Source organism: Cynocephalus volans, chromosome 5 (genome assembly GCF_027409185.1).
Source record: "Cynocephalus volans isolate mCynVol1 chromosome 5, mCynVol1.pri, whole genome shotgun sequence".
NCBI lineage: Eukaryota > Metazoa > Chordata > Mammalia > Dermoptera > Cynocephalidae > Cynocephalus > Cynocephalus volans.
Genome location: NC_084464.1, coordinates 25,573,293 through 25,717,471, shown reverse-complemented (window position 1 = coordinate 25,717,471; position 144,179 = coordinate 25,573,293).

Genomic DNA, 144,179 nt, shown 5'->3' with positions numbered 1-144,179 from the left:
TCCTAAAACTCCGTCTGACTTCTTCGAATGTTTCATGTGCAGAGATTCTGCTGTAAGTGTCTCCTTCCTTTTTAACTGATTTACTCTGAAGACAGGGCACTGTTTGCTCATCCCCTATCTGCAATCCACTTAGGCTCCTTGTTCCCTCTAGTCATGCAATGAAATTAAGTAGGGAAAAGAGTCTCCAAGCACGGACAGCAACTGATGGGAGGAATAATAGAATAAGAGAGCAGAAAGACAGCTTTGGGAAGGTAGGAGTTCCAGTATTCTCCAAATCTGTCAGTCTCACAATGTGGTGTTTCAGTAAAGGTTGAGTCATGGTTCCATTTAAATTTGTCCACAAAAGAAAGAAAATTGTACGTGACAGTAGACCATGAATACTCTCTAGCAGCTAAATCTGCTAAAAGAAAGGGCAGGAGTTGTGCGCTCTATGGGCAGCGTGGTAAAGGGCACCCTGGTGTTTGAAAGCCAGATGTGTGTGTGTGTGTGTGTGAGAGAGAGAGAGACAGAGAGACAGAGAGACAGAGAGAGAGAGACAGAGAGAGAAGTGGGGGGAGAGAGAAAGAAGGGGGACTGGGACCGAGAAAAGAGAGTAAAGAAACAAAGAGGGTAGAGAGAGAGAATGTAGAGTAAAAAGACAGACACAAATAGAAACAATTCTGGTGACACAGTAGAGAATATATTGTCACTAATGATCTCTGTGTTATCCTGCTAATTCAGGAGTAAATTATAGTAATAATAGTAACATCATAATAACAAGTGTATGAACAGAGACCGATGGCTAGACATTGGATAAGTATAACTATGAGATAATGTCAGTCTACCTGACAAGGTGAATACAGTGCTGAAGGAATTAGGATGTCCCCAATCTGCAAGTAGTTTTTCTTTTGAAAGAAGAAGTGTCTAATTCAAGCAAACTCAATTACATGAACAAGATTTCTCTTTTCTGAAACAATGCCTGGTAAGAAGTAGGTGCTCAATAAATCTTTGTAGTTCAGAGAATTCCTGCACTGGAGAGAGGCATTAGCCTGATTCCCCCTGACCAGGCAGGAATGCACATGCCCAGGCAGCACGCTTCCCGCTTACTTGCTTCCACACTCTATTTAGCAGCAAACTTAAATTCATCCCAAGGGTGGACTTGCTCTTCCCATGCCAAGTGACAGCACTCATGTTAGTTAGATAAAGTGAAATGTAACAAAAGAGAACTCAGGTCCTATTCAAGTCACAGGAAAATCCCCAGAGGAGAACCCCTCAAATCTCGAGGGGAAAATGCCCTTTTCAGCCCTGGGATGTCCATTAGTACCATGAAGAAGAGCTTTTCTCTTGACCTCTCAGCTTCTGCAAGGGCTTTTCTTTCTGTGCTTCGGGCATATGACGGCGGGTTCCCATGGCGACACAGATGCAACTGTTCACCACATTTACCTTCATTCCACTTACTGCTTTACCTTTCCTTTTCTTTTTCTTTTTTTTTTTTTTTTGCCATGTTCCAATTCAATCGATCCTTAACTAAAAAGTTGAGAGATCCACATGAAAAAGTCATATGTTCAATTATAGAAAAAATAAAGAGCATAAAACACCCGATTATTAATCCAGATCTGGCACCAAGTCTTTTCTGTACTCTTTAAGTACATAAGCCAGTGTAATGCAGGTGTTTGCTGCTGAGCACTCACGTGTCGACGTAGACAGGGATTAGAACCATGATGTGCATAACCACAGACGAGAGGATCTCAACTGAGAAAAGTCTAATAAATGGTGGCAGGTTGACCTGAAGAAAAGAAAGCTGCATTGCTGTTTTAAAGGAATTTTTATGCATAAAGACAATGGAAAAAGTCACAAAGGAGGGAGAGGTTTGACTACCCAGAAAATTAAAACCAAAAAACATTATAACAAAATTAGTAAACAAAGAGTAGACTTTAAAGAGTGTAACATGACAATTAGCCAGTATCAATTAGCTTAGCCCTTAATACATAAAGTACGCTTTCTAGTCAGTTTTTCAATAAGCAACTGTGAAAGCACAGAGGTAGGTAGGTAGATGTGGAGAAAGAGACTAAGAGAGGGAGAGAAAGCTAAAATATCAATCTATCTTAGTCCATCTGAGCTGCTATTAAACAAAAATACCATAAACTGGATGGTTTATAAACAACAGGAATTTATTGCTCACAGTTCTGGAGGCTGGCAAATCCAAGATCAAGGTGCTGGCATATTTGGTGTCTTGTGAAGGCCTCTTTCCTGGTTTATAAATGGCATCTTTTCACTGTGTTCTCCCATGGTAAAAGGGGTGCAGGAGCTCCCGGGAAGCCTCTAATATAAGGGCACTAATTCCATTCATGAGGGCTCCACCCTCACGACCTCATCACCCCCAAGGCCTCACCTCCTAAACCATCACCGTGGGGATGAGGAGTTCAACATATGCATTTTACAGGTACACAGACATTCATACCATAGCACTGTTTGTCAATAGGTACGTCTGAGCCTATCATTGCGTGGAATCATGGAATCCAAACTGCAAGCATTTTCGGAGATCAACTCCAGTATATGTTCTCAGTATTTTTATTTTTCCACTCTCCAGAATTCCTTTCACACCTTTACCTCTCTTCATGCTGCCCACATCTCCTCTTCCTGCCTCTCACTCAGTGAATGACTTTGCCTCACACATCACAGGGCACACTGAACGATTCAGAGGAGGGCTGTCACTCCTTTTCGTCATGCTACCTCAAACTCCCTGCCTGTGGATCCAGCAGGTCCGTCTTCTTTCCCATCTCAAGAACAGAGATGTGGCACAGGATGACCACAAGAGACACAAACTCCTGCTCCAGCCAGAAGACAGCTCCACAGGAGCCCAGCCCTTTTTGCCTTTTCAAGGGTGTGACTCCTGTACTCAACCCCTCTCTGCTGCAGAATCAATTTCCCACAGCATGGAATAGTGGTTTTTATTATTATTTTTTGAATCCTTTAACCACCACCTCCTTAAAACACTTATCTCTTGTCTTAGGAGACCAGACTCTCCTGGTTTTCTTCCTGTTTCCTTCTTAGCCTTCTTCTTTGTTCAGCCTCTAAATGTTGACATTGGAGCACCCCGGAGACAGGTCTTTGGACCTCTTCTCTATCTAACCTTTTCCTAGGTGACCTCATCCAGTTTCATGGCCTTAAGTACCATCTCTTATGGGTTAAATTGTGTCCCCCCCAAAAGATGTTGAAGTTGTAACCCGTAGCACCTGTGAATGTGACCTTATTTAGAAATAGGGTCTTTGTCAATGTAATTAAGTTAAGATGAGGTCATAAGGGTGGGTGCTAATTCAATAACTTGTGTCCTTATAAGAAAAGGGAAATTTGAATACAGAGATAGGCAGAGAGAAGACAGGGGAAGAGACTGGAGTGATACATCTACAAGTCAAGGAATGCCAGGGAAGCTAAGAGAAAGGCATGGAACAGGTTCTTCTCTAGAGCCCTGAGAGAGCGTGGCCCTGCTGACACCATGGTTTAGGGCTTCTGGCCTCCTGAACTGTGAGATAATAAATTGTTGTTAATTTAAGCCACCAAGTGTGGGGTACTTTGTTATTACAGCCCTAGAGAACTAATATACCATCTAGATACCATTAATTCCCAAATGCTATCTCTAGCTCCAACTAATTCTTAACTCCACATTGCGTATCTGACTGCCCCCACTTGACCTATCTTGAATGCGTAATAGGAATCTCAAAACAGAAATTGTGATTCCCTCCTTGCAACCTGATTTCTTTCCTATTTTTCCTCATGTTCGTAAATAACCCACGATCCACCCAGTTATTGATCATAAAACTTAGGAGTTATTCTTGATTTCTCCCTTTCCTTTATCCTGTATCCAATAAAAACATAAGCAAGTCTCATCAACTTTACTTCCAAAAGAGATTCCAGATATGTCCACTTCTTTTCATCCTACTGCTTCCACCCCACTGGGAACAACCAGCATCATCTCGTTTGGACTCCTGTAATGACACAGCAGGGGGTGTTCCTGTTTCTCTGCAACCCACTCTACAAAAAGTGATCTTGAAAAGCAAAGAGCCCAGGTGACGATGGTTGTCTGTTTAACACTCCAGTGCAACCTCTCGGCACTGCTCCTGAACACCCTACATGCTCTGACTCCTCCAAACCTCCCCGTTGTCATCTCACACTACACTTGTCTCTGCCCTGTCCTGTCCAGCCACACTTGCCTTCTTTCCACTCTGCAAAACTCGAAGCTCTTCCTATCTTAAAGCCTGTGCACTGGTTTCTCCCTCTGCCTGGAACTATTTCCCCTATTGTTGTATGGCTGTCTCCTTGTTATTCAGGTTTCACTTAAAAGCCTCTCTGTTGTATTAATCATTTGTCAGATCACTTACACCATCAAACATGTTCTTATTTATCTTCTGTCTTCCCCTACTGTGTTTTAAGTTTCATGCGATAAAAGCACTTGTTGTCTTCATCATTGCTGTATTCCCAGATCCTTCAATAGTGCCTGGCCCAGAACACCATATAGGTAGTTTTGTATTAATAAACTACCTGATCCAATACAGCCCCCTTACTTTACAGAGGAGAAAATAGATATAGGGAGTTCAATGCCTCCCCCAGGCTGTGCAGTAATTTGGTTGCAGTCTTTCCTATTGCAATTCAGTGCTGCTTCTAGAGACATTTGTCCTTATATCTGTCTATGGTCCTTTTCCTTTATCCTGGACTGCTATTTAAATGACATGAACTGAAAAGTCTGAATCCATTCATTCAGTCAATCCATCAATTAATCATTCACAATAAACTGCCTATTACATGCCAGACATTGCATTCTGTGCTGGGAGTATAAAGTCAAATTACCCAGGGCTCCCACCCACACTTAAGAGTTTAGACACATAAACTTAAATAGCTATGTAGACATAAGTGATGTAGCAAAGGCTAGAATAAAATATTGCAAGAGCTAAAATGTTGTGATAAGAATATATTTTCTCCTTATAAGAATGCTTAACAAAACTTACCCATAACATTTGCATACAACAAATTCTAAATGATTGTTGTTGGCTGGTAGGTAGAAGAGTTGATCAAACTCTCCTCTTACTCCTTTGAGGAGCCTCTTCTTTGTGTGGAAACCATTAAAGGTAGGACATATTCCCACTAATTTGGGTGGTTAGATAATAATGGCAAAAAATAAGAATTGAGTTCATCCTGTACCCCAGTCACTGTGTCTGTTAAAGTGTGCCCTATGACTTGGGGATTATGTGAGTTTCCTAGGGCTGCTGTAACAAATGACCACAAACATGGTGGCTCAGAACTACAGAAATTTATTGTCTCATGGTTCTGAGGCCAGGAGAACAAAATCAGTTTCACTGGGCTGAACTCAAGGACTCAGCAGAGCTGCACTCCCTGCAAAGGTCTGGGGGAATATTTGTTCCTTGCCTCTTCCAGAATTTTGTGGCTCTGGCATTCCTTGACCGTGGCCTTAGCATTCCAATCTCTGCTTCCATGGTCACAATGCTTCCTCCTCTTCTGTCTGTGTTTCCTTTTGCTTCTCTCTGATAAGAATGCTTGTAATTACATTTGTGGCCCATATGAATAATCTCCCCATCTCAAGATCTTTAACTCAGTGATATCTGCAAATCTTTGCCATATAAGATAAAATATTGGTTCCAGGGACTGGACATGGACATCTTGGGGGGGGGGGTCATTATTCAATCTATCACAGATACAATTGATATTGTCTGGTTAACCCCAAGAACAGATGCTCATAATATCCTGTACTTCTCTGTTCTGTTCACTCATAGTTCTCATGACAACACTATTAAATACCTATTTTGTTGGTTCTCTGTTTGCTATTTCCCACTGCTATACTAAGTTTCTGAAAACAGGAAATATATTTTTCTGCCCGTCTGTTGTGTTTACCACCATATCCCCATCACCAGCTCACCCATAGCCAACATAGTTTCTGGCCCATAGAAGATGCTCAGTGAATATTAACGGAATGACAAATAGATCCTCATTTTAAAGATGAGGTTGAAATGATTTGCTCAAGTTCACACTAGTAAGAGATGAAGCGGATCTTCAGTCCAAAATCCACCAGCTCTGCCTGCCTTCCTGGGACTGAGTCTGGTGATAGTCATCATGTATCTTCCTGGTTCTAAGATTCTGATTCTCAAATCTCACAACTTTTCCTTGAAAAGAAAAAAATACACAAATAGCCTTCTGCCTTATACTGGAAACAAGCTTTATCATACTATAATGTAGAACAGCCAATGGTCACTTAACTACACAATGATAGGAGGTAGGCTTTATGAGAACTTTGCCAGAGATATCATTGCCTTATAAAATACCTACAAAAATCCATTTTTCATTTTGTGATTTCCATTCATTCTCAGGGCCAAAAGAGCATGCCTGGAGACCTCGATACAAATCCATGTTAAGCCTCCACTTTCACTCTCGGAAGCTGGCCCTTTTGATATGTATGTTTGGAAACTGTAAAACCAAGGCATCCTTACAAAAGAATTGTAATAATTTTAAAAATCTCAGGTTTCAAGATGGCGGCGGCTGCAGCGGCTGGCGCGGAGTAGCTGAGGTGGAAAAGGTGGCCACTGGGCCTCAGGCAGCCGGGAAACTTGTGGACCTTCCTCTGGCCATCTCTTAAGGGAGGACTGCTGCTGCTGGCCGGTCGTGGGGGCTCAACGCCACTTTGCCCCCGGCAGGAGAGGCTGCCTCATTTACAGGCAACAGCTTTGAAGTGTGGAGCAGGAAAAGAACTGATTCTTAGCTGCAAAAGTGAGTCTTGAAACAGGGAACACGGCGCCAGGGCTGCTGTGGATGCAGCCAGGATCCCGGAGGCTGGGGCCGCACTGAAGGCGGCCAGCTGCCCTATTCAGGATTCGAGGTTTCAGGCCGGCATTAAAGAAGACTCCTGGGAGCGCCCAAGCGGCGCCGCGACTGAACAGCCCGAGGCGGCAGCGCCGAGAACACGGAAGGCAACAAACCAGAGACAGAGCGAGCGCCCGACCTGGCACAGCACTGTGAGTGATCCCTGGCACAGCTCTGTTCGGGGGGTGGATGCCCACGCGGCTCCCCGCCTGCACCACCAGGCCACTCACTGCCCCGGTGCTGCCTCCATTTTCCCAGGTGCGGGCAGCTCCGCCCTGCTCGGCCATCACTGAGCCCATTTGCTTGGCCTGGCGCGGGGCTTTCCGGACCCTGCGGGCCGGCTTCCTCTCCCACTCCCTCCGCGGTTCTCTGGCAGGGCTGGGGGTGTGGGGCGTCCCGACCAGTTTTGGGAGGGCTAGGAAGTACGGGCGGGCCGACTGTCACTCCACCACACCCTGGACTCCGGGCCGGTAAACTTCCTGTTACTGGGAGGCAGATACCATCTCTGCGACCACCAGTTTGGAAAAAAGCCTAACGAATTTCTGGTTGGGAATAGTGTGGTAGGAGAGTTCCCAGGTCCGCTTGAACCTGCCGGAGAGCAGGCTGCAGGCGGGCACTAGACTCGGTTTATACCGGGGGGATACAAAGGTGAACAAGACCCGAGAAAGATCTACACAGTGTTACAAAGGCACCCAGAGAGACCGGTCGTCTGTGCCTAGCAGAAACCTGGTAGACTTCCTGGGCGAGGCGGTGCTGAGCAGGGTCTTGAAGGCCCAGCTGATAGACGAGGGGTGCAGAAGACACGCCCCAACCCAGCACAGTGTGCACAGAGGGGGGAGACGTGCGGCCAGGGAGGCGGAGACTCGACAGAAACCACACACCCGGTGGGGTCGCCACTGCACGATCTAACAGCCTGGGCCAGAGCACACGGAACGGGGAGAAGTCCTGTACAGAAAGTGAAAGCTCAACAGAGATCACACACCCTGTGGTACGTGATCCACCAGCCCAGCAGAGTACAAGCTGACCAGAAAGGTGGATCCCCGGAGAAGCCCAAGACCCGAGGCAACCACACACACAAGACACTAGAGGCCAACTGAGCAGTCACGGCGGGAGCCATACCAAATTGGCAACCACAGCAACATCCTAGTTAGTCATTAGTCTTAAACCAGTGGACTGTGAAACCCCCTGCCACAATGAATAAACACCAAAAAAAAGACACCAGAAATACAAAAAATCAAGAAAGTACACCACCAAAAGTTAATAAATCTCATACTCTAGATCCTATAGAACAAGAAGCCCTTGAAATAACTGACAAGGAATTTCGAGTGATAATTCTAAAGAAACTGAATGAGATACAAGAAAACTCAGCTAGACATCATGATGAAATGAGGAAAAGTATACAGGATCTGAAAGAGGAAATATACAAGGAAATCAATGTCCTGAAAAAAAATGTAGCAGAACTTGCTGAACTGAAGAAGTTATTCAGCGAAATAAAAAACACAACGGAGAGTTTAACCAGCAGGCTTGTCGAAGTTGAAGAGAGAACCTCTGAACTTGAAGATGGGCTGTTTGAAATAACACAAGCAGACAAAAAGAAAGAAAAAAGAATCAAGGACATGGAAGAAAATCTGAGAGAGATATCAGACAACCTCAAGCGCTCAAATATCCGAGTCATGGGTATTCCAGAAGGGGAGGAAAATGGAGATTCCATTGAAAACATATTCAACAAAATAGTGGCAGAAAACTTCCCAGGTGTAGGAAAAATCACAGATCTTCAGATCCAGGAAGCTCAACGATCTCCAAACGTATTCAACCCAAAAAGGCCTTCTCCAAGACATGTCATAGTCAAATTGGCAAAACTCAGAGACAAAGAGAGAATCTTAAAAGCTGCAAGAGAGAAGCGTCAAATCACCTATAAGGGAGCCCCAATCAGGTTAACATCAGACTTTTCATCACAAACCCTAAAAGCTAGAAAGGAATGGGATGATATTTTCAAAATACTAAAAGACAAAGATTGCCAACCAAGAATACTCTACCCTGCAAGGCTATCCTTCCGAAATGAGGGGCAAATAGTATATTTCTCAGACAAACAAAAACTGCGGGAGTTCACTACCACAAGACCACCCTTACAAGAAATCCTCAAGGGAGTACTGGGTTTGGTTCCTGAAAAATAACTACCACTGCCATAAAAACCTAAGAAAAATCTAAACCCGCTAGTACAATAAAAATGGCATTCATGAAGAGAAAACAAGCTAACAAAAACACTATCTACAACCTAAGGAACCAACAAACAAAGAAACCAAACAGTAAATCAGAAAGCAAGGAACAAAAGACACCTAAGACAACCAAACAACCAATAAAATGCTAAGAATAAATCAACACCTTTCAATAACAACTCTTAATGTTAAAGGCTTAAATTCCCCAATTAAAAGACACAGACTGGCTGACTGGATCAAAAAGCAGGACCCAACTATATGCTGCCTACAAGAGACCCACCTCACCCATAAAGATTCACACAGACTAAGAGTGAAAGGATGGAAAAAGATTTACCATGCAAACAGAAAAGAAAAACGAGCTGGAGTGGCTATTCTTATATCTGACAAAATAGACTTTAAACTAAAAACCATAAAAAGAGACAATGAGGGACACTACTTAATGATAAAAGGACTGATCCATCAAGAAGACATAACAATCATAAATATGTACGCACCCAATGTTGGAGCAGCCAGATTTATAAAACAAACTCTATTAGACCTAAAGAAGGAAATAGACACTAATACCATAATAGCAGGGGACCTGAACACTCCACTGTCAATATTAGACAGATCATCTAGGCAAAGAATCAGTAGAGAAACACAAGATCTAAACAAGACTCTAGACCAATTGGAATTGGCAGATATCTACAGAACATTCCACCCAACAACCTCAGAATATTCATTCTTCTCATCAGCACATGGATCATTCTCCAAGATAGATCACATATTAGGTCACAAATCAAGTCTCAATAAATTCAAAAAAATTGGAATTATCCCATGTATCTTCTCAGACCACAATGGATTAAAACTAGAAATTAATAACAAACAAAACTCTGGAAACTATACAAACACATGGAAATTAAACAGCATTCTACTTAATGACATATGGGTCCAAGAAGAAATCAAGCAGGAAATCAAAAAGTTTATTGAAACTAATGAAAACAATGATACATCATACCAAAACCTGTGGGATACTGCAAAAGCAGTATTGAGGGGAAAATTTATTGCATTAAATGCTCACTTCAGAAGAATGGAAAGATGGCAAGTGAACAACCTAACACTTCACCTTAAAGAACTAGAAAAACAAGAACAATCCAATCCTAAAGTTAGCAGACGGAAAGAAATCATTAAGATCAGAGCAGAACTGAATGAAATTGAAAACCAAAAAACAATTCAAAAGATCAACGAATCAAAAAGTTGGTTTTTTGAAAAGATAAATAAAATTGACAAACCATTAGCATGGCTAACAAAAAAAAGAAGAGAGAAGACTCAAATAACAAAAATTAGAAATGAAAAAGGCGATATTACAACTGATTCATCTGAAATACAAGGAATCATTCGAGACTACTATAAACAACTATACGCCAACAAATTTGAAAATCTGGAGGAAATGGATAAATTTCTGGACACACACAAGCTCCCAAAACTGAACCGTGAAGACGTAGAAAATTTGAACAGACCAATAACAATAAAGGAGATTGAAGCTGTTATCAGAAGGCTCCCAACAAAGAAAAGCCCAGGACCAGATGGATTCACAGCAGAATTTTACCAAACATTCAAAGAGGAATTGACACCGATTCTTTACAAACTATTCCAAAAGATTGAAACGGACGCAAATCTCCCAAACTCATTCTATGAAGCAAACATCATCCTGATACCAAAACCAGGTAAAGATATAACCAAAAAAGAAAACTACAGGCCGATATCCTTGATGAATATAGATGCAAAAATCCTCACTAAAATACTAGCAAACAGAATACAGCAACACATACGAAAAATTATTCATCACGATCAAGTGGGATTCATCCCAGGGATGCAAGGTTGGTTCAACATATGCAAATCAATAAATGTGATACACCATATTAATAAACTCAAACACAAGGACCATATGATCATCTCTATAGATGCTGAAAAAGCATTTGATAAAGTTCAGCACTCATTCATGACAAAGACCCTCTATAAGTTAGGTATAGAGGGAAAGTATCTCAACATAATTAAAGCCATATATGCCAAACCCACTGCCAATATCATCCTGAATGGGGAAAAGCTGAAAGCTTTTCCTTTAAGAACAGGAACTAGACAAGGATGAACACTCTCACCACTCCTATTCAACATAGTGTTGGAAGTACTAGCCAGAGCAATCAGAGAAGAGAAGGAAATAAAGGGCATCCAGATTGGAAAAGATGAAGTCAAACTGTCCCTGTTTGCAGATGACATGATCCTATATATCGAACAGCCTAAAACCTCTACAAAAAACCTGTTGGAATTGATAAATGATTTCAGCACAGTAGCAGGATACAAAATCAACACACAAAAATCAGTAGCATTTCTTTTCTCCAATAGTGAACATGCAGAAGGAGAAATCAAGAAAGCCTGCCCATTTACAATAGCCACCAAAAAAATAAAATACTTAGGAATTGAGTTAACCAAGGAGGTGAAAAATCTCTATAATGGGAACTACAAACCACTGCTGAGAGAAATTAGAGAGGATACAAGAAGATGGAAAGATATTCCATGCTCTTGGATTGGAAGAATCAACATAGTGAAAATGTCCATACTACCCAAAGTGATATACAAATTCAATGCAATCCCCATCAAAATTCCAAAGACATTTTTCTCAGAAATGGAAAAAACTATTCAGACATTTATATGGAACAATAAAAGACCACGAATAGCCAAAGCAATGCTGAGCAAAACAAATAAAGCTGGAGGCATAACACTACCTGACTTTAAGCTATACTACAAAGCTATAATAACCAAAACAGTATGGTACTGGCATAAAAACAGACACACTGACCAATGGAATAGAATAGAGAATCCAGAAATCAACCCACACACTTACTGCCATCTGATCTTTGACAAAGGCACCAAGCCTATTCACTGGGGAAGGGACTGCCTCTTCAGCAAGTGGTGCTGGGATAACTGGATATCGATATGCAGGAGAATGAAACTAGATCCATACCTCTCACCGTATACTAAAATCAACTCAAAATGGATTAAGGATTTAAATATACACCCTGAGACAATAAAACTTCTTAAAGAAAACATAGGGGAAACACTTCAGGAAATAGGACTGGGCACAGACTTCATGAATACGACCCCAAAAGCACGGGCAACCAAAGGAAAAATAAACAAATGGGATTATATCAAACTAAAAAGCTTCTGCACAGCAAAAGAAACAATTAAAAGAGTTAAAAGACAACCAACAGAGTGGGAGAAAATATTTGCAAAATATACATCTGACAAAGGATTAATATCCAGAATATATAAGGAACTCAAACAACTTTACAAGAAGAAAACAAGCAACCCAATTAAAAAATGGGCAAAAGAGCTAAGTAGGCATTTCTCTAAGGAAGATATCCAAATGGCCAGCAGACATATGAAAAAATGCTCAACATCACTCAGCATCCGGGAAATGCAAATCAAAACCACATTGAGATACCATCTAACCCCAGTTAGGATGGCTAAAATCCAAAAGACTATGAACGATAAATGCTGGCGAGGCTGCGGAGAAAAAGGAACTCTCATACATTGTTGGTGGGACTGCAAAATGGTGCAGCCTCTATGGAAAATGGTATGGAGGTTCCTTAAACAATTGCAGATAGATCTACCATACGACCCAGCCATCCCACTGTTGGGAATATACCCAGAGGAATGGAAATCATCAAGTCGAAGGTATACCTGTTCCCCAATGTTCATCGCAGCACTCTTTACAATAGCCAAGAGTTGGAACCAGCCCAAATGCCCATCATCAGATGAGTGGATACGGAAAATGTGGTACATCTACACAATGGAATACTACTCAGCTATAAAAACGAATGAAATACTGCCATTTGCAACAACATGGATGGACCTCGAGAGAATTATATTAAGTGAAACAAGTCAGGCACAGAAAGAGAAATACCACATGTTCTCACTTATTGGTGGGAGCTAAAAATTAATATATAAATTCACACACACACATACACACATACACACACAAACCGGGGGGGGGGAAGAAGATATAACAACCACAATTATTTGAAGTTGATACAACAAACAAACAGAAAGGACATGGTTGGGGGGGAGGGGGGGAGGGAGAAGGGAGGGAGGTTTTGGTGATGGGGAGCATTAATCAGCTACAATGTATATCGACAAAATAAAATTTAAAAAAAAAATAAATAAAAAATAAAAAATAAATAAATAAAATAAAATAAAATAAAAAATCTCTTTTTTTCTAAAGTGGCATAGGTATTGTAAGACTGCTCATGAAATTAGTCAGCCCAGCTAATGCAGAATCAGGACTGGTGTTTGATGAGAAAAAAAAAAAAAAACACTAGCTTTTTCTGCCAGGTCTCAGATCAGCAACTAGAATTTTGGTTCTCCTCCTCTCTGCATGCTGCACCTTTCAGAGAGAAAACGTAGCTACTATCAAGAGTATGTAAGATACATTTGCCATGCACAATGCTGTCTCCAAGCATGAAGTGCCAGCTGAGGGTTTGGGCATTGACAGGTGATAGAAAGAGCTTGTGAGATATTTTCAAGAACTTGATTATAGTGTATTCCTCCTGTTGGGAATTAGGACTTGGAGCTGCTTGTACAGCTGTACTTTTCTCCTCTCCCTTCCAGAGAACAGAAGGATGCCGACTTTATGATATTTTTAAAATAAAGGAAACCCTGAAATAAAATGTTTTCACGTGCTTGGTTATATAAAATATGATCATATCTGTAGTGGATTGAATTATGTCCCCCCAAAACTCATTGCAGTTTGAGTTGTGTCCCCCAAGTTTTATGTATTAGAAACTTAGTTCCATTGTGACTATTAAGAGGGTGGGAAATCCTATTATGGTAATTGAAAGGTTGAGCCTTGAAGAGGTGATTTCATTATAGGACCATGCAGTAGTGAATGGATTAAAAATGGTGGTCAGGAGCATGATTCTGGGGGCTTTAAAAGAAGAAGAGTCTGTCTTTCTCTCTCTCTCTGCTCTCTCTGCTTCCACCATCTTGCAATGTGAGACCCCTGGGTGGTCACTGTCACCACCACCAGATGGACTTTGGACTTCCCAACCTCAGAAACTATAAGCAATAAATTTTTCTTTCTTTATAAATTACCCAGTTCTAGGTATTTTGTTATAGGCAACAGAAATGGACTAATACAATATCTAAACAACAGTAATAAAAAATGCAATCTGCAAAGAACCCTGATTTGAGCACTAAATAGACAAAGAGAGATCCTTGGAGGAGTCACAGAGAAAGAAGCCCCAGCAAGGATTTGGAAGGGCTCCTAGAAAACACAGAAAATACCTCATAAGGAAAGGGAGAGGAAGAGGCATTAGGATGAAGAAACCATCTTGAATTATTCTTGTCTTCATAAAATTGAAGAAGGTTTTAAAATTTTTGCAAGTGGGGATGGCAAGCTTTTGATAGCAATTAGCAAATGCATGACTACGAATTCCCAGAGGACAGGAAGTAGAACCCATTACATCATTTTAGAATGAGATTATTCAGTTTGACTTCTTTAACTGAGCAGCCATTCTACTGCCCCTCATTACCAGGAGATGGAGAGAAGTGGACAGACTCAAGGGATATTTAGGAACTACTTCAACAGAGTATAGTGGTGGGTTCAATGTGGGAACACAGAAAAATCAATGACAGTTCCTTGGCTCATGTCATGAGCAGTTATGTGGTTGGTGGTGCCATTTATTGAAATGGAAACATTGGAGACAATACATTTCAGTTTGTGGAGAAATCAAGCTTATGAAGTTTTAAGTATGAAGTGATTGTAAGACATTCAAATGTATAAATTTGAAACTCAGGAGAGATGTCTGAGCTTGAGATGAATATTGGGAATTGTCAACATTAAAGTGGTATTTATGCATGGTGGGAATAGATGAAGTTGTCCAGGTAAAAAGCATATCAAGAGAAAAAGGCCAGTCCAGAGCCCCAAGGAACTTGATACTTAAAAGTAAAACAGAGGGAATGCAGTCAGGAAAGGGGTTGGAAAAAATTCCAGAGAAGAGACTGTGGTGTCAGAAAAACAAAGAGTGAGTGTTCCTAGACCATCTCACTTGGGTTTGAGTCCCAGCCCCACCACTGATCACCTTTGTACACTTGGGAAAATTATTTAACTTCTGTGAACTCAAGATCACTTTTAAACCTGGAGAAATATTACATACATATTCACAAGCCTCAGAATGAGCTCCTTATATTTCCCTCAGGCACCTATGAAAGTGAAAGCACATTCCTCTTTTGATTTGATTAAAATAGCATTTCTTAAAGTGTGAAGAAATTGATGAGACAAATAATATATATATATCCATAGGTTTTATGTAATGCTCACAAGTATTTCATCTTTATTTTCTTTCTAAGGGAATGATTGACATATTTGTACAATAGGCAGAACAGGTTAATGCATAGACCGATCTGTCTGTTCATACCTAAGGATGATTCCCCTTACCTGAGGCACTTGAGAAACGTGGCTCACCTAATCTTGGAGAATTACAAGAATGTCTTTGGAAAGACCAACTTGTCAGCCAGAGGGGTGTCTCAAATGATTTTCCCATCAACTTCTATTTGAGGAGGAAAATAGGATGAATTTATCTGTTACAGGGAAAATTCATCTAATTATACTCATTTAATATTACTTAGAACAAAAAGCATGGATGAACTTATCTTGATTTCTGGATAAGTTTCCCAAAGCTTTGAAAATGTACATTATATTTGGAAAAAGATTGTTGCCAAGAAAGAAATTAAAGAAATTTTAAAACGTCCATTCCTTTAGGCTTCAATGATTCCTAACTTCAACCATGTTTTAGAATCTCCCTTTTTATTGCATTTAACCAAATGTATAAAGAATCTCTTTTTTTAATAAAACCCAACATGTTGCCTCTCATTAGTCTATTAGTTAGACATACTGCTTTAATTTATCAATATGTGTTGCCTTGAAAGATAATATGAGCAGCCTATATGGGACAATATACGTACATTCATTTTTTACATAAAATCTCAATTCCCACAGTAGTTTATGCACCCAGGATGGTTTTCAAAAGTCACTAAAGAAAGATAGTTTATCCTCACAGAGATAGCAACAAATTACTTTTTAATATTAATGAAATTCATATAAGTATCATTAGTGGTGTATAAATTTCACTTGCATTCCATTATGGTGCCATGGCTGAGATCCAGTGTTCCATTGGGACTCCATATACTTTATAAGGGATCATTTATACATTTCTTTCAAGGGGATATAAAGTTGCACTTTCATCTTGTCTCTGAAAATAGAAAGTGATGCATCTTACATTTTGGTTTCATTTTCTTTGGAGATGATAACTCCCCACTGAGAAAACATTGTACCTGTGGTTTGGAGCAATTAAACCAATTTCTGAATTCTAAGTTTAGGAGAATGAACACTCTTCTTTAGCCTGTAGTCATTTAATTGGATAAAAGTAACTGGTGTTGTATTAAAAGAAATACATTTGCAGGTACAACTGGCTAAAATAAACAAACAAATCCAAATCAGGAATAAATGGATAAAGTCTTCAACAAGATTGAATTACAAACCAGTGAAGTAGATTAGCATTAGGGATGCCCTTATTTAAATTAAATGCTTCTCATTTGCTTGCACCTTGATTCTCTAAAAGGTATCAAAGGTGGAGCCAATGCAGGAAGGTGGTAGAAACGTCACAGAGCAGCCAGGTTACCGTCCAGCCTCTGAACACTCCAGCAAGGAGGAATTCCCTCCCACTCTGTTGTTGAAATGCCTTGAATTGAAAAAAGGCTCTTCTTTATAGTGGAGCAAAACTACCTCCCAGGATTTTCTAGATATTAATTTGAATTCTTTGAAATAATGGTCTTGACCACATGTTAGGAAGTTTTAATACCTGTTTTGAATTCTTTCAGGCAGATACAATTATCTTCCATTTAAAGATCATAAAATTAAAAATCAGATAGGTTAAAAATTGTGTCCGATCCCATACAGTAGTGTGACAATAAGCCCGATTTGACTCCTAAGCTCTTACTCTTTCCTTTCTACCCCCTGCTGCCTTTCTAAATCAAAGATCCACATAGAATAAGCCCTTCTTCAACATATTGGCCCACCATATTGTTCAGTATTTCATATTCTTCCCATGTCTTCCCTCATCCATGCTAAGATTCCTGAAATGATTCATCCTTCCTTTAAATGGCTCAAGTTTGAATCTTCTCACCATTCTAGGTTTTCTTCTGTGACACTCCAAGTATTCAATGTCTTCTTAAAGCAAAGCATCACCACAATCCCAAGAATGATCTGACTAAGGCAAATCTGGGTGAAACTTATGTATATCTCGTTATGAGTATTATACTTCTTTTAATACAGCCTAAATGTAAATTAGTTTGTATGATGGTCACTATGCATCTTGTTTGTAAGCATATTATAAGAATGTGCCAAATGCCTTCCTGAAACTCAATAAATATCCTAATTATATCAATATCTTCTGGGTATCTGCCCCCCACTAAATTTATTAACTCCATCATTATTAAATAAAATATGTCAGCTTTCAAGATGCTCCTTTCTGGCAATCAGGCAAGAGTCATGTCTTATTTGTCTTATGCCAGAGCATGGGCTATGTCACTGTACACAAATAATTTTCACTCCAAGAGAATCACCCTTCTAACGTATACTTTATGCTGCTGTATATATAGATGAGACAGATCACACAGAGGGAGAAGTAGCAAAGCATTTCAATAGTTGATTCAACAATTGAAAGGCTTTTGAGCAGAAGAATGTCATGATGAGTTTTTTAATTTAGAAGGATGACTGATAGAAACAATTTATTGCTCTTAAGTCTTCATGATCTTTTGGCTTAATCCAAACACCACAGTTCCACAATGGTCAAAAGAGTACACCATACGTGAGTGGTAACCACAGGAATAATTTTGTTAAGTAAGGCATTGTTCACCTAGCAAACATTTTGGCAAGAAAGTAATAATTACTTCACATATTCACAGAGATCTAAAGAAAAGTACAAGATTCTAGACTGATATCTCAAAAGTCAAAGCCAATTATCTTCAAACACTGCCTGTTTCAATTACCTACAAGGATAATAATCTTGAAATAAAGTCCATGGCTTTGCTTTTCCTTTTTTCTTGTAATTTTTATTATTTATTTATTTTAAATTGAGATATAATTGATTTTACATATCTTTGGAGGTACAGCATTGAATATCAATACCCGTGGACAATAAGTGATCCTCAAAACAGGATGACTACTCTATTTATCATTACACAATGTATACATTTTTAAATGATAGAAATGAAATAAATCCTATGGGAGTTCTAATTGTGTATCAAATTCTAATAAACTAGTACCCCAACTTGACAGCAACTCCACTGAAGTCATTTTGTCTGAGTAATGTATTTAGATGCCGGTCCCAAAATTCACCCCAGAATATCCATCTCAAGAAGCCATTTCCCCAAATACATCTTCTGTGTTTACACTGGGTGAGACAATGTGTTTTGAAATCTATACAAAGATTACAATGAGAGAAAAGATCACTCCCTTAAAAAAAAATAAAAAAGAATAAAAACAATCTAAGAATCAGATGCCATATTGTCAATTATGCAAATGACTCCTAAGTTAACGTGCAGCCCGTCAGCATCATCTCCCCAGAGTACATTGTCTGAAAACTCAATCTGGCTGTTCTGAACGAACAGGAAACTCTTCAATAGTACCCTCTATAGGATGTCTTGATAACATCAGTAAGCAGAACATTGAGCACACGCCTCCTGGTCACATACACACCCTAGATGAGAAGGTATTAAAGGCAGGAATTCTGTGTTCTCATCAAATGGCATACAGAAGCAGAAGAATAGTAAAGATAATTTTCTTGGCCACTGAATGTGTGCATGAGGAGAAAACAGCCTGTTATCACTGCAGTCAGGGGGAACCAAGTTACAAGGGACCTTGACATTTGCAAAGCATTGTTATGTCCACTTATCACCCTATCTTCCTGGCTACGTCTTCACTAATCTCTCCTCCAGTGCCAAAAGGACTAGGGAAAACAGACACATTGAGAGATAATTCACATTCTTTCTTTACCTAACGATGTCATGCAGCAGTAAGTAGACATATTAATTGCTGCTAAGAGTCACAAAAAAGCTTTAAGCAGTTCAGATCCAAAAAAGAAAAGTAGAAAAGCAAAAATCTACCAATTACCCGCAAATCACCATTAATTTTGAATAACATAGAGTTGTCTATTTTATTCCTTTAAATGAAAGATACTTCTGCTGTTCTGCTTAAACCAAAGCAAAAATAGAGAAGGATCATAGGAGTCAGACCTAAAGCCTGAGTTAGGTCTTTTGCTTATAGGCATTATCATATTTCAGTTCTGAGTGGTATTTTTCTTTATAAATAATAATGAATGCACTAAAACCTAGAGCTTAAAGAAAGATAATTAGCTAAAATTGGGGGCTGTAAAATAATATCAAAATTAAAAATCCAAAGGGGTACATATAGTGCACTTGTATTACTTTCTTAAGGCTGCTGTAACAAATTACTACAGACTGGGTGACTTAAAACACCCAGTTCTGATGGATAGAAGTCTGAAATCAAGGTATCAGCAGAGCCATGCCTCTCTGATGGCTCCAGTGAAGAAACTCCTCCTTGACTCTTCTAGTTTGGGGTTTATGCCAGCAATCCTTGGTGCACCTTGGCTTTAGACATGTCACTCCAGTCTCTGCTTCTATTTCCCATGGCCTTGTCTTCTGTCTGTGTCCAAATTTCTGTCTTCTTATTACAATGTCAATTGTTGGATTAGGGCCTCCCCTAATCCAGTGTGACCTCATTTTAACATTGCTTACAACTGCCAAGACTATTTCCATAGAAATACTCTGTGGTTTAGGACTTCAATACATCTTTTGGGGAGACACAATTCAATCCGTAACAGAACTCACTTAAATTATGGACTTGCTCAACAAACTAGAGCTAGCAGTATTGACATAAGTCTTGGATGCTGAAGGATGATAGAAATGAGGAAGGACACACATGGACCACAGAGAACAGCCACGTCACAGTGCATATTTATGTATCAGGACCATGGACAGTAGCTCATGTTTCTTCCATCACCTCCTCCACCACCTTCTCCAGTCCACCCCAATAGAGAGAAATGCCTTTCACTAAACAAGGCTTATCAAAGAACTGCTACTGTTCCCCTATTATTTCTAAATTTGTGCTCTGTGAATCAATTTATCTTACTCACTATAACTTAGCCTGGTATGATCCAAAGATTATAGTCGTAGAAAACAATTTGCTGGCTTATAAAGGTTGCTGTTATCTTTCTCTAATCTAGGGTTCTATCTTTGATGTGAAGTCTTAGAACATAAATACTCAGTTTTGTAAATGGTGACCCTGTAAGAAATGGCTCTCACCATTTAAACTCATTCAGAAGTTATTAGCTCCAAAACATCAATGAAATTATTATAAGATGCTCAGGCTGTAAAATGACCAATATTTATGTGGATTTTCTAAGATAAAGAATGTTAAAGCAATGTGTGAAAAAATACAAATAGACTGGTATCAATATGATCCAAAGCCAGACGGGAGGATAAAAATGGGAAATCAGAAAGGAAGCTGGTCGTGGCCATATCTAAGGGGTCAGGTAATGAATAGCCTTAAAATACCTTTCTGTGGAGGTTGGACTTTTATTGCAGAAAATAGGGAGCTAAATAGGGGCTTTAGGCAGAAGAGTGGTATGGTTAAATTTGCATTATAATTAGATAAGCTGTTGATTGTGTAAAAGATAACAAAGGTTGGTAAGACTAGAGGCAAACTGAGAGTTTTAACCAAGGTAATGATAATAAAAACAGGAATGGAATGAATTCAAGGTCCTAGCTACTGATTGCAGGGAAGAGGTTACATTCTGGTTTGGCTGACTTAGGAGAGGAATTGGTTTAGAGAGATGGTGAGTAATGAGTTTGGTCATTAATTTTGAATTGCTTTTGGTAATTCAAAATCTGTACTCCTGTCAGCTCTGCTGCAGAAACATGGGCCTCATTTTCTAAACCCCTGGTATTAACACTTCACTCTGTTCTTTTGCACTTAGATTGTAAACTCTGTGAAAGTTGAGATCTTCTCAAAGCTGACCTGATATCTCTTACAGCCTGAGCAAATGCTTGCTTGCTAACCATTTCCAGTGCCACCCTCAAACCCTTAACTACTTTAGGTAGAGGGATTGAGCAGTTTATTCTCTAACACCTGGTAGCTTCTTATTGTCTTGAAGCAAAGAGGAACTCTTAGGTGTGCCTTCACCTAGGACAAGAACTTTCTTCTTAGGATGCTAGACAAAGAGAAAGGCTGAAGATGCTGGACCTCCTACAGTTAATACATTACCAACATCATTTAAAGCTATGTTTTTCTTGACACAATCTATATGTATGCTGAAACTTGTCAGATTATTTGGCTGCTTCTGAATGTCAGAGATTAACATGCCCCTGACAGAGAAGGGCAGGGTCCTGTGCCTTGCTGAGGAGGAGTTAACAGCTTGCATTGGCAACCTACCCATTATGGCATTTGGATAGGGAAATCACGTGTTGTCCTGGAAGTCCCTACCCGGGGAAAAGACACCTAAGACTCAATTCAAAGAATCAGTGTTGCCATGACACAACAGGTGGCCATGTAGGGGGAGACCAGGCTTCCTGGTGTTTCATATTTTCACCCTTTTTATTGCCACAAACCGGTAAAAGGTCGTGGGAATTGATAAGTAAGTAGAGGCTTTGTGTTTTTTAGATCTTCCCCAGTTCTATGATGTGAGAGCAAAGGAGACAGAAATGGCTTTCCATAAAATTTTGCTATTAGAAGACACCATGGAAACCATCTGGTTCTACACCTTTATTTTAATGGTGTGGGAACAGACCTGGAAAAACAAAATTAAGTTTAAATTAGTTGCAATATCTGAGTCAGAATCTGATTCCTCTGATTTACAGAGCAGAACACTTTCTACTATATCATCTTCCTTCCTATGTCCACTGTTGCTTGGATTTAGGTTTGGGTAATACAGTCAGAAGGACCTCAGTTTACTATTTTAACAAGCAATTCTACTGTGACTTAAAATAAGTTCTTTGCAATGAATCCTCAGTTTACGAAACTCTTAGATATTGACTTAGTTTTTTTAGTTTTAAAAATCAGTTTTCCAGATAACTAAGGATATGCCTTATTAATTTAAAATTTTCCCTCCTTAATCATCTAACATGTAAGTCTAAATCGTATTTAATTGTGATATATTTTCATGCCATCTTGTTGTATCTAAGAACTTATTCTTCACGGAATGCTCATCTTTTTATGAAGCACCCATATATGACTTCCTTATCTCTGGTATCTGCACAAATATTTTTATTCTCAAGATACTAATGAGAAAACAAACAACTAGAGAGCTTAAGTGACTTGTCCAAGTGACAATATTAGGACTTAAACCCCCTTTTGTTGTTCTGTGAGAACTTTCTACTTTTATATGAAAAACACTTCACTTTTTTTTTGATGCCTCAGTTATAATTCTGAAGTTATATCAAGATGATCTTAGGACCTGCTAAGAGAGGTAGGGATATTTACACCAGTTTTTGTTCTTTTCAACATGCTTATACAAGCTTTTAAAAATAAATTTGATATCGTCTTTCTTTCCTTTGGGTAATTGCTTATTGCTACACCAGCATCCTGATTAACACCTTATCTTCCTTTTGTTAGTTTCTATTTTCTTCTTCAAAGCTGCTATGAGCAATATTATGGACTGAATAGTGTGCCACCTCACCCCCAAATTTATATTTTGAAGTCCTAATCCCTGGTTCCTCAGAATGTAACTGATACCATAGGAGAGGGTCTGGGACACCTAACAGCAGGCCTCACCCTGTCCTCTTACCAGATTCTTGACTCCACCACAGGAAAGAATTCAACAGCAGAGTCACAGTAGAAAGTGAGTTTAATGTAATGAATAAGAAATACAGATTTCACAGACAGTGTGGCCTAGCTCCAGAGACTGAGCAAGGCCCGTACCAAGTTTAACACAAAAGTAAGAAATACACGCTTAGTGTTTAGTACAGTACAGGCTGGCTCCAGAGAGTGAGCAGCCACCTGCTAAAAGTAAGCTTAACACAAAAGTAAAGCACACACACCTCAGACAGTGAAGTGTGGGTCGGCCCCAGGAAAGTGAGCAACACCCAGCATTCTTCTGGGTTTTGGCTTTTATAGTTTAATATATGTTCATGCTATCTAATGAATATTCAGTTAAGAGGGTGGTTCCCTGTTATGTAACATAGTCTTACACATGTTCAGTTGGTCTCCTTTCAGGGTATGTTCATTGGTCAAATCTTATTATATGCACTGAACATATTCAAGAATATTCTGTGCCCTTTAGCACCTCCAGTGGAAGGTCAGTCAAGGGATAAACTCCCTTCCACTGAGCATGCTCGGTCACTGGGGCTGTATAAGCCTGTATAAATGCCTTTTACTGAGCATGCTCAGCTACCAGAGTTATATAACTCCTGTCTACCAAGGATGCTCAGCCACTGGATTTTCATAAATCCTCTCCTGATGATCTCAATCTCCCCATGTCAGTACTGAAAATAGGTCCAACAAGCAACAGTAACTCTCCTTTAGGGGAGGGCCTAGTGGAGGGGCCTAAGACCTTGGGGAGTGGCTTGAAACCAAGAGGTGTGTCGTGAAACATGAACCCATGGAAACTGAGCACCTGCTATCTCATAACTGTATTTGGAGATAGGGAACTTTAAACAGGTAATTAAGTTAAAATAAGATCTGTAGAGTGGGCCCTAATCCATTATGACTAGCATCCTTATAAGAAGAGGAAATTTGAACACAGACATGCACATTCCTGAAAGAAAGACCATGTGAAGAAGATGGCCAGTAAAAATGGCCTCAGAATGAAACAGCCTCTCCAACACCCTCAACTTGGACTTCCATCTCCAGAACTGCAAGGAAATACATTTCACTTGTTTAGTTCATCCAGTCTGTGGTATTTGTCATGGCAGCCTGAGCAAACTAATACAGACAGCAAACAATGATAGCTAGTTTTTAGAATTGTGTACAAACTATGAATAAGTAGACCTTGAAGTAGGGATCTCTTCTGAGACAAGCTCTGGGCTTTAGTGCATAGCATTGTGATATTGCTTTTAGCTTGCAGCCATATCCTTCACTGGTTTGGTGATGCTGGTTTATGTTCTGAACAGGAGGACTTACAGGATAGATGAGTTGCAGATAGCTGAGATCATAGCTCTTAAAACAATGAGCTACAAATTGTAAGCCAAGTGGTTCTTGAAACAGAAAAGGAAGTTTTTAAAATTTGTAACTACAATGTTGCTCTGATACACTCTCCTATTGCATTTAAAATGTAACTTTATTTCCTAAACCTAAATCTTTCCGTATTCTTTCAAGAACATACCAGCTGTAAGTAACATCACATATGCATATATTTCAGTTTTTACTTCCTTCTCACAGTCTGCATAGGTAGTTGCAGGTGTCATACTGTTACTATTCATAATTCCTGAGGTTCCAAAGGAATGTCGAAATGAATTCTGTGGAAGTTCAGAAACGCTGACTAAAGTTCACCTGCAAATGTGTTAGCTCTCTCTTTCCTCTCGTGGATGCCCTCAGTGTTTTGGAAGGAAATCAGAGCCTTCTAAGCGGCAAGGGAAGAACAAATGTTGTATTTCTGTAGTAGTAACACACGCCATTAAATAGACCCGAACAGACAGGAAAACCCATATGGATCTCAAAAATAGCACCCATCTGTCTGAGAGCTACTAAAAAATGAATTTTCAGCTTTGGAACATAGCCCTGGAAGCAAAACCTGACTTAGGCTCTGGAAAAGCCATAGAAGAGTTGCTCAGAGAATTATAAAAACATGTACCTTTTTGCTTTCCAAGAATAATAACCAGGCACAGGAGGACATACAGTGCCAAGTTTCAAATTTAAATCAAGCAGCACACAGAGTTTAGAGTTGAATTCTGGCCCTTCCCCAGGTGAGTGCTGGTAAAACATTAGCTAGGGTCAAAGGTCAGCAGTTGCAAAGGTGTCTTGACAACACACTTAGACATCTTGAAATCCAGCACAGAAACATCTATTCAAGACATAATTTATGTGTAAATAAATAAATAATATAGCTGACATGCTGTGTGTGTATTAATATATATACCTACACATTTATGGAATTTAAAAATCAAGGGGAAAACTTTAAGAAAAATATTGGCTGAGCTTGACTAAGTTGAAGGCATTATTTTGGGGGTAGAGGGAATAGACAACCCTGTGATGTTTTTTTTCAGAAATGAAATGCCATCACATTCCTATTCCTGGCAATTTAAAAAAGAAAAGAAAGATTGCATTTGGCGTCTGTTTTGAAAAGGACACGTGGTGAAAAATGGTTTTCAGGATGTGATTGTGGTTCCAAGTGATTTGCAAATCCAAACTTCCTTCAGTTGTGTTATCTCTCACCTTCACATACAGAAATAGGAAACACTATATCTATTTTATGAAGTGTAAAGGTCGCTGGTGATAAAATATCAGAATTTGCATGTTATGCCTAATGATTCAAAGCTTTTTGATGTGGCAAACATCCAGGTAGAAATGATCTGTCTATTCTACCATGCATAGAAAAGTCGAATAAACTATCATTTTCTAATGAAATAAAAAGGGAGTCCTACAGGACCCTTTCAAAGGCAAATTCACACACATACACAAATTCTCATGTCACCTATGTAGTCATAAAGTATATGAGAAGTTACAGTAAACACCAGGGAAACAGAGCATAATAAAATGCAGTTCTTGCTTTTAACAACTTAACAGTCAAGTATTAAAATTCCTACAGAGACATTCATAATAGAGAATGAATTATAATAAAGCAAGTGATGTAAATGTAAAAGGCATTCATGTGTTATGGTATGAATATCTAAATTCTCCCATCACTGGCAGTTTAGCCCATGGAGACTTTGTATGGCTTGGCAAATAACCCTGAAAACCTCCAATGATCCTATTTACCAGCTGAAAGAAATACAGACCATATCTGTCTTTTTCACCAATGATATTTTTTGTACCTGGCACATTTGCTGGTACATAAGAGGCCCGCAATAAATATTGTTGAACAAATAGAAATAGATCCTAGGACACAAAATACAGAAAAATACACATGTGATGTACAATGGGTTGGCTTGGGAGATGCTGTCTCTATCAGGAAATTCTCCACAAAATTCTAACATTTGTTTGTCTTGGGAGTAGAGGCAGTGACTGCCTGTGTTCTGGACTCTCTCTTCAAAAATGTTTGTACAGCATACATTCTTGCAAGAGAGAAGTAGTGTCTCCCTTGCAGCAAAGGGAAGACACACTTACTGCTCATTATAAAAGATTCAGTTACCCCGGGCTCAGGGTTCTCCTATAACATAATCTACTGCACATGCAAGTGTCACCTGGTTCTTTTACTGCCCTAGGGGAATTGGTGCTTGGAAAATGTGCACAAAAATAATGATACTCTGAATACTCTTATTGCTATGAGTAACAAACTAAATGTACTCTGACCCAAGAGTCTAGTGTCTTTGGCCTGCAACCTTGAAATGGTGGCAGGCTACCTTGTTAACTTGCAAGTAAGGTAAAATCTCAGACCATTCACAGTTTTGACAGTTTCATATACCAAATACTAACTTGAAGTTTCCAATCCAAATAATAATGAGAATTTCACTTTTTTCTAGGGAAGAGTATTGCTTCCACTTTGACAAGAAGAAAAAATCTTGATGAACTATAAAATCATAATTTCTGTCAAAGCCCCTCCTGGAGCTGAGGGTGAAAGGCAACCAATAGATTCAAAATCTAAGGAAAAACAAGCCGCTCCAAAGAGATAGAATGAGAACAGTGGTTGAGATCATAATAGCTGAGAATTTTCTGAAAATAAGAAAAAATAACAAACGACAAATCCAAGAACCTCAGAGAACTCCAAGAAGAATAGATACCAAGCATCACACATATACACACAGACCTGAACACACCATATTCAAACTTCTGAAAATCAAAAAAGAAGAACAAATCTGAAGGCATCAGAAAAAAGACACGTTCCAAACAGAGAAACAAAGATCAGATATGTTTTCTCATTTCTAATTACTGTAAAAGATGTCACTATGAAACTCAAAATTAGTAGCAATCTGTTGTTGGTTTATACCATAAGTAATATAAAATATATGGCAACAATAGCACAAAATATTAGAAATAGGAATTGGCAATACATTACTGTAATAATTTTACACCTTACTCGAAGCAGTGCAACATTATTTGAGGGTAAAATGTAATAGATTATATATGTGTGTTGTAAATGCTTGGGTAAACACTATGTTTTTAAATACCTATAAATATTTCTTGATTTCTTTTTTTGCTAGTTCATTGTTGGAGTATAAAAATGTTACTGGTTTTTGCATGTGGATTTTGTATCCTGCAAATTTACTGAAATCATTTATCAGCTTAAAGAGTTTTTTGTAGAGTCTTTAAGTTTTTCTATATAGAGGATCATGTCATCTGCAAATAAGGACAGTTTGAGTTTGTTTTTCCAGTCTGGATGTCCTTCATTTCTTTCTCTTTCCTGATTGCTCTGGCTATTTTCCAATATTATGCTAAATAGGAGTGGTGAGTTAAAAAAAAAAAAACAAAAAAAGAAAACAAGTAACCCAATTAAAAGATGGGCAAAGGAGCTGAATAGGCATTTCTCCAAAGAAGATATACAAATGGCCAACAGAGGTGTGAAAAAAATGCTCAACATCACTCAGCATCAGGGAAATGCAAATCAAAATCACACTGAGATATCATCCCACCCCTGTTAGATTGGCTATTATTAAAAAGACAGAGAATAACAAATGCTGGTGAGGATGCAGAGAAAGGGGAACCCACCTACATTGTTGAGAGGACTGTAAATTGGTGCAGCCATTGTGGAAAACAGTATGGAGCTTCCTCAAACATCTACAGATAGAACTGCCATAAGATCCAGCAATGCCACTGCTGGGTATATACTCAATGGCATGGAAATCATGTCAAAGAGATACCTGCACTCCCATGTTTATCACAGCTCTATTTACAATAGCCAAGAGTTGGAACTAACCTAAATGTCCATTAATGAATACTGGATAAGTAAAATATGGTCTATATACACAGTGAAATACTATTCTGTCATAAAAGATAATAAATTCTTCCATTCTCAGCAACATGGATGAACTTAGAGAAAATTTTCTTAAGTGAAATAAGTCAGGTACAAAAAGAGACATACTGCATGTCCTCACTCATTAGTGGGAGCTAAAAAAAAACAAAAAACAAAGAAAAAAGAAAGAAAGAAAGATACAGCAATCACAATAATTTGTTGAACTTTCAAAAGAAGAGAACAGAACTGAGGCTACTAGAGGTAGGAAAGGAAGAGGAGGGGGGAGTTAGTCAGAAATTGGTAAAGGGTCACAAAAATGATTAAATTATGTGATGTTGAATTACATTATGTAATCATCCTGACAAAAATAAATAAAATTAATTTTTAAGAGTCCTGAAAATAAATAAATAAATAAATACCTATAACTAATAAGCCAGTAGTGGAGATGAAAGTGAATCATAAAAATACCCAATCCAAAGGCAGAATGAAAAAGAGGAGAAAGAGTAAAAAGAATAGATGAGATAATTAAAAAGCAAATATCAAGAGAGTAGATTTAAACCCAATCATATCAGTAATCACATTAAATGTAAATGGTCTAAACACAGCAATTAAAAGACAAAGATTGTCAAATTAGATTAAAAAAATGAGACCCAACTATATGCTGCCTATGAGGAACGCAATTTAAATACAATGACACAAACAGCTTAAAAGTGAAAGATGGGAAAAGACATATCATGATAATACTAATTTAAAAAAATTGGAGTGGCTATATTAATATCAGACAAAGTGGATTTCTGAGCAAGGAATATTATCAGAAATATAAAAGGTTATTTCTTAATAATAAAGGGGTCGATGAGTCAAGAAGACATAACAATCCTATACACTTATTAACACATCTTTAATATATATGGAGAAAAACTGATAGAACTGCAAGGAGAAAAAGCAAATACACAATTTTGGTTGCAGACTTTAATAGTTCTCTCTGAGTAATTATTAAACAAGGAGGAAGAAACTCAGTAAAAAGTAGTAGATCTAACAACACTATCAACTAACTTGACCTAATTGGAATCTATAGAACATTCTATTCAACAATAGCAGAATACACATTCTTTTCAAGCCATAAAACATAGACTGTACATCATATTCTGGGACATAAGACATTTTTTTAATTAAAAGCATGTTGAAGAGAGCATATTCTGATGATAATAGAATTAAACTAGAAATTAGTAGAGAAATATCTAGAAAAATCTCCAATTATTTGGAAATGAAACAACACCATCAAGTAGCTCATGGGATAACGAAGAATTCACAGGTGAAAATAGAAAATATTTTGAATGGAACAAGCATGAAAACACAATATATCAAAATGTGGAAAATTGTAGCTAAAGCTGTACTTAAGGGAAATTTGTAGCATAAAATACATTAGAAGAGAGAAACAGTCTTAATTCAGTGATCTAAGCTTCCACCAATTAATAATGAAATCAGAATATTTTAAGGCATTTTAACTGTAAAAGTCATTACTGGGATATAAATTACAAATATAGTGTTCCAATCTTAGGCATACAGCTTAACACATTTTTACATAGGTATGCACACATGTAAATACTGCCAAGATCACGAGATTAAATATTTCTAACTCCCCATGCATCTTACTAGTCAATATCCCTCCTCCCCATGTGCACAGAAAGCTAATCAGTACGAAGTCAGAACATTTTTAAATTGGCTTCAAAAGATCTATACACTCATTCCACCATGTGGCTAAGTTCCCCATTGTTATTAGGTTTTACTAAAGTAGTTTCCTCAAAGTAAACAAAGTAAACAAACTGCTTGAAATCATGTAGGTTCACTTGTCCTCAGTAAGTCAAAGACTCAGCCACTAAAACATTTATCAGTTAAAAAAAACATCCTTATTAGGCAATATAATATTTGGCCTAAGAATGGTGTTTGGTAGAGGGCTCTATAAAAAGAGCTGTTACTAGCATTAGCATGAGAACATTTTTAGGGAGTGATTGATCCACCAGTGCTAGTCTCATCACATCCCCAAATGTTAGGTAAAGTGCTAAGCTATCTGTGTGTGAGGCTAGTGTAAAGTCAAGGCATCAGTACCAGGAATCTTGTACTTAATCAGGCTGAATAGTAAAGCCTAGGATCCAGGGGTTGGATCCTTTCTATTCAAGTTCCTTAGTCTTAGTGGATCAAAATTGCCTCACGTGGTCTCGGGCTCTTTAAAATAACTGTTGAACCCATTGTAAAATAAATCTCTGAGGTACATCAAGAATTGCTGTTTTTGCTCCCAAATGGTCTCTGTAAAGAGCATGGCCCAGGGCACCACTGTTCACATTTAAGCATTTGTTGAAGAAGGGGCTGCTTCTGTAATGTGTTTGGACAGAAAGCCTGAGTTAGCCAAAGCCACCTAAATGTTATAGTAGGATTACTTATAATACATCAAAATCTATGTGGTCTACACTTTGAAATAAATAAGGAGGCTCTATAAATGCATCTCATTTTAAACTAATAAAATCCATATAATCATAATCAAATTGCCAGATGAGGAAAGAGCAGGCAGTTTCTGGGGATTATTTTAAAAAATGCTTTATGTGTTATTTGCAATGAGACTGACTCTTGCTGGATCTCATTTTCTTCTAAGCCCACTCTAAATGCTCCCACCAAAGGGGAAGCAGTTGCAATTTGTGTATAGAACAACCAGACTTCACATACCCCACACCTATCGATGCCAGACTTACTCAGAGGAACACAGAGTTGGAATGGCTTGGGTGGTTCATTCGTATGATGAGTTGCATAAAACTGCTTATGCAGAGGAGGAGAGATGCCCGTGAGTTTGTGTCATTCACATAGCATAACAAGTCAGCATGGCAAAGGTTCCTTTTTTCCACAGCACATTAAATTGAAAACATAAGCCTGGATGATTGTTATTTGTAAAGTTCCATTCTACATGCTGAGGGAATATGAAGACACATATAGCACACAAGAAGCACAAATAGTTTAGCAGAACAGACTAAACATGCAAACATAAAAATTTAATTAATAATGCAGGCAGTTCGTAATAAACTCTGAATTAGCAGTGTAGATGATATGTGTTGTAGCTATTACAAGGAAGAAAGGGAACAGAATTGAAAAAAATACCCCCAAATGTCAAGACCAGAGTTGAACTTTTTAGACAGGAAGGCGAAGAGGGTTCAGATGACTGTCCAGAAGCAAGTAGCAGTTTCAACAAAGGCAAAGGGATGCAAATGAGCTAGCCTAATTTGCATCATCCCTCACATACATTCCATAAACTTGCAAACCTTCCAGGTGCTTTGCATACATTCCAAATACCTTTGCGTACATTCCATTTGTTTGCACACACTTCAAGCTCATTTTTTACGTTCCATTCATAACCCTTCATTTGATTAACGTATTTTATGGATATCCAGACTCATTCCAATAAGAACTAGAAGCAGCTAACATACATCATATTGTTTCCTACTCAGAACAACATTGTATAGAATAATTACTCTCAAGTTGTTACAGATGAAAAAACTGAGGCTCGGAAAGATTAAGTCACTTGCTCCAAGTCACACAGAGCCGGGATTGAAATCCAGACCCATCTAAACAGGATCTGAGACAATAAAGACATACTTCCTTTTTTTTTCTCCTTTCACTTCTAGAACTTTATCATATTGTGCTTGGAATAAAAACCAAAATGCAAATGACATTAGGGAGAAGTGAGAGATAGGATGGTACCAAGTTATGGAGGACCTTGAAAGGCAGGTAGAGCAATTCCTGTAAGAGAAAGGAAATGGCAACCATTACAGACCTTCAGCAAGAGAGTGACATGATGGAAGTATTTTAGGAAGATGGTTGATGGAGTTTGAATGTACTGTCGTCCCAGAACTCATGTGGAAATTTGATCCCCAGTGTGGCAGTTTGAGGCATGGGGGTGGATCCCTCATGGATTAGTGCTCTCCCTGGGGGAAGAGGGACAGTGAGTGAGATCTCGCTCAGTTAGTTCCTGCGAGAGCCAGTTGTTTAAAAGACCTTGGCACCTCCTCTCTCTCTCTTTCTCTCTCTCTCTCTTGCTTCCTCTCATCATGTGATCTGCTTGTATCCGCCAGCACCTGCCACTTTCCACCATGAGTAGAAACAGCCTGAGTCCTGCACTAGATGCAACTGTCCCAGAATCGTAAACCAAAGAAACCTCTCTTCTTTATGCATTACCCAGTCTAGGTATTCCTGTTACAGCAATACAAATGGACTAATACAGTGGTGGAGATGTACGGAGAAGCTATAAAGCAGAATTATTGGGAGGCTATCAAAGACTAATACTGGTAACACCCAATGCTGATAACAGTGCTTACAATGTGCGGGACTCTTCTGAGTGCTTTATATATATCAATTCATTTAATCCTCCAACGGCTGCATGAGATAGATACCATTATATCACCATTGGACAGAAGAGGAAACTGAGACTCAGAGAGATCATATGACTTGTTCAAGATCACATAGTAAACAGTAGAGCTTGGATTTAAACATAGGTGGTCCAGCTTCAGAGCCTGGCTTCTAATCTCAATGCCATACTAATGAGGCATGGGGTATTAAAGGCCTGGGTTTAAGTGATAGTAGTGGAAAGAGAAGGGTGAATATAGACGTAAGAAGCATTTAAAAAAAAGAATTTATGAAGTTTAGTGGTTTATTGGATAAGAAGTTGAAAGAAAAAACAATTAAAGGTAATTCTTTGGTGTCACACAAAGATCTGCCCTGGAGGGGATTAGGCATCACGTAAAGGAGCCACCCCACCCACTAATTCCAAAAGTTAGGATCTTTCCATTATCTTCCACTGCCCCAACAGAACTCATCTCTCCCAAATGCCATTCCTTTAAATCTCACTGATGTCGTAAGGACAGTTAAGACGTGCTATGGTCTGAATGTTTGTGTTTCTCCTCTAAAATCCATATGTTGAAATCCTAACCCTAAATATGATGGTGTTAGGAGGTGGGGCCTTTGGGAGTTGATTAGGGCATGAGGGTGGAGACCTCATGAATGGAATTAGTCCCTTATAAAAAAGGCCCCTGAGAGCTCCCTCACCCCTCCCACTATATGAGGACACAGAGAGAAGATGGCTGTCTACAAACTAGAAACTTATCCCCCACCAGACATGGAATCTGTCGACACCTTCATCTTGGACTTCCCAGCCTCTAGACCTGAGAGAAATAAATTTTTGTTGTTTATAAGCCAGAAAAAAAGGAGCTGGTATCATGGGCAAAGATGGTGAGTTCAGAATATATTGGCATCATAGTGATGAAGTATGACATCCCAATGGCACTATTCAGAAGATGATTGGAAACAAAAACTTAAACCCCTAAATTAAGGTTGGGGTAGCAGGGAGAGAAGGGTAGTCAAAGCAAAAACTACGATTCGGAGATTATGAAGCTATGGAGTGTTTGATGATGGTCACAGAGACAAAATATAAAACAGAACAACAGAAGGCCAAGGTCTGAAATTTGGAAAGAGCCCACAGGGAAGGACATAGAACCAGGGAAGGAGAAGGAATGACTATAATTAATATCCCATAGACCCCATCAAATGACAGAAATATCAAGGAAAATGGGACCATGAAAAGCTCACTTAATGTATTATGTCTGTTATTAACGGCCTTTGAAAACCAGTTTCTGTAGAGTGGTGGACTCTGAGGCCACATATTAAGGTGATTATTGAAATAAGTGGATAGTACCGAAATGGAGATATCGCCCTGATATTAGTGAGTGACCGTTGTATTGTACACCACCATGTAAAAGCACAGAGCACTCACTCATCATGCCAGGTGGGTAGAAACACAAAACTAAGTATTTTCTGGGTTACACAAAGGATATGAAATAATTCGAAAGGCCTTGTAACCTGTCACCACCATTAACTAACCCAGGCCCAGTCTGCATTCATTGCCTTAAATGAGGCTGGTGATGAGATTCATGCCCGAGTTGGTTCACGAGCTCTGGGAATGGAGTAGCTGATTGCATTTCTTTTCTCACTCTTCATGTGCTTACTGAATGGATACATTTCTCTCATGGTTTCAATTAATACCTGTTCATCATCCAACTCTCAAATCTCTTATCCTTAGTTCCGGCCACAAATTCCCATGTGCTTACCGGATATCTCAAACTGGATGCTCTATCAGCATCTGCAATTCAAAATTTCCAGGACTGAGCTAATCATTTTACCTCCAAGCCACTCACCACCCCCATGTTATTTCTCTCATTAAATGGAACTATAGTCACCCAGTGATTCGGAAGCAGAAACCTTCCTCTCGCCCACCTCTCTGTAGGAATTATCACTACGTCATGTGGCCTCTGCCCTTCTGACATTCTGTTCCTGCTCTTCATTTCCACAGCTACTGTTTTGGTCCAGACATTCCTCACATTTTGCCCATATCTACTTGGTCAGGCAGTCAGTCAGTGAATGCATATTTATTGAGCACCTGCTACGCCAGCCCTTTGAGTTGGCAATACAGAAAGAATAAAACGAGGTTTCTGACTTCATGGAGCTTCTATTCTAGTGAGGAGGACACAGATACTTAATAAATTAATATAAAGTATCAAGTCGTAATTAGTACTAAAAAGGAAATTAAGCAGGGTAAGTGGGAGAGAGAATGACCAAGGGAAGTCTGGAAAGGCATCTTCCTGAGGCCTGAATAAAAAGAAGAAAAAAGGCATGTCACTCACTATGGCAAAGTATTATAACCAGACAGAAAACAACGGGAAAGCCCCAGGGCAGGAATGTGTGGGGTGAGCTAAAACCAAGCAGAGGCGGGTGTGGACAGAGGAGCGAGCCAGCAGAGAAAGGAAGGGCAGGAAGCTGGGAGGTGACCAGGGACCACACGGTGTACAGCCTTACGCCATGGCAAGGAGTTTGAATTTTATTCTAAGCATTAAAGGGAAGCCATTGGAGTAGTTTGAGGAAGTGAATTAACTTGATCAAATTTAGATTTTAAAGGGGCCACGCTAGTTGCTGAGTATGAAATAGGCTCTAGGAGGGCAGGATAGAGAGGTAAGTGATTAGGAGGTTATTCTAACAGTCAAGGCAAAAGATAGAGAGCATTTGACTCGTGGCAGGAGCAAAGGTTGTAAGAGAGGGTCAGATTCTGCATCCACGTTGAAGGAGGTGCTAACAGCATTTGCAGATGGACTGGATGGGGAGTGTTAGACAAAGAGAATAATAATTCCTAGGTCCGCAGTGTGAGCACCTAGGCAAAGCAGGTGCTGTTTACTGAGACAGGAATTCAATGGAGTGAATAAGGTGGAGACTAAGGATCAAACATTAGGTTTGGCAGTGGCAGAGACACTGAGGACTTGTCAAATGTGGTTTCAGTGGGGTGTGGGGAGGAAAGCCTGACTGCAGTAGGATGAAAGGAGACCTCAGGCATCACCACCTCGGGAAGCTTTGCCTGTACCTAAGCCTCCTACTTATCCCTCCAATACACACGCACACACACCCACATGCACACACACAGGCATGCACACACCTTGCATATTCATACACACACATATCCCATGCCATACCCAAATGCTTCACACACGCAGACACACATGCACATCTCTCACACACACACACACACACACACACACACACACTCTTGCTTCACTCGGTGTGAATTAAGTACCCCTCCACGGGGCTAGCACAGCTCCTAGGTACACTTCTGCCTTCATTCACTATTAACTGTTGGTTGCCTATCCCCAGGGCCCTTCAGGGCCAGCTCCAGAAAGCACCATTCACATAAACTAGAGCATGAACGGCATCCCATGGAGTCCAGCCACACACGGCTCTGCCACCATGAGACCATCCACAGCTTCAGGACAGAGACTGTGTCTCTTTCACTTCTTTATGCTCATCCCCTGGCCAATACAGGAAGCTAGGAGATAGTCTGTACATAGTTAAAGAAAAAAATTAGCCATATTTGCCACAGTCCGTATTTCTCCCTCCACCCCCACCAACAGCCCTTAAACACAGATCCCCAAATAGAAACAATAATGTCATAAAATTCAACAAACAAAAATTCTCACAATGCCACTTTTTTTTTTTGGTATACTGTTATGTTGTAGGCTGCATACTTTCACATGATTTACTCACTTAACTTTACAAGGTGGAATAGTCCTTCACGATCAATAATCTCAAAAAATTTTATTACAAATTTCAATTCACATGTAACCAGGAAGGTCAAATAATGCCATGAGCAATCCAGCACCATTCAAAGCAGATGCATTCAAGCCTAGTCCCCATAAAGCCAGTACTGGTAGACTAATTTTCACTTTTGAATAACGAAAAAGAAGTGGGGTAAGGGGAGTTCATTTTCAGTCACAGAGTTTCTCAGGTGCCAAGAAGAGATAGCATCCTCCAGCAAAGTCTTGGTTATGGGCACTCACAACAAATGCAACTAACTCTTCTCAAACTTCAGTACAAATACACTGCACCAAGGCTCTTGTTAAAATTCAGACTGTCATCAGTAGGTGTGGAGTGGAACCTGAGATTTTGCGTTGCTAACAAAGTCCAAGGTAATGTTGATGTTGCTGGTTCAGGGACCACACATGAAGTAGCAAGACTTCATAGGGTAGATTCTATTCATAAAGCTATTTCTTAGCTCCATATCTAAACTGAATTGACAAGGTTCATGACACGTAGAATTTATTTCCAATAAACCAGTGTGCAATCACTTAACAGTCACCAACCCAACTTGAGGGTGTGTTTGTATGTGTGCAAGGGGCAGATTTAATTGAGTTAGTACAGATAAGGCAAAGAGGTTCCCTCTAAGTAAGCATGTTTGGTAGAAAAGAAGTGGGCCGCTGTTTCTCCAGAATCTGAAGCATCACCTTCGTAAAAGTTGTTCCTGCTTAGGACCAGCTCTAATCACATTTCATGCCTAATACTATAAGCATTTTTTCTTTAATAAGTGATCTTGGCAATGTAGACAACCTCTCCAGTGAGATTTACAGAGCTCCTTGGCCTCAGCTAGCCAAAATATGCTCTGATGTTGTGGTTATGTGCCCTGATGAATTAAAATAGAATCTTATAAGGGATGAGTAGAGACAGAATGAGGCAAAGAAGGAGCTTGAGCTCATCAGAAAAGAATAGTAAGTGGGAACTGTTAATCTGTCACAGCAATTTGCTGGGCCAAGTGGTGGTAGTGGCTGAGAAAGAAGGGGAGGGAATGACAGTAATTATGTAGCATTGGGATATTAACAATATCTACCTCACTGGGGCGCTCTGAGAATGAAACTGAATGGAATTCTCGAAAATGTATTGAGCACTTTAAAAGGACTAGACTGAGGTTTACAGTTATTTTAAGAGCTTTGACATACTCTGGATGCTTCCAAAGGGAGCAAGTCATAAAGCATAGTCATCAGGCATGATGTTGGAGGACCTGGGATAAGTTTGACCTGTCACTTAGCCCTTTCTGAGCCCAAGGTTCTTCACATGTAAAATGAGAATATGAAATCAACAATGTGAAATATATATTTCATGTCCTTTCTGTGTGAAATCCTTACAACAAACTCAAGATAAAAGACTTAGCAGTCTGGTTGGCTGCAAGAAAAAGAATCCCAGATTAATAGGGGCTTAAACAAATAGGGGGGAGGTGGTGTTTTTGTCATATACCAGTAAGTTAGGGGGTCAGTCATTGCTGGAATCAACTTAGTTGCTCAGTAATATCTTCCAGGGTTCATTAGGCTCTCCTTAGCACATTGGATTTTGTCCTCTTCTTGTCATGCTGTAGTCACACTATGGTTGGTCATGCTTTAGATATCGCAGTTGCATTCAAGGAAGAGAGAAGGAGAAGATGGGGGTGAGAGGTGGCACAGGTTGTGTCCTCTTCTATTAGGAAAGTAAATGTTTTCCAGAATTCTCCAGCCCCTCAGTGGACACCTACTTATACCTCATGGGGTGCCTACATCTCTATTTACATCCACTTGCCACATAATATGGCCACCTCTAGCTGCAAGGCCGGCTGGGAAATAAACATTTACCTTCGAAAGACTCTCAGTAGAGGTAGGCAAGGGAAAAAGAATGAGAGCGAGGGATAAATTGACATTGCTACTGCTGATGGGCAGGAATTATTAGCATTTTACTTTGAGTGAGGCTCAATGATGTTAAATGACATCTAAATTTACTGAGTAAAGCTACAAATAGAACCCTGCTTTTTGGATCATGACAAATTGATACTATGTGACTTGGTTCAAAATATGGCTTTAATTTTAACTTGTAATTTATGAGAGCACTTTGCAACATACCTTTTATTATATAATGATTTTAAATTTAACTTCTACAAGGAAATAGAGCAGTGGAAAGATACTAAAGATACCAAATGTAGCCGCAATTACATTTAGGACTTTGACTTCGTTCGATATTCCTCCAGCACATATTTGATTAAAGAAACACTAAGTCAATTACTCAGTTTTATCAGGTTTGAAACTTTGCCCACCAATGTACCTGCTCCACCTAGGAGCTTGGCTTCTGTGGGTACAGAGCAAGTGTTTGTTGGTCATTTGAATGAATGCAAACCAAACCCAAAATTTAACACATTATCTTTCTTTTCTGGATGAACTTTTTTTTTTGCTTTTGGGTAGGTACAGGCTGGAACCCCTCTGTATCTGAGGCGCTGGGTGTAAGGACATGGTGCTCCACCACAACAGGCAGAGCCTAATTTGTGATTACAATGGAAGATGGTTGATGACATTCACAAAGGCCCAGGGAAGCCAAGCACATCTCATAGGACATTGTTCCCCACGCATTTTTCTAAGCCAGATGCACCTGCTTCCCTGGTCTTAACAGGCAGTGCAGAACTTAAACGACAATGAATTCTTCAGGAATAATGATTTCTATAACTGTAGAGTCCGAATCTCTTTTGCAAGCTTCACTCTTCCCACATTTCTTTTCCGGCAGGTGATAGCCCTACTTTGTAGAAAAGGAAACCGAAAGGGAAGCTGAATTAAGATTAACCACCCAGAGGAAACACTCAACACCTTCCCTTAAAAATATTTTATTTTCTTCCTCATTAATAACAACATTGCTGCGTATTCTTCCAGAGGCAACTACAGTTCATAGTAATCACTGGCATTTTAAGAGCCCAGCCCTGAGATAAATTATCTGCACAGACAAGACAGATTAAAATAAAATAAGGAAAATAATAAATGTTAAGGTGATAGAGATACTATTCTGATTAGATCATTATACAATATAAATGTATATTGAAACAGCAATTGTACCCCCAGAAACATGTACAATGAAAAAAATAATAAAATGAAAATTTAAAAAGTAAAATAAGGAAATGTGCTATTATATCAAATAGAAAACCATCAGAATGAATGGTTTTCATAACATTCACTTAAGAAATTGAATAGTGTGATACAATGTTTTTATCCGATTTATGTAGATATAGTGGATGTTGAGCCTTGTTATAGAAAATAAATTCAAGCTACTCATACTAATTGTTTCAGTGTGTCCTCCATTGCAATGTTCAATTTGGTCTTCTCTTAAAATGTCAGTCTTGGGACTCCTTGTATAAAATTGAAAAATTTAGAGTCTATCATTTTTTCAATGAATGTTTATTTTGTAAAAGATCATACCTACTATTTATTTACTGGCGTGTCCTGCATCTGGTGACTCCATCTTTCTGATGACATTCTTCCTCCACATCTCCCCAAGTACTGAGTCACTTGAACATCTGTCATTGTTATGGATCAATCTCTTGTTTTTGGGTTTCATATTTGCTTGTGAAATTTTATAAACTCTCGTAATTGTATGTTCTTCAAGGGCAAGAACTATGTCTTCTAGTTCCTGTGCAAATGTCCCCACATCACTGAATACCAATCAAGAACAAAAGATGGTGTTGACCAGATTACTCATCTGAAGATCAAATTCGATATGAGCTCATGGCATCTGTGAAAATAATATTTATTCTTGAAGATAGCTCATTACAAATTTCTTGAGTTTTAGTTCCTCCCTTTTTCCAATTATCTGAACCAAGTATCCAGAATTAAAAATTTAATAAAGAAAAATAAAAATATTTCAAATAACAGGACACATAGCATTACACAGGTAAATACGTCTGATTATCATTTCTTTAGTTTTTATTAGGTGACTTTGCATTATTTCAACACAACCTTGACTCAGCCCAATTAACATAGCCAGTTTCCTTTTCCTTTCATTCTAGGACGCAAAGGTGGAGAAACAGACATCTAAGTAGTTTTCTTAAGTGATGTGTGAGAAAAGAATGATTGGAGTCCTGAAGGCCCGTTTGGCCTGCTCTCAGTTTGGGCATTCTCCTCGTACATTCTTATTTCTCATTTTCTTATTCCTCCAAATCAAGTTCTGCATACATCACGGGGTATAAAAAGACTGTTGCTGTCGTAGCTCTGTGCTCATGTTTGCGAGCCACCTTCTAGATCCTTGATAAAAGGTGCTATCAGAAGCTCAAAATATTTGTCTTTTATTACTAGGCAACACAAACAAAAACTGTTCCCCAGAGTCAGAAAGACTATAATATAAACGCATTAACATGCTCCGCGGTGGGGGGGGAAGAATCTCTGTGGATGGGCACATACGCTGCTTTCAGGGTTCATTGAGCGTCCCAAATTCAATTTCGAAAAAGGATTTGATTATTAAAAACAAACAGGAAGTCACGTCTTTGGCAAGTGTGAAGAAATTCAAATCTTTCACAGTGGTCCAGATTCTGCATTTACAAAAGCTGAGCGGGCTCTATACACTTGACAAACATGCTATTTGAGCCCCTTTTCAAAGAGGAAAAAATGCTTTAAAAGGCTAAAAAGCAAAGACATCTTAGACATTAAATAGGATTGTTTTTTCCCAAAATAAAGACTTTGATGAGTTATGTTTAAAGGAATCAGAAACACATGGATTAAGCTTTACTTAAACATAGGTTTAAATGTGGAGAGAATGCTATGGGCAAAGTCTGTTAAGAGCTTCTCTCAATCCCAAATATTTGTAAAAAAAGGTTGAGTTTTTCCAACACTCCAAACTTTTCTACGTCTAGTTTGATGGTGTAATTCACTAGAAACTGTCATTCGCATGTTATTTTTCTGGCTCAAATACAGCTGCCATTTGCTCTCTATTGCTCGTCTTTCCCTTATCATTATTGATTGTTCTCTACACCAGGCTAAGGCTCCTTTACAAAAGCAGACTCAGAGAGCAACAGATAGACAGCTCCTTGTTCTTGAACATGAGGCATGCTCTGTGCCTGTACAGCATCTATGAATGTTACCAGGTGCATCCTTTAGACATTAGCTCCAGAACGGCCATCTCACGATGCTTCTGATGCTTCTCCAGCCACTTTGGCTAAATTGGTTTCATGTGCCATTCACTCTAGTTGTGTGGAAAGCTGTTTTTCCTCTGGTAATCGGTGACATTTTCCTGGCCCAGCAATCACATGCCTAAGAGGTTTCTACTCTTGCATGAAGGCAAATTCTGGCCAAAGGAGCCTGGCTGACATGCTGAAGGCTCAAGCCTTCCAGACGCACAGCACAGACGGAGAACAACTGGCGCCACGCTGCTCGTTCCTACCCATCTTCAGCATTCCCAGCACATTAGGGCAAAGTCGCTTGTTTTCAACAAGTGAAGTTAGGACCTAGGACTGACATGCTGAGTCAGAGCTCAGCTTGCTGAGGAAATGCGGGCATTGTAATACAGTCAGCTAAGTTAAATAACTATAGCAATGGGTCTCAATCTTGACTGTGCATTGGAATTGCCTAGAAAGCTTAAAAAGAGTACTGATGCCCATGCCCTAGAAATTCTGATATAATTGATCTGGAGTATAACCTGGACATCTGGATTTCTAAAAGCTCTCCAGATGATTCTACTAGGAAGCCAAAGTTGAGAACCTCTCAACTACAGTTCTAAGGTTGATTATCATCAAAAGTTAAGTATTTGGATAAAATTGTGATAGTCAAAACTGGCTGCATATTAAAAGCACTTTGAGGTGATTTTTAAAATACTGATGCTAATGCCCAGACCCCACTCCCAGTATGTGTCTGTATGTATGTGTGTGTGTGTGTATGTGTGTGTATAACTATAAAAAGGTTCTTCAAAATGTTCATAGAAAGATGCACATTATCTTTTAATTCTATTTTTCCACAAACTTTTCAAAGTACCCTCCTATTAATAAATATCTTTGCAAGAAGCCTGTGAACTAGGTACTTATGATAGCCACCTCCAAAACGGCCTTCAATGGTCCTTGCTCTCTGGTGCAAAGGTATATAATCTGCTCCCACACTGAATCAGGGCTTATCTGTGTGACCAATGGAATCGTGCAGAAGTGACCATGTGTGACCTCAAAGCTAAGCCACATGATGCATCGCAACCTCCACCTTGATCCCCTGGGTCACTTGGTCTGGGGGAAGATAGATGGCACACCATGTGGACTCTCAAAGCAGTCCTATAGAGAGGCCGTTGTAGAGAGAAACTAAAGCTTCCTGCCAATAATAAGCACAATTTTGTCATTCACATGAGCAATGCTTGGAAGTCGATCATCCAGCCCTTAATCAAGCCATTGGATGGATGACTGCAGCCCCAGCTTAGAGGAGCCCTGAGCAGCAACTGCCCAACCAAAATGCTGCTAAATTCCTACCCAGAGAAACCAACCATGAGAAATCTTAAGCCACTAGGGTTTTGGGTGATCCGTTATGCAGCCTTAATACAATATTATTATTATCCCCATTTTACAGCTGAGGAAACTGAGCCATGGAGAAGTTAAGTAACGTACCTAAGGCTGCACAGCTATAAAGAGTACATCTGGGAATCAAAGTTAGGTAGTTTGTCTCCAAAAGCTGTGCCCTTAAAAACTATACAATAAAGTCAATGTTGTTAAGTATCAGTTGATGGAAATGAAATTACAGTGGAGATAATTAGCCAAAGAAAGTAGATCCAAGCAAACATTTTTCATGTTGCCTAAGCATTGCCAATTGTTTCAAAATTATCAGACCATCAAAATGCTATCCTCTCCCAAATCATTCTACAGTTTCTATTATTTCCTTTAGTACACAGCTTTGAAGGAACTTTCAGAACATCATTCATTGCAGCCATGTGTTTTTTTTACTGATACTCGAAAACACAAAATATGTTCATGTTACAGGTGGCTCAACAAATAAATCCTCATATCCAAAATTTTTTCTGCTTTAAGTTAAGCCTTTATTTAGGTTTTTGCCCCCTTTGAGAATAAAGCATCTGTTCATATTCTCAAGAAAATTTCCACATGGAGCAGGAAAAGTCCAGGTGTCTCTATGGTTACCAGCTCTGTGACTTTGGGCAAAGCATTGGATGCTCAGTTGCCTATCCCAGCAATTCTGATTGAACTGCTCTGAGATGAGGCCTGGGCATGGGTCTTTTTAAAGCTCACTGTGTGGATTCATGTGCAGCCAGAATTGTAAACTACTGATATAATTTCTTGCTGTCTCAGTTTCCCCATTTGTTAAGTGTAAGTAATAAAACCGAGCTCTCACTATTTGTTTGTTTGTTTGTGAGGATTAAAGTAAGTAATAAAGGCAAAGTTCCAAGTACGATGTTTGGCAAATAGTTGGTACAAAAAGAATGCCACCCATCAGTATGCGTGGTTTGTTTTAAAAGTTTAATGTGATACACAAAAGTATAATACATACTTAGATACATCTATTGATTTATCTTCTCTAGAGAATCATTCTTTCATGATTTTATACTTAGAAATTCCTTCCCATACAGAGAGCGAGTAAATATACATCTAATTTTCTTCAAGTTTCTTATGATTTTATTTTTACACTTATCACCTCTATCTGGAATTTATCTTAGTAAGTAATGTAAGGCGGGACTAGGGATGGATTTTTTTCTCCAAAGAGCCAATTTCCTCCCTGACATGTACTGAATTCATTTCTTCCCTCATTGATTAGTGATGGCTTCTTAGGTATACAGTCATGCATCAGATAACAACATTTCAGTCATTGACAAACCACATACATGATGGTGGTCCCCTATAATGGATTATAATGGATCTATATAGCACCTATACACCATCTAGATGCATGTAAGCGCGTTCTATGATGTTTTCACAATGATGAAATCACCTTATGATGCATTTCTCAGAATGTATCACCATCGTTAAACAATGCATGACTGTATATTGGATTTTTAGGTGTATACCATCATCTATTTTTGGTGTAACTATCCTCTTAAATAGGTTACTTCTTTATTCTTGTCCTAATGTTTTAAAAATGCTTAATTATTAGGGCTTTTCAATGTCTTAAAGTCTGTTGGGTAAATTCAAATATATATTATTATTCTTTACCAGAAATTTCTTCAATATTCTTGACTGAGACATCTTTTAAAAATCAACCTCTTGACCTCCCTCGGATCCTTCAGTATCTCCTCATTAACTAACTGAGTCACTTCATTTCTCAACTAAGGAACCCCAAATGGAGAGAAACGTGAATTATTTACCCAGGATCAGAAAGTACAGTCCAAAGCAGCCCAGCAGAAGACCAACATTCCATTTAAGTCTAATGTTTCATCTTTAAAGTCCAAGCAACTGTACTCTCTATTCTCCAAGAGATGGACTTTTTTTTTTTTTTGGCAAATGAAGTTTTTCAAGTAAAATAGCACTTCCGTAGAGATGATGTGTGTTTATCCCGTTGCTCTAAGTGTTTATCCCGTTGCTCTAAGCAGAACTGTTTCCCCGTGCCTATGTGCCCTGGAAGTAGCCCAGTTTGAAAAGCAAGGACTTATTGGAAAAATGCCAGCACTGTGTTATGACATGGCAGGCCCTTTCTGGTCTAGCTCCTGCTTATGTTACAGACTCATTTTCTACCAGACCTCACATGCACCCAAAAGCCACCACTCCAGCACAACCTGCAGTCCCTTCATGACAGTGCTGTGGATAATGACAATGAGCATGGTGACACATGCTGGCACCTTTTGATGTCTTCCTATAGGCTGTCTCTGTTAAGTGTCTAACATTCATTAAGTCATGTGGTTGTGTGAAAAGAAGTTCACAGATTCTTTGACACTTCTCTCTTCAAAAGGTGGTGACTAATTCTCCTTCCCTTGAGCATAGGTCACAGCTAGTGACTTGGTTCTATGATTAGAAAGTGGCAGAAGTGATGGTGTGAGACTTTTTGAGATTTGATCAGAAAGGCATTGCAACTCCCTCCTTGCTTTCTTTCTTGGGTCACACGGAGGCTGGTTGCCATGTCAGTAACGCACTCAAGCAGCCCTGGAAAGAGACTCATATGGCAATGAACACAGACTTTCTGCTAAGAGCTAGTGCTTACCTGCCAGCCATGTGAGCCATCATTTTGGAAGCAGATCGTCCATCTTAGTCAAGCCTCAGATGACTGCAGCCCCAGATGGTTACTTGTCCACAACCTCCGGAGTGACCCAAACTAGAGCCACCCAGCTAAACCACTCCCAAATTCCTGACCCACAGACACTAGGTGAGATAACAAACGTGTATTATTGCTTTATGCGTTAGATTTGGGGTGATGTGGCATGCAGCAATAGATAACTAATACATCTTATTTAATCCTCACAATAATCAGGAGAGAGTAAACATTATTAGTCCCTCAATTTATAGAAGGAGAAACTGTGGAATAAAAAGATTCATTTACTTGTCCAAAGACACACACAAACACATGGAATCAAGATGTGAGCGCAGGTGGACTGAGTGCAGAGACCCGTCCTTACCCCACAACGCATGCGTTTCCAGGCCTGCACACATTTTTCACACACTGGGTCTCCAGTCCAGATTATTCCTTCACCTTGGTTTAACCTTAACAAAATATACAGAGAATGTAGAAGAAAAAGAGCAAGACAACTACACAAATGGGAATGAGATTTATTTGAAAAGCCAAGTAATTGTGCTGCCAAACCTGAGAAAGCAAGCAAGTGAAGGTATATGCAAGCCATTTATTTTAGCCTCCTATGAAATTATAATAAATTGTTCCCATTATTGTGAACCTAGTAGGTGCTTGGTATATTCCACATGTCTAGTTCTTACTGCAACCCTGGAGGATACTTATTCTTACCTTCGTGTTACAAATGAGGACACTGAGAAATGTCAATACCAGTATACACCATATACAAGAAAATAGATTTCATGCGAAGACACTGTTTAAGAAAAAAGAATGAGGAACAAGAAGAGACATAAGAAAAATATTGAATTAATACACATTTGGGGGAAAAAGTGTTATCTTGATATTCAAGGTAATGAAGATTAAAGTAATAAATTCTTTACTAGTTAAATTAGCAGAGCACGCATTTCCCCCAGCTTTATTGAGGTATAATTGACAAATAAAAATTTTATGTACTTAAGGTGTGCAATGCGATGTTTTAATATACATGAATATTGTGAGGCGATTACCACAATCAAGCTAATTAACTCATTCATCACCTCACGTTGTTATTTTCTGGGGGCCCTGGGGGTGAGAACACTTAAGACCTACTCTCTTGCTGAGATAGAACTTTGAAAAAGGCCCTTTTTATAGGTCCAATGCAAGTAATAAAATGCTACAATATTTATGGAAAGCAATTTGACAATGTATACTAACAATGTTTAAAAATGCCATGCCCTTTGAACCAGTAATTTCATTTCTACATATGTATCCTAAAATAAGAGTCAAAGAAGAAGACCAATATTTACATATCAATATGTTTAGTGTAAGTAACTATTTGGAAGAGAAAGAAAAAAGGATGAAATATAAGCAAGTGAAACATCTCACAGAGAAATTAAATAAATCGTGTTCACAAAGCAGAAGATTATGTAGCCTTTAAGAAAAACATCTGCAAAAAAGTTTTATTGATAGAAATATCTAACTGATAATGGGACCAACATATGAAGAGCTATTATAATGAGATTGCCAAATTTAACTGAATTTTATATTCTTGTTTATTTACATTTAGGGACCAGGAGAAGTATATTGGTTTTCTAAGGCTGTTATAACCACAAACTGGGTGGCTTATAACAACAGAAATCTATTGTCGTACAGTTCTGGAGGCTAGAAGACTGAAATCAAGGTTTCAAAAGAGTTGTGCTCTCTCCAAAGCCTCTAGGGGAGAATGCTTCCTTGCCTTCTCTAGCTCCTGGTAGCCTCAGGCACACTTGGCTTGTGGCAGCATCACTGTAATCTCTGCCTATGTCAGGTGCTGTGTCAACTGATGACTGCAGTGTCACTACCATCTCTATCCCTGTGTCTCTGCATCTTCACATGGCTGTCTTCTTACAAGAACACCAGACATGTTAAATTAGGAGCCCAACTTTCTCCCATCTACCTTATCCCAATTAATTACATAAGCAGAGACCCTATATCCATGTAAAGTGACATTCTGAGATACTAGGGGGTTAAGAAATCAACATAGCTTTTTTGTGGGGCACATAATTCAACCCATAACAGGAGGAAAGACTCATGATACAAGATATACAAGATATCCTCACAGATCTTGATTCACAGTCCAGAGATGGCCTCAATTGCCTCTTGCTCTGGCACAATTGTCTTGAATGAATCTGGGTGGCAGTTGGCCCAGCTACCAAAAGGCATCCAACTCCTTTCCTATGAGTGTGGTACCAATAGTGGCAGTGTAACTAGGGTAGCATTTGTGTCCTCACTTTGCCTTACTTTGGATTCTCAGCATCGTGGAACCCTCAGTTATTTAGATGAGAAAGTGGGACCACACACTCACTTTAGTTGCAAATCAGGAGACAGATACATACCTTTGCCTCTCACCTGTTTAAACATGAAACATTGACAAACATCACTAGTATCTCCATTATGTTAAAAACTTTCCTTCTGCACTGCAGAAACTCTTAGTAAGCCTAAAAACTTCCATATCGATGAAAACATTTTTGTAAACTAATATTTTATTTAAAAGGGGAGTTATAAATACACAAGTCTGTCTTCAGTTCTCTTTCCAAAAAACAGACAAGATCTAAAGTTGTTCATAATCTGAAGGCTCGTCAGATTGGCACAGAGTTTACAATGATAAACATGGTATTATTTTTGGTTACTGTGGTGTAGATGTTTATCCATCACATACAAGGTTACAATGAACTGTATATATTTTTGCAAATGCCAAGAATGACAAATGGGAATGCGGACAGTGTTTCACAAAACACACAGACCCGATAAATTTTAAAAGCTCTTTTGTTTAGAAAGCACAGTACAAGTAGAGGCTTTTAGATAAATTATCTTACTGAATCTTTTCGAAGCACGAGCATGCCAAAGTAATCAACAAATAGTTATTGAGTTACTCTACTACGTATAATAGTCAAGTAATCAATAAACTTCACACCTCAAGGAGCATTTTTCTGCAATTTATGACTCTTCTTGCTAAATATTCAAAGAATTATTTACTTTTCATTGTGTCCTCTTCTTGAGATCGCTTTGCCTCCAATGTCCCATTTCAGATAATAGAGACCCATCTCCCAGACTCTCAAATGAAAAACCTTGTACAAAAACTTCAGAGCTTCTGAGGCCCTTTATGCTCAGGCCTTTCCCTCATTCACATGCTGCATTTCCCACCACTCCCCTTCTCTCTTGGATGTTCCGATCTACAGAATGTGTTGCCATTTCTAAAACAGGTCATGTCATGTGCCCGTGTTTTTCCCAAACCATTCCCTTTGCTGAGAATGACCACCCTCTTTTTTAGTACCCGATGGGGAAAAAGCCTAATTATCCATTAAAATGCAGCTTCAGTGTTCCATCTCTGTAAAATTTTCCTACTTTCCTCAGAATTAGTCATAATTATTTTTGAAAGAGTCAAACAATTTAGAGTGGGTAAAAGCGAAAGGAAGTCCTCCCCCAGTGATCCCCTCGCCCACTCCCAAGAGATAAACGTTTTCAGACTTCTTTGGGTGTTCACGTCTGTTGTTTATTGCCACATTTCTGAGTAACGTTGATTTGTCTGATTCAGCACTATTTTGGGGCCACTGCTATGAAAGAAGAGGATTTAGTTTTCATATACTTTTGCTTTTCCCCACCTTCCTCGTTTTTCTAAATTTCTTAGTTACATTGTTGTTGTTATTATTAGATTTAACTACTATTTTTATAATTTTAGTCATAGGTCTAAAACCTCTAGTTTCAGTTCTACCAACTTTAGGCAGAATATCTTGAATCCCCAGTGTGTAAAATGAGAAAATTATGACTCCTCTACTACTTTCCATTTTTTCTTTACTCTCCTTTCACAGAAACACTTGCTCGCACATTATCACATTTTATAATATTTGTACTGAAGATATATTTGTTTTTATGTGTTGCATATAATACTCTGTCTATTAGAAACCAGTAAAAAGGAGTTCTGCTTCCATCAATGGCTCCTAGAAAATTCAGATGCAAGGAGGTAAATTTGGGGCTGCTTTTCCTTTAGGGTAGCTTCTAATTTAAGTATAGATTGCTGAGAAGATGAGCTAAATTTTCAATAGTCTTCCCAAGCAAGGGATAAAAGTTATAGTTAAGGACCTGCAAGCTGGATGGACCCTGGCGAACCACTGAGACTCTGACTTGGGACTCTGAAGGACAATGCTCTAGGAAAAACAATGAACCAGATATAGGGTGAAGTTAGAATCCCAAATGGAGACATCCCAGTCTTTCAGAAGCAGACATGCATCCTCTCTAGAAAAATATAACGTAACCCTAAACCTCCAAATAATTCTACAAATTTTCATAAACTATGTCCAGCATTCAAAAGAAAATAAACAGTAATCAAGGAGACAATCATTAATTAAAGAAGAATGAAAAAATAGGGAAGAGAAGGGAAAAGAGAAACAACATCCAATAGGTACAGACCCACAGGGATCCAGCATTTGTTATTCTCTGTCTTTTTGATAAAAGCCAGTCCAACTGGAGTGAGCTATCTCGGTGTGGTCTTGGTTTATATTTCCTCATGCTGAGTGATGTTGAGCATTTTTTCATGGGATTGTTGGCCATTTGTATGTCTTCCTTCCAGAAATGTCTATTCAGCTCCTTTGTTCATTTTCTGATTGGGTTTTTTTGTTTGTTTGTTTGTTTTTACTGCGTCGTTGTCTGTGTTCTTTGTATGTTCTGGATATTAATCCTTCCTCAGATATATAGTTTGCAAATATTTTCTCTCATTCTATAGGTCATCTTTTCTCTCTGTTGTTTGTTTCATTTGCTATGCAGAAGATTTTTAGTTTAATATAATCCCATTTGTTTATCTTTTCTTTTGTTGCTTATTCTATTGAGGTCTTATTCATAAAGTCTTTGCCAAGTTCTACTTCCTGAAGTGTTTCCCTTACATTTTCCTTTAGTAGTTTATATTTAAGTCTTTAATCCATTTTGAGCTTATTTTGGCCTATGGTGAAGCTGCTGTTCTAGCTTCATTCTTCTGCATATGCATGTCCAGTTTTCCCAGCACCATTTATTGGAGAGGCAGGCTTTTATCCAACGTATGTTCTTGGTTCAGTCTTGGTAGTTGGCATGTGTCCAGACATTTATCCATTGCTTCCAGATTTTCAATTTTGGGGGTGTATAGTTGTTTATAACAGTCTCTAATGATGTTTTGTATTTCTGTGGTATCACTTGTAATGTCTTCTTTTTCATTTCTGATTTTTGTTATTTCGATCTTCTCTCTCTCTCTCTCTCTTTTTTTTTTTTTTGTTAACCTAGATAATGGTTTGTTTATTTTGTTTATCTTCTCAAAAAAACAACTTTTTGTTTCTTTTGTATCATTTTTTGGGTCACTATATTATTTAGTTTTGCTCTGATCTTAATTATTTCTTTCCATTTACTAAATTTGGGATTGGATTGTTCTTGTTTTCTTGGTTCTTTGAAATATAATGTTAGCTTGTTTATTTGGAATCTTTTTTTTTTTTTTTGGTGTAAGCATTTATTGCACTAAACTTCCCTCTTAGTATTGATTTTGCAGCGTCCCACAGGTTTAGCATGATGTGTCTTTATTTTCATTGGTTTCAGGAAATTTTTGATTTTCTATTTAATTTCTTCTTTGACCCATAGGTCATTCAGGAGCATGTTGTTTAATTTCCATGTATTTTGTATAATGCCCTGAGTTTTGCTTACTATTGATTTCTAGTTTTAATCCATTGTGGTCTGAAAAGATTCTGGTAATGATATTGATTACTTTAAATATGTTGAGACTTGATTGTGACCTAATACGTGGTCTATCCCTGAGAATGTTCCATGTGCTGATGAGAAGAACGTATATTCTGTAGTTGTTGGATGAAATGTTCTGTAGATATCTGCCAGATCCAATTGTTCTAAGATATAGTTTAAATTCTGTGTTTCTCTGTTGATTTGCTGCCTGGATAATCTGTCCAGTGCTGATAGAGGGGGGGTTCAGGTCTCCCACCATTATCATATTGGGGTCTATCTCTTTCTTTAGATCTAATAGTGTTTATTTTTTATATATCTGGGTGCTCTGGTATTGGCTGCATATATATTTATGAGTGTTATGTATTCTTGCTGGATAGATCTCTTTATCACTATGTAGTGACCTTCTTTGCCTCTTTTTATGGTTTTTGGTTTAAAGTCTATTTTATTCTATGTAAGAATAGAACTCCTGCTCATTTTTGGTTTCCATTTGTGTGGTATACCTTTTTCCGTCCCTTCACTATAAGTCTGTGGGCATCTTTACAGGTGAGGTGACTATATAGTTGGGTCTAGCTTTTCAATCCAATATGTCAGTCTGTGTCTTTTGAATGGGAAGTTTAATCCATTTATATTTAGGGTCACTATTGAGAGGTATTGTCTTACTCTGGGAATTTTATCACTTTTTGTTTAGATGTTTTAAATATCCTTTGTTCCTTTCTCCAGCTTTTATTATTTGTCTTTGATGTTTGTTGGTGTTTTTTTTGAGGTGGTAAGATTTAGTTTCTTTTCTCTCACTTGCGTTTGTATTTTACTGGGGGGGGGGTTGTTCTTTCTTGTGTATTTATGGTAGTGATTATTGTTTTTTGGATTCCAGATGCTGTCCCTTGAAAATTTCTTGCAGGGCTGGTTCTGTGGTGATTAACCCCCACAGTTTGTTTGTCTTAGAAAATATACTATTTCTTCCTCAGTTATGAAGGATAGCCTGGGTATAATATTCTTGGCTGGCAGGGTTTTTTTCTTTTAATATTTTCTGTCATCTCATTTTCTTCTCACCTATAAAGTTTCAGTTGAGAAGTGCTGTTAGTCTGATGGGGGCTCCCTTATGAGTGACTTGATGCTTTTTTCTTGCTGCTTTTAGGATTCTCTCTTTGTCTTTGAGCTTTGCTAGTGTGACTATAATGTGTCTCAGAGAGGATATTTTTTGGATTGAATCTCTTAGGAATCTTGGAGCTTCCAGTGTCTGAAAGTCTGTGTTTCTCCCTGTACCTGGGAAGTTTTCCATTATTATTTCAGTGAATAGATTTTCAGTGCATTTGCCTTTCTCCTCCCCTTCTAGAACACCCATGATTCAAATGTTTGTGTGCTTAGAGCTGTCTGCTCAATGTCTTAAACTTTCTTCATTTAAAAAATTTTTTCTTTTCCTTTTTTTTAATCCACCTTGGTTATTTCATAAAGACTGTCTTCAAGATCAGAAGTTCTTCCTCCTGCTTGCTCTAATCTGCTGCTTAACTTATCGATTGCTTTTTTTAAATTTCGTTGAATGAATCTTTCAGTTCCAGGAGTTCTGCTACCTTCTTTTTTAAGGTATTAATCTCATTGTAAATTTCCTCCTTCATATCCTAGATATTTTTTCTTGTTTCACTATGTTGTCTAACTGAGTCTTCTCTTATCTCATTGAGTTTCCTTAACATTGTTACTTTGAATTCCTTTTCAGTCATTTTGAGTTTCCTGTTCTGTAGGATCTGGTACTTGAGAATTACTGTATTTGTTAGACAGTGTCATATTTTCTTGTTTATTTTGTGTATTTCTAGTATCTCTATGTTGATTTCTGGTCATCTGGTAGATCAGTTGCTTCTTTATTACTCTGGAATGGACTTTGAGGAGATAGGCTTCCTACTTTTTCCAAGCTAGTGACTCTCCTTGTGTCAATACAGTTAAATATGCGGTAGGCCACCTGCGCAGTGGTTGTGGCTCCTACTGTTGTGGCAAGCCATCCTTACAGTGGTAGAAGCTGTGGGGGTGGCTGTTGTGGACCACCTCTGCAGAAGTGGTTCAGGGTTTCCCAATTGCAGTGGTGCTCACTCCTGCTTTCTCTGCAGGCAGGTGGAGGGCTCCATACTACTAACTTTTACTTCTTAGATTTCTCTTCTCACTTTTGGAATTTTTATTAAGCAGAGTTTGGACTTACTGAATTCATCTGTCGTGTCTTATAAATTTGCTTAATTTTATGTCTCTTTCTCTTCTTATTTCTTCCAGCCCTTCGTTTGATTTTTATTTGATAAACATATTTTATTTTTCAAGAATGCTTTTGTTTTCTGAATGTTCCTTTTTGTCATATCATTGTATATATGTTTTAAGAATGCAGTGTTATTCCAACTCACTGAGAGTAAAATGCAAAAATCAAAACCCTTTATTATTTTTTCTACTATTTGTACAATTTATCATTTGTACCATTTAGTTTTATCAATACTTATTTTCTTGCTGTTGGTTTTCATAAAATGTATGATAATTCTTGCTTATCTGATTATATTTTTGAATAAAGATTACATATTGTTTAACATTAGGAAGCATGAATTTTCTTTGTCATTGTTTAAATACCTGTTTAAACCCATTAGAATTTCGTCAGTGCTTTCTACCATACTTTCTATCATAATAATTTGAGTATACTCTTATAATAACAATTTTTATGTTGCACCTATTATTTTATAGTCTTATTTCCCCTTCAGATGATGAGTTTCTTGATAGTAGGAACAATTTCATTTATTTTTTATAGGAGATACCCAGCAAAGTACATAGACCATATGACATAGGTCATAGTTAAGACAAATTAAAAACTAAATGAGGAAAGAAAGAAGGAATAAAATAACTAGTTATATAATTTCCCCAAAAGCTTTTTAAATGCACTAGTATAAATCCTTTTGGAAAATTAATTATACCAAAAAAATTGGTTACACTAAATTCCAGGTTGATTTGAAACTTACCTTTTGTTATTCCCTTTTCCTCTCATTATTAGAAAGTAAAGTATTATTTAATTTAAATGATCTGTAATATCCTGATAAAAGATATTTCACCTGTCCTAATTAATGAAAAGGAGGTTTCTAAGTTTCATGTTTCGGTTGCAAAGTGAAAACATTTGGCAGATTGGTTGCTTAAGAATGTCATCTAACTTACAGCCAGCTGATTTTCGACAAAGGTGTGGCAAATATACAGTGGGAAAGGACAGCCTCTTCAATAAATGGTGCTCAGAAAACTGGGTATCCATATGCTAAAGACTAAAACTAGACCTCTATACCATACATAAAAATCAACTCGAAATGGATTAAAGACCTAAATTTAAGACCCCCAAACTATGAAACTACTAGAAGAAAGCATAGGAGAAATGCTAGGTGAAATGGGAGTGGGCTGAGCTTTTTTGAGCAAGACTACAAAGGCACAGGCAACTAAAGCAAACATGCACAAATAGGACTGCATCAAACTGAAAAGCTTCTGCACAGCAAGGGACACTACAACAAAGTGGAGAAACGATCTACAGAATGCGAGAAAGGGTTTGCAAGCTACACATCAGGCAGGAACTAATGTCCAGAATATATAAGGAACTCAAACAACTCAATGGCAAACAAACAAACAAAAAAAAACCCCAACTTAAAAAATGGTCAAAGGACCTGAACAGACACTTCTCAAAATAAGACATACAAATGGCCAACAAACACATGAAAAAATGCTCAAAATCACTGATCATCAAAGAAATGCAAATTAAAACCCCAGTTTGAATGGCTATTATCAACAAGACAGAAAATAACAAATGCTGGTGAGGATGTGGAGAAAAGGGAATTCTCCCACATTTTTGTTGGGAATGTAAATTGATATAGCCATTGTGGAAAACAGTATGGAGGTTCTTCAGAGAACTAATAATAGATCTACCTCATGATCCATCTATCTCTCTACTGAGTATATACCCAAAGGAAATGAAATCAATATATCAAGAAGACACCTGCACTCCCATGTTCATTGCAATGCTATTCACAGTATCCAAGAGGTGGAATCAACTTAAATACCCATCAATGGATGAATGGATAAAAAAAACTTGTGGTATATATACCCAATGGAATACTATTCAGCTATAAAAGAAAATGGCATCCTGTCATTTGTAGCAACACGGATGGAACTGGAAACCATCAGGTTAAGTGATGTAAGCCAGGCACAGAAATACAAGTATTGCATGATATCACTCATATGTGGAATCTAAACAAACAAACAAACAAACAAAGTGGTTCTCATGGAAGTAGAGACTAGAATAATGGTTACCAGAGGCCCGAAGGGGAGGGGAGTGGGAGAGGAGGAGGAGTGGTGGACTAACGTGTCCAAAACTATACCATGTACCCTAAGTGAATCATTGTGCAGTATATGCATGTATTGCAACAACACACTGTACCCCACAAACATGTACAAGTAAACGTTAAAAAAAAAAGACTGGTATTTAGAAGGATCAATAGTCAGAAAGCAGGATCCTTCAGAGTGCCTGTGATATTATTTTTTAAGATAGAAATATAAAAAATAAAAATATTTTTAAAGCCTAAATTGACCTTATAATCTAATTGGCATGCTGATTTTAATGTAAGACTATTTCCAGATACATTAAGACATATTTTGAAAAATTCTAGGGATACAGTTTTCTTAATAATATAAACAATCTCCCCAACTGCCTTACCAAACCAGTTTTTAGAGGTTGAAGGTCGTTTTTAATGAACACAAAGGTTCATGATTCAGAAAATCTAGGTAAATTATTTTAACTGTGGTAAATAAGCAACCTTTCTCAACCTTTTAAAAGGATTTATGATCTTAACTATATAATTAGAATTTTTAAATATTCCTCTAAAAATATTGACGCTCTTTAAGAGTCTGTACAGAGGGAGCTAACAGCAATGTAACTTGAAAGGACAGAACTTGGAACAGTCTGGTTTTAGCCATAAAACAGCCCATTGTCCTGCCCCAGGTGAAGCCTTCACCTGTACTATTTCATTAGTCAACAGGTGATGTCTCTGGTACTACCCCCCTCACCCATGCTCTTCTTAGCTCACCAGAGTAATCTTTTCTACTTAAAAAACTGAGCTCTTCTTGTGATGGGTGGGGCAGTCATAAAACAGATCCAGAACAAAGGATGAGGCTTAGTTTTACAGTAGTTCTTGAAGTCTAGCATGCATCAGAATCACCTGCAGCACTTTTTAATACATAAACTGTTGATTCCTCCTTCACCCTGAATTACTGACTCAATAGGTCTGGGGTAGGGTCCAAGAATTTGCTTTTCTACCTTGCTGTCAGGTGATGCTGATGCTGCTGGTAGAGGATCATATTCTGAAAATCAGGGCATTAGAATTATCAATGTAACAGTTTTGGACAAGGACTGAGTTTGGCTGAAATATTGCACACGAGTTCCCTAAAGACATAATAGATTTCTAGTAGGCCATTGGATTTACAGCTTAGAAGCTAGAGAAAAAGGTCTGATTTGGAGATAGGAATTTGGATGTCAGCATATGAGAAATACTATAAAGGAAGCCATGGAGATGGGTAAGACTGTTCAGGTAAAATGTATACAGTGAGAAGAAGTGGAAAAGAAGAAAGCAAGCTAATCCTCCCAAAAAATCATTTTTTGCCACATCACTTTTTGAGCAAAAACTATAATTGCTTTCTATTTTTGGCTCAGTGGTTCTCAAAGCTCTTTTATCTAATACCTAGAATTTATAGTATTCTTTATAGATGGAATAAAATGTTAAACACTTAATTAGGGCATGATAGTAGGGATACTTTGCTACAATAAAATAATCATAGTTAATACCTATTGATTGTTTCTTCTGTGCCAAGTACTATTCCAAAAGCTCTATGTATGAATATCAACATAAATATAATATATATACACATTTAGTCCTGTGAAGTAGGTATTATTATTATTACCATCATCATCATCTCCATTTTGTATATGAGGAAAGTGGGACACAGGTAAACAAAATAACTTTCTCAAGGTGATCCACTGGTAAGAGGTAGAGCTGGGATTCAGTCCAACCTAACAGGACCCTAAGGTCTGTGTTCTTAGTCATTATCTCGAGCCATATCTGACTGTAATAAATACATGATGCATGTAACAAAAAATTAGAGCCTCAAGCACAAGCCTTCCTTAAAAATAAAGCAAAAAAAACAAGCTGTCAAATTCTGTATGATGGATTGGCTCTTTCACTCCTAATGTCTTATAGAATTAAGTTAGAAAACCAGCAACAGTTCCCAAAAGTTCAAGAAAAGCTACGGGCTAAAAACGAAAATACCCAGCCCCACTTAGAATGAGATATTTTTATCTCCTTACTTCTATGATATAACTGAAAGAACAAGCACATTATTTTATACTAGTAGTGCAATTCTTCATCCCGGCTGGAGTTCTGCAGAGATCCTCAGAAGGTCTGGGTGGGAGTCAAGGGGCTACCATCTCATACACACTCTTCTGCCTAAATTTCAGAGCCCACTTTCACCTGACCACATATTAACGACTGACTCACCTACAAGTATGTCCACTGTTCCCTAAGGGTGCCTCTGCTCCAGTCAGGAAAGGTTTTTTTGTTTGATTGCTTTTAATGCTGCTTTCTGTTTCTTTGTTGGACTAAGTGATTGTTTTTTACCGGTCCATGAACATAGTGGCCTTTTTCCAATGTTTGTTGTCCTCACGCCGGCCCGGAATGAAATTCATCTAAAAGATCAGTTCAGGCCCTACTTTCTCCCAAACATTTCCCTGATGGTGCTGTAATTCCCAATTATGACTCTGACTCACTCAGGTTAGATCTTAAGGGTTAATGAGGTCACTTGTAGGAGTCTTCTTTCTCCAGCAAGACAGGAAGCCCTTTGAGGGTCTGGGCCAAAGCTTACCTCTCTATATATAAAAGAGTCATTAGCACCAGGCTGAGTACATGCTCTACAAATAATCATAAACTATCTGATTTTCCCCAAATGGATGAAGTTGGGTGCTGATTGTGCATTGATTTTGCTCCCTTCTGCCTTGCCAAACTATTAGGACAAGAAAAGCTACTGAACCTCAATTACTTAGGGAACAAATAAATTAAGCGGGAAATGGATCTTATCGATTCTAGTAAAATGTTTAAAATAATTAACAGGGCAAGTGAAAACTATTATTCTACCATGAAACCAGTTTATAACAAATATTTGGTTTCTAAACCATTTTTTGTGTTATTAAAAATAGTTGCAAGAAAGATAAATCTTCTACCAAAAATGTTTGAGTGGCCTTGAGAAGCTGTTTTACTTTCAGAGTAAGAGACTAAGTAGAATTTTGTTCATCTATTTAATTTTAACAGAATCGTAATCAGGTTATGTCACTGAATCTGGATTGTTTAAGCCTCACTAGAATTTTATGCTAATAGAAAATATGGCACATATGGTGGACAGAAAATAGGGGCACTTTATGTTTACCAAATGTTGCAACATCCAAACTCAGTCTAATCCCTGAAATTCTTCCTTAATCTTCACATTTTGCTGGAGGGAACCATGCTAGCTATTCTCAACAATTTAAAAATGTTGCAATCATGGTCCCTTTGATGATTCTGACCTAGAGTTTCTGAGGCATTAATTTGCCTCCTGCTGTTTCTTCTTATTTTGGTGACTATTATGTTGAAAACACTTGAGCTTAAACTGAATAAATGAAATCAAGATGCTAAATAATTACCAAGACTCTTAAAGATGTGGGCTGTCAATAAATAACAACCTTTCCCCATCAAGTTTATCTTCCAATTTCTAATTGTGCTGAAAATCTCCTTCAGGGTTATCCTCTATGTTTCTGCTTACTTTGGTGATCTTCTGAGAGACATAGGAAGCACCAAAAAGGCTAATATCCTAGGCTGATTTCTGATTAACCAGGAATATATGATGAAACACAAGTAGTAGAAACACATTGGCAAAACATTTCTTCAAATCCCACCTCTTTAACAAAATCTTTCCAGTATCACAGCCTGGAATGTTCTCTCCTCAGTCTGAACCCCAAATCACCTGCAAAGAGTTTTAGCAACTATTTGGTATTTAACAATTAATATTCTATCTACATATGATTTGTCTCTTCAATAGATATTTTAGGTGTGGAGTGTCTTTAGCTTCTTATTATTCAAAGTTCATAGTATAATGTCTTATATCCTGCACACACATAATTCATACAGTTGACCAGAAGTTCATAAACAAGAATTTTGTTACAGCCAACAGACATTCCTACAGATTGGCACGAATGTTGAAAATTTCTTTAATTGAATTATATGTTAAATATATAGTGATGCTCTTATTTAAAGGAGTCATAGAAAAACTGGATCTTAAAGAATCCATTTAAGGGCATTTAGTGTAGTTTCCAACCCATGTAAACATACCCTCTAGAGTGTTCTTGAAAATGGGTATTGAGTCTCTGTTGAAAATTTCCAATGAAAGAAAGATTGCTATTACAACAGAGTCGGAAAAATTCCTACCCTCCTTTTGTTTCTTTTCCATAAAGCAAATCATTCCCCATCTACCTTTTAAAAAATAATCTGGATTTTTTATACATTTATTTAAATCTACCCCTTCTTGAAAACACAGCTACATCATACTTGCTCACGTACTTCTCAAATAGGTTTTCATGAAACATTGAGAAAATTCAAACGTCCTTCAAACAACCACAGATCTACACTTGCCAGTTAACAGTGTGAGAATTGGCCAGCTCTAAGATGGTATCTACGACAATCCAGTAAGTGCTTCTGGCCTCTAGAAATGAAGGAACAATGTCCTCTCTGGGCAAGGAATCTTGGTTAGCTCCGTGGAGCTGCAGGTAGAATGCAAATTTGGAAAATTATGCTGCCAATATGCTTCAGCTGTAGAAAAATCTGTTGTAAGATCTTTATCAGGCATCCTTTTATTGTCTGCCTAACAATGGAGAGCGGTTCCACAAGCAGTCACTTCACATGCCATTCTGAGCAGAGCAGGGAGGCTGAGTATCAATAAGAAGAAGACTACAGGAGTGGCCAAAAGAAGGGGACCCAGCAAGAAGATGATGCAGAGGTGTCGGAGTCAGGATGAAAGGGTGGGGACAGTGATGAAGATGTGATTCAGTGTGTGCCCAGTTTACTTCCCCCATTCATTTTGAGCGATTTGAAATAAGGTCTACTTTAGATATGTTAAGGTATTGAGGACAATGATCTATCCTGAAAGTCTTTGTTGTCGCTGTTATTGTCACAGCTAACAATTAGCCTACAGGAATACTTGTTCCAACCATCACTATTTTATGACAACTTGTCAGGAAGTCTGAAAGAGTTAAGAATGGGGCTCAGAAAGGATAAAGAACTCTCCAACCAGGATAAATTTTGGTTTTGATGCCTCTGTGCTGCTGGTGCATCAGAGGACCTGTCTTCCCATTTTGTTCTGACAGTATTAAGAATTGGGTTCCCTAGCAGCTCATTCAGAGCAAGAAGCTCTCAATGCCAAGTGCAGCTTGCTGGGGGTCTTCAGATAGTACTGACCCATCAGCCAACTTCACACCTCATTCTGGCAAGGGAGAAACGTGCTAAACCGCATTAACAATGCACTTTGATGTTGTACCTTATTCTCACTGTAGGTACCGGTGTGAACTTCACTCTTTCTTGCTCTATCTGTATTAAGGATTGTCACTTACTCTCAATGGTCACAAGATTATAAAGAAAGAACATGTCTTCCTACTTAAGAATTTTTAAGCAATTGGACAAAAGTAGAAGTTATCTTTCTACTGTGTTTATCAGAGGAAATTGTACTGCTCTTTTCAAACAATATTTCTTCGACATACTAGGGGCTGGGCTCTGAAGGTATAGAGGTGAGTAAGTTAGTCCCACACTTTGAGGACTGATGTGCTTCCATGAGAAAGCCACCTTCAACGTCGTGTGATGAGTGCCACCATAACAGGTTTCCACCGGGACCTGGGGTGAGGATGGGAAGGAACAACTAGTCCGGGTTCAGGGCGGGACAGCTGCAGTTGGGGATGACTTCCTGTGCTGATGGCTCCTGTCCCCTTCATCCTTAAGATGCAGGTAAAGAACAACGAGGACAAAGAGTCTAATAAGTGATGTAGCAAATTTTTTTACTTTTTGAAAAAGCATTTCAACTCCTGCCCCTTTCCTCTCTCTTGAGGTCCACATTTCTGCCCATTTCTCACTAGTAATAGTGTGCAGTTGCTTAGAGACTTAACAGGGATTAGAGAGATGGCTGTGGCTACAGATGCAGTGGGACAGGCTCACAGAATTTGGAATACTGGCTGAATCCTTTGGGATATGAGTTTTCATGCCCCAGGCATTGTTTCTAGGCATTGGCATCTCTTTTGATAGTTTGTCACAGGAGTGAACATAAAAATAACCTTGTTCCAGATTCTGACTCAAATGCTCTTTAACCCCATGCCCATGGCAAAAGTAAGTGGCAAAATACCCCACCGGGACCCCATCAGTAAGTGATGCTATTGGCTTATTCTCACCACTTTAGGTGCCAGGTGAGCAATGGAGAGAAGGCTGTGACTGCCAGGACTGGATAGAGCAGACATATTGGTCCTTCCCCACCCACATCATGGCCCCTAGACAGGCAGCCCATCCATGTCCTGCCTGGTTAGAGGACATGGAGGTACAGGGTGCTGAAAACTGTTGGTAGCACTAGAAGTAGATGTTGTTTCAAAAAGGGATGGACATTAGAGAAATGAGCCACATCCATGGCAAATCAGAGTGGATATCCACACAAGCTGGTGTCGACACCATCCTGGGCTCCAGAAGGCACAGACATACCTGGTCTCTCTTCTTGGATGCCATGTGATCCTGTGTCTCCTATTAGCATGCATGTCCCTAGAACGAACCCTCACCTCAGCCTTTCCTGACTAAATAACCAAAGGCTAAGTAAGTAACTGGTTAAGAGGTTCACATATGCCTGTTAAACCTCCTGGGCTGGCTCCTGGGGATACAAAGAGGATGCTGAAGACTTCAGGAAGCTGAATCGAGCAGGGCAGACAGACACATAAACACATAATCGCAATATTAAAGTGTGAGCTGTACTGGAAGACCCATCAGCAGAAGCAGCTGTGGCTAAAACGCATGCTGGTTTGTTAGGATTTTGTGGGTTAACTTAGTTACAGTAGATTGGCAGGTCTTTGAGCTTTTTCTTTTTCTTTTCCTTCCTTCCTTTTCCTTCCCTCTTTCCTTCCTTCTTTCCTTCCTTCCTTCCTTCCTTCCTTCCTTCCTTCCTTCCTTCCTTCCTTCCTTCCTTCCTTCCTTCCTTCCATCCTTTTCCCTCCCTCCTTCCTTCCTGTCTTTCTTCCTTCCTTCCTTCTTTCTTTCAAGTATTGTATACTAAGAGAGAATTGGGTTCTGGGTTTGGAATAGTGGTAGACATGGTACAAACCAAAAATCATATATAGATGACTATGGCAAACTAAGCCAGAAAATGCAATGCAACTGTGTTCACACATGCTCTGCTGAACTAGAGGAACCACTTCAAGGCCGAAGGGCAACTAGAGATGAGACCCTACCATGTGGGTCCCCAAAGGTCCAAAGTGAGAAAAGATGGCCTGCTACTTAATTCTTATTCTTTTAGTTTAAAAACAAAGGAAAACAAAGAAACCTCATTCATTAGCACTGTTCCAAAGTTTGATTCTAATTCTTTACCCCACAGGCCTCAGAGGTGAGCAGTAACTAGGCCCAGCAGGGATTTCTGTGTGTCAAGCACTCTTACAGATATCGTTTTATGGGTGCTGTTATGTTTAACTCTCCTATAAGACTGTACTACACTGTTGTTATTACTATACCCATTTTATACATGAGGAAAACTGAGGCACAGCTAACTTTAGCAACTTGCCCGGGTACTTCCCTATAGCCAGGAGCGTGTAAGTAAAGGCATGACGGAAGCACTTCTGGACTGGCTCAGCTTCTGCCCTGGAAAAAGAAAAAAATCAGGTTTCTTCATTGAAAGTCTTCTGACAGACAGCTGAAGGCAGCTACTGATGGTTTCCAGTTTGAATCCACATCTTTCAACAATTCCCCCTGAGGTCGATCTTAGTCAAGGAAGGAGTAATCCTGTAATTTTAGGGGATCCGGGCTATCCCCTTAACCTCCAAAGTATTCACTCCAAACTTTCCAGGGGACATGCTCCATTTGAGGAACAGGTGAGAATGATAATGCCATTTAGAAAGACAGTGGTCAACCCATGTCTATACCCAAACATCAGGGGAAGATCAGCATGTTTTCTGAGAGCAAGTGTGGGTAGGAAGAGAATCAAAAAACCATGAGAAGCCCGAAGAGAAGTCAGGCGGAGGGAGGGGGCCAGAAGACAAACCTCAGGAATGTCCCAGGGCGCCAGAGCCTGACTCATTTTGTCTGGGCAGCCTCCACAGTTGCAGGTCCCCTGCAGAGGGCAGAAGCGACCAGAGGCACCCTTGAGGCTGGTAGTCTTAATTAGCCTCAGAGCCTGGTCCTGCAACCACATTGTCCTCACAGTGCTCATAAGATCATGAGGCCTCCAGGCCCCTGCTACTGCTGTCATCATCCTTTGCCTCTGCAGCAGACACTAAATTGTCATGGCTAGATGACATTTGACAATCAAAAAATTTTTAAAAAGAGGGGTTATGCAAAGCCCTTTCAGATGGTAAAACACATATCTTCCACCCCACTGCATAAATCCCAGTGAATTCTTAAACACTCCAAAGGCTCCGGCATCCCGGTGCCTGTCTAGTGGTTAGGAGCCCTAGGTTTTCTCTTTGGGCCCAGTTAGGACTTTTCTAATAACCACCAATTTCCTGAAGATGGAGGCTATTAAAGAGGTTTCAGCAGCTTCTCTTTGTTTTTAAAATCCTAAAGCTCCCCGTTTATTTCTGTGGAATACAGATGTGTAGGGGCTGAAAAAAAAGTAATTCCTCAGAGATGACAGTCAGCTTGTTAAAGACTCAAGAAAGTGAGAAATCACCAGCATAAAAACGAAATCCCTGGGTTAGGATGTCCTCCACAGCCAGTCTTCTGTTTCTGTCACTGCTTAGATGTTGATTAGGGAGCGGGACATGGAAAAAGAGGAAGGAGCAAGAAGAAAACAGAGAACAGCATCCCAGAGTTTTGCAGGCTTCTCAGAAGCAGCCTCCCTAGTCTGCCCCATGCGACCCGCGGCAAAGCTCAGAGGCACCAGGTGAACCCGTCAATTAGGTTCTTACTCGTTTTGTCACTTCAAATTGATCAAGAATCTCCTGAACTCACAGGGACCTCAAGGATTCATCTGGGATATTGGTGGCTCTCAGACTGATTCTAAAATGAGAGTCCTTTCCAAAATTCTTACAAGGCCATAGATTTCACACAGGGCCATTTCACACTAACCTGCTGAATAAATTATTCCAAGTTATGCAAATTTCCTATTCATAAACCAAGAATAACTTCTTGCATTTTACTGAGTACTCTAATCCCATATTGCATTTTATTGAGGACTGTAATCCCGTAGTCAACAAAAAACCAAGCTCCTTGGCAGATCGCCCACCTCCTGTGGCACAGGCATACACACCGATGTTTGGAATTCCATAATTTTTGAGAAGGTGACTTTCAGATGACTGCCTCATTACTTTAGTCTCCATTGGACAGAGTTTCTGATGGCTGTTTTTCTTCCTTTTCAATGATAAATTACTCTTGGTCTAGCTTCATTTTTACCAGTTGAGTTTGATGTAGTTTATGAGATTGGCCCCATAGTGCAGAGTGACGCATTTCTGCATGGAGTTTATTTTTAGCCTATAATTTCCCAGTCACTGAACTAAGATATGTGTGTGTTATGGTTCAGATATGAATCACCCACACTCTTGTGCAAGAGCAGATATAAGCTCTAGCATGCACGTGAATGGTAATACCTCTGGGCGACATGTATAATCTATAAATTTGTTGCATTTAAATAATTTGCAGCATATTGGCAAGATGAATGAAAAAGCATTACTGGTTTAGTTTTAGGTTTACATGACATGGCATTGCAACTTAAAATCATGTGTCTAAGTTCACATGTTTTTCATGTAAAGTAAATAAGTAATTCTTACATATTGCCAGTAAGTTTCCTGTAATAAGAAATCTATAACCTTAAAGTAGTGTAGAAGAAATCATATTTAAAAATCTTATTCTTGGTGATGCTTACAGTAGACCCAAAGACTGAAAATACCCCATGTAATAAATCTTCAGACTACATCCCTCCCCGGCCCTGACTATTGCCACCAGCACTACACACCACATCCTCGGCTTGTTAGGACTACTCCAGAGGCGTGTTAAGGAAAGAAATCAGACTTTTACTTTTAATAATATTTTGTCTCGTTATAAAAATGATGTATATCCATGTTCAAAATTTTGGAAAATACAGCAAGATCCAAAGGCAACAATATTAATGACCAGTCATTTTACCACCCACACTTGAAATACTTCATCTGAGTACTTGTTTTAAACAAATAAAGGTATAAATATAGACTTTTTGTTACAAAATTAGAATAATTCTGTACACGCTGTTTTGTGAAGTGTTTTTCCTGAGCAGTGTATCAAGAACATTTCCTCAAGTTATTAGATGCTATTTTTTTTACAACATCACTTCTGTGGCTGTAAAATAAAACGAACTGTGATATAAATATTTCAGACCTCGTTTAAATAATTCTCTTGGGTACAGGATCTTGTTATAAAAACAATATTGTGCCATCTTTGTAGCTAAATCTTTCCCCTCATCCAGATTCTATTTTTATGATTGATTTATAAGAGTGAAATTGTTGGGTTGAAGGTCATGAATATTTGCCAAGCTTTTGAAACATGTAGTCAAATACCCTTCAGAACAGAAATCAGTCCTTTTTTGCATTTTCAAGAGAAAAAATGGGATGCTGGGTGGCAGAAAGGCCAGTTTCTTGCCTCTCTTGGAAAGGCCATCCTATGGCTAGGTTGAGTGAGAACTGGCTGGCCTGCTTTATAAAGTTAACTCCAAATAATTCTGCCATGACCTTGAACTATAAGGGCTGCCTTTACTTCATACACATTGTTGGGAATCTACAACACACTGGGAAGAGACCTGGGCTCGAGGGCAGGATGTCTGAGTTCAAGTCTTGAGCCACATACTAACCATGTGACAAAATTGGATAGATAATTTAATACCTCTGTGTTTTGTTTCTGCACCTGTAAAACAAAGGACTTGTTCTAGATGGTCTCTATAATGTCTTACAACTCAAAGATTGCATGATCAATCATGAGTTTTAGATAAACCACTGATTTATCCACCAGCACATGTAAATTTGTGAACTATGGGCTCAATCTCTGCAAAGTTCCAAGTCTAGGTCCCCTGAGATTGGTTGATCATAGAGAGGGCTCAAAGTGACCTTCAAGTAAAGTGATGTTCCATATTTCATGAATGTCACATGAATTTCATTGACTTCGATTGGTGGTATTTACAAATAATAAAATATTTTTGGATACTTATTTTAAAAACAAGTACGTAACGTATATGGTATTCTTCTATCCTGGGGTGCTCTAAAAGCTACTGAAGGTAGACATAACGTCTAATGCTATGCTTTAGGATTATGACCAAAACAAATGTGAGAAGCAGGATCCCATTCAGGGCAGTGAGTTTTCCCAAGTCAGCAGCTCACCCTGAACTCTTCATATACATCATGCTCCTTAGTTACTTAGCAACTGGAAAACAGCCCAGAAATGATATAGCCTCTTAGCTAGATTGAAGAGATAGTTTAATGGAGGTGACTATGAGCTGAGAGCAACTTTTATTGTTTGCTATATGCTAATTCATTATTCTTGCCTAATAGTAGCTTCTCAGAGGTGGGCCAGGACAAGGTTGTAACTTGCTCCTAGGTAATCTCTGCAGTTGGTTTATCAGCAGTCACGTGGCTGGCTCTGCACTTGGGCTGCAGAGTTTACTACGTGCCAGAGACTGGGCTAAACACTTTATGTAGGTCAGCTGATAAAGTCATGAAAACAGCTCTGTGTGCAAGGTATGATCATCCTGCTTTTAAAGACAGGCAACTGATAAGGGCAGAAAGAGGCCAAGTAATTTCCCCAAAGTCAAACATCTAGGGATTTGGGATCTAAGTGCAGGTCTGTCTGAATAGTCAAAGCCAATATTCAGTTCATTAAGATTTAAAAGAAAAAAAGAGAGAGAGATAAGGAAGGAAAAGTGCTACGAGTTCGCAGGCAGAAGATGTTGGTGCTTGTGATGAAACAGAATGCATTCTATTTCCTCGTGATAATTAGGTCTTTAATACTTACCATTTTGGTTTATCTTTGTGTGACTCTTGCCTTGCTTCAGTCAGATCTTAAACTCCTATTTCCATATCAGGATATAAATATTTTACACTACCCTAAAAATAACGTTTGATTCCTTAGCCCAATATTTCTCAAAATATTTGACCTCTATGCACAGTTAGAAATAAATTTTATATTGTGATTCAGTACACACACTCACACACATGTATATAAAACAAAATTTCACAAAACAATATTTCTTCTTACTACATAGAATGCACTATATTTTTTATGCTGTTCTATTTTATTTCATTTTCAATGCTACTTATGATTCAATAAGCTGAATTCATGACCTACGAAATGGGACTTGTAGTTCAACACAGTGCTATGGACTAAAAACTTGATTAATAGAGGACATTTGCTCTAGGGTCAGTGAGTAATTCCTTCATCATTATTACCACCCTCCTCCATTTCTCCCCTCTCTGATACTCCCCCACCAAGAGAAGAATCCAGTGCTTTATATTGAATATTTTAATTTCTCAAAACTCATCTTGGCTTCCTACTCCAAGGGAAGTCTGCCCTCTAATGATACAAAAGCACTATTGATTTCAAAGACTCATCTCCTAAAAACAAACAAAAAGGGAAATTTTGAACGTGAGAGGGTTGAAAAGAACCTTAGAGGTCTCTTAGTCTGAACTTCTTATTTAAAAGTAAGGGCAACTGAAACCCAGAGAGGCATCTGCCACCATGATTGTATGTGCAGTGGCTGTAGATGAGAAGGAGATACTAACACGTCTCAACCCACAGCAGCAGGACACTGCCTGGGACTCAGAACCATCTGAACCGGCAGCACAGAGCGATGAGAAGTGAGGGCCTGTATTTGGTGGTGGAAACAAAGACTGTGCATCTCTTAAGAAAAATTCATTAATTTTTAAAAATTTATTTTTCTATTATTGAAACATAGTTGATTGTACATATCTGTGGGGTACAGAGTAGAATATCAATACCTGTGTAAAATGTGCGATGCTCAAGTCAGGGTAACTAGTATAACCAACATACACAATGCAATCATTTTCCGTAGCCCTTTACCAATTCTTCCCTTACCCCTACTCCCCCTCTTCCTTTACCATTTCAGGTAGCCTCAGTTCTGTTCTCTGCATTTGAAAGTTCAGCGTATCATTGTGATTTTTGCATCTTTCTTTCTTTTTTTAATTTATGTGTTTATTTTCTTAGCTCCCACTTATGAGTGAGGACATGCTGTATTTCTTTTCCTGTGCCTGGTTTATTTCACTTAACATAATTTTCTCTAAGTTTATTTACGTTGCTGTGAATGGCAGAATTTAATTCTTTCTTATAGCAGAGTAGTATTCCATTGTGTATATATACCACATTTTCCTTATCCTATCCGTTGTCCAATGATGGACATTTAGATTGGTTCCAACTCCTGTCTGCTGTAAATAGAGCTGGAATAAACATTGGAGTACAGGGAGCCCTTCGACATGATGATTTCCATTCATATATACTCAGCAGTGAGATTGCTAGATCATATGAGAGTTCTATCTGTAGTTGTTTGAGGAACCTCCATACCATTTTCCATAACGGCTGCACCAATTTACAATCCCACTCACAGTGTAGGAGGGTTTCCCTTTCTCTGTATCCTTGCCAGGATTTGTGATTCTCTGTGTTTTTGATACTAGCCAGTCTAACTGGCATGAGATGATATCTCAGTGTGGTTTTGACTTGCATTTCCCTGATTGTGAGTGAGGATTTTTTTGATGTGTCTGTTGGCTATTTCTATATCTTCCTTTGAGAAATGCCTATTCAGCTCCTTTGCCCATTTTTTAATTGGGTTATTTGGTTTTTTACTGTGAAGTTGTTTGAGTTCCTTGTATATTCTGGATATTAATCCTTTGTCAGATGCATAGCTTGCAAATATTTTCTTCCATTCTGTAGGTTGTCTTCATGTTCTGTTAATTGTTTCTTCTGCTGTGCAGAAGCTTTTTAGTTTGATATAATCCTTTTGGATTGTTTTTCCTCTTGTGGCCTGTGCTTTTGGGGTCTTGTCCATAAATTCTTTGCCCAGTCCTGTTTCCTGAAGTGTTTCCCCTGTGTTTCCATTTGGGAGTTCTATTGTTTCAAGTCTTATGTTTAAGTCTTTTATCCATTTTGAGTTGATTTTGGTATATGGCAAGAGGTACGGGTCTAGTTTCATTCTTCTACATATGGCTGTCCAGTTTTTCCAGCACCTTTTATTGAAGAGGCAATCTTTTCCCCAATGTATGTTCTTCCTACCTCTGTCAAAGATCAGTTGGCAGTAAGCACATAGGTTGATTCTAGGTTCTCTATTCTGTTACATTGAGTGGAGTGTCTGTTTTTATGCCAGTACCATGCTGTTTTGGTTACCATAGCTTTGTACTATAATTTGAAGCCGGGTAGTGTTATGCCTCTGGCTTTATTTTTTTGGCTCAGGATTGCTTTGGCTATTCAGGGTCTTTTGTTGCTCCATATGAATGTTAGGATTTTTTTTTTCTATTTCTGTGAAGAATGTCATTGGTATCTTGATGGGGGTTGCATCAAATCTGTAGATTACTTTGGGTAGTATGGACATTTTCACAATATTAATTCTTCCAATCCAAGAGCACAGAATGTCTTTCTATCTTTTTGTGTCTTTTAAAATTTCTTTCAGCAGTGACTTGTAGTTCTCATTGTAGAGATTTTTCACCTTTTTAAAACCCATTATTTTGAATTCCAAAGAGTAAAGCAGGAGGATTAATATACCCTTGATTCTGAATATTTTGACCAAAATCATATCAGACAATTTTTATAAGGGACTTCACGAAGTAAGTTGATATATTGCTGTGAAAAGAGTAACAAGAGAACTCATCTATCTTTCAGTGAAAAAGGGCTGAAAGAGGGGCAGAGCAAAAGTAAGAGCATAATTTTCCTTTTCCTTCCACTATATGCTGCTAAAGCACCCTGGCCCTCTTTCCAAGTTCTGTATTGTACAGACTGTATTGTAATTGTTTACCTCTCTGCAGCCCTCAAACAACTACATCATCTTATATTACGAAAACAACAAAGTAAATCTTATTAACTATTATATCCCCAGTGTTTATATAGGTTTTTCTGGTGAATGAATGAATAGTTAAGCATGCCTACATTGTGCTACATGTATTTGGAAAAAAAAACCCAAAACTTTCATTTGCCTATTTCCTACACATCTTTCCAGATCCAGCTTAAGGATCTTTTTTTTTTTTTTTTTTTTTTTTTGTATAAACTAATCCTTAAATTTCCAGAAAGAATCAGAAATTGCTCTACTGGGTTCCCTGTCTTCTTTGAATATGTCCTGTTTATAGCCACTAGATTATTCAGGCATCTTTGACTTCTTAAGTTCTACTTTTTAACATGGCAAAGAATAACTGGCAGGTGTCAGTGAGTGCTAAGCCTACATTCAGAATTCGGAAGAAGTTGCTCTGTAACTTAGAGAGCTACCATTCCGAATCCAGCCCTGGTCTCTAATTTATTTGCCCTGTTTTTCTTGGGGGTCACTGGATCACTAGGTGTTTAAGGATGATTACAAGGGGAGTAACTTTTATGTATGTGTGTGCATATGCATATCTGTCTAATGGGAAATACTATTTAGGAATGACAGCACCAGGACCACCCCCTCAAAAACATAAATGTTGGGCCGATCCCGTGGTGTACTCAGGAGAGTGCGATGCTGGCAGCGCAGCAGCGCTGGGAGCGCCGAGGCTGCGGGTTTGGATCCTATATGGGGATGGCCGGTGCGCTCACTGGCTGAGTGCGGTGCGGGCGACACCAAGCCAAGGGTTACAATCCCCTTACCGGTCACAAAAAAAAAAAAAAAAAAAAAACCCATAAATGTTTATAAAAACTGTCCTGGGACCAACCAAGCTGCTCTTACTTGTGACTAGAACAATGGACACTCTGGAAACAGATTTTCATCAACTGCCATCCTCATGGCAGATATGGGGAATGACGGCGTGTCTTAATTACTTGGGAAGAAGGGGCCCTCTGTGCAATCCCTGCAAAACTGATTAAAGTGAAAAATACACTATTGTGTAGTTTCTACAGTAAATTTTACCTCCCCCAGTCCTTGCAAAGCAACGGCTAATTTATCCCTTCTCCCGGAGGGAGACTTAGAACAGCAAAAGGAATTTGGTATTATCAATGTGCTGGTTTATCAGATATGAATTCATTTGTTTTTCTCCAAATGACTTATCAGCATGAACAGAGCTGGCTGGCCCAAGTGAGAACCCTGCTCCACATACCCTTTCTGAGCTCCCTAGGGCTCAACAACTTTTTATCTCCCAGTTTGTTTCCCCTGTTTCTTTGTGTTTTTTTAACCTCTTACCTATTGAGGTGGCTTTCTGGGTCAGGATCCTTGTAAGGACACTAGGAATTAGTGCTGCTGAAGGAAACTCCCTGCTCAGGCCGTCTGGTGGCCAGTCTGTCGGGTAGGATTTCAGCTCTGATGGGAAAACCCTGGACAGCTGGAAGTGAGATGAATTGCCTGGAGATGGCTCCCGAGGAGAGCCACTGGGGCTTTCTTCATGTCACCATTGTTTTCTTTGTCTGGGCTCAATGGAAAATGTCCAACATAAAAGGCAGGGCTCAGGCTCAGCTAAGCCAACATACCAGGAGAAAAAGATGGGCTTCCATCAGCCCACTCCCATTACCTGCCTCGCCTCACATCTGAGGGCTTCTGCACATCCCACCATGAGTCGATACCCAGCCTCTTGCCCTCCCAGACTCTTTGATGTCTGACATTGATTCATCTTGTTCTGCATTTTCAAGACATGCACTTATCTTAATTTTCTGAGCCACGGGGTTAACCTATGGACGATTTGTGTCTATCTCCTTCTCACAGATGCGTGCGGTGAGGCTTTATTCAGAAAGGCCTGACTTTTTTTCCATCCCTTGAACCAAAAGAGAGCCAAAGCAATTTTAATACTTGTGCCTTTAAGTGTTCAGAAATCTCTCTAAAGATGAAATAAATGAGAATGGATGTCAGTTGGGATTTCTTGCCAGAAATATTTAACAGAAGAGAAATATAAGTCCTTCATTTTTTGTACTTTTTGCTTTGGTTAATGTCAGCATTAGTCCACTTTTCTTTTAGTGTCTGGAAGAACTACATCCACACCTACATGGCATATGTCCTAGGAAGGGGACCTGAAATTGAAACTGAGAGAAGGTTGTCAGAAATTTTTTGTAGTCCATAGAAATTCTTTGTTTCTAGGGTGGCACTGTGTGGTGTGTAGTAACAGTGTCGTAAGGAGCATAAAATTAGAAGCCTGCCTCTGACTCCAAGGCTTGACTCACACTATCTAAGCAAGTTTGTTCAGCCTTTCCTATGAAAACTTCCCAAGGAAATGACTCCAAAAAACTCTTTAATAAGGTCTCACAGCCATATGGTGTCTGCGGATAGCTCAGCAAAAAATCCAAGTCTAAGTCAAGACTAGCAAATCTGACAATTGAATGGGAGTGGACAGGTGGCTTGAGGCAAGCAAGAGCCAGCATTGGGAGACCGGTGGTCAAGGTGAAAGGTAAAAGACTCGCAGCATATGTGGTTACCAGAAGTCAGAGGGAGCAAGAAGCCAGGGACCCAAGGAGGTCAGTCATAGCTTATGGAGACAACAGGTCTCAGAGGTCAGGAAGGGAAAATGCTGGAAAGCTAAGAAAATAGTCAAATAAAACCTCCTGCAAGTAGATAACCCTGATGTAAATCTGACTCTCAGGCAAGAGTCCATCAAGCAGGGGCTGCTTATACAGTCCTTAGTGTGAGCCTTCAGTGAGGACGGGAAGGGCTGGCTTTGCAGAGAAGTTGACCTGAGCCAGCTGCAGCAGGGCGGGCAATGTAACTCGAAGCCTACTTCCAAATGTCAAACCTCACTGAAATATCAAAGTCACCTCGCCTCCTTAGGCCTCACATGAGGACATGCTCCTCAGTTTTCATTTCTCTAAGCTACCACAGTTGTTATCACCAAGTTGTGTCATGTTTAGATTCTTCTAGGATGGCTGCTCTCCAAGGACATGACATCCTCTAACTCCATGGAGCCTGTGAGGCTGAAAAGCTCAACCGGGAATGATGACCAAGCTCTGAGCAGAAGTAAAGCTCCCCACCCACCCTCTCATCCAAATTCTGAATGGATGCATTTTCTTGAAGTTCACTTTTAAAGAAAATTAAATTTCTAGTGAGGGCTGTGGTGCCTCCTCTGCAAACACAGCAAAATTGAAATAGTCTCTTCTTACTTGAAAGTTGAAAGACTGTGGTCATACACCTATGAAAAAGCATGTATCTTTATAATCTGTGTTTAAACCTCTGTGTTAACTATCTACATGGACAAAAACTAAATTTGTTACCTTTTGGCTCTTGCCACTCCATAAATGAAATAAAAATGGTGAAAAAATTCTGCATGTGGCTTCCATTTGCATTTTAACAGTCACTGACATATAAAGATCTTATTTTCTATCACATGTTTTGTTCAAAGGAGAGATCATGTTAATTAATGCCCTATGTGTTAAGTATTAAAGAGCATGGAGACTTTTCCCTATGGTTTTTAAAGAGCTTGAAAACAATTTAAAAATTTTCTACATGACTCATCATAGATTTGGAGCCCTTGGAAAATACTAATAATTAGCATTGTTGGAAATTTTCTAGCCAGTTTGTCAGGTAGGATTTCAGCTCAGATGGGAAAATGCTGGACAGTTGGAAATAGGATGAGCTGGCTGGAGATGGCTCCCGGAGCTGAGCATCGGGGGCTCTAATACGAGCTGCTGCTGTTTTCTCTCTCTCTCTGGGCACAATGAAAGATGTCTAATGTGAAAGGCAGGCTCAGGCCCAGCAGCCCTGCGTGCTAAGTCAACACAGATAAAATCAGCTACCACAAACCTCGTGCACACTTTCCTTTGAGCACCTGTCACATCTATTCCATGTACTTGTGTCTACGTATGTCCTTAACTTGTGTCTCTAGCATCTGGCCTGGAAGCCAAAAGTATCTGGTGACTGAATTCTATAGCTGTCCCCAGTTCAATGTTGCCTAAAGAATAAAGTCTAAGCCCCTTTGGCATTGTAGAGACCTCCCAATCTCACTCCAGTCTACCCTCCCAGCCTTGTTTTTCCAGCCCTGTCCTTTATTTTCCTTCTTCTGCTAAACTGATCTCTTCACTATCCCAAGAATACACCCACTACACTTCCATCTCTAGGCCTGTACTCCTATCACTACACTGCTAGGATAATACCCTTGCATCCTCTCCAGTTATTGAATTCCTACTCATTATTTAATACAAAGTTTAAATTTAACTTCTGTCAGAAAGCTTTCCACTTCTGGGCTTCATTAGAATTTATTATCCATACCCATTGAGTGACATTTTCTCTCACATGTTCACATTTTTACTAGATTGTATATTGTCTCTTCACTTACATTTTGAAGTTTTTAGGAAGAGAGACTATGTCTTCAATACTCTTTAATTCAATTTTTTATTGATTTATTTATTCATTTCTGTAAGAAATTTTTACTGAGTATATATCATGGGCAAACACAATGCTGTAAGGGAAGGAAGATGAATTAGGCATGCCCTTACCTTCAAGAATCTTAAAATTGGTAAGAAAGCTCTTTCCATGTAACAAATTTCAGCATTTAACAACCAATTATTGATGGAGTACCATTGAAAAAAGTCATAATTCTTTATTAACACAAAATGTAGAGGTGTCTTTCATCAGCATCATGAAGGCATGATTCCATTTTTAAACTTAATACACTCATGATACCATAGGAAGTTGAACTTCTGCCAACCCAACAAACCTATCACAATAGTAAGATGACGTGTCCTTTAACTAGTGTCTCCACCTGAGGAAAAGGAGAAACAATGACAAGAGATGCCATTATTCAGTAGCCCATTGATAACTTGACCATCCTACTGGAGCTGCTGAAGATTAAGGGGCTGTGCAGGGGGCTTCTTAGGGCAGAAGGGAAGTAGCCATTGGGCCTATTTTTTTGCAGTATCTCAGTTGTGTCCCGGAAATGTGTGACTTCGGGAATGTCCTGTGATCTGTATGTGCAACGGATGATAACTGGGGCATGACCTCTTTCCTAAGTCCTTCCTCAATGACAAAGGAGTGTTACCGTCAGAGCAGAAGAAATAGCTTAGAGGCACCATCGTCCTCATGGGTTATTTCTTCCATTACCTTTAGGCCAGAATGAGATTGATCTGTAAGAGAAGGAAATACCTGGGCTATCAATTCCCTTTAATGTGAGAGTGCTCTGTGGTGCTTGGTAGTAACTCTGATTACATTTCTGCAAAATTTCTTTATTTTCTACTGATAAAATGCTGCTTTTCCATCATCCCCTCAGTTCTCTCTCTTTCCCAAAGATAGACAGGTTATTTTGTAAGAAAGAAATTATTCCCAATGCTCATTGCTTTCTAAAGTTGATGTTACCCTAATGCTGTTTTTCTTTTCTACACTTGTCCATAAAATGTCCTTTCCTTTGTGGATTCACAAATCATATTGCTGCTTAGATTATTCCACAGCATCTCTGAAATTTAATTTTTCCAAAGATCTAGTGCCTCAATGACTCCATAGGTGAGTTTCCTCCTACTTACTTTTCTATGCAATAGCAAATCAATAAAATCATTTTCTTGAACACATATTATTTTCAATTCTGTATCTTTGAACTTACCCTCTCTAAACATTTTCTACACAGAATCTTTTTAATAATCTTAGAAATAAATTTATGGAAAGAGAATTCCTTTAAATACACTTCCTGGGAATTTAACTAAAATAAGTTTTTTAAATCAAATATTTTATATGCTGAAAGCCCAAAATATTTCTACTGAAATTTTTTGTTCTCTTTTGAAATATGATGGAGATGCATTAAGAGGATAGGAGTGAACCTTTCCAAATGTTTTAGTCCTCGGGCCAACTAAACCTCTCTTTCCATATGCTGTAAAACTATAATAGTTAAATTGGACAACAGTATAATACCATACAATGTATTTGTTTGTTTGGATGTTTATTTATTTGTTTAACAAATATTATTAAGACCTAAGAATGTGCCAGACAGTGTTCAGGCATTAGAGATGAAAATACACACTTGTCTGCCCTCATGGAGCTTACATTCTGCCAGAGGGTGATAGACGTGAAATAGATACCTTGGTTGGAGGTGATGGGTGCCTAGGAGGTAAAGAAACAAGGGTAAAGGACAGGAGCAGATTTGGTGGCCAGGGAAGGCTTCAATTAGAAGGCCATGGTTGAGAAAAGATCTGAGTAGGCCAGGGCATCAACCATGTGAAAATCTGGGAATAGCATAAGCCAGAGGGAAAAACTGCCTGAAATATTTGAAGAGCAAGGGGCTAGCGAGGGGCACGTGGAGTCCATGAAGACAGCGCGGATTGCAGCTGACAAGGTTGCAGGGAGGGTGGGAACAGATCCCACGGGACTTTGGAGGCCATTGTGGGGGTGCTGAGCTGGGAAAACAGTAACGTGCTGCGACTTGGTTTCACAGTATTACAATGATAGAGTGAAGTTGGCTTGGCTGGCCTTTTGATTTTAAAGGGGAAAACGAGAATAGAGGTATTGAAATTAGAAGAATTTCTAAAGAGAGAAGTAGGGGAGGGAAGACATAGGATATTAATTCCTTCTTAATCACTGTTTTATGGTTTAAAAATGTAAATATGAGGGTACTTCGAGAAGTTCATGGGAAGATTCGTATTATCTTTTACTTCTATTCTTCCACAAACTATTCGAAGTACCCTCGTGCAAGTTTATTTAAGAGCATGCTGCCCTTTCTTTTTCCTCTCCAAGACACAAACATCCGCATCTCTTTTGGTCATCTGTTCCTAACAACACAGAAATATTGAAAAAAATACACATATATGTGTACAGTTCTTTATTTATAAATTGTATATTCATATTTATATCACATGTGTATTATAAGACATCCACGAAAGAAATAAAAAGTTTAAAGGGATAAGTTAAAAGTAAAGTATATTTTTAAGTAGTAGTTATTTATTGGTACTATTTTGTTAACAGTTTTGTTTTCTATTGATTAATGGTACGAAAACAGTTTTTAGGTCCCATTTAGAATGTTACTGATAATGTTTGGGATTTTTAGTTTTTAAATGTCTTTCTAATTGTGGTGGTTGATATCTCAAAGCACAGATATATATCCTTAAATGAAATTCATTCTTAACCATAATGACTTTAAATCTATATATGAAATAATCTTCATTATTATTTTGACGTCTTGACTCATATCGAATTAAATACTCATTGTTTTCATCTCAATTTGGTTGATGACAGCTTATATGGGATGCAGAAGAGCAAGCGCCACTGTTTTTCTCCTTTGTCAGCATTATTAGTATTATCTTCATGAGTGATCTCTCTTCAACTGAACCATGACACACAGCTTCTAGCACAAGGAATACACATAGGGCACAAGGTATATCTTGGGGAAAATGGAATTATCCTACTGCCAGCCCCTGAAATAGTGCATGGGTGGGCATTCATACACATGCACCTGTATATCCATGTACTCTTAAGTGCACGAGGAAAACTCTTCAGTTTGCTGGGAGGGGGCATGTTTCAGAGAGCAGAATCTTTAATAGCCTTGTCTGATAACCTGGAATAATCCAAGTAATATTAATCCCCGATGACAGTAACAAAAGAGAGAATGAGATTTTATAATATCCACAGGACAATCTTAGATTCCCTCACATAGGTCAATAATTAATAACTAACTAAGATAGTGTATTAGACAAATAGCTGTAAACTTCTAAGGAATGAATTAAACACCAGCAAATAGATCAGTTCCCTCTGGTACAGGCATTAAAGACAGAAATCTAAAATATTTCCCATCAGAATTTAACTTTCTAAAGTTCTTACTTTAAATTTCCAAGAAGTTACAGTGCTGGTTCCATGATGCTTCACGTCTCTGTTATTATAATTAATTCATATTTGTGTTTTGTTCTGAGTACATTTATTTATTTTCTTAGCTTCTAACTAGAGTGGAAATGGCAGTATTACTCTCATGGAGTAGAGTGCATGAAAGAATGAGGAGGCACTGGCCGTTTCACAAGACCCCAAGCCGACCTGGGAAGGAGGCTCTTGTCTTCCATATGGGTTGGAATAAATATACAGATTTCTACACTCTTTGCTAATATAAATTTACAAGGGGCCCATTGAAAAACACTCCTAGTCACATTGCATTCTTCAAAATATGTATTAGCTCCTTTTGTACATATAGCCCGTGCTTCCTGCTATCTCCTTTTCTTGTGAATTCTCAGACCCAGTAAAATCAGAAGCTTGCATTTCCTGAGTTTCCCTCAGGACACCTGAAAGTAACCAGGAGAAAACTTGTATTAATTTCATAGCAAATTTAAAATATGCAATCTGGAGAACAAGAAATATACAGAATTATTATTTTGCCTAATTTTAGAGAAAAATACCAAAACAAGACTTGAACATCTCTATTATTTGGCCCACTACTGTGGTTCATAAACATCTGCTCTCTGTAGCAAATGTGAGAAACATACAGCCCACCTGTTGCTATGATTTACAATCCTTCCCTCTCTGTCATTTCCAAAGAAGTATTATATTGACAAAAGTGAGAAATAGGCTGCTCCATAAAAGGTAAGAAGTGGATAAAGATACTTTGAAATTTAGATGTGTAGAATGTTTATATTCTGTAAAAATTTGAACAAAAATAGTACTTGCCACAACTGAATCTGCATAGGGTACTAGTGCAGAGGCTCAGTGAAGTTTTACTGAGTTTCTCTAATTCTTTCAGATCCTACTTTGAACCAGGATAGCACCAAAACACCTACAGCAGTATTACCTCTACTGTCTGTCCTAATGCTGTCTCATACTGTTAATTGAATATTTCTTGTGTGTTGATTTCATCATTCCAGCTGTACTATAAATATTCTGAGGAAGGCACAGTGCTGATTTTTCTCTGGAAAACTTCACACTCAAGTATAGAATAATCCTAAATCATCAAGAATGAATGAATGAATGCGTTACATCACATCACGTTACATTTCATCACATCACATCACATCACATCACATCACATCACATCACATCACATCACATCACATCACATCACATCACATCACATCACATTACATTACCACTCTGCTTCCAGGAATATGTTAGAAGAACTGAAGTTTTTTTAATGATAAATATCTTAAATTCACTTGCTAATGTGTAACTCCACAGTCTGGTAAGTCTGAACTGATGTTTGGCATATGTGTCCTGCTGTCAGTTAATTGGTTAAACTAAAACACCTTACACTATTTGGTGTGGGATCATGAAGGAACATGGGACTCCTAGCCAGCAGTTTTGGATTCGAGTTCCAGCTTCACCAGTTGTCCAGTCAATATTATCCTCAATGGGCTCCAATGTCCTCTCCTCTAGAATACGGATAACATAACTACACGAGGTTGCCATGAGATTCAAATAAATTAGCATAGGTAAAATTGATTGTGTTAGTTTTCTAATGCTACTGTAACAAACTTAGTGGCTTGCATAACACAAATTTATTATCTTACAGTTTTGGAGGTAGGAAGTTCAAAATGTGTCCTAATGGGCTAAAATCAAGGTGTTGGTAGAGCTGAATTCCTTCTGGAGGCTCCAGGAAATAATCTGTTCCTTGACTTTTCCAGCTTCTAGAGGGCTGCCCACATTCCTTGGCTTATGGCCACATCAATCCGACTTTTGCTGTCCATTGTCATATCTTCTCCTCCCACTGTGACTATCTGCCTCTCTCTTATAAGGAACCTCGTGATTACATTGAGCCCATCTTCCCATCTCATGATCTGTAACTTGCTCACGTCTGCAAAGTCCTTCTTGTCAAATAAGGTAACATATTTACAGGTTTCAGGGATTAGGATGTGAACATCTCTGGGAAACTATTATTCTGCCTACCACGGTGCTATATAAATGTCAGCTGTTACAAATGTACAAGTAGTTCTAATACTAAACTACTCAGAAATTCTGGAGAAATTCCCAATTATTAGAAGAAAGTTTCAAAAAATAGAAAACTGCATAATCTTGCCTATGTGACTGCTATGCTGAGTATAGAAATTACTATACCAGAGAGGAAAGGAGAGATCAAACAAGTAAATCAGTATGTATTACCATTTCAGACAACTGGCTTCTGCCCATGAAAACAACAAAAACAACAGTGACAACTATATCCAAGAGGAAAATATGCATTTAGAAAAGTGACATTTTGTTAAGCAGGAAACTTATTCACAGAAATTCAGAAAGAAATACTCATTGCTTATTTTTTCAATCCTACACCTCCTATTTTCTTTTTCTGATGTTTGGTCAAATAATGTACTACAGTGTTTCCGCATAGCTCTCTCCTTTTAAAGGATTGTTAATTAACATCCATTTTAAAAAATTCAAAGCCAATAGAAAGTATTTCAGGAGTCTTAAGATCAATAACTGCTAGTAAATCATACCAGCTCTGTTTATAATGTTATGGGTTTATTAGTCTATTAACAATAGTAGTGACTGAAGTTTTGCAGAATAAAAAAGAGGTTCAGGGTTCTTGAAGGAAGAAATAAACACAGGCTAGGAAAAGAAATCCCACATTGTGAGAAATGAAAACTCTAGTCATAGGAAGAAAGAAGAAAGATTGCTCAATGCAGACTCTTGCTAAAAAAAAAAAAAAAAAAAAAAAAAGTACAAAAGAGAAGAATATGGGCAGATATTTCCTTGAGAAATTGTAACATTAAAACAAAAAATACTGACAGAGGTTTGAGCTGGAATTAAGTTATAGCATAAATGTGACTTGTGAGTTTTGCTAAGAATAGAGAGACATACGTAATGCTAAAGTACTTTATGCAGGGGTGCATTTGTAATTAGTGCTCAGGATTCCAAATACAAATATAGTCCATTCCCTAAAAGTAATACTCTTATATCCAGTGATCAGACAAATATGGAACTATCTCTTCCAAGACCAAGTGCTCACCTGTGAAAACAGAGACTATTTAGTTATCAAAACTCAAGTAAGCTGCAGGGGAATGGGAGACAATAAGATTCCATTGGATTAACTTGATTTTTGAGGTTGCCATTAATCTTATGAGATAAACCAGTGTATAAAGTGATTCTATAAAGAATGAACAGTCAAGAAAAATCAAAAACGCTCAATCTAACCTCAACCCTCTAGGAATTTGAACGCACAGCAGCAACGGAAATGGCCACACGATGCTGTTACATAAAGAGCAGCTTGTGGAGGTTCAGATTGTGCCTGATCACATCCATGGGAGAATAGCCAGGCCATCCCAATTGCTGTGTGTCTACTGAAGACATCTATAACGGACACCATTACAAACCTAACTTTGACCACCGAGCCTCCAGAAGTCCTGAGTGAATGAAGGCCTCTTGTGAAAATGCAGGAATTTCTTAATTATGCTGGTTATTCTAGCTCAACACCTGAGAAATGACTCTGACCTGAATAAACCAGTAAGAAGAGCCAGTGAGGCTGCTGTCAGGAGAGTGACACGGACAAACAGGAAGATGACATAATGCAGACTTGCAGTTCGACTGCCAAACTTAGAAACACCCACAAGGAAACTGGGGACAGAACAGGAGACAGAGTCTGGGTGGATGTGCAGTTAGAGCTCCAGCTCCCGGAAGGACCCAGGTGTCATGTCGCCAGCTCACAGCCTGGTGAGCAGCAGGAGGAGCAGGATGGCCCATCATGGACCAGTCTGCATCCGCTGAGAGGGTTGAGGCTGTGGCTGCAGGTGCGCAGCTCAGCACCTCTCCCGGGGAAAGGCTCTGTGACGTGCTGTGATGCGGTGCATGCAGAGCCAGGCTACATTGGTCCCCCTCCAGCAGCTTTAAGCAAACAGATGTGGAAGCAGTCCAGATGTGTGCAAGGCTGGGTATGCCTTACACACAGGCCCCTTTGTGTCTTCTTGCTGGAGAAGTCCCCCTCTGAGAGAGGAAGGAAGGCCTGGGCGTCTCAGCACACCATTCTCCACGTCCTGTGCAGACACTATTTTGTCTGCATCTTGTAATCAATTCAAACAGCCCCATCAAACTTGGTTTTTAGGCACAACAGCAAATTTAAGAGAAACTGAAAATACTCTGAATGTTCTGTCTGAAAATGGCAAGTGACCGAGAGAAGAGGGGAGGCCACAGTACCAAACCCACCTCTTTTACAAGGTTCTACCCTAGATACACAGGGAAATACTGTTGGAAGAAATGCCAAGTGGCTTTGGGGAGAGGGAAGGGAGAAAATGAGGCTAACTGGTACGGAAAGAAGAAAACAATGACATTGGTTTTGCATTTTGGAACTGCTTGCTAAGTTGAACTGCAGCAAATAGAAGTGTGAGGACAGAAATCTCCAATTATGGCCCAACAATGTCCCTCATTCCTTTGGCCAACAGGGTGCCCATGCTGCCATACGAAGCAGATCAGTGACTCTTCCAGCATTTTAGCAGGAAAGTGGAGTCCTACATTCTCTTTTCTGGGCAACAAACCACCTCCAATGTTTTTTAACATTGTGGTAAAAACACTTAACTTGAGATCTACCCTCTAACAAATTTTAGGTGCACAATACAGCAGTGTTAAGTATAGGCATGTTGTTGTATAGCGGATCTCTAGAACTTATTCATCTTGCGTAACTAAAACTTTTTAGCAAACTGAAGTCTTCCTGCTGGATTCCACATGGAAGGAAATAGCAGCCCCAATCTCCTAGTTTCTCAAGCTAAACACTTGTAGTCATTCTAACCTCCCCTCTCTCTTTCTCTTTGTGTGTGCACACACACCTCACTCTCTCACATCTAGTCTTTCCATATATCAATACTTTCAGAATATATCCTGAACATAAGCACGTCTAACCACCCCCACCCCCTGCTACTCTCCTGGTCTAAATCACCATCCTTTTCCTGGATTGCTACTCCAGCCTCCCATCTGGCCTCTCTGTCTCAGCCCGCTCTCAACACGGAGCCAGAGTGAAGCTTTTAAAACATAAGTTAAATCATGTTAGCTCTCTGCTCAAAATTCTCCAATGGCTCCCCATCAGTCCCTGAGTAAAATCCAAGTTTCTTACAAGTTTCCTATATCTCTGATCTCGTGTTCTGTAGTTCTCTGTGTCAATCATGTTTTCCACCACACTGGCCTCCTTGCTGTTTTTTCAAGTGTCAAGCACATACTAGCCATTGGGTTCTTGAAAATGCCATGCTCTCTGCCTAGCTCTGCCCAGCATACTGTTCTCTCAGGTACCCACATGGCTTGCTCCCTTCCCTCAATCAGGTCTCTGCCCAAAGGTCATCTCATCCTTGAGACTTTCCTTGACCATCCTATGTGAAACAGCACCCCCTCCGAGGAATCCCAAGCATTCTTAACCTGCTTCATTTTATTCCTTAACCTTAATCACAGACTGACATACTATACATTTGTTTTTGTTTGTTGTCTTTATCTCTGTACTAGACAGCAAGCTCCGAGAGAGCAGGCACTACATCTGTTTTGTTCAGTGCTATATGTTTAGAATATAAAGTAGTGTGGTATATAGGGAGTGTCTATAAATATGTATTGAAATATATTGTGTGGTATATAAGGAGTGCCTATAAATACATATTGAAAGAATGAATGTCAGAAGAGACATAAATTGTACCTGATTTTGAAGTAAGTCAGGAAAGATACATAGAGAAGTTGATATTTGAGTTATGTCTTGAAAAATTTATTATCCTTTTACTAGTGGATGGTGTCAAGAAGAGGCTGCCAAGCAGAGCAGTCAGCCAGGGCAAAGGCATGGGCCAGCTCAACCAGGTCCTGGTGCCAACCAATTCAGTGTGTCTGAAGCACAATGTGCAAAGGAAAGGAGAGAGGAATGGGCAGATCCAGACCTTGAAGTTTCTTCCATATCTCCCTCAGGACTTTGGTCCTCAGCCTGTGGATGAGGAAGGTTTACTAAAGGATTTTAAGTGTTGCAGGGACATGCTCAGTTTTGCAGTTTTTGAAATGCAACGGTCTATAGCATGGATAAGTGAGCATAAGACTGAAGAAGAGAGTTACATTAGGAAAGTGCTGTGAATATCAAGTTATGAGGCTGCAGCAGCAGGCATAATGAGTGTGAAATGTTCAAAAGAGAGAATTATTTTGGAGTAGGATATGAGAGCTGAAAGGAAAAGAATAAGCCAGGATGTCACTTTGATATCTGGCTTGGGTAACTGGGCAGGTGGTAGTGACACATGTCAAGATTAGGAATGCATTAATAAGAGTCTTGAGAGGAGATATAAAATGTTACTGTATCAGTCAGGGTCCTTGCGGAAAACTTGGCACACTCAAATGACTAATTAAGGGGGATTTAGTAGAGAGACTAATTACAAAGGTATGTGCCAAGTTTAAGGAAACCAAAGGTTAGTGCACTACCCCAGGGCAACAGCAGGGGGCATTACCACTATTAGGCCTGAAGCAATGAGAGACGGAGTAGTGACTGCAAGCCAGGGGGTCTCCTAATAGGAACTGGGTCCTTAAGTAGAGTAATGCCACCAACTTTCAGGATGCTATTTATGGGGATAAATACCATAACTTTGCTCTCTCTTCTTGCCCTCTCAACTCTTGCTTATTAGCCAAACCCATCAAGAGGGCAGAAGGAGAGTATGTACATTAATACAGTCCATAAAAGTAAACCTCTCTGGACACAGCATAAGATGGGGAAAAGTGGAGAGTGAATTCAACTGCAAAAGAAAATATTCAGTCTTTGGCCCCCCGGCATCTACTCTTGTCCTGTGGATATAAAACAAAAACCAAACAACAACAACAACAAAAACTGTGATCCCAACACAGGGAATACACAAAATCCTTTTGGTTGCTTTACCTCTCAGGATAAATTCAGTTTTCCTCCCACCAGAAACTTAAAACATTAGTCACTGTCAATGTTGTTTACATGAGGCATAAGGTAGGAGAAGAAGAAAAAACAAGTAATATAAAACATAGTTCCGCTTTCAAAGCTGGTCATGAAACCCAGTTGATAATGACACCTGCCTTCATTTACTACCCATCTCCTGCTCCCTTACACTCAACTAGGCTTGACAGGGTGCGCGATGCAGGTGTAACCAAATCGTCATTTTTGTGGGATCTGAGTGCTTGGTCATCCTGTGTTTATGGGTTGCCATAGTTTCCCTTTTATCAGAACTGTTGAGCAAGAGAGTAATACTCAGAGGTATCCCAGTGAATCTGCAAAGTTCCAAGCAGAGTCCTTCATGCCCCCATTGTGCAGTACTGCACGGTGATGGGAGCAGGAGACTGAATGACAGCTGCGGGGTAACTTATCTTGACCACCTGATTATTGGAAGTATCTCTGAAATGGATACTGTCTGGCATTCATGTGATGCACAAATATCTACCTACTCTGCAACCATTTTAAAAGTTCATTCGTCTACTATTTCCCCCAGAACTGCTTGCACAAATAGTTTAATTTTCCAAGTCCCTATCCAGCAGGTCAACTTACCAGCCACCTCCCACAAATGAATGCAGATCCATACTTCAGACCATCCCTCTTTCCACGTGATGTGGACAACTGGATACAGTGTATGAAATTAGACCCTCTGGGAGACTTTCCCCTCACCACTATAATTCAGGGATTGCCCCATGTAAGACTGTAAGGTGGGTTCTGTGCAGATTATAGGCAGCTCCATCTGTAGACCAAGTGCACATGATTTCCTTCTCCACTGGTTGGTGATAGGAATTCCCATGTGTCCATGGGTATGGGTCAAGGCGGAAGTTACAAAGCAGCAGGAGCAGGTACCACAAGCTGCCTGCTTGTGCAGTGTATTTGTGTCATCTGCAACTGCTCGGTCCAGTTTTGCATATACTGTTTTCATTTTACAATAAATGCTATGGTGCCATAGATTAGATGACACTTAGTTCATCAAGAGAAGTTGGGGTAGCACAGTCACTTAGTACCCCATACTCAGGCATAATCTGGAACTGCTTTTCAAATGGAGAATTGTTGGCAGAAGAGGACATGTTCTTATGCTAAAACCTAGAACTTGTCTTTGAATCTTCTCTGGGGGTTTTCCAGAGACTTCTAAGAACCACAACACTATTGGATCTGATGGAACATACGCCCCAGTTTCAGGACAGCTTGCAGTACAACATGAACCTGCTTCAGAACCTTCTTGCTCTTGCTACTTTCTGACAACTAGGTCTAATTAGCATAATGGCACCAAATGTCACGTACTCATGTACCAGCATGATGTTTTTAGGGATATCTGGAACCAGGTTCATATTGGACTACATTATGACAGAGAGCAAGAGAACTGACACGGCCCAAGGCAAAAGAGTAGAACAAGAGTACACTGCTGTTTGCCATGTGAATGGAAATTATTTCCCATTATCTTTTCTGATGGAGGCAGGGGTCATGAAAGCATTTTCCAAGTCTAAAGCTGCATACCAATTTTCAGGTCCTCCAGAAAAAAAAAATATCATCATAATTAAAATGATTAGGTTTGATTAGGTTTGCAATAATTTACAATAATTCTTTAAAATACATCTGGCTTTTCCACTGGCCAAATAAATAAATTAAATGGTGATGTGATAAGATCACATCATAAGCATTCTTCAAGGCTTTGATGGTGGCATTAATCTCTTCAATTTCTCCAGGTATGTGATAATTGCTTTTGATTTACTATCTTGGCTAAGTGGTGGCGGGCCTGTTTTAAAGGCTTCCACTTGGCCCTTCCTACCACAGTAGACTTCACTGCAAGGGCTAGAAAACTAATGTCTCCAGTTAGTAAGCATATCTATTCCCACTACATATTCTGTGACTGTGGAGATGACTACATAATAGGATTGTGATCCTTTTTGACACTGTCAGGCAAACTCAGGCCCAAACTCCATCAATTGTTTGATCTCCATAAGGCTCACTTTGACTGGTAGATAATGGTAATATTTTGAATTTCCAAGGATTAGCATCAATTTAGAGCCAGAATCCAATAATCTCAGATAATTTGGGTATTTCCCTTTTTCAGGTGCACACTTGTCATTGATGAGTGGTTGTTGGAGAAAGAACCACAGTTTATATTTGTGATCTCATTGCAGAATCCTTTCTCAAAGAACTCAACCTCTCCTTTAATTGAGGGTTCTAAGTCTATGCATTCGCTTAGGTTTGAGAACTGAGTAAGAAGCCTTGAACCCCCACTACGGCAACTAGAGTTAGGTTTCTGCCCACCAGACCTAGAATTTTTCTACCAATATATGAGTGTATTTCAAAAAGTTCATGGAAAGGTTCATATTATCTGTCAATTCTATTTTTCCATGAACTTTTTGAAGTACCCTCATCTAGCAAGGAGTACTTTAGTATGCTTGCTGCCCATTAATCTCATTCTCGGGGATCCTGTGGTCCATCAGCTGTCAACACAGATCCTTGTGGACCAAAACACTTCGATTATCTCTCTGGCCTTCTGGATTATTGCGCTGATTAAACCCACATTGTCTCTGACAATAGAGTACACCCCCCTGATCTCTACCACCTGAAGACCTCATTATTCCCATTGAGATAAGAGAATTCAATTCCATGGCCGAATCTTCTACCACCATCTTCAGCCTTTGGAGGAAGACCACAGCATAGTGTTTTGAGAATATCAGTGCCCCCACTCCCTGTGCATTCCTTATGCTTTGATGAAGGAAGCATCCTCCAGGCCCCATCAGGGATTATGAACAGGGAGCAGCTGCTCAGATTGCAACAGTGCATCTATGCCAACTCTTCCTTCTCCCTGAGCCTGTGCACTCCTTCCTCTACAGCAGTGATTCTCAATCAGAGGCAATTTCTCTCTCTAGCAACATCTGAAGAAATGTTTGGTGACATCTAGCAACATCTGGAGAAATTTTTGGTGGTCACAACTGGGGTGGGGAGGGGCCACTACTGACATTTAGTGGGTAGAGGCCAGGGGAGCTGTTAAACATCCTATAGTACATAGGGCAATTCCTCACAATGAAGAATATTAACACTCAAATGCCTGAGGGTGGAATCAGAAGTGCCAGTGTGGTATCTGGACCTGCACTGAAACCACATAATGATGCTGGACACATAGCTTTACTATGGACACAGGATGAGAGCCATAAGTTTAGCCACTGATTTGGACATGTAACCTGTGGAGCTAAAGGCTTAAGCAACCAGAGAACTGTTCAACAGAAAGAGAAAAACCCATAAAGGCAGCCAAGCTAACTGACAAATTGAAAAGTTTACACCTGAGGAAATAAAAATAGTCAACCTGAAAAGGACTTCAACATGTCAAAGAAGAAAACAGGAGGTCATAAAACAAGAACACTTAGATGTAAATCTAAAAAAAGAAATTATAGCCATTGGAAAAACACTTAATGGACAGGCTACTTGGGAGAGTGAACAAAGCTAAAAAAGAAATAATTGATGAATTGGAAGATAGAAATGAGAGAATATTACAGAAAAAGATGCCAAGATGTAATGGATAGAATGAGTTTTAACAGATGTCCATTGAGTGGGCTGAAAGAAGGAGAGAGAACAATAATTCAGGAGAAAATGGCTGCTGGTTTTCCTTGTAGTGAAGAAAAACATGAGTCTTAAGTTCGAAAAAACATTCTAGCATATGCCAAGCCAGCCAAACAGAAATAAATTTGCAAGAAAAATAATTAAAATAGTGAAGCTACTGGACAGAAAAGAGATCATATCCGTGAAAGAGAGAGATTGAGACAGAGAGAGATTGCCATCTACCTTCTTACTAGCAAAACCATATGGCCAAAATCAGTAGAAAACCTTCAGTTTGCTGAAGAATAAAAAATGACTGTAGATTTCCAAACTGCATTAAACTGCCATTTAAGAGCAAATGAAAAAGAAGGATATTTTCAGATACAAAAGTAGATGCAATAACTAAGGAAGCTTTGACCCTCACTCATCAAAAGAAATATTAAAATGTGCACTTTGGAGCAAAAAAAAAAAAAAAAAGAGAACGAACACAAAAGGAAGTAGTAAGTTTCAAAAGCAACAAAGAAGTGATATAAAATCACAAGAAGTCTAAGGAAATGTTGAATATAAACACAAATATTTACATTGCTAATTTTTTTCTTTTGCATTTGAAAATACACTGAACCTAAAATTTTATACATCACTATCATCGAAGGAAGGGAGATTGGAAAGAAGTTAAAGCATACTCAGAACCTTGATGAAGATACTAATTAATTTATAAGACCAAGGTCAAGGGTTTGGATTTCCACACCTGCCAGCTGCAAAAAAAAAAAAGAGAGAGAGAGAGAGAGAAATACTGCATTAGTCTGTTTCTGTTGCTTATACAAAATACCTGGAACTGGGTAATTTATAAGAAAACAAAAATTTTTGCTTACAGTTTCAGAGACTGGGCAGTCTGAAGTCCAAGGAACATGGCTACTGGTGAAGGCATTGGTGGTGGCATCACTGAGAAACCAGGAGTCTCATGTGGCAGAAAATGGCAGAGCAGAGAGAAAGAAGTTCTCATGTGCTCTCCTTTTACAGCCCTCAGAACCACACCCCTGACCACCATTATTACAATCCATTCCCTAGACGTGGTCCTTCAGCCTAATCACCTCTTCAAGGCCCCACCTTTCAGTTACCATAATAGGATTTCCCACACTCAACAATTTCAGTGAGAATTAAGTTTCTAATATATGGACTTTGGGGGACACAATGAAATCAATCCACAGCAGACACTAATTAATGCTTGACTTTGTTATAAAATAAAACTAATTATGTAAGTAAAATGTAAGAATTATTACTAAAAGAAAAGGTTATCAAAAATTAAACTGCATCACTCCATTACACTGGCGAAACTATGGAGAGAAAAACTGTTGAAGGTACTTACAATGGTACTGGTGGAAATAATTAACTGGAAAAGCATTTATACAGCAAGGAAGATAAAAAAATAAATTTAAAACAATAATTAAATGAGCACCTAATAAAAGATGATCAATTTAAGGAGAGGGCACTACTGGATTCTACAGCAATCTCAGGAAAACCTTTCTAGAAAGAGTAATATTTAAGTTGAATTCTGAAAAGAGGGAATTAGTTGGATATGCAGATCACCTCCCTACCCTTTTCCGTCCTGCTGTGTGTCAGAGGGAGCCACGTTTCCCAGGCCCCTTATCCTCTAGTTTCAATATAAATTCAGCCTGCAGGAAGCTCCATGATAATAAGAGGAGGAGCAAAGCCAGAGTATTTCACTCCCTTCTTTGTTTTCTCCTTCTTGTTTTTTTTTTTTTTTTTTTTTTTTTTTTTTAGTAGAGTCCTGAGCAATGGCTGGATCTCTTCCATTGCCCCAGTTCCTGCTCTGATTTTAGCACCTACCTGGTTTCTGGAATCAAATCACACCATCTCCTCTCTACATCCCTGCGGGCCTATGAGTGGCAATTGCTTCTTGATCCTTTAAAGGTAATGGGCTGTACCCACTGAGTTATGTCACCTCCCTTGCATGCTTTCTCAGTTCTTCCATCATCTGTGTGACCAATCCCTCCATTAAATTTTTTTCTATCTGAAATTTCAGTAGTTCTCATTTTCCTGAGCGAATTAATATATCAGACAAGGAGGGCTAGTGCTCCAAGAACAGAGAATAAAATGTCCTAAAAGTAAGTCTAGCAAAAGGAAAAGAAAGAAAAGAAACCTGATGGAGGGAGGTGAGAGAAAGGGAAGTGAAATGAGTCAAGATCAAGTGTTTTCAGGTGAGGAGATCCATGGATGAGATTTTCTTCAGGAAGATTACCCTAGCAGCAGTGTGTTGAATGGAATAGAAATGGAGAAGACTAGAGGAAGAGGGTCCCGCTGGAAAGCTGCAGTAGGAATTTAGACAGATAGTAATGGTGACCTGAATGGAAACAGCCTAGTAGGGATAGAGAGCTCATGGACTGGAGCCATGTTTAGGAGTAAGGATGAGTCGAATTTGGTCTATAACTGGCTAGATGGAGAGAGTGAGCGAGTGAGCAGGAGAGAGAGAGAGAGAGAGCAATGAAGAACCACTGATTTTTCTCCATTAGGTCCTCATTTGGTTGCATAAAGGGTGTTATAGAACAGACATTTTTCCAGTACTCTCTTATTTGGGGAGTCTCCATTGAGTTCTTAGAACCCTGCCCTAATAAAACTGGTGACACATTAGGGTATTTCCACATCCTTTTCAAGCCTTTGATAACTGGGCTCATAAGAAAGATTATTAAATTCACGTCAGACTCTTGAACCAGGTTAGTGCTACTGTGCCAGAGATAAATGAAGCCTCTCTTTGGCTCATCGGTTTATTGGAGTTGCTTATACAAAGGGATCCTTGTACAGTCCAGACATATCCATAATAAGGAACATGTCAAAGCCGCTACTATAAAGCATAATTTTAAAACATTTATGGCTGTGTCTCCAAACCAGTTTTCAATTAGTTATTGCAATTATTCTAGGAAATTGGAGTAAAATGTAAATAAAAGAAAAGAACAAAAGTAGATAAGAGCCATTCACAGTCCAGTTAGGAAAGGAAGGAAAAGGGACATTCTAAAGAGAATGGGCTATAAATCTCTGTCAAGCTTCTAAAGTTTGAGAGCTGAAGGTCTGTTGTTTACAATTTGTCTCCCTTTCATAATGAAATATTGGACAAAGGTGGTTTGAGAAGGTGAAGGAACGTCAGGGAGGAGTGGGCACAAATAGCAGTCAACCTGATTTTCCACTGTAAATTAGCTAGAATTCTTCACCATGCTGAAGGCTCCTGTGGGTCTAGTCCACTTCCTGAAGTTACAGTGTAACAGGGCATTCAAGAACACAACTCTGGGGTCACATGCCTGAGTTCAGATCCTGGCTTCACAGTTTAGTGGTAACATCACTACTGTTACTAATGGGGCAACTTACTTAATGTTTCTGTGCCTCGGATCCTCTTCTGTAAAATAGAATATTAATAGCAAGATTGGAAAACAGTTCCATTTATAATAGCATCAAAAAGAATAAGATACTTAGGAAAAAACTTAACCAAAGAAGGGAAATACTAGTACACTGAAATCTACAAAATATTGCTAAAAGAAATCAAAGAAAACACAAATAAATGGAAAAACATCTTGTGTTTACAGATTGGAAGACTTAATATTACTTAACATTGTTAAGATGTCAACAGCATTCAGAGTGATCTACAGATTCAATGTAATCTCCACTGAACTCCCAATAGCAATTTTTTTTGCAGAAATAGAAAAATCCATTCTAAAATTCGTATGGAATCTCAAGGACTCCAAGTAGCCAAAACAATCTTGGAAAAGAACAGAGTCGGAGATCTCACACTTCCAGATTTAAAAATTCCGCGAAGCTACAATAATAAAAACAGTGTAGTACTGACATAAAGACAGACAGAAAGACCAATGTAATTGAATAGAGGGCCCAGAAATCAACTCTCACATACAAGGGCATGTGATTTTTGACAAGGATACCAAGACCATTCAGTAGGGAAAAGACAATCTCGTCAGCAATTGGTGTCAGGAAAACTGGATATGTGCATGCAAAAGAATGAAGTAGGACCCATACCTTACACCACATGTAAAAATTAACTCAAAACAGATCAAAGACCTACATATCAGAGCTAAAACTATAAAACTCTTAGAACAACAAGAGCAAATGCATGTGACACTCTTACAGCCATGCTTGGAACTGGGTAAATCGCATAATCTCTGCCTACATCATATGTGGATGGCTCCCTGGGCTGCTGACTTTATTGAGAGGTGCAGCAGAGAGAAGGGCTTATTCCCTACACTTAGTGAAAACAAGACCAAACAATTGGGGGAGAGGAAAAAATAAGAAGTCTAAAGACACAAAGCCCCCCCCCCAATGTTTATTGCAGCACTATTTACAATAGCCAAGAGTTGGAACCAGCCCAAATGTCTATCATCAGATGAGTGGATATGGAAAATGTGGTATATCTACACAATGGAATACTACTCTGATATAAAAAAAGAATGAAATACTACCATGTGCAACAACATGGATGGACTTAGAGTTTTATTAAGTGAAACTAGTCAGGCACAGAAAGAGAAATACCACATGTTCTCACTTATGTGTGGGAGCTATAAATAAATAAATACATGAATACACAAACAAATCAAGGTTGCGGGGGAGAAGACACAACAATCACAAAAATTCCTTGAACTTTTTAGGTCAAGTGAACAGATATGATGTGGCAGGGGGTGAGGGGAGAAAGAGGAATAGGTAAAGGGGCATGAAAATCAACTACAATGTATATTGAGAAGTTAAAATTTAAAAAAAAAAAGATGAACGGTAAGGGGATCTTAACCCTTGACTTGGAAAAAATAAATAAATAAAGGCACAGGGACAACTAAAACCACAAACCCTTAAGAATTGAATCAAATGTTTCAGTTCATGCCACTACTGATGGAAAGCCCTTCAACAACATCTGAAAAAATTCCAGGAAGGGACACTTGCCACCCAACAAGACAATCCACTACCTCTTTCAAACTCTACTTTCTTGTCCATGTTTCCTTAGAGTCAATCTGCTGCTTTTCAGCATCTATTACTGGGTCTACGTCCACTCTCTTTCAAGACAGTCTTAAAATGAATTTGAAGATATCTATAGTGAATCTTTGACTTCAGATGTCTTTGACTTATAGATGTCTTTGACTTATAGATGTCTTCCCATTCATAGCCAGCAGAAGATGGGCTCTACTAAGAGCAGACCAGGACTGTGTGCCAAAGCTACTGTTAAAGAACCCAGCACACAATGAGCTTGCTCTGCTGAAAGTACAAGAAAGCTAATAGTCCTCCCACCTTCTGGATATTCCAGGAAGTACATGGAGCTTTATGTGAGTGAAAGCTTGATGGATAAGTGAAAGAATAAAGGGCAGCAAGCATGAGGGGTCTAGAACCACATCATACAAGAAACAATTATATTCCAAGTGTGGGAGAAAACACTAAGTAAAAAAGGTATTAATATCTATGTTCAACTGTCTGGAGGACTTTTGTTGGGAAGAAGAAATCTTTTGTTTTCAAACTTGCAATTTAAACTCTATTTATTTCTGTAAGGGATATGAAATGGCCAGGACAAGGATTGACCTTGTATTATTGCTTTAGAGGTGAAAACTAAGACAAATGTGTACCAGTTAGAGTGATACAGACACAGGCTTGAATTAAGGAAGACTTATTTTAAAATTAGAACAAACAAAAACCAACTTTTCCCCAAGATTTGAGCTCTCCAGACTGCACAGCACATGTTATTTTGCTCTCCAAGGAGGCCTACATTAGGTGGGAAGACCGTATCCAGTACTGAGATCCTATAACTCCTACAACTTCAAGGCAGCTGCTTCAGCTTTGCCAGCATTGTGAGATGCTGCACTCTGATCTAACTCCTGTTCATCAAAGATTATCCTGCGGCCACAACAGAATGGATTTTATCCCCATCTCTTAGGATTAGACCTGGTTGACCAAAGAACAAATCATGAAATTTTCGACACTCATCTACTCTTACTGATTTATATTTTTGCTTACAGATTTCTAGAAGCTTTAATCACACAGAATATCTCAGCTCTAGACATTACAGGGTCTTCCAGACCTTGGAAATGTGAGCAAGAGATGAATAATTTCACCAAAAGTTTCCTTTTCCACATGTGGATAGATTAAATACTGCCTGGTGCTTATTCAAGTAGTGTCTCCAAAATCATAGATGACATGTGTCCTGTCCCCAAATACACCCCAATGCCTTGTGGCCATTTCTCTGTTTATTGTTCTTTAATGTGGAAAAGGAGACGTCACTGACATGTACCCGCAAACATACACAGCCCGTGGGCATTCTCAGCACCGAGGAGAAAGTCAACGGTAACAGCCAATTTTTCAAAATGAAAACTAAATAAATACTTAGGGCAAACACAAAAATCATTATCTTCAAAATGCATATGCTTGAAACAGGCTTGAGACCCTGTCATGCCCCATTTAGAAAAATTAAAAACAACATAATACGTACATTGTTTGCACTGAATTCAGGAAGAGGGAAACCATACGGCCGAGTAGACTGAAGCCTCCAATGGGAACAGAGAGATGCTCTGGTCCTGTTCTTCTACTGTTACCTTCCCAGCCCAAGGTTGCCCAGTGACGTTAGGCAGGCAGTTAGTCTTTCTGTGCCTTAGCTTTCTCAAGAATGAGGGATGCAATAACATCACTGTCTCCCGTTCTGGGTTTTCATGAGACGTGATAAATTTTGTATCTCTTTTCTGAATCTCACTAAATCCCTTCAGTTAGATTCTCAACCGTCCTTCACCAGAAGCACACAAAGCCTTGGAATATCTCTGACCTCTGCACCATCCATGGAAAATCAATATGACCTTTTGTGAGTGTTTTTTCACAAATTAAACCTAAAATGAGAAGCTAAACAATATTCTTAGTGCACTTGCCATCTAAGTCTCAGATCTGGCAAAGGACAAGACACTGCCCTTGGCGAACTAAGGGCCCTGATATGGTATCAGGTTAGTAATGAACCAGCTCCAAGGTTACTTCAACTTCTGAGACGTTTATGATGTTTCTCTGTTGATTATTTACCCTGGGTGCTATTTTAGTGAGCTGCAATGACCCAAAAAGATAATACTGGCAAACCAATGATTCATGCTTTTGTAGGAATAGGGCGGCTTCCCTGGGCAATGTGGTAGACTCTCCTCGTGTTCTTTTTCAAGCTCTGCTTTTAGGGAACCATCTGAGTTCCTTAAGCTACATCCAACTTCTTCAGTCAAAGTTAATTTTAGGAAAGAGGCCAGGTGAGACATGCTTAAAGCTACTCTCTTCTATCACATGTGTTTCTTGTCTCACCTGAAATAGAAAAAGTGCTCAAATTGGCCAGGCTCCCCTACTGTCATTCATTCAATCAGCATCTATCAAATTCCGGCTGTGTATTAGACATTGTACTAGGTGCTGAGTATAACTTATGCAGAGCAAAATAGATGTGGTTTCTGGCTTCTTGGCATTTGCACTAGTGGCAGAGATTGAGAAAAAACAAGAAAACAAGGAAATGAATAAATAATTATTAATGGTGGTAATTCTAGCAAGTAAGCACTCAGAGTATAGTGATAGAGAGTTACAGAGAAAGAGGGTGGTTAGGGGAAACCTGAAGGACTGCAAGAATCTTTGCTGAGGAGTTCCAGGAAAGGGGTTCCAGGGAAAACAGGAACAGCAAGTGTGGAGGCTCTGGGCCAGGGAGTAAATACACTTTACTGCTTGCTCCTCAAAGTGTGGTCTGCAGTTCAGCAACATCTGGGGGGTGGGGGGGGTGATGAAATGCAGAATCCCAGGCCCAATTTCAGACCGACTGAATCAAAATCTGCATTTTCACAAGATGACCAGATGACCCATTTTCACAGTAAAGTTGAGGAGCACTGTCAAAAAGCACTGGTTCCAACCTTGATGGCACATTGTCATCCCTTGGCAAGCTTTAAAAAATCCTAATGCCTAGATCCCATCCCCAGAAATTTGTTTGGCATGCACTGTAACTTGGGCATCAGGATTTTTTTAGCCTCCCAGGGGATTCTAAAATACAGCAGAATTTGAGAATCACTTGTCTAAAGAATAGCACCTGTCACAAGGTAGGCACCTGATAAATGTTTGTGAATAGAATGCCTGACCCTTTAGTTTTCCCACAGATTCCTGCACAGAGGCTGCAGGCAGGCACAGATGTCACCCTTCTCCACTTTAGTGCACCAAAAAGTCTGCTCTTCCCAGCAAGATGACGACAAACCGTGAACCATTTAGAGAAGTGAATTCAAGGATGACTATCCCAGATCAATCAAACTCTCCTGTCTCACTGTCACTTTGGACATTTTTGTGAATTCACTACCGTTGTAAGGAATCAGTTATGTGGTGGGTGGACACAGGTGAGGAAATTCAATCTTGAGTTGTACTCATGTAAAGATAGCATGATTTTAAGATCTCTTTGCCCAACTGGAGAGAGTCCCCGCCAACTGGGAAGAGCCCACACTTCTTCATTGCAGTCTGGTAACATTCTTGACTAATGAGCTTGGAACAGAATGTCCCTGCTCTGGCATTAGCAGAGAAGACTTGAGAGAAGGAAGGTGTGAAAGAGTACAGGACGTGATCGAGTTGATCTGTGCATAGCACAGATCTGGGGAAGCACCCTGGGTATATCCTGCACCTGCACTTCGTCAGAAATACACAGCCAGCAATGCATACGATGGGGAGCTCAGCATGGCCCCCACGTCAAGGGCCATTTAGTGACCATGGGCACAGTTGGCTTCCTATTGCCCAAGAGCGGACCTGGGAGAATTGAGAAGCACAGTGCAGCCCCTGCACTCACCACAAAAGCTTGCAAAAGATTTTCAAAAGAATAAAGCTCATTCATTTGCTCCTTGCCAGGGCCCTCAGCTTTTAAGGCCTCTTTCAAATATTGCTGCTCTAGGTTAAAAAAAAAAAATTCTTGCAAGTTGGGAAATAATGTAAGTCAACCCTGTGGAGGAAGAAACAAAAAAGGAAATTTGGGTGACACAAATCTGTCATTAGGCTCCTCCTCAACCTTATAGGAGAAACAAAAGGTTTCAATTCTTAATAATAAAGGGACCGATATCCTGGCATAGGGGAGATACCATAAGCGCCAGAAATAGCTGCATTAACCTTTTCAGACTTTTCAACAAACTACTGACTCAGCAGAATAAACCGCTTTCCAGGTGGGGGCTGCCTACTGTAGGGCATAGGCACAAAACGAGGTTATCAAGTTTTAAGGGGCATGAAAATGCTTAACTAAATTCTGTGCCTAAGCAGAATTAAAGAATTATATGAACTAAAGATGTGAACATATGTCACTTCCTCAGATATAAATGTATTTGAAAACAAAAACATCAAAATCTAATGTGAACTGAATATCAGCGACACTGCACATCCTTTGGGAGTATGTGGTTTTCTTTAATGTAGATCATTTATATCTGGTGTACTTGTTCTGTGCAATCCTTCCACTGGCTACGTACACCTGGCACATGACTGTGAGTACAACCCGGTGAGGTACAACTCTTGGCCAATTCCACACCTGCACTTGGGCAGCTGAAAGAGACCAAAGAAAAACACACTAATATGCTGCCCGGTCCCACATTAAACTCATGACCACAAACCTCAACTGGACCTTAGTGCAGGGCAGGGATTATGTCCAGACTCCATTCCCTCTCCCACTGTCCTTTATGTCTATGTCCCCTTTTTTTTCTCCTGAAACACCGACCTCTGTCCCTTCCTCATCTCTCTAAGTTGATACCTTGCTTTCTATTTCAATTTTTTTTTAAGTAGCAATTAGAAGAGAAATCGTAGACCGTTCTTCTACGATCACACCTATGCAGCTGCTGACTTCTGTGCCCACCCCTCTCGTTATCTCCAGGGGTGTGCCCTCTCTCTCTCATCATCTTGTCTTCCCTCCCTTAGCTGGTTCCCATCAGCATGCAACCACACTGCAGTGTTCCCATCTTACCAGCCCGCCTTCCCCGCCATCTGCCTCCATGACCACCTAATTTCTCTGCTTCTCTTTAGAGTAAAACTTCTCAAAGGACTTCCAGAAGGTTTGTCTGTTCTCACCATCTCTACTTCTCCTCTGTATTCTCTTTGACCCAAATCTGATCTGGCTTTTTCCTCACCACTTCATGCTGACTCTTCTTATCAAGGTCACAAAAGCCTTCTTCATCATTAAATCTAATAGTCAATCTCCATCCTTGCTTTATTTAAACTATCAAAAGCATTGAAACACTTTCTTCTTTGGCTTCTGGAACTCTGAGGTCTTCTCCTTTATGGAAAACATCTCAGTCTCCTTTTCCTCTTTCTCTTCATCAGTGAATGGGATGTCAGGGCCTTAGACACTCTTCTCACATTTTAATATGAGTAAGGATCAACTGGGGACCTTGTTAAAATGCAGGTTCCAATTCAGTAGGTCTGGATGGGGCCTGAGATTCTGCATTTGTCACAGACTCCCAGGAGATGCTGCTGCTGGTTGGCCCACGCTTGCTACTTTGAGTAGCAAAGACTTAGACAAATTAGTACCTGCATATGATTTTTTTAAAAATTGATCAATCTGTAACTGACAAGTAGGGAAGTCCCCCCAAATGAGTGAAGTATGGGCTACAGTGGAAGAGAAGCTCCCTCTGCCCATGTTGACCATACACCTAGGGAAAAGTCATGATTGTCTCAAAAAACTTCTTTACAAGTGTATAACAGTTGCCAATTTTTATGTCATTTCTAGTTTCCTAACAAAATTAGTCAGAAATGAAATTGGCTTAATCCCCAGGCCTTTAACTTATCTATTGTTCCCACTGGACCAACAGCTAGCTCTTAAAATGCCTTTTCAGTTTATCTTTAACCCAGAAGCATGGGTCTTTTCCTGGTCTTTGGCTGGATCCCTGCTTCCTCAGCCTAAACACAAGTCTACCCTAGGAGAGACCCCTGCTGCGGTCACTTTTCCTGCTTGCTGCTAAAGGAATTTCAGGGAAACAAAAGTCTGGAACCCACTCATTCACCCCCTCCCGCCCCCACCCAGGAGGCATTTTTGCTTTGAGATTCTGCTGATAGGCGCCACTGGTGAAACTCCCTGGGAGCAGAGCGTCTCCATTACGGTCCTACTTAACAGGCATGGCAAGGTTAGAAGGTTAAGGGAGCCTGCCCTTCAGAGCATTTTGCAAAGATTAACTAACTCAGACAAGCCTCTGGCAGAGCAGAGGAATGTGAGGTCTATAACTGGGGTGGGGAGGGGGGATAAGCTACCAAAGGCAGTAAGGGACCTGGTATTTCTACAGACAAGAGCAGGTTTCAAGCACAATTGGGCACCATCTCAGAATCATGTGTGCATGTGTGTGAGTATAAGAAGTATATATAAAATATATAATATATATTATTTTTTATTATTTATTATCTATAATATATTTAATTTTTTTACGTATAACTGTATATATATGCACACACATATACACACGCATACCACATGTGAATTTTGGAGGGACACAATTCAGCCATAGCAGCATACATATATATATGGAATGAATTGTGTCCCTCCAAAATTCACATGTTAAAGTCCTAACTTCTAGTACGTCAAAATGTGACTATATTTGGAGATAGGGACCTTAAAGAGGTAATTAAAGGAAAACAAGGTCATATCGGTAGACCCTAATTTACTATGACTGGTGACCTTAGGTAAAGAGGAGATTAAGATACAAACACGTGCAGACATAAGGATGACTATGTGAGAAAACAGGGGAGAAGATGGCCTTGTACAAGCCAACTAGAGAGGCCCCAGGAGAAACTAACCCTGCTGATGCTTTGAGCTTGGACTTCTGGCCTCCAGAACCGTGAGGAAGTCAATTTTTGTTGTTTAAGGCATCCAGTCTGTGATATTCTGTTATGGTAGCCCAAGAGACTAATACACACACACACACACACACACACACACACAGGATAGCCAAGTCTGGAAATACAAACACATTCTAAAAGATGTATTGTTATCACATCACAAAAAATGATAAAACAATATTATCTAAGAGTCAAGATTTTATGGCCACCCTCTATAGGTATAAACATGTGCAAACATCTTAGCCTTATCCATGCACTGGGAGAAAGGAGTGTAAAGTAAATATCCAGTTGACTGATAAGGCTGGGAAAGCGCTTAAGAATGCTATCACGTCATTTTCTGCCAGATCTGGGGGTGGAGGGTGCTCTCTCCCCGAGAATAGCTTCTTTGGAGTCCTTTTTCCTCTGATGGCCACTGCGTTCTCTTTGACTTTGTTCCGTAAAGTGGCCACATGCATGCCTCCACTTGGCCTTTCACCAAACACCCTCCACTTGGGCTTGGACTTCTCTGTACTCTGTGGATGCCCTTCCCAGATGTTCTCCAGTGAAGTCTCAGCTGGGAGGGAGGTTGCGGGAGGACAACACCCGTCTTGGGAAACTGAAATGTGAAACTGAAAACAAGCCCCCTGAAATGAGAAGACAGAGTGACCGAGAGGCAAAAAACCAAGTTTGACCAGGCCAGCTCTGAAAAAGCTGTGGCTTTTAGGGGAGAAAAAAAAAGTTCCTGTCTTCTGCCACAGTGATTGTGAAAATAGAGATGCCACCATTTTGTTAAATGAGGAAATCCAAAAATAAGTATTTCAGAGAGAGCTAACGACTGACTCATCACAAAGTCTCAGGTCACCACAGTCATGTAAAGAAGGCTTCATCTTCCTTATTTTGTACATGAAGAGCTAAGGACAAGTTAGGTACAAGCGTTGCTGGTTGAATGACCATATGGACAGTCCCAGTCCTTCTCTCTCTTGCTGCCTTTCTCTGTGGAAGCTGGAAAAGGTAGACATTTGCTTTCTCTGCCTTCTTTGCAAGTAGAGGTAGCCTGATAACATGACGTAGTACTAGCTAATGATATGCAAGCATATGCAGAAGATTCCCAAATTCCCATCTACAGCCTAGACTTCTAGTGCAAATCCCAACTTAAGTATCCAACTGCCTACTCAACATCCCCACTCAGGTAGCTGAGAATCTCAGCCTAACACATCCAGATCTGTCCTCCTGACCTTCCTGGCTATGTCAGGCTCTCTTGGTCTTTGTCATGTAAGTAAATGGCAAGTCAGGTGTTCTAGCTGCACAGGCCTCCAAACTCCTTGCCTCCTCTTTTTCTCACACTCCGTATCCAATCAATCAATGCTCAGACTCTGCTAGCTCTACTGCTGCCATCCTTTCCAAGTCACCAGCATCCCTTGCTTGGAAGCTTCCTAATGGGTCTCCACATTTCTGTCCTGCCATGCCCTTCAGTACGGTCTCAACACAGCACCCAGAGTGAGTCTGAGTGTAAATCAAGCCGTGTCCCTCTTCTGCTCACAGCAGTCCTATGGCTTCTTGTCTCACTCATAGTAGAAGCCCAGGTGGCTCTGTAGGACCTGGCCCCTTACTTCTTGTCTCATGCTCTCCTCCAGCTCACTCTGCTCCAGCCACACTACTCTCTCTGCAACAGACCTTTGCATTTGATTGACCACTCCATGCCTCCAAAAATATCTTGCCCGATTTATTCTCTTAACACCTTTCTGTCTTTATTCAATTGTCACCTTCTCACTGATGGCTTTTCTGACTCTCCACATTTAAGATGCAACTTCCACTACTGGAGCAACCTACCCTCCCCCTGGCTTTATTTTGTCCATAGCATCTATCATCACCTAGTACTGCGTATTTCACTTCTTTATCTTGTATACTATCTCCCCCCACTAAAATATCAGCCCTATTTGGACAAAGATTTTGTTTGTTATGTTAACTTCAGGAGTACCTAGAACAACAACTGGCCTACAATTGCTTCTCAATAAATATTTAATTAATTAAATTAGTTCATTAATTCTAGGGGATTTGGTAGAAATAATTTGCTCCCTTACAGAAGAGACAAGGATCAGAGAAGTCATTCCTGTCTTTTAAAATGCTGAGAATAAACAAGCAAAAGGAGAGAAGTCTTATGTCCATTGATTCACTAAAGTATCACCTATAATCTCAGACCTCTCCACATCTCATTATATACAGAAAATATCACCTTACTTAAATCAGGTGTCAGCAAGCTATGCCCCACAGGCAAACTCTGGCTTGTTTTTGTAAATAAAGTTTAATTGGAAGACAGTCACACTGCCTATTCATTTACATAATGTCTATTATGCTACAAAAAGAGTTGGGTGGCCCACAAAGCCTAAAAGATTTACTATCTGCCCCTTCACAGAAGAAATGTATCAACTCTTGATTTAAACAATGTCAGTTTAGTTTTCTGTTGTTTTCAGTCAAAAGCATTGTGGTGGCTGGGGCTGCTCAGGTGTTCTGCTGCAGGGAGCATAACTGAATGTTGGCTCCAACTGCCTCCCTCTGGATCCAGGACCTCATTCTCAGAAGACATACTTCGTGCAAACTGTTCATACCCAATGGCTGCACCCAGATGACATTCCTGTGAGATACAGGGCTCCTTGGGCGACTTTGACTGGAGGACTCCCATCAACCTGGACAAAATTTACCTGCTCTGGAATCTAAGAGTGCCCCTATCCAAACCTTCCTCCTTCCTCTCCTTCACAGGGGTCAGACCTACATCATGGTCTGAGGGCTCTCTCTACCTACTTCTTCTCCCTCCTCCATTATCCTTCATGGATGTTCCCTCCAATAAATCTTTCTCATGTCTTATCTTGCCTTCTGCATCTTAAAGGCTCCCAACTAACTCAGGTTTTCTTGACTGCTACACTGCAGTCACAGAGCTGGTAAGAAGTGATTCCTACATTCAAACTAACATCTCCCTGATGCAAAACTCACGCTTTTACAACACTGCCCTAATATGACTCCTGCCCTAGACACTTGTTTTGTCTTCCTTCCTATGTTCATTTATTCATAAGGAATCCACAGGAACATTTATGCTCACAGACCAAATTTTATTCACATGTATACTCCAACATCTTAACAGAGCTTGCCAAACAGTTGGCAACTTTACAAATATTGGTTGGATAAATGAATAAAGGAAAGAAGAAAACATTTATTGAATATCTATAGTGCATGCATTTGGTTTCAGGCTTTGCTATGTTTACAATTCACTTGAAGGACTTATACAAATGACAATGTGCAAGAGCAGCTCAGTTGTAATGTCTAAAATGTACTAATAGGTAGGAGTCTGAAGACAATGAGATCAGCAGGGACATTCCTACAATAGTAATGACATGACATAATACAGGTCTGAATTTAGCCACACAATGAAAGTTGAAACAAAAGAAAAATGAGAGCAAGATTTTAGAAAAATGAATAATCAACGGGCCGTTAATTAGTCACAGAAGCCAAGCAAGAATAAGAAGCAAGATGACTCAAGGGCTTTGAGCCTGGGTACCCAGAAAAAAGACAGCACCATGTCTTGGGTTAAATGTCTCTCCAAACCTTAATCCCCACTGTGACTGTTGAGGGTGGGAAATCCTGTTATGGTAATTGCAACATGAGGTCTTGAAGGGGTGATTAGATCGTAGGGCCATGCTGTAGTGAATGGATTAATAATGGTGGTCAGGGGTGTGGTTCTGAGGGATTTAAAAGGAGAGCATGTAAGAGATTAGTTTCTCTCTGCTCCATCATTTTCTGCCATGTGAGACCTCTGCATTGCTGTAAAGCCACCATCAAGGCCCTCACCAAATGGAAGTCCCAGTCTCCAAAACTGTAAGCAATAAATTTTGTTTTCTTTATAAATCATCCAGTTTCAAGTATTTTGTCATAGCAACAGAAACAGACTAAAAACACACCATTTGACAAAATGAGAATTTTAAGAAAAGGATCTAGTATATTAGGCAGCAGTTTGTAAATTCTGGTAGGAAGCAAAAGATCATTAGAATGAAATAGTTTAAAAGATATTTTTAAAAGTGGAATTAGCCTTTAGCAAGAGCTATTAGGACCAAAGACAGCCTTGAAAGTCATTCCACTGAGAAAGGATAGTTAAAATTAAGAGAGACAATGAGTTCTGGGATGCAGAGTATGTAAAAAGGACAAAAGTAAAATCCAGAGTGATCCTTGATTTTAGGAGTTGGGAGGAGAAAATACAAAAGTAGTCAAGGGACGGACGACAACCAGAACAGTGCGGTGATCTGGAGACCAAGAGAGAAGAAAATTTCTGTAAACGATGCAGAGAATTCAAAGAGCGTGGACAGAAACTTGGGAACAAATGAAAGAGACTGGGTAAATGAGAGTTTGAAGGGTCAGCAAGATCAAACATCAGCTTATCCGCTTGGTTTGGTCTGTGTTCATGTTTGCTTTCATTTTCTTCGAAGGAAAGTACCATTAAAAACAGACATTTCATTCAATGTCTTAAATGCTTGTATGTAGATTTCAAGCTACCATTATAGAGAATCGTGAAGTCATGGTAGTTGGCCAGCTCATATAGTGCTGGATGTCTTAAGCCAGCTTGCAAAGATCTCTTTAACACCCTTTCTCAAGTAAATGTTTAAAGATACCACAGTTTCATTTGTCTTTTTCTGACTAATTTTTCCCTCATTTTTCTAGTTTCTTGAATTATTATATTTTAATGCAAAAATGTGCTAAAGTGATGCCACGAAGTCTGTTAAGTCAAAAGTATTTACCCAACTGACAGATTTTATCCCTGGAGGTGTGCGGACAGGCTGGTGAGGAGGGGACCGGGGAATGAAGCCTGCAATGGCCATTGACATTGTATATGCACATCAAGAAAAAACTGAAGAATAAATTCCACCCTCCTGGTCTCTTTCTAATGTTCCCAGTTAGTGGGGGTTGCTCTGATGAGCTCAAATTCAGATTAAAGCACTAGCTGAGAATTTTATGTCAGAAGCTCTTGCAATACTGATGTCTCCATTTGGGAGAGATGAAGTGGAACAATATAGAGGTTAGAAATCAAAACATTTTGACTTGATTCCAGGTTCTGATCACCTGCTCCTTCGTAACCTCGGGCCGGAGGTTCTTCCCAGGCATGGATAAGCTGGATACGCTCCCTGGCTGTCTGAGATGAGCACCCAGAAGCAGCACCTTAGGCAAATCACTTCAACACTATGAAATTTTACTTCCTTAACTCTATCTAGACAGAGGGGAATGGGGCTCACTGGGGATTCTGATTTCTCACTGCACATTAAACATACCTGGGGCACTTTTTAAAAGATACCAATGCAGGGCCCCATTCTAGACCCACTGACTGGGGGTCTCTGAGGGTGGAGACCCCTGCATTGGTGCTTCTTTTAAGATGTTCCAGGTGATTCTAAGGTACAGCCAGAGTTCATTGATCATCAGGATTTGCCCCAACCCTTCAGCATTCTAAGAATCACTCAGTCCAAGATTTGCATGCCCAGGAGGAGGCAACAATCCATTCAGATGGCTCCAGGCTCACTCCATGCCTCCATGTCCCGTACTCCAAAAGTCTCCAACCTGGGTCATAGGGATCTGTGCAGGGTTGATTCTTGGGAATTTCTTGGGAATAGAAGAGAGGCCCAAAGCCAAGTTTGTGCTTTTCTTTTCTTCTTACCATTTTTCTTTTTCAATTTAAAAAAAAAAATCTTTTTTGTTGAAGTATAACATAGGTTACAGCTTGATGAACTTTTGTATATGTACAAGTCTGTATAGCCACGACCAAGATCAAGATGTAGAACATTTCCATCCCCCAGAAAGCTAGTCCTACTATTTTGAGAGGACGTAGGAGGTCAACGGAATCTGGCAAGCGGCCTGTCTCCAATGCCTGCCATGTTATTTTCTAATTGCATTGTTGCATACCATGGCTGTTCAAAATAAATAATTGGATGCAATTCTCTATTTCTCTTGCCAGTAGGTGTCACGCAGTATTTGTTTTGGCTCCTACTTGCAAAGCTATCACACATGCTTTTCTTGTTTCTTTGGAAAACATGTGCCTCATTTTCTTTTTATGTCACAGGGGTACCAGTTCTATAAGCCCACTGCACACTGGCTCTTGAGGGCAAGGACTGGGTCTGTCATCCTCACTCATGTATCTGTAGCCTTTAAGAACATTTATTGAATGAATGGTGAATAGAAACACAATATTTGGGGGTTATAAAAAACAATAGAAGACATATTCTCTAATGTCAAGAAGTTTTCTATTCAGTCGATGGAAGAGTGGAGTTTGGTTGAGGCATATTCCAAATGCACTAGACGAACCTTGTGCATAATTATAAAACAAAACATCATTGAGTGCAAAATTACTCGATATGGACTCAAATTTCAATAGACTAAAAACTTATAGGGAACAACGGAAGTGGAATAAAGAGGTAATCAGAGTGGGAGCCTAATTAAAGAGAGTGGTTGAGTAGGGAAGAGAACATTCCAGATTGGTAAAAGAGTCAAGCAAAGATTTAAGGTCAAACATCTAGCCACATTTGTGAAGCAAAGTCCAAGCACACTGAGTTAGAAACAGAAAGGGAGAAATAAGAGAGGACAGAGAGAAGTAAAAATAAAGACAGCTGATGGAGATCTTAAATAACAAGCTGCATTTTTTATTGAATCACTGGGTGCACGGCAGACAGCATTCGTGTTAGTTTGTTCTGGCAGCTGTGTTGAGGGCAGAGAGAAAGGCTGGATGCAGGTAAACTGATTAGGAGCTGCTACCCAATCCAGATGTGAACCGGATTTTGAGTGGTTGGTAGTAAGGACCATGAGCAAGAGGAGGTGAAAGAGGTCACACTGAAGATGCTGGTATTAGTCACAGAAATGGGAAATGTGGGACTGGGCGACCACCTGAGGGAGAAACTGATGGATTTAACTGGTTATTCTGTTTGGTATGGGCAACATCAAATGCGCATCTGGAATGTCTGGACCACAGAGAAGGAAAAAAGCAGATAATCTCCCTCCTTTTCCTGCCCTGGGATATTTTGAATCAGTAAGGCTGAAGTTGAGACTTTCTTAACCCCAGTTGTTATCTTCTAGACATTTTCAATGTACTTAACAAATATTCCCCCCAGGAGACATAGGAAAGAGACAATTAGGATGCTTCGGGAGAAACTTGTGGGGCCACCATCTTCTGGCCAGGTAGAAGGAGCTTTTGCAGCTTTAAGGCTTGGCTGAGACCTTGTCTGCAGACATTAGACCATCCCTGATTTGGAGCCAATAAACAAAAGCACTAGAACCTCCCACAACGGCACATTAGACTTTAATAGCACCAAAAGTTAGACAGCAGATGATCGTGTCTCTTTAAAAGGTGCCAAATGATTAATAACTGTGTTTATAGCTTATTTGTATATATGCCAACCCAGATAAACACTACCAGAATGCATTCTTCAGGGTGGGAACTGATCACAGTCTAGAATTTATTAAATCCTCACATGTCATGAGCAGCATTTATTTTATAATTGTCCAGGTGCATAACTGGTGGTCTCTTTTCTCTGAATTATCAAAAACAAAACAAAACAAAGAAACCCACGAGCATTACTGGAAGCAGAAAAGCAGAACTACAGGGGCAATCACAATGTCTGGTATGTCCATTCTTAGACAGAGAGAGTGGGTGAGTAAGTTCTACCTCTGGGGTATCTGGGCAGTGGACCATGCATGTGAAAATTATACAGCCCAACCAGTCCTCAGCAGGCTCCTGAGGGAACACAGTGTTCCCAGGGCTGCAAAGGAGGGAACATAGGAGTGATACGGCATCTTCTGCCAGGAACATCCCCAGTAAATTGTTCAGGTAATTTATGTCACTGAAGTTTACGATTTGTCATCTTCCAGACAACAAAAACCTCATACACACAGACACACACACATACCAGGAAAGAAAAGAATCAAAATACAGCCAAGTAATCATGTTTTTTGCAATATGGGACTTTAAATGCATAGTGTTGCTTCATGATTTTTTTAAATGAAATGAAGCATTCTCAGTATTATGTATTTGTGCCCATTCTACAGATGTTAAAGAAGAAAAATCTTTTACTATCACTAAGATATGATTAGTGCATTCTTAATATGGGCATGGTGTTTTATTTTATTTTTTGTGTACTCCATAATAAATGGAGTACATAAATATAACGTAATGAAGTTAAGAATTATTGCTTTGCCATGATTACATCACAACCAGGCACCTGCTTCTGTGTGGAAACCTACTTTGCTTAACTGTATTGATTAAATTGTAGTGGGAACTCAAGTTCACAATAGGTTATGAATCTCTCATTTTAACTCAAAACATGCAACATGGAAACTTGGAAAAATATTCATCATTTCAGACATACTTTGCCTTGTGTAAATCAATCTTAGATTGACTTAGATTCCAGTTGGTCGAAAACATGTGTTACAGTTGAAACAATATTGTGGGGTTGGCAAAAATACAGCAGACACCAGCGGAAATCTGCTGAAGGCTCTTAAGGCAAAGGTAATGTAACTGAAGTTGGAATTGGATTTAAGAAATGCTGTAAAGAGGCAAAGTTGGTCTTGGTGCCTGCCTTCTTTCAGTGAACATCATATCTCCCATCTCCACTCATCTTGATTGTCTGTCTTGACCATGTGCCTGGTATCAAATTCTACTAATCAGAACATGAAATTAAGGCATCCCTGCCCGATCTTGCAAGAGAGACCAGATATGGTCCTCTTGAAACATGATCTTGATCCACATAGTTGACTCACTTCTGATTTCTGGTAAGCCAAGCCATATTTCCAGGACATGGGAAAGAAAGGGTTGGAAATAAATTTTGGATTCATTTTCTAAGTAGATACTCTCAATGTTCTTATCTAGTATATATGTACTAATAACCAGAAAAGACTCATATATAACTATGGGCAACTTCATGACTCTCAGATACAACTGTAGCATTCTCAGAAAACTTACAGAAATGACCTTTTAAGTGGTAACGTGGGAAAACAAAGAGTTGAAATAAGACAGAGAGTTGGCCACTGGGTGGACTAGGAACTGGAAGAATGAGAACTAAATTTCAGAGGTGTTTTTACAAAGGAAGAAGGGCAAGGAAAAGGTAGACTATGTTCAGAGGATCATTAGTGCAGGAGAATTAAAAGATAGATCACAAGGCCTGCTTGCCAGTTAGGATCATATTATAGTCTCTGTTTGCAACAACAAAGGATTATTGAGAAACAACAATCCAATACGTGCATGTGTCCATTCATGTAAGCATATACTGTTACTCTTTGTTTCCAGGGACCTGCCTTTGATTCCTCCTTCTGCAGAAAGATGATTTCAGTTAAGGTAGGGAGGAATGTGTCCTCTAAGCTTGAATTGACAACAGAAGTCTTTTCTCGCTTTGGTATTTTTGACATTCCTTGTATTGTCATGGAATGTGTCTGGGTGTAGCTAGACTGTGTAGGAGTTCATCATTTCTCAGCAAACAGAGGTGGGAGGGCTGATATAGGCTGAGGGCAAGTCTATGGTTCCTAGGCTCCAAGTGTATAAGTAAAAGCTTACTGGAATTACCTCTGTAACTAATTTACACCCGTAAAAGTGAAAATAAGTGACCAAACCCACTTTACAGGCAAATGCAAGCTTTTTAGGGGAAATGACAGTGGGCAGGTTTCAATGCTTGCCTATAAAGTTAAGGTAGGGAGTTCTAGCTCACACTTTACCAGAAGGGCCCATTAGGGTATTCTCTCTCTCTCTCTCTCCAGAGAGAGAGAGATATTAGGGTATTATATAGATAGTAATTCAGAAATACATTACTCAAAAACCCATGTCAGAATACAGAGCAGCTTTCTGACCTCAGTATAACTCTAGTAGTTCACTATTTCTAATCACAGCTCTTACTGCACGATGCACTACTGTTCCAACTCCCCAAATCCATCCTACACCCAGAGCCAGCCTCCTCCACAGCCACACATTCTTTTATTGACTCATATAGCAAATATTTATTGTGCCTCTGGTATGAGGTAGGCACTCTGTTATGCTTTGAGGGTATGAAGATGAAAAGACACAGAATCAAGTGTGGGAGGGACATGTAAATCAACAGTTAGAGGGCAGTGCGATGGCACCCTGTGAGGGAGAGATGCCCAAGGAGACCACACAGGTGGGGGCGTCTAACCCAGCCTGGAGGCCACAGGGGAGCTGAGGAATAGCATTCCAGGCAGCGAGCACGAGAGATGAAAAGGCAAGCAGGTGCAAATTAGCACAGTCCTCTGAGATCAAGAAATTCAGGAGCACAAGTTACAAGTGGAAGAGCAAGGGCAGACCACGCCATCTAGTCTGGGGGTCTTAAAGTCCCCTGGGCCTCTAAAACTTTCCTCATTCCCCCCGTGCTTGAGGTAGTCCCACCTCTAATGCCTTAGCATTACGAATAGGCTCTGTTAATACTAAAATATTTCTTTGAAGAGATAAAATATCTGACCATTATTAGCCACCAGCCTTTCAGCTTAAGTTAGCAAGAAAGAATAAAACATCAGACAAGAAAGTGTTAAGGGAGAGAAAAAAAGAGTCAAGAATAATCTAGGTATAGAAAGTTTACAATGGGCCAATTCTGTAGGACGCCCCCAAACCAGGAAGAGTGGTGCTGGATGCTTGATGAAACCTGCACCAACAAAGAAAAAGAGCATATGATAAGAAAGCAAGCAGGACCTTCACAACAAATGATGCCATTATTGCCAGCTTGTTTGGGTAGATGCAGCACCAGAAAGCCCTCGCCATAACCACTGGGCTGTTGAGGGGAAAGCCTCTTCTAAAAGAAGGTCTCACGTACGTTGTCCTGAAAGTTCTCACCTGTCTTTGATGCTTCAACAAAGTGTTGGAGTCATTGTACATTCTTTTCTTGATCCCCCTCACCAAGCAAGTGGTCTGAAAGCAGCATTTGTGAATTTAAAAGGGTGTGTGGATCACTTGGGGATCTTGTCAAAACACAGATTCTTATGCAGTAGATTTGGGGTGGGGCCTGAGAATTTGCATTTCTCTCTCTCTCCCCAGAGATGCTGAGGCTGTGGGTCCAGAGACCACACTTGGAGGGACCCACGTTTGGAAGGCTGCCTCCTCCAGGTGTCTCTGTTCTCGCGTCTGCATTCCTCGGCAGCTGCTGTAGCACAGATCCTCTGTGCCTCTCCACTGGAGAATTGTTCGTAGTCTCAATCCATTCTCTACACAGCATCAGAGTGGTATTTTAAAGAGTGAATATGACCACATTATACCCTTTTGTGTATATGACACATTAAATCCTTTTGATAGATTCCCTTTGCTGAAGAAGTCATTTTGAAACTTTGTATTTTAGTTGAACTCCCATTACAGAAGATTTCCTGAAATCCAGTATTGAAAACATATACAAGTAGCACTGCTGTGGCTAAAGCCAGGGAGAAGGGCCTACATTCCAGTCTTCCTTGCTCAGCTTCCCCTGTTTCCTGGTAGCAGCCATGAGATATCTCCCTGTAATCCTGGATTCTGATGAAGCAGGGGCCTTACAATGAAGTCCAGAAGTCATCTCAGGCTGAAACAGTTCTGTACCTCAGCAAAGGCCACTCTCATTTTCCTCCTGGGTGAAATGAATATAAAACTGCCTCCTCATAGAGTTTTTTGAAGATTAAAGTGGACTGTGCATGCCACATGACACCTGGGACAGGTAGGTGCTCAATAAATGTTTGTTTCATTTCCCTCGACACTTTGACTTTAAACGTTTTTCCCTAGTAAGGATAATAGTCATGCCCATATTATTGGGAGAGGAAATGCAGTGGCCTTATCAGTGTGGGTGGACTTAGTTTGGGCTCTCTTCCTGTGAGCAGGCTTTGACTGGGGCTGGGGAATTGCCCAAAGAGATGACAGACAACCTTGAGCCACTGGAGAGACAGCTGGGGGCAGACGGATGGACAAACGTGGGTCTAGGTAGCTGTAAGGTGGACCCATTTCACAACTTTGCTTGCCATTCGTCTGGTGGCTTTTATATTAATTAACGTGAGTACTGAGAAATTTTGAATGAGTCAAAAATTACTAGAAAATGATCTTTGTTGTAGGCCCAACGTGGCATGTATACTCTAGGGCGTCAAGCTTTCTAGGAAAGAGTTCAGTCCTGTTTGCCTAACTCTGCCTGTTTCTGGCAGCAGCTGTTCAGGATCAAGCATGCTCCTTAGACCTATAGAAGTATCCCATGGGTGCGAGTATTGTCCCCGTGCTAGGTCCTCACTACTCAAAGGCAAAAAGGGGACAGCTCTCTCACTTTCTTCCTTCTCCTTGTGCTCATCTCTCTCTCTCTGCCTTTTGTCCCCTCGCCCCTCTCCCTACCTCCCAGAGTCCATGTGGGGGTCCTCCCCTAAAGGACTGTCCATGCATGGTCTCGGCTGACTGGTTTTGAACACTTTTCTGAATTGTTCTTCCCTGACTCTCCGTGACAAACAGGTTGCACAACAGGTTGCAAGGTGCCCCCAGGCAGCCCAGAGGAGTAGTCCAAAATATATGTGAACAGGCTGCTTATTTCCACTAAATAGGACAGCCCTATGTGAAAGCTAAGTGTTGTTGCTTAAAGGATTTTGGCTGCTTGAAGTTCCTGGTGTTGGGTCAGGCTAAGAACAGGGCGCTCTCCGTGCCCTCCACTCCTAAGCATCTTTTCCTCAGGAAGCCAGGTCGGCCCCAGTGTGGGGCCACCATGCAAGGCATGAGTTCCTGCGAGTCCCCAGGAGAACAGCCTCAGAAGGGCCTATCAACCTGCGGCATCTCAAAGCCCCCTGCAATGCTATTAACATGAAACGATCATCTACCCCACAGAGTTAATAATTAGTTACAATCAGTTGTAAGCCAAACACATCCCCAGCTCCAGTGCACAGCAGGGAGGCGGTGGACATGCCAGCTGGCTGGGAGGTTGGCAGAAGCAGGTGAAAGGCAAATAAGGGCAAACTAAGGCATCCACCCAAATCCACAGGCTCTTGAGGCTGTGCGTGCCCGGAAGGTTGAATTCACACCGCACACATTCCTGTAGTCTCGCTCTCTCCCTCTGGAAATGTGTTAGCAGCCACAAATTTGCACAGCAAATTTTCCATACCGTGGGACCAATTGCAACAATCCCCACAGGAATTCCCACCAGAAGCAGCTGGATGTCTCATGGCCCTTTTGCAAACACACCAAAACCAGAAACTCACATAGAAAATAGCTCGGGTGAGAAACAGATGCAAATGGACTTTCCTAATACTCTCCTTCCATTTGCTCCTGACAACACCAGTGGTGAATGTCTAAGGCAATTTGTCCAATAACTCTAATTGTGCTACCTATTTCTGAAAGCAGCAGCTTTGTACAAAGTGATAAGAACAAGCATGGAATTCAACACTATATCCAAAAATGCATTGAGGACCTCTGCAAGTTTTCTGACTTGGAGGTTAGTTATAGCAATTCTTCAAGGAGTAACATGAGCTCATTCTATTCTTCTGAGTTGTGATTTGTCATTGTCTTGGATAGTAATACCTTGTCTTTGTGTGACTTAGAGGTGCATACTTTAGAAAGTGGTTTCACGTGTATTGTCCTGCTAGCTACCTCCTGCCTTGCAAGATAGACAAAGCAGGGAGGTATGTTAGCCTCATGTTACAGTTGAGGAAGACGAAACATGATGGTGTTAAATGGTTTGAGCAGAGGTCTCTTGATCCCCGGTCTTGTAATCCATGTGTTCAGGATGCTGTGATTCAATTCAAAGCTAGGCTAGGAAGACAACAGTGTCACTGAACAAAAATAATCCAAAAGCCAGCGCAAGAGTTTTGACCTCCCCATCTAAACCATTTTTCAAAAGCAACACTGAAGGATTTGAAAGATGATAGTAAACATAAAAAAAGGAAAAGATGCTTTGATTTTTCCCTTTTGGTTTTGCTAATATTTGAGCAGAAAGAGGCTTCAGAAAACCCACAGGCTGTGTTATAAAGAGGCTTCCCTTTAGTTAACTCATTTGACAGGAACACTGAGTTGCAATTCCTGTGAATGTATTTCTTTAAGTAAGGAGCCAAAGTAAGAAGAAATCAGAGGTTTTTAGCAGTATTGGGAAGTATGCAAAAAATAAGGTTGTACTTTAAAGCATTTTGTAAATAGTAAAAAATAATCAATTGTTGAAGGGAATAGAATTGGAGAGCTTGTGCCAGTATAATGTGTTTTAAGGACTAAGTAATAGCTCGTAGATGGTAGGTTTTTTAGGTCCCTTCTCCCCTTCCTTTTTTTAAGCTTACAGTATATCAACCAAGGGTCCCCACTCTACTTATCTTCAAGGGTCAGAATCTCACCATCACTAAACTCTCCATGTCACCCGCACAAAGCATTATGGACAGTAGGCACAGGAGACTCACTGGACGCTAATGTATATAGGATTCATTGGCAGTTTTTCCTTGATTTAAGAACAGCTGCTGAGCAGCTAACCCAGAGACACCACCATTCCCAACGTGGTCCTGTGGGGCAGGAGGAAATGGGTTTCTTTTTCCAGATGTCTGGATAGACCCCTGAGTCTCAAGCTTACTGAGCTCTACTCAGCCGGAGTGTAAAAAGTTTATAAAGGTGGCTCCTCTAAGCGCTTTGTCATCCACAGAGGGAGGTTGAGACTGGAAATGGAAGGGTTTAGAATTACACTTGCACGGTTAGCTGTAAAGGTCATTTCAGCCTCCTCACCTAACACGGTGTAATTCACAGACACAGAAATGCTTCATTATTTGTACTGTTAGTGATAGAGTCCTTGTAAATGAAATTTCCAGGCAACTGCAGTGTACTCCCAGAAGCACCAACATTCTTATATTATAATCATTTTGATATCATTTATTTCTAAACTTTATTGCATGTGTCCCAAAAGTAGCCTTTCCACAATGATCATTCAAATGGTTGTTTCCTTGGAACAAAGAAAATTTTTGCTCACCTGGAGGGAAACGCCCTCAGGGCCAAGGAGAGGTATTGAGACCGCTTGTCCCTCTCCACAGTGGCCGAAGGTGGCTGTGCCTTTTGAATTCTCCTGCCTGCTTGGTAGGAAGTAAGTCTTTCCCTCACATTCAACTGTCACTTTTAATCTGCCTGCATGGGCTGAAAATGGAAAATACCAGGCTTGTTCAAACTGTGTTTAACATGAAGGGATCCACCTCCGAGTAAAGGTCTGAACAACCGAGTCCGTCACGTCAACCTTCAGTGCATGGCTTTAATGACATTGACTTTATATGTTTGAAATATTCTTATTCTCAGCTGTCTTTGGTGTGGTTGAGGTTGCTCGACAACCCGTGGTGGATTGGTGAGCTGCTACCATACATTCCAGGTGATGAAGTAGGTGGAACCCATGATTTAACAAGCCAGCCTGGCAGTCATTAGAAGCAGGGAGAAGTTTTAGAGTCCCAGGTGTAATTATGGAAGATAGAGATTCAGCTATTCAGCAGATGCTTGAGGAGCCTGAGATCCACACTCAGAGACCCTGGGTGTCTCCACACTGCTGGAAAGGTGCCGAGCAGCTGCACCCAAGGGCACCCAGCCCTGCACTCGGCCTGTCTGCGCTGTAGGGTGGGGACTGGGTGGTGGAGATTCCTGTGCACTTTCTTAGTTTAAAAAAAGAGAAGGAAATAAAATACAAAGCTTGTCACTCCTGTATTTTTTTAATTAAAAAAAAATTTTAAACAGAATTTTTTTGGATAAAAAAGTAAAACAACATATATATGTGTGTGTTTATGTGTATATATGTGTGTGTTTGTGTGTATATATGTGTGTGTGTGCATATATATATATATATAGTGCTGGCTCTTACATGGGACTTGCAAGCTGGTCAAAGCAGACTGGACCTATGTGAGTGAAACGATTGGAAACCAACACAATAAATATATAGTACGAACTCCTCAACGTGGAGCGCAATTCCTGGTCTAGTCCTTTCCTAAGCCTCCCTTTCAAAGCTTCCCCCAACTAAAACGTTGCCCTTCCTTCTTCCCTGATGCCCTCCAGCCCCACCTACCGCCCCTCCTCAAAATCTCAGGTGTCCTGCCCCACCATGCAGTGAGTAATGTGTCCTGACTCGAGGTCCTGGGCTCGCTGGACCTGGGTCGGATGATTCACATTCTGTCCTAAGAGTGTGCATTTATTCAGCTGGTCCCCTCACTTGCCTGTGAGGGTCAGAAGACAGAGATTGTGTCTCATTCATTGCAACCACTCCAGTGTCTGGCCCCATGTCTGCTACAGAGATGCTTAATTAATGTGGGATGAATGAATGAGTGAACGAGTGAATGCACATTTTAATTTAGGAAAGCAGCTGTAGGGAAATGTCTGGAATGAAGACAGGGCAGTCTTCACCGCTTAATCCCAGGGAGCGTGGAGGGAGGTGCAGAGGGTGGAGGCTGTGGGCTGCATGATTGCAGATTCTACCTAAACCTCAGGCCCTTTTAGTCCAGACTGCTTCTTCGGGTGGCTTCCCTGAGTCGTTCCCGCCCCTGCTGCTCTGCCTTCTGCTTGGCAGGGAGGGTGGGGAAAGGTATGGTTTGGAAAGGTGTTTGTGTCAGAGCTTTTCTAATGCTGCTGACAGTGTTCCTCAAAAGAAGTACTTCTGATTTACGCTGACTACCTCTGTGTTATCTATAGGAGACTTTTGAGTTGGCGTTTCTGCTTTTTCTTTTTAATTTTAATTCATTTCACTTATTTAATTTAGATACTACAAAATGTACAGATCCTAGTGTTACAACTCAATGAGGTTTGATGAATGTATATACACCCCTAATATTTCTGTCACCCTAAAAAGGTCCATTGTGCCTTCTCCCAATCAATCTCCACTGTCAGGCGGTTTCGAAAAACAACATATATGTGTATGTGTGTATATGTGTAAAACAACATATATGTGTATGTGTGTATATGTGTATAAATATGTGTGTGCATATATATATGTGTGTATATACATATATATATAGTGCTGGCTCTTACACGGGGCTTGCAGGCTGGTCAAAGCAAACTGGCCCTATGTGAGTGAAATAACTAGAAACCAACACAATAAATTACATAATCCGGTGCTAAATGACATGTCTCAGTTTACCACCACACAGGGATTTAGAGAAGAGCAATGCATTAAAATGTCATCTGGGGCGGGGGTGAAGGTTCGTTAAAAATTCAGATACCTAGGCTCACCCCAGTACCATTAAATCAGAATTTCTTGTTAAGGGAATCCAGAAATACGTATTTTAAATAAAACATCCCCAGGAATTCTGACGTGGAGTGGGGCAGAGGATGGCACAAAACACACTGTAGAAGCCAACGTGGTCTGTTATGGCTGCTGGACAGAGATAATTATTGATAGATGACAGGGAAATGGAGTGCCAGAAAGATGTGGTGGCTTGTTCACGGTCCCTCGGGGAATTCATGGAGGGGCTCGGATTTCTGGGAGGTGAGGAGGAAAGGCTGGGATCACAGTCATCCACCCTGGCCCTCGGGGCCATTTGCCCATGAGTAGGTGGGGGCATCCTGAGCGCAGGGCCAGCCCCAGGCCTCAGCTGCCTCCTGGACATCAACCTGCTTTTCTGGAGGCAGCATAGGGGAGGGACTCAGTGTGTCTGAGAAAGAAAAAGGAAAGCTCCTGCTGAATCCCTCCAGCTGCAGGCCTCTGCAGACCCACAGCCCTGTGCATGCATTGGTGACAACGTAATCTGCTCTCTCCATTCTTCTCTTGTCCTGACTGTGCATTCCAGTGACCGAGCTGCTCCATGGGAGGGCGGCAGGCTCACTACTGGCAGACAGGGAAATGTTGATCCAGACATCTTCTCACCAATGGAATTCCTTCTGTCCATCTGCCACATGAACATGTCAGTCAAGTATCAGAGTGACTGACACCACTGAAGAATGGCCCAGGTTGGGGGCACGTCCAGCCACCTCGCCTCCCCGGCTCCACCGCCACACAGGCAGCATTTTGGTGGCACTTCAAGCAGAACTGCCTTTTCTTTCCCCATCCAGACAAACCCAAGCAGCTGATAAATCACCAGGGCGAATTGGCATCCTATTGAACCTTTGATCCTCCAAGTGCCCGTTTATAACTGATGAGTGGTCCTCCCACTGATGAGGCTGTGGAGAGAGGCAGAGTCAACACTCTCCAGGAAAGTGCAGAGCCTCTTTAGCGCTCTGCCCTGCTCCTTGCAACAAAAGGTGAACTGAAGGACCATAGACCTCTGCTTAGGATCTGAGAGACAGGACCTGAGGCAGCCAAGAGGCCCTGCCCACCACCCCAGGTGAGGGTGGTGACTTGTATCTCAGTCATTTTCCATGCAACCTGCAGGGGTCTTTCAGCCTCTAACTCCTACCCAGCCTCTCCATAACTCCAGACAACCCTTGTCACTCCTGATATGGATCAATGAGATGGGATTCTGAATTGGGTCCCCAGATTCACCCCAATAACTCCTGAGAGGCCCAATGTGGGAAGAGGCAGACAGTGATGCCTGGAGAGCATTAGGGCCCCTTCTGGACCCTGCTGGGATCCTGCTACCCCAGGAGCCTGGGAAAGCCACTTCAATGTCTGGGCTTGGGTTTCCTTATCTGTAAGATGCAGGGGTTAAGACAAGCTGCCTTTCAGTTCATTTCCTGCATTGTGGGTGACAGTTGATGGCTCCCAAACCAAGGACCTTGAATTTTTGGGGTTATGTGCTGTTTCCTATCAGGTACAGATCCATTGGGCACTCAGCCGAGATTGGCAAAGGTCTAGCAATTATTCCTGGTAGGAAGGTAGACACCTGTTTGTAAGATTCTTTATGGTAGAGCACCTTTCTTATCTTTGCATCCTTAGGACAAAACAGGTGTTTAAAAAATGCATGTAAAATGAATGTGCAACTCATATAAACCCACGACTCCATGTGGTTTATTTCTGGACTTGCTCTCTTATTCAGAGGAACACTGGCTACCCACCAACAAAAATTTAAAAAGTCATTGCAATCAGTTATTGTGTCTCTTGAGAAACTTTTAACACTCAGAACCCCTTCTTAATTTCTGTCCTCTTCTTTCCAGTTATTTTACACCTGCTGCTATTCATGAACCTCTTGTACTTTAATTCCCCATTCTCAGCTTACTTTCCCTATTTTATGTCACAGAAGCAGGTGTGAACCAAAAAAGACTAAATTTTTCTTACAGGTATAGGGAAGTGGGGACAAAGACAAAATTGTTTTGGGCAGACCACGGCTGAGGGTGGGGTTGGAGGAAAGAAAGTATAAGAGGAAAAATTAAGAATTCCTGTTTATTAACTTTTTTTTCTATCATGAGTAAGTGCCGGGGTAATAAATGGATATTGGGGTGCTGTCTGCATCATTAGCTTTGAAAATCACTTTCCCACGCATCGAGAGTTTGAAGGAGTGCTCTGATTTCAGAAAAAGTCAGACAGTATTTTCATCCTCTTAATATCAACCTATGACCCATCAACCTAAATATATACCTTCATTGCTTTAAATCTCAAAGACTTAGGGGTTTCAATCAGTCAGTTAACAGAAGCAACGTGTGTGATAACTCTCTGTGTGACCTTAAGCAGTTGTCCAATTTCTCCACGTTTCTGTTAAATCGAGAGAGTGAACACATATTGAGCAATGATTCTGCCAGAATGGGCTGGAAGAATAGACCTGGAAAAGTTTTTAACCCCCTTAGTTTCAGCCCACTCCTCCCTCAAGTGGAGTTAATTAGAACTATTATGAGGCTTAAATGAAATAAAACACAACAATTCAGTGAAATTCCTGGTCCATAGCAAGAATCCAACAAATGTTAGTTTGTATTGTGCATGCTGTTGTGATTCTCTACTGTTCCTTTGAGCTTGGATAGCTTCTGAGCCTCTGAGTGCCTTGGTGAACGAGGCAAGTAGGACAAGCAAGAGCCACTGAAGAGTTGACATTTGACAGCGTGTGGAAAGGAAAAGGCCTCCCTACGTGCTTGTTTGATTAAGCAAGTCATCAATTATAACTGAGAAGAGAAAAATATATGAAATCGAACTGCACAAGAGGAAATAAACATTCAGCGCTAAATCGGGACTGGAAGATTTCCCCTCCCTCACCTGTCGGAAGGCCGATTTTCCCTGCAGAAAATGATCAGGGGAAGCCCTTATCTGCTGGCAATGGATGCCACCACACTGCTTAGGTGAAGGGTGTGGGAAGAAGGTCTGGGGACAAACGCTGCGTTCTTCCCCTTTGTGTATAGGGCCCTGTTTTTGGCCTTCTACCAAGCAGTGGAATTGAGTTGCCTGCAGCAGCTTCAAGGACTGTACCTAGATCCGCCAGGTTTCAGGCTAGCAGGGATGTGTGACAGCAGAAAGTTCCCAGTGATGCCTCAGCTTTCAGTACTTTTCTCTCTGCTCTTGTGTTATAGTACTAGGAAAAGCTCTCGCTTCATTAATTTGTTTATCAGAAGGTATGAGATCATGTCAGCCCTCCAACAGGCTCTGCCCTACAGAACTCTGGGTCACGTTACCACCCCTGACCTACCCAGTCATCAGTCTGGACTGTGACCTTTCCTTATTCCATCCCAAATAAGCAAAAAAGGAAGAAACGTACAAATAAGGAACTTCTGAGAGGAGCAAAGACTGAAAGTTTGGCCCATGAAAATGTGAATGTTGAAAAGTATGGACTGCTGAGAAGAAACAAAAACCCTGAGTTAATTGCAGGTCACAACAGATCTGCACCCCCTTCCCAGTACTGATGACTTGGACAAGACTGCCACCAGCCCAGACCACCTCTCCGTTGTGCCCTCCCTCCCAGCGTTTGACATATGTCCCTAGCTGTGGGTCTCAGGGTGAGGAAGGCTTCAGAAGCTCAGTTAATCAGTCTTCCAAAGGAAACCCTGCAAGTCAAGAGGATCTGCTTTTTTGTTGTGAGTGCAGTGATTTGAAGAGCCTCGAAGGGCTCTGATAAAAACCCACTATCACCCCTTGTTGGCTTATCAAATTTCTGCTGCCATGAGATTAGAGGATCTAATGGAGAGAACAGGGCTTTGGAATCTGCAGAGCTTTTGCTACGTCTATTTGGCTATGTCTAATTGCTAGCTGTGGCAAATGATTTAACTTCTCTGAGGCTCTCTTTTATTGTCTGTAAATAATAACAATAAATTAAAAATAGTAATAAATGTATTGCAAGGATGTCATGAAAGTGAATGTGAGATAGTAGATGATGAATACTTGGCATGGTGTCTGTCACAGGATCACTTCCGATTGAAGTTATTGGACAAATCACTGCACTCACAATGAAAAAGCAGATCCTCTTGACTTGCAGGGTTTCTCTTTGGAAGACTGATTAACTGAGCTTCTGAAGGCTTCCTCACCCTGAGACCTGCGGCTAGGGACATATGTCAAAGGCTGGGAAGGAGGGCACAACGGAGAGGTGGTCTGGGCTGGTGGCAGTCTCACCCAAGTCACCAGTACTAGGAAGGGGGTGCAGATCTGTCGTAACCGGCAATTAACTCAGGGCTTAACTGGTAAACTGTTGGTAAACTGGCCCTTCACCTCTGATGCCCCTCACCTTGCAAAACATTCTTGGTTGGGACTTCACATGTGTTCTTCCAGAAAGGAAGCCAGCCTAGCAGCCTGTTAGCACCCAATGGTCCAATTTTTGTGGTAAAGTAAATAAGTTACTCACTAAAAACATAATACCTACTCTGAGAGCTTTCTCTTGCTGTTTGGAATTACAGAAATAATATGATCACTGTCATAGGAATAAACATACGAATTCAAGCAAATACATGAAACCTCTAGAGTTTTATTATTCGTTTCCAAATAACTAGAAGTATCTGAACGTTTAAGTATACAATAACAAGAAGTAGAATCCAAAGGCTGGCGTTTTTCATGACCGTCTTCATGGGTACTGTATGATAAGTCCTGTGCTTCAGATCTTAATCACATCAAATTCCAATGTACAAGAAAGTGAAAAATGAGACATAAGACAAATGTGATTTGAAGTGGAAACTATTTCTCTCAGAGGACAAATTGCTAAGGGATGGCTTGGTACCCTGCCTTAGGGAATTAAAGACTCTTTCGTGAAGGAATGTAACAATCTGTTTTTATTTCGCCACTCATAATGTCATTCATTCATTCACTCACAAAACAAGTTTTTACTCATTCTGTTTCAGGCACCATAGAAGATATTGGGGATACAAAGATGAATTAGACATCTAATGATGTGGTCTCTGCTCTCAAGGAGCTCTTGGTTGGGTCAGGAGCCACACCCCGCTCACAGGCTAATGTGACCATGTGGGGCAACAGGAACATGGACACACTGTGGTGGGATCTTGGGGGCATGCTCCCCTCTAACTGAGGGCTTCAGAGAAGGCATGATCATGCACAAAATAGCTTTTGAGTTGGTTCTTGAAGAATAAGAGGAGTTTGTTAGGAAAGAGAGAACAGAATGAAGGTGTAAAGTACAACAGGTGTCCCAGGCATAGCAATGGTAGATAAGTGTGTGTGTGTGTGCGTGCGTGCGTGCATGTGTGCGTGTGTGTGTGTGTGTGTGTGTGTGTGCATGTGTGTACACTTGCTAGGTGGGACACAGGGCTGGGAACATGGGAAGCCGAACTCACTGTGAGAGGTTTAGAATAAACCATTAAGAAAGAGGAAGAAACAAATGTAAGATTTAAGAAGGGAGATAGGTCCGACGAAAGGAGGAATTTCCCTCATGTCACAAATACTTGAACGTTAGGATAGTAATTAGCAGGAGCATCTCAGAACATAGATCATTTCTTGATGAACCCCAGGACCAGAGATAAATTGTGCTATGTGTATTCTTGGTATTCTTTAGTCCTCCATATACATGTTTATGTGAGTTTTTCAGAATTTTGCTTTGGAAATTTAATAGCAAATTTTTTTTTTAAAAAGTCCACAACCTCAGGGGGTGTGTTTAACTCCAGTCATCTTGCCTGGGTGATGGTGTGAGATGTTATGGAACAATTATGTACCTTTTTTTCATTTTGATTTAATTATTTAAAATATGCTTTTGTTTTTCCCTGATTTCAAGAGTTATACATGTTATTGTTTAAAACATGAAAATGAAAGCTTATAAAGAAGGAAATAAAAGTTTCCATGTGCATTCTATATATAATACATACGAGATGCTCTTTTGTGATTGACTTTCTGCTTTGGCTTTTGTACTTAGAAATAGTTTCCCTTCCAAGAGATCAGATAAAAATGATTCTCTAATATTTTCCTGTAGTTCTTAGATGTTTTTAGTTTTCATATTTAACTCATATGTCCATATTGAATTTACTTTTAATGAATGCTCTTAGGTAAAGTGGACTCATTTATGAGACTTGGGCTTCTTTTTTCCTATTAAGCTACTCATTCTTTCATCTTATCATTAGTTTTGTCCATTTCCTGTTTTTGTAGTTATCAACAGTTGGGCATGTGTTTCCTGGGTGGTTTTCTTGCAGTCATAATAAAATCCTATTACTGAAGTCATTTCTACTGCTCCTGTTATTACTGTCCCCTAACCAGCTAACAGGGACTTGGCCTTTTGCCACACTGGCCACCTTCCCAAGTCATTGAGCTGTTGCCAGCAGCAAGAGCTCAAAGCATGGCCTGTAGAAGGGGCCCCATTCAGGTCTCTTTGGAGGATTTTTGCAACAGCCAAGTATCTTTCTGACACATCTCTGTGAAGAATCCTGAGTACCTTCCAAGCTGAGGATGAGGTGGAACTATCCCAAAAGGCATCACCCACCCACTTCCACCCACTCCCAAACCTTCATTCATTCCTTAAGCAAACATTGTGCTCCAGGAGACACAGTCCCTGCTCCCAAGGTACTCTTCTCCCTTTCTAGAATGCTCCAGAGGAGCTGCCTAGAGGAGCGAGCTCATGGGATGACATCATGGGAATCTGCCCAATCATTCAATTTACTCAACAAATATTTGTAGAGCTCCTAGTGTTTGCCAAGAACTGTGCCAGTGCTGGGATACAAGACCTGAAGGAGCTTACTGAGTGGAAAACAGGTAAACAGGCGGTCACACCACAGTGCGATAAGAACCAAAATAGGTGAGAGCCTTAGACCTTGGATGTTACACGTTTCTGAGTTATTCATCCCTGCCTGCCACCACACGGATTTATCAGCTCTATTAAAAGAAGCATTTCCTTTACCTTCAAAATACCAGCAAAGTCATTTGTAACCTAGGTCACCAGAGCTTCAGCGTCGCTCACAACTCCCTTCAGACCCAACTTTCAGAGTTGCAGAGGAAATTGGCTGGGATGGATGAGTGAATGGGTGGATAAGTGGGTCAGAGGACTAAAAGAAATAGGGATGAGTGAACGATTTGGTCCTCTCGGCCAGGAACATTGTTTGGCCTCTTAGCCTCCTACCAGTCAACGCCAAGAGCAGCAGCCTGGGAAGGGATTACACAAGACAGGCACCAGAGAAATTTCCTTTCCTTTTATCCCAGTGACCCAAATCCGTGGGCCACACTCATGTTTGTTTTGATTTCTTGGCTCTGAAGCCTGGGGCAGCTCTTGTGTGGTGGGCCATTTAGTTGACAAATCTTTTAATGGACGAATTAGCAAGCTTCTGAGGTGCTCACCTGATAGGCGAGACAGCCTTGAGCCACACACACAGACAACTGAAGAACAGCTCCCCCATCCCCGTCCAAACTACACCAAACCTTGATCACTTTTTGATAAAGTCCTAGAATAATCTGAGCTCCCTGTATCAGTCTGTTTATTTTCATATCAAGGAAGGGAGAGGAGAGATACAGAAAAATAGTGAAGTATAAGCTATGAATGTAGCTACTTTTAGGCAGTCTTCCAAGCAAATTTGCTGGAAGAAGTTAAAAATTAAATGACGTTTTGAGGTTTCTTTTGCATTTTTATGTCCCTGCTTTCTTTCTGGGCCCTGTCATGATGAATAGTAAGGAGGGGGGTTAGAACAGACCTTTGCTTCCTCTCAGCTTCCTTATTTTCAGGTATTCTCTTCCGTCGTCTTTTCTGATCCATCAACTGACTGCAAAGCCAGCAGCAGAGTCTCCTTTGTAGTTCTCACACTTGAGCCTCATTCCCCAAAGAAATAAGACTCCTTATGTCTAATGATTCACATTTTTTAACCATGTAATATTGTCATTCTAACATAAGGGTTGGGATGGGAGATGATACACGTGAGTTTCTCCTGTTACTGCTCTCCCTCAACTCCAATCTGCCAGGCATTTATTAAAGTACAGGGCCAAAGACAAATGAGGAATGTTTCCAAGCAATAGGAAGTTCTAGATTAGTGTTTCCCAAGCCTCAGTTTCTTCATCTGGAAAGTGGGATAATTCCCACTTTATGATGCTGTTTAAGGATTGGAGGTCGCATATGGAAAGGGCCTCCTTCTGACTGTAGTAAGTGGAGGCACTCGGCAATTACTCGTCGTTATTATCATTACCATCATCATTGTAATTTCTTATGTTCTAAGTTTTAAGTTGTGGCCCAAGCTTCTTTGGTCCAGCAAGAAAATAGTCCAAGTCAATGCTCTGCTTCTTCTCATAGCTGGAGATAGGAGTAGAAAGGTCAAGAAGAAGGGGGTTAGGGGCAATCCCCTTGCAGAGAAAATGGTAGTGAAATTGAGTTCTCCATTCCTATTCCACTGGACTGCTTCCATTGATTGATCGATCGATTGATTGATTAACATCATATATATTCCAATATTTTTTCTTAGCTCCACTACTGTTTCCCTCTCTCTTCCCTCACTCTTCTTCATGCTCTGTTCTGCTGACATTTAGCTGTCAAAGCTACGGTTTGTTCTCTAGGCCACCAGCCTGCGGAGGCCTTCGTCAGCCACCTGAACAGGCAGTTGCCTGAGCGCCATGGCATGGAAAGACGGACAGGTTTTCCAAGGATGACAGCACACATTTGCATAAGTTGCCTTCTCGGGGAGTCCCTTGGCTGGGAATCTTATTGTCCAAGTCCAATTACGTATCCCCAAGGAAAGGGCCAGACCCACTTTCTCCTCTCTGCCTTTCTCAGGAAGGCTTATTTGATAAAACAAAACATCACTGATTAGTTTCCTTTTCCTTTTTGAGCCAAAGATAAAAGAAAATGAATAAGTGATTTGCAAACAATTCCCCACCACTGTCATTATGAATTCTGGATGGGAACTTTAGTTGCTGGCTAGGTTTTCACTCTATTTTAAATGTCTTTTCTTACTCGATCATCTCTTCCTGTACAACCTCATTTATTCATTCATTCAATATGTATTTATTGAATGTGTCAGGGACCATTCTAGGCTCTGCAGATATAGCGTACCACAACTGACAAAGCCATGTTCCTATGGGATTTACATTCTAGCAGGGAGAAACAGATAATAAACAAACAAATATAATGTCTATGAAATGAAGAGAGCCAGGTTGGGGGTAGGGGGTGGGAGTGGAGGAATGCTCCTTAAGAAAGGAAAAAGCAGCCATGCTATCACCAACAAGATGGCATCTGAGGAAAGACTTGGAGGAACGGAAGGGTGAGTTAGGTGAACATCGAAGGAAGAACATCCCAGCAGAGCACACAGTAAATGCAAACAACGTGCATAAGAAAGTGCTTGAAGTGTTCAAGCATGAAGAGGAGAAAAATGAAATCACAGCAGAATAAGGAATAGGCGAGGGGAGGGAGATGAGCCCAAAGAAGCAGCAGCCAGGGACCCATTGAGCAGGGACTCGATGGCCATGGTTAGGAAAGTGGATTTTGTTTTAAATGAAATGGGTGTTATTGGAGAGTTTTGAACAGATGTCTGATGCAATTCAGTATATGTTTTAAAGGATCATTTAGGCCATTCGGTGTAGAAAAGACCATGGGAGAGCCAGGGTGAGAGAGGGTACACCAGTTAGGAGCCCATTTCCACAGCCCAGACAGAAGATGGTGTTGGCAGCATCTCAGGGTGGCAGTCTCCACGCAGCTTGTTTTGCTCACCCTCTTCTCCCATAAACCCAAACAGAACTTTAAAAGGTGAAAGATTTACACGATCCGTACCGGCCAGCCACACACACACACACATTTAGGCTAGCAGGGTTGACTCTGTTGCTTAGAGTGCAGCCTTATAACACCAAGGACACGGGTTCAAACAGAGCATTAAATTCCACAAAAAACAAAAACAAACAAACAAACAAATACATGAGCGAGCCATATTAACCACTGTTGACTTTACTGGAGATTTCTTTGGAAGACTAGAGAGGGGGCTACGTCACAAGTGCTACAGCAAGCCACGCTGAAAGCATCGTTGACCTTCGTCCTGTGCTTAGTGCCTATTTGGTAGATGCTTCTCTTCTCCTTCCTGCAGCCTTGCTCCCTACTAACTTGAGACTGCTTTCCTGTCCACTGTGCAAAGATATTCCTCTCTGCTGCAGCTTCTACTCCCCCAAAACATAACCAAATCCCCTACAGCATATAGAAAATAAAGTGCCCTTTGGTGGACAAGCTCATTGTCACTTGAGAGTGTTTTTGTGGTCTCACTCCCCACATCCAATAGTTCATCCGAAGTATTTGTTTCCAAAAAGAATTCTGCTGGTTAAAACATTCTGCGTCTCATCACACCTATAGTTAGCATGTATTTCTTTTAGCCTTTTAGTAATGCTGTGTGCTCATAATGATGTCCTCCTGTAGACTTAAACTTCCTAAGAATAGGCCATCTTGCCAGTGTCCATACCTTCTGCATTAGCACAGCATCTGTCACTTGCAAACATTGATGGAATAGACCTGGATGGACAGAAATCTTTATCTTACTATCTCCTAACGAACTACAATACATAGATTTGGGGCTGACAGGTTATTTTTGTTGTTCTGAGTTCTGTATGCAAACTAGGAACTCAGGATTTCAAAGTAGAGTACAGAAGTTTAAGTGTCAATAGGTCTTAATTAAGACATTAATAAAATCCTCACCTTCCACTTTCCCTTTCTTCTTCTCTTCATGTCTGCATAGTTTGCACAGGTTGCTGACCCTCTCTCCTGCTTTGGCAATTAACTTGCCTACAGTATTCTCAGGAGGGAACTATCAGTGTTCCATGGCAAATGGAAACTTCTCAGGGTGGGCATCTAGTCTCTCCATGTTCTGTTGAGCACCTGGGACATGTTTCTCTTGGTACCACTCCAGGATATACACTTTCCCTAGCAATTTGTCTAATTGCACTGGGTAGAAAATGGATGAGTTTACTTAACTCAGTAGGTCCCTGTGACCTGCAGTATCTGGCTACAGAGTTTTGTAGAGAAAGTGCCCAGTGACTGCTGTCACTTGGTTGTCATATGTTCTGCTTTCTCCACCTCCCTGACAACAGCCCTTTGATTGTTGGGAATGAGCTGGGGATGATTCTGGAGTAAATGGCAGCCACAAGGCAGCAGTGTAGCGAGCCATCTCATCTCATCTGTGAGACAGAGGCATAGCAGATCTCTAGCATCTAGCCTGATGTATATCTAATGCCAAGCATTAAAACCTAGTTTGTTGATATTACTATGTATTTTTTTTAAAAAAACAAATAAACAGTGAGGAATCCCAATAAATGGTCACAAATTCCATAGTAGGTAGAATACGAGCTACACAAAGGTGAAAGGCTGGGTCCAATTTCTCTTCCTATTCTCCAGAACAACCTTGCACTCTACCTGTCTCATGCAGGAGCTGAATTAGCTTTCTGAGTGAATGAGCAAATCATCCCTTGTGTGCTTCCTCTAAGCTGGCTTCACCTTGCTAATTGTAGAGAAACTATGCTTTATCATGTTCTTTAAGATAGCTGGGGAATGAAATCACATAATACGCTTTAGTCTTAACATCAAGTGCCTAGTAATTCTTCCTGCTGGGAGTCTTCATTACTCTTTTCTAGGTCTCAGCAGCTACTATATGTTTAAAAATTGTCATATAGTAACTCTATTCCCATTGCTTTTACTTAAGCTACTAGAGTATTAGAAGAGATACTTCTAATTCTTCCAGAAAAATCATAATAAGATGCTTGGATCCTGAAACAAAGGCTTACTAAGTGAGGTCTTGTTGCCACCCCAGAATGTCAACAAGGTCCCTCTTCAGCTGAGAGTCTCCCACCATGAGCTGGCAGAGCTCCTACCACCCAGAAAGTGATAGACAAACCACTTTAGATGCCTTGCCCCTAGGGGTACCACAAACTAAGAAGGCAGAAGAAGGTAGGACCACCTCCAGAGCAGCAAGATAACCTGCTAGCCTGTGGGGAGGGCTCCCTTTCCCTGTATTCTTAACCACACCCTTGGTGAAGGAGCAGAGGAGAAAGCAGAAGGCTCAGTTAATCACCTGAAGCACTCAGCTTGTATCTCTTGACCTTGTCTTCATGATAATTACCAGTAACAGCTTCAAGGGCAAGCACCCTCTCCTCCTTTATTAGAGTAAGGGAGAGAAAGACCTGGATGGAGGAAATATAATTTGCAATAAAAGACATACTGATTTGGGCTTCATTCTCTGTTGAAGAGCTCAGCATTCCTAAATCCAGATCATATGAGTAATACAAAGGAAATTATTCCCCCCATGGTCTATGATAGAGTAGGTACACCAAGATGAACAAAGATTCTGGTCTTTTGAATCAGAGATCACCTTTCAAATTCTAATCTGGCATCCTGTTTGGCAAGCTGGGCTTTCTGCTGCATAAAGGTGCTACAAGGATAGCAAATACAGTCTGTAGCTTCCTTAAGTTAATGTACATCATGAATCACACTGGAAACACCTAGTCACCCCAGCCCCATAGAAGCCAGTCACTAGGTACTGTACACCTTCACCCTGCCTTGCTTCTCCTACAGACTGATGCACTGCAGATTGGGCTTTTCTTCTCTGACTTACATGATCTCTAAGAGAACCTCATTCACTGTAACCTAACTGGGTGGCAACACAGGGAGTGTGACTGCAGGCAGATGCAACTAATTGGGGTCTTACTGCAGCATGTGTTTGATGGGAAAAGATATGTGCTCCAAATACTCACTCTTCCCTGGGACTTGGTAATGCTGTGCCCTTACCCCTCAACTGGAACTCTTAAAGCCACAGTAATTTTAAGAAAGTGTTCTAAATCTTACTAACCTAGGGGGGAAAAAAACCCTAATGGAGAAATAAGGGGGGGAAAGTAAGAAAGATTAGTAAGAAGATGAAGAAAATATGTTTCATCTAATAGTGAAGTTTTTGTTATATATTGATATGAAAAGCTTTTTAAAGAAAAAGGAAAACTGCTGAACTTTCTTATACAACTCAGAACAGAAATACATACATACATACATACAGATATATATATATATATATCACACATACACACAATTTATTTAAATTGTTTGAATTAGAATATATTTGAAAAACATTTCCTCACTAACTATTCAAGCCTCAGTGAAAAAGCCTCAGGACTGAAGCTTAATTATAAAAATCATTCATTTGAATATTTGCATCAGATAACTAGAGAAAAAAAAAGTCAACAACTCACATCAGCCTAATTTATAGTAATTTTCTGTCTAGGCAAACTGATTGTAAGACTTGCGTCTTGCCCCCAAAATGATTTTGGAAGCTGTAAATTTCTGCTGATAAATGGTAAGATAAAAATGCCGAGTTTCAGCTTGTAAGTGAAATGTATTAATCAAGACTACAGCAGCCTTACTTGTCTCTCTCTGTCCTTTCTAAATTTAAAACAGTGTTTGAAGCTATGCTTTCAAAATAGCCCTGATTATAAACATTAACCCGTGTTTAGAGACTCAAGGGACACACACTTTTCTGTGGAGCACGTCCTGGGAAAGTTTCTTCAGAGGCCAAGTCCATGCTGCAGTCAATATATTATCTCAAGGCCCAGCACTGTGCCTCATAGTAAGTGGCCAGTAGCTAATGTAGAAATGAATGGATGGTTTTGAAAGAACACCCAAACTAAGTAAGTGAGGGTGTACTTCAACTAGATAAAAGCAGAACAGCAGAACACAATCGTATTGACTCATGGGACAAGTATTTCAAATGCTCTAGTCCTTTGGACTGAGTACTTCAGGAATGGTTTCCTAGAAGAGACCTGCCAGATAGCAGGGGGTATCTTCAATTCATTCAGTGAATCATTCACTCACTTTATCATTCATGTATTCATTCAGTAAACACTTACTAATAACCCTCCCATGACAAGTCACTTTGACAGGAGATGTGGCAATGTGTGAGAGCCATTCACTGCCTTCCCAGGATCAGGAAGGTAATACACACATTCTTTCTTTCCCTTTCATTCCTTTTTGATTTGCAGAATTCATTGGTGGAAAAAACAATGACTGAACCTGCTAGGGGCATTTGTTCATCTGCCCTTAGAAGAGGGTTTTCAACCTCAGCACCATCGGTATTTTGGACCAGATAGTTCTTTGTCGTTGAGGGCTGTCCTTTTCACTATAGGATGTTATCAGTAGCCCTGATCTCTGCACCCAGATGCCAATAGCACCATCTCCCCAGTTGCGACAATCAAAAATGTTTTTAGACATTGCCAACTGTCTTCTGAGAAAAAAAAATATTGTTCCTAATTGAGAACCACTGATTTAGAAGAAGTAGACAGTAGAAGATGGCATAGATGGTTGAGTAGGGAAAGAATTAAGAGAATTAGGAAATGGAGAATCTGTGTGTGTGTGTGTGTGTGTGTGTGTGTGTGTGTGTGTGTGTGTGTGTGTGTGTGTGTGTGTGTGTGTGTGTATGTGTATTTAACGGTTTTTTAACCCTATTTTTAGACATTGGTTTCTTGTTAGGAAATAAAAAGTGGCAAGAGACCATTACTTCCACCTTTACAGCAAGACACATCCAAACTACATAAGAGTTTAAAGAAATCCATCAGGGAGCTAAGGATGTAAGAAAACCTAAGCAAAATGAATTTAAGGAAAGAGAAAACCACAGCTGCTTTGAACCTTGGCTGGGGTTAAAGAAAGGAATCCATTTTGGATGGAGTGAGAATTCAGCTGAACTTTTAATGAACTTTCAATGACCACTGGTTGGACTGAATCTCAAGGGGTTCTAGTCCTAAATTGAGTCTACACCCTCTCCTTCTTTCTTATGGACTTTCACTGAGTCCACACAGATTGTACACATAGAGCTGTGGGCAGGACAAAGAGAAGGAGAGAGACCTCACTAAGTGCAGAAAACTACGGGAGTGACTAGAGAGAAAAATCTGATAGAAAAAGCCAGCAGCAAGACTGTAAAGCAAAGAAAGATAACCCAAGGTTCAGAAAGCTGAGTTTTATAGCATAAAGAGATTTCATCAATATTCAGATCCCCAGCTGAGCTGAATAAAGTCCTGATCCTGTTTTAAGAATCTGACATCAAAGGCGAACAGAACCTAACAAAGTAAGCCAGCCACCTATTTACTGAGGGTGAGCAGAGGCATTGAGAAGACTCTCCCATTCTCCAGACTTGTACCAAGTAGCAGAGAGTAACAGTCTGCAACTGAGAAAGGGTTAGGAATCCTGGGATATGCAGGAGAACACTATCAGCCTAGGTGTGAAGGCAAGGTAGGAGAACCAAAAGAAATCTTTCCATATTCTGGAACTTCCACTGAACTTACAGGGGCTAGGCAGAGCAGTCTACCACTAGGGTAGGGTCTGGACCACTGAGAGAGAACTCTCTGAATGTGGGTACATTGGGCCTGCCCATGGCTGAGAGTAGAGCAGGAAAACCAAGAGAATCCATCCTGCACTCTGAACTATATGCTAAGTATGAGGCACCACTGTCTACCTCTGGGGGAGGGGCAGGATAGCTGAGAGCGTCCCAGGTGCATTAGGCCTGATCCAACTCAAAGAAACACTTCCACACTCCTGGCTTTATACCAAGTACCAGGAAGTGGCAGGTGACCACCAGAAGAGGGGCAGGAAATGTGGAGAGAGACCTCTCCTGGGGTGCAGGGGCACAGGTCCTCCTGAAGTCTGCAGACAGAGCAAGAGACCTACTGAGAGACGCCCTCTGGCACCCCAATACTTACACTAAATAGCAGGCAGCAGAAGTGTATTTATGTGGAAACTAGAAACTTGGGGTGTATCGATATAACAAAAGCAACAACAAAGCTCAGGTCCACCTCAGCTACAGACTTTATTGACCAAACTATTTGAAGTGGGGAGTGAGACCACAAAACCACTCTCAAGTGACATAACCTGAAGGAAGATGAGTCATGTCTTTTGCGGAGTGTAAATAAGAGCTGTCTCAGTCTCCACTATTCTTTTTTATACACAATGCCTGGCATTCAATCCAAAACTTAAAAACACATAAAAAAGCAAGAAAACAAACAAGCAAAAAAAAAAAAAAAAAAAAAGGTCAATATAACCAGACCCTAAAATGACTCAAATGTAGATATTTTCAAAAAGGTTATTTAAAATAAATAATATATATATGCTTTAAGAAAATATTAGCAAAGCAAATCCAGCAATGCAAAGAGTCATAATAAATTATAAGTCATGACCGTGTGGGGTATATGCAGAAATGTAAGATTGGTTTGACACATGAAAATGAATCAATGAAATTTGCCATATGAGACAATAAAGGAGAAAAAAATCTCAAAAGATGCAGAAAACATACTTGATGAAATTCACCATCCATTCATGATTAAAAAAAAAAAAAAAAAAAAACCTCAGCAAACTAGAAATTGAAGAAAATTTTCTCTATCTAATAAAAGGTTATTCCTCAGACTAATAATATTGAATGTTTTTCCTGTAAGATTGGGAACAAGGCATGAACATTCACTCAACATTTTAATTAAGCAGTATTCTAAAAAATCTAGCAATTTTCTGAAGTAAGTAAATGCAAAAAAAAGCATAAAGATTCTAAGGGAAGAAATCAATCTGTTGTTATTCAAAGAAGATGTGACATAGAAAACTCTATGGACTGCACAAATATTATTAAAACTAATAAGTACATTTAGAAAAATTTTGATATACAAAGTTGGTATATTCTATACACTATAACTCAGCAATAAAAATTGACAAATAAAATTTTTTAAATATAGCAAAAAAATTAAATAGCTAGGAATAAGTATAATGAAGGATGTGCAAGATTTCTACATTGAAAACTACAAAACATTGAGAGAAACTAAAGACCTAAATAAATGAAGACACTATTTTAATAAATTAGAGGACTGAATATTGTTAAGATGTCCATTTCCCTAAATTGATGATAAATTTAGCCTAATTTAAATCAAAATTCTGAAAGTTTTTTTTTTTTTTTAATGATAGTGGCAAGTTGATTCTAAAATAAATATAGAAACCTGGAGGATCTAGATTAGTCAAAACAATCTTCACAAAGAAGCACAAAGTTAGAGATCTTAACCTAATCAATTTGAAGACTTACTCTAAAGCTATAGAAATTGAGATAAGAATCTCTGGAACTGAAGAGAGTCCAGAAATAGATCAATGGAATAAAATAGAGTCCAGAAGTAGACACACACATATATACTAATTGATTTTCAGCAAAAGTACCCAAGTTATTCCAACAGTGAAATGAAAATCTTTTAAACAAATAGTGCTAGAACACCTGAATATTTGGGGGAAAAAAATAAATCTTGACCACCTACCTCATACCATACACAAAAGTTAATTTGATATGAAACACAGACCCCAGTATAAATGGTAAACACCTAAAGCTTCTAGGAGAAAACTTAGGAGTATATTACAACCTTGGGAGAGGCAAAGATTCTTTAAAAAGAACATAAAAATCTCTAGTAATAAAAGAAGAAATTGATCAGTTGTACTTCATAAAAATTAATAATCTCTGTTCATCAAACGTCACCATAAAAAATAAATTGTCCACACACGGGCTGGAAAATACATATGCAATAAAGGACTCATATCCAGGATATATAGAGAACTATTAAAAACCATTAATAAAAAGACAAATAATCCAATCTGTAAAAATAAGCAAAGGATTTGAACAGACATCTCACATCGGAAGAACAAATGGCCGAGAAGCTCAAGAAAAGATACTCAGCATTTGTTGTAGATCACGAGAGAAGCGTCAACTGATGTCACTGTAAGATGTTATTTTCACACAAATCAGGATGGCTGAAATGAATAAAAAATGATAATACCAAACATTGGTCTAAGCAAAATAAACATACTGACAATACCATACATGAAGCAATCAGGCCTCCCATGCATTGCTTGTAGGAATATAAAATGGTATAACCACTTTGGAAAAATTTTGGAAGTTTCATGTTAACCGTACACCTGCTATGGCCCTGCACTTCTACTGTTAAGTGTTTATGCAAGAGAAATGAAAAAAAAAAAAAAATGAGCACAAGAAGACTTCTACAAGAATATTCTACAAGCAGCAGTCTTAAAAATAGCCCCAAACTAGAAACAATCCAATTATACCCATCCAGGGAAACTGATAAATATATTATGATATATTCATACAATGGAATACAAGATGGCAATAAAGCAGAACAAACTACAGATAAAGACAATAACATGGACAAATCTCAAAACGTTATGTTAAGCAAAATTCACCAGGCCCAAAAGAATATATACTGTGTGACTACATTTTATACAGACAAAATTAATTTCTAGCAAGAGAAATCAGAACAACAGTTTCCTGTAAGGTTTAGCGGGGCTGGGGGTGGGACGGGAGGGGGTGTGTGTGAGGAAATTAACCAGAAAAGTACATGAGGGGTTTTTCTGGGTGATGGAGATGTTCTACATCTTGTTTTAGGTGGGGTTTATACAATTGTCAAATCTCACCAAACGGAATAATTAAGGTCTAGGCATTTTATTGTATATAAATCATACCTCATTCAAATTATTTTAAATAAAAAAGACCCCTAATTTAATTTTTTTTTTAATTTGAAAATTTGGAAAATCTCTGAAAAATTTTATTGGAGAGAAATAAAACAAAAACATCCTGAAACCAACTGGCTACAACACCACTGCAACTGGCAAAAGGAGGATTTTCTGCATCTCCTTCCTGTGAACTTCAGTACGAGCCTTTCTGGTGTCGTGACTTTGACTTAGTAGAGATGCTAAATCCCTCCAGCCCTGGGTCAGAGAGTCATGGAATTGGCCAGGTGGAAGGACCAGTGGAATTGACCAAAGGAAAACAAATGCTCAGTTTGGTCTTGAAGTCAAGTGTCAACCCACAAACATGGACTGCCAATGGATGCCTGTTGTCAGGGTTAGTTTCAGACCTCAGGTGGAGAGAAACGTGCTCGTAGGGAGCCTGCTTCTATCCATAAGTTCTGAAAGTCAGGTTCTCCCAGCTGCTCAAGGCAGTCGACAACGACAAAAAATTGCTTACACATGGGCCAGTCTTTCTGGATGGTCTTTCTTTTCCCGGATATCTTTGTTGATGGGTATGAGCAAGCAGAGAGCTTAGAGTGAAACCCAAGCATTTGTGAGAAATTAAAATTGACACGTCAGTATGGAGTGGGTGGGGAAGGAGGGACTGGGGCCAGCATCTCCCACCCCATCTTGAGCATTTTTCCCACTCGTTACAATGCCCCATATTCTTTGATGTGTCCTTTCCCATAGAGGAAGTTCTTTGTGAGAGAGGGGGAGGTAAGTTAGCTTCTGGGAAAAAATGTCTCTCAAGCTGTGAGCAGTGAATTGGCTCGTGCCCAGGTAATCTCCTCGAGGTGTGCCATGAGAGATGAAGTCATTTGGCTCATTTGACCAGCTCCAGGATGGCCTCAAGACCTGACAAAGCCAGGCAGCACGTACAAGGAAACTCATCTGAGGCAAGGCTGTGACATTGGAGAGGAGTCTTCCTGTCCACAGCAAAGGTGGGGACCTTGTTCAAAAAAAATGCTAGGGGGGGACTTTACCCCAAAGAGGAAAACTAGAAAATGAACTGCATTGTGTTAAAATGCACATCCGATGCCCAGGCCACATTGAGATGTATGCTCCGTGGGGCATGCTAGAATTCTGGCACCCCTTTGAACTATTATTCTTTACATATTTGTTCAGCATTTATTTAGTGAAAAAAGGAAAATAAACTGCTTTTTTTTTTTTTAGCAAAGGGCTAAGCTTTTTTAAAATATAACACACATACAGAAAAGAACATACGCGTGTATCATCATGTACAGCTCAGGATTTCCACAATACGAACACACCCGTGTTCTCTGCACCCAGCCCAAGAAATGCAAGACTAGAAGCCCCTCGGGCTGTCTTCTCCTCACTACCACCCCCAAATGGAGCTACTCTCTTGGCTTCTGACTTTCAAACTGCTTTTTAATCCACGGAGTTGTAAAGCTCTTTATGTTCACACATTACTAAATGTATCATGTTCACTGATTTAAAACTGTCTTTCAGTTCATGGCTTATTTTGTTGCCCAGAACCAGAGAGCAATTTTCATTGTACACTTTTAAGGAGAAGTTAGTGACAGGTATACAAGGGTACTTCAAAAAGTTTGTGGAAAAATAGAATTTAAATATAATACATGTTTTTTTATGAAGGTCTTGGAGTACATAGTGCAGAGCATTATTCCCCCAATGGAGCACCTCACCATGCCTGATTTGATTTCAGAATGTCGGCTGCCAGCTACTGCTGATTTGGGGTGATTGGCAGGTGGCTGGATTCAGACAGTAGCAGCCTGTCATTGCCCATAATAACATATTCATGTACAAAAATAGCAGAGATAGGTTGATGCTAGAAAGAAGTGTTTTTATTTCTAATCACAGACACCATCTACTTTGGCAGAAGTAAAATTTTTTATTTTTCCAGTAATAAAAGGAGTTGCGTGTGGAAATCTGAGTTAACAGGCATCATTTTTCTGTTTATTACAGTCATGCATTAGTCCCATTTCTTAGAGACTGTTATCCCAGACAGATGTCCAGTCTTTTTACAGATATACGTATTATAAACATATTTTTCAGTCTGTGGCTTGGTAGACCTTACTATCTTCTGGCCTGAAACTTTGTAAGACTCAGTTCAGGCTTGTAGATGAGTTTAAGCCAAGTACGGGAGAGATTCCAATTATTCTCCTTGCGATATAGTATTGGTACTGTTGTTTCAATTAACAGACATTTCAAGTGTGCCTTCTCTGGATGCTGAGGTCACAGAAATAAGTAAGACCAGTCCTTCCCCTATAAGAGCTCATTGTCAAGTGGGAAATCAGACATGTAAACAAATACCAGAGTAGAGGTGACAAAGCCCTTTTACTTGAAGAGTCCAGAAGGTCCCACACGAGAGTAAGCATTTGAAAAGAGTCTTGAAGAATAAATAAAATTTCATCAACAGAACCATGAAGAAAAGGCATTCTTCTCTGAGAAAGTAGCATTAAAAAAGTCAAGGTGGAGAGAAAGTTCATGGCCAAGGTGAGAAACAGCTAACATGGGGTGTGTGTGTGTGTGTGTGTGTGTGTTGTGTGTGTGTGTTTGTGTGTGTGTGTGTGTGTGTGTGTGTATTTCTTATTACAACCTAAAGAACACCTATGTCTGAACCACCTAGATGCTTGTTAAAACAAAGATGTCTGGGTTCCACCATGGACTGGCTCATAATTTCTGGGGTTTATGTCCTGGGAATCTTCATTTTGGCAAATTTTTCTGGTAATTCTGTTGCACACAAAATGTGGGGAATATTGCCCTACAATAGCAGCGATGGAAGGCAGAGGTGAAAGTAAGTTGCAGGCACATGGTGAAGTGTTTATGTGATGTCTGGAGAGCTGTTCTCTAGAGTTTTATATGAAATTTAATCTTCACAATCACAGTAAGTGGTAGGTACTATTATCTTCATATTATAGATAAACAGATGGTGACTTTGGAAGGTAAAATAGCTTTCCAAAGATCACATAAGTGGTGGACCTATAATTCTAACCCAGGTATGTCTAAACACATGACCACGTCTTAGCCATTTAACTGTACTTGAGCCACGTTCTTAATAAAATTGTGCTGACCTGGCTCCCTTTCTTCCCCCCTTCTCTTTATAAACAAGAACTCACCCAGTTGGGTGCAATGACTTGGACAGACTGGACTTCCCATCCAAAGCCCTGTTACTCCCCAGGTGTATGGAGGCCAGCTGGAGGCCTTCATGTTCCTGACTAGAGATTTGGGATCCAACAGTGAGTCCAACCTCTGTGTTCCAGACTTTCATCCATCAGTAGCTCAGCAAAAATTTGATTTTAATTCTTTCTGAGCACTCACTAGATTCCTGGTGATGTCTTTGGGCCTCATGGTCTCTTCCATAATCTCTGTAAACAGGTGATGGCTTATAGAAATCTTGTCTTTCTTGGGTGATTGGTAACAGAGAATTTGGTTTAAGTCTCATATCTCTATTTTTCTATTTCTATTTCAAGCTCAAATCAATTAAGAATCTCATGCCAACAAGGAAGTTAATATCTGGATTGGTGAGTTTTGCATTTCTGGGTTTATGCTTAACATATGGCTAAAATTTTGGAATTGAAACTAAGGGCTCTCTCTGTGAGTGTGTCTGTATGTTTATGTATCTGTGATTTAGAAAAGCCTTTGCCTTTCATTATGTGGGTGTGTAATATTTTCTCTACCTTTTGATGGTATTAATAAACTAGATTATAAAATCTCTTAGATTAAAGAATTCCTAGGCAGATTGGCTTAGAATTAAATAAACACTTACATAAATTAAATATTCCCCAAATTCTCAGAAATTAAGAAAATTGAACCTCTAATACTTCCAGTGTGGGGGAAAAAAGAGGTATTCTTACAGAAACTAATTCAGAAATAATTTAAGAATTTAAGTTCCCACAATTTAGGCAAATTTTTGGCAAACAAGACTAGTTTAATAATTTTGGTTTAATAAAAACAGCTATGGGTTTTCAAGATGGCAGTGGCTGCGGCAGTTGGCGCGGAGTAGCTGAGGTGGAAAAGGTGGCCACTGGGCCTCAGGCAGCTGGGAAACTTGTGGACCTTCCTCTCACCATCTCTTAAGGGAGGACCGCTGCTGCTGGCCGGTCGTGGGGGGTGACCGCCACTTTGCCCTCGGCAGGAGAGGCTGCCTCATTTACAGGCAACAGCTTTGAAGTATGGAGCAGGAAAAGAACTGTTCCGTAGCTGCAAAAGCAAGTCTCTAAACAGGGAACACGGCGCCAGGGCTGCTGTGGATGCAGACAGGATCCCAGAGGCCGGGGCCGCGCTGAAGGCGGCCAGCTGCCCTATTCATGATTCGAGGTTTCAGGCCGGCATAAAAGAAGATTCCTGGGAGTGCCCGAGCTGCGCCACGGGACCGAGCAAGCAGCCCGAGGCGGCGGCGGCCAAGAACGGGGAAGGTGACAAACAAGAGGCAGAGAGTGAGTGCCCGACCTGGCACAGCCCTGTGAGTGACCCCTAGCCCGGCCCTGCTCAGGGGGCTGACGCCCACCCGGCTTCCGCCTGGATCACCAGGCCACTCACCGCCCCGGGGCTGCTTCCATTTTCCCAGGTGGTGGCAACTCCGGCCTGGCTTGGCTCCTCACTGAGCTTCCCCACTTGCTTGCCCTGGTGCGGGGCTTCCCGGGGCCTGTGGGTTGGCCTCCCCTCCCACTCCCTCCGCGGTTCTCTGGCAGGGCTAGTGGCGTGGGGCGTCCCCGGCCAGTGTCGGGAGGGCAAGGAAGTACGGATGGGCCGACTGTCACTCCACCACACCCTGGACTCCGCCCCTGGTAAACTTCCTGTTACTGGGAGGCAGATACCATCTCTGCGGCCACCAGTTCGGAAAAACGCCTAACCAAGTTCTGGTTGGGAATAGTGTGGTAGGAGAGTTCCCAAGTCCACTTGAACCTGCCGGAGAGCTGACTGCAGGCGGGCGCTAAACTCGGTCCATGCTGGGGGGATACAAAGGTGAACAAGTCCCGAGAAAGATCTACACAGTGCTATAAAGGCACCCAGAGTGACCGGTCGTCTGTGCCTAGCAGAAACCTGGTAGACTTCCTGGGCGAGGCGGTGCCGAGCAGGGTCTTGAAGGCCCAGCTGATAGACGAGGGTTGCAGAAGACACGTCCCAGCCCAGCCCGTGTGCACAGAGTGGGGAGATGTGCAGCCAGGGAGGCAGAGACTCAACAGAAACCACACACCCTGTGGGGTCGCCACTGCACAATCCAACAGCCTGTGCCAGAGCACACGGACCAGGGAGAAGTCCTGCACGGGAAGTGAAAGCTCAACAGAGATCACACACCCTGTGGTATGTGATCCAGCAGCCCAGCAGAGTCCAAGCTGACCAGAAAGGTGGCTCCCCGGAGAGGCACAAGACCCAAGGCAACCATACACACAAGGCACTAAAGGCCAACTGAGCAGTCACGGCGGGAGCCATACCAAATTGGCAACCACAGCAACATCTTAGTTAGTCAATAGTCTCAAACCAGTGGACTGTGAAACCCCCTGCCACAATGAATAAACATCAAAAAAAAGATACCAGAAATACAAAAAATCAAGAAAGCACACCACCAAAAGTTAATAAATCTCAAACCCTAGATCCTATAGAAAAAGAAGCGCTTGAAATGACTGACAAGGAATTTCGAGTGATAATTCTAAGGAAACTGAATGAGATACAGGAAAACTCAGCTAGACATCATGATGAAATGAAGAAAAGTATACAGGACGTGAAAGAGGAAATGTACAAGGAAATCAACGTCCTGAAAAAAAATGTAGCAGAACTTGCTGAACTGAAGAAGTTATTCAGCGAAATAAAAACACAACGGAGAGTTTAACCAGCAGGCTTGTCGAAGTTGAAGAGAGAACCTCTGAACTTGAAGATGGGCTGTTTGAAATAACACAAGCAGACAAAAAGAAAGAAAAAAGAATCAAAGACATTGAAGAAAATCTGAGAGAGATATCAGACAACCTTAAGCGCTCAAATATCCGAGTCATGGGTATTCCAGAAGGGGAGGAAAATGGAGATTCCATTGAAAACATATTCAACAAAACAGTGGCAGAAAACTTCCCAGGTATAGGAAAAATCACAGATCTTCAGATCCAGGAAGCTCAACGATCTCCAAACGTATTCAACCCAAAAAGGCCTTCTCCAAGACATGTTATAGTCAAATTGGCAAAACTCAGAGACAAAGAGAGAATCTTAAAAGCTGCAAGAGAGAAGCGTCAAATCACCTATAAGGGAGCCCCAATCAGGCTAACATAAGACCTCTCATCACAAATCCTAAAAGCTAGAAAGGAATGGGATGATATATTCAAAATACTAAAAGACAAAGATTGCCAGCCAAGAATACTCTACCCTGCAAGGCTATCCTTCCGAAATGAAGGGCAAATAGTATATTTCTCAGACAAACAAAAACTGCGCGAGTTCACTACCACACGACCACACTTACAAGAAATCCTCAAGGGAGTACTGGGTTTGGTTCCTGAAAAATAACTACCACTGCCATAAAAACCCAAGAAAAATCAATACCCACTAGTATAAAAAAAATGGCATTCATGAAGAGAAAACAAACAAACAAAACACTATCTACAACCTAAGGAACCAACAAACACAGAAACCAAACCATAAATCAGAAAGCAAGGAACAAAAGACACCTAAGACAACCAAACAACCAATAAAATGCTAAGAATAAATTAACACCTTTCAATACCAACTCTTAATGTAAAAGGCTTAAATTCCCCAATCAAAAGACACAGACTGGCTGACTGGATCAAAAAGGAGGACCCAACTATATGCCGCCTACAAGAGACCCACCTCACCCATAAAGATTCACACAGACTAAGAGTGAAAGGATGGAAAAAGATTTACCATACAAACAAAAAAGAAAAACGAGCTGGAGTAGCTATTCTTATATCTGACAAAATAGACTTTAAACTAAAAACCATAAAAAGAGACAATGAGGGACACTACTTAATGATAAAAGGACTGATCCATCAAGAAGACATAACAATCATAAATATGTATGCACCCAATGTTAGAGCAGCCAAATTTATAAAACAAACTCTATTAGACCTAAAGAAGGAAATAGACACTAATACCATAATAGCAGGGGACCTGAACACCCCACCGTCAATATCAGACAGATCATCTAGGCAAAGAATCAGTAGAGAAACACAAGATCTAAATAATACTCTAGACCAATTGGACTTGGCAGATATCTACAGAACATTCTATCCAACAACCCCACAATATTCATTCTTCTCATCAGCACATGGATCATTCTCCAGGATAGATCACATATTAGGTCACAAATCAAGTCGCAATAAATTCAAAAAAATTGGAATTATCCCATGTATCTTCTCAGACCACAATGGATTAAAACTAGAAATTAATAACAAACGAAACTCTGGAAACTATACAAACACATGGAAATTAAACAGCATTCTACTTAATGACATATGGGTCCAAGAAGAAATCAAGCAGGAAATCAAAAAATTTATTGAAACTAATGAAAATAATGATACATCATACCAAAACCTGTGGGATACTGCAAAGCAGTATTAAAGGGGAAATTTATTGCATTAAATGCTCACCTCAGAAGAATGGAAAGATGGCAAGTGAA